The 144,179-nt window shown below is 49.2% G+C and overlaps 1 long non-coding RNA gene across 3 annotated transcripts; it reads left to right on the top strand.

The window, feature by feature from the left end:
- The first annotated feature begins 41,334 nt into the window (after window positions 1-41,334).
- LOC117888398 lies at window positions 41,335-92,783 on the top strand. 3 transcript variants are annotated; one of them, XR_004648326.1, is made up of 4 exons: window positions 41,338-41,543; window positions 48,400-48,453; window positions 78,008-78,216; window positions 92,483-92,783. It is a non-coding gene; the product is annotated as an uncharacterized LOC117888398 (long non-coding RNA). The 3 variants fall into 3 exon arrangements; XR_004648325.1 differs by lacking the exon at window positions 92,483-92,783 and adding an exon at window positions 79,261-79,384 and having other exon boundaries at window positions 41,339-41,543; XR_004648327.1 differs by lacking the exons at window positions 78,008-78,216; window positions 92,483-92,783 and adding an exon at window positions 69,248-69,526 and having other exon boundaries at window positions 41,335-41,543.
- Window positions 92,784-144,179: the final 51,396 nt, after the last annotated feature.

Below are 144,179 nucleotides of genomic sequence, written 5' to 3'. Positions count from 1 at the left end.
GCGGAGCCGGAGCACAGCTCCAAAGCCCTGGAATGGAATGGCTGACAGCTTCCTGCAATTACCAGAGCCACTGCTGGTAGAGGGGCCAGACACTGTCCTGGCTGGGATTCGATTAAACTGTTCATGGTACTTCTCTGGTCCATGTCACCATTAATGGACTTAGGCTCCTGTAACATTGAGACTGGCTGACACTCGTGTTACATCGGAGGTACAGAGAAACTAGGGTCCGCATCCCCCAAGGTATTTAGGCTCCTAACTTCCATTGATTTCTAACAGACTCGCCATGGGTCACACAGGGAGTTTGCGGCAGAGCTAGGAATCAAACCCACGTCTGCTGAGGTGCAGGCCCGTACTCACCTCTCTAGACTGAAGTGTGGGGGAGAGAGAAGGGTTGGACTGGGACTCAGGAGATCCAAGCTCAGTTTTTGCACTTGCCACAGACCCTTTGTGGGACCCTGAGCAAACGACTTCATCTCTTTGGGTCTCAGTTCCCCCATCTGTAAAATGGGGTTAATAACCCTTGCCCCAAAGCAGCTTCAATCTATGTAGATAAAACAAGAGCTGTCTCTCTCACTGTTCCGGTGCAGCACCCAACATAATGGGCTCCCATCTCACCTGGGGCCTGTCAGCGCTGCTGCAATTATAAATCCTACGTAGTAAGAACTTTAATAGCGAGAAGGCTGCACATGAGACCAAGCAGAGCAATCCACCCGCATTACAGAGAGAGAAAGCAGTGCTCCAAGCTTCAGTATCTCTAAGTTGGATTAATCCGCTTTCCTTCCTCACCAATGTTTTTTGCTTTGACCTGGCAAGATGTTATTCTTCTGTGGATTGTGCATAATGACTTACAAGACATGGCTGGAAAGCAATTTAGGGAGAAAAGCGTAATAATTGTCTATCTGATTTTTATCCAAGCTTTATGAGAGCAGATAACCTTGAATAAACAATGTACTCAATTACCTCTTGGTACATGCATGCTCAGAAATAAAGGAATTTGTCTGCTTCTAACGGACACGCCACGCACTAGACATTGGATTGTGCAGAAGTAAACAAGGCACTCAACTCGAAGCCCTCAGGAAAAGGGGAATCTTAGTGCGCTAAAGAAAAAAATATTTGCCATAAATAAAATAAATACAGCTTTAAAATCCACCAAGCTCTGAGCTACCACTGGGACCAAGAGGGTGAGCTGGCTGTGATTAGGAGTAATACATCTGATTTCAGAGAGGTGAGACTCAGGTGAAAGTAAAAATAATTTACTTGGGAGCATCACACTTTGTCTGTTGGCTTGCTAGGGATCAGCTGGCTGGGGGAATACGAGAGTCTCTGAGTGAAACTGCTCTGCTGGGAAAGATTGTGCCTCTACTTTGCCAGTAATAGATAATGAATTCCTTGTTCATCGTATTATTTATGTGGTAGCGCTGAGGGGGCCCGCTTGTGCCATCCCTGCCCTCAATAGCTTCCAGTTTGGGTTCAGTTCCTGTTAATCCCTCACCCCAAATTCAGACTGAGGGGTTAGTGGGTAGCAGAGGGAGGCATGGCCTCAAAGTTCGGCTTTCAGCAGGCCTGGTGTCAGTTCCCAGCTCTTCTATGCACAGCGTCCCTGTGTGATCACTTCCCCATCCCATTCCTCAGCCACCCCATCTGTGAAATGGGGACAAAAATCTGTGACATGGTGGCGGGCTACTGTAATGCAAAGTGGGATACAGGGGCGGCTCCAGGCACCAGAGCAGCAAGTGCATGCCTGGGGCGGCAAGCCGCGGAGGGCAGCCTGCCGGTTGTTGTGAGGGCGGCAGTCAGGCGGCCTGCGGGAGGTCTGCCGGTCCCGCGGTCTCGGCAGCAATTCGGCGGCGGATACGCCGAAGACGCGGGACTGGCGGACCGCCAGCAGGCACGCCGCCAAAGGCCGCCTGACTGCCGTGCTTGGGGCAGCAAAAAACATAGAACCGCCCCTGGTGGGATAGTGAGTGTATGGTGGATGGGAAGAGGTGACAGCTTGGAGAAGGAAGATTTGGAAGTCCACTATTCTGAGGCCAGGTCTATGCTCAAAGGTTAAGTCGAACCAGCTGCGTTGCTCGGTGTGTGTGTGTGAGAGAGAGAGAGAGAGAGAGAAATCCACCCCCTGAGTGATGTAGGTAAGCTGACCTAGCCCCTGGTGTAGACCGCGCTACTGCCTTTCAAGGAAGTGGCTTACCTACCCGACGGGGGAACCCCTCCTGTCACTGGCGAGTGTCTACTCTGAAGCTGTCGCTCTGGGGCTGTAGCATTTCAAGTGTAGACTAGCCCTAAGTCCCTCCTGGAGAAATCCAGTTTGGCTTGGAGCAGCTGCAGATGGGAGGTTGGACTAGTGTTGTACTAACCTCCAAACTGGACGGGGGGCTTTGTTTGCACCGGAAATGTCAGTGCTTATAGGAACCTTCTGGAGTCAGAAAGCCTGGGTGGGGAGCCTCCAGGGGAGGAAATTTCCAGGCAGGGCAGAGAGTGGAGATACCACAAAAACCATCCCGCTTCTTCACACCTGGGGAAAAAAACCTGTTGGCTTTTGGGTGAAAGTCCAGGTGGGATGTTTGCTCTCCCATGACTGCCTAGAGACACTGTGGGCCAGAATTTACTACAGGGCCAGGGGCCTGTGCACCCACAGATCCCACTGACTTCAGTGCGAACTGTGGTTGCCCAGAACCTTGGAAACCCAGACCGTGGATTTTCTCAGGGCCAGTGCAAGGAAGTTTCGCACCCTAGGCAAAACTTCCACCTTGCGCGCCCCCCCCCCCCAAGTCCTGTGGCAGCTCCCCACCCCAGCTCACCTCTGCTCCGCCTCCACCCTGAGCACACCGCCCCCGCTCTAATTCTCCTCCCCTCCCAGGCTTGTGGCGCCAAACAGCTGATTGGCGCTGCAAACCTGGGAGGCGGGAGAAGTGGAGTGGTGACCGCGTGCTCGGGGCGGGGGCGTAGGAACACTGTAAAAAAAAATTTGGGGCACCGCTTTTTGGCGCCCCCAAATCTTGGCACCCTAAGCAACCGCCTAGTTTGCCTTAATGGTAGCACCAGCCCTGTATTTTCCACCAACAATTTTTGCCTCCCTTTTTACACGTTCACATTTGCTGTTGCTGGCATGAATGGGCAGATGCTTGCTTTGCATTTCCACATTGCTCGTTGGTTATTGGATTTGCATGCACAAATAGCTGTTGGCCTGCACAGAGCGAGCAGATGCATGAGTGAAAATGAAGGCGTGTTGCAATGATAACAGTGTTATATTATTGTTGTTCTTTATCATCTCTGCAGTCTGATTTTTTTCCTGCTGACACGCCTTCCTTCAGAGCTCCCACACTCCCTGAAAAAAAGGAACATGGTGTTAATTTTGCATCATGCCCTGCTGGGTATTTTTAAAACTACATAAAACGTGGGTTTCTTTTCTGTATATCATTGGGCAACGTGATGTGTTACGAAGACCGCTTGGCCTCACGCAGTGACATACCTGGGATAAATTCCACTCCATGCCCTCTGCTGGCCAAGTTGTGAAATTCCTCAATTGGGAAACCGCAGAACTGAGCTGGGTTGGTTTTTTGTTCTTTATGGAAATTGGCCTTTTTAAAAAAACGTATCTTTTAATGTAAAAAACTGCCAACATTATCAAAATGTTTCGTTGGTCACAAAAATTCTATGAATTTTTGTTTTTAATAAAAAGTTATCAAAATTGTTCTTTTCCCCTAATCTGGGTTTTTACGAAACAAAACAATTAGATTAAAAGAATTCATTTAAAGCTCTGACATGGCGAATAACAGGTCTGTTTTTGTTGTGAAGACTTCAAAACAACCTCAACGTGCTGAAATTTTTAGCAAAACTCATTTTCCCACCAGCTCTCTGACAGACCAAATGGAAACCGAACGGAAACTGGTGGTGGTGGTGGAGAGTGAAGATGGGGCGTGACCATTCTAGGCCATCCCCTCCCTGGTGTCATGGTGGTGTTAGTTATGGTTCATGTCCCTGGTGTGTGCTCCCTGACGGCATCATGCTAGGAGACATGAGCGGGCAGCAGAGTAGGGATCTCCTGCGTCTTTGTGTTACAGGGCCAGTTACTATAACTGGGCAAGACTGCATATTTATGGTCCAGCGTAAGAGGCAGGTAGGAACTGCACAGCCCCTGGAGGAGGCATTCCCCATGAACCTCTCCCGTTATTTTATTATTATTATCGGTGTTATAGGTAGCCCTGAGAGGCCCTAGCCAAGATCAAGGTCCTCTAGGATCAGAGCCTCCTTGCAGACTCATTCTCCTCTCACTACCACCAGGCTAAATCAGGAGTGACATCATCCAAGCCCGTGGCCTGGGGGGGGAATGAGGGGAGATCCAGGCTAAGAGTGTGTTTGAATCACCTCAGCACAGTCTCTGCCTCTCATGTTGACAGGCAATTGGGAGGCTGAGCCAGGCCGCTTTGCCTTAGGCTTGTTATCCAGTGACAGCTTCTCAGCCTGGGGGCAAATATTGTCTGACAAAACACGGATGACACCCACGTTGCCATCTGGGAGGCAACAGGGAGGTTTCCTGTCAGGGCCGAGGATCCTGCCCTGCTGCGCCGTGGTGGCCCTTTTTGGAGGGAGCCCGGCCTGCGGGACAGGGAGCGTGCCCTGGCCCACGATATCCCAGCTGGAATATTGGGATAGTTTCGGCCAAGGAACCTAGCCCAATCCCACGCAGAGGCAGAGCGCGCGCCGCCAGGAGCCAGAGTCAGGTGGCAGGCAGAGGGACAGGGATGAAACACAAGGAGCAATTAGCCGAAACGGGCCTGCGAACGAGACTCGTGAGGGTGCGTCTGTCGCAGAAAGGATTATTACAGGCTGGATGTCTTCTGGCCAGGAGACAGCAGCTGAAATGCCTCGTACCGGGGGGAGCAGAAGCAGCAGAACTGGCTCACGCAGCGTCGCAGGCCGGTTATTGTTAATAATATGGCAGTGCTTCGAGATCTCAGCGGAGATTAGGGCTCCCGTTGGGCCGGGGGCTGCACGTGCCAATCCACAAGGCTGTCAGAAATACAGGATCTGCAGGGCTGCCTGTTGCAAGCTCTTGCTTCTCCGCGGCAGGCGCTGTCATGTAGCAGAGCATGACGTACCTGCCTCATCAAGCAGTTTAAGTTGCTGCTGTCGACTGCCTTGTTTGTCCCCATCAGGTCAGCGTGTTGGGGAGCAGTCGGGCTGGCTAATGCAATGCGATGGCCTCTCTTCTGGTGCAGCCCCTCTGCTCAGCATGGCTTTGTGGAATCGGGTTGAGAAGGACGCACACTGGTCCCACCGAGCCTTGCAGGCATATTAATAACGAGGAGTAGGGTGCAGTATCTTTGTTGTTACCTTGGCGTATTCCCCCCCCCTACTGAACCTGCAGTCCCCACATCACGCTCAGGAGTTGCTTCGGCTCTAGGCTGCTTTGCCCCCAGTTACAACACGCAGGACGTGGACACACAGCAGCCAGAAGTCCATGCATTCCCCAGCTCACAGAGGAACATATTCCAAGCCAAAATCACACCCCCTCTGAGACTCCAAGCCCCTTTGCAAGGTGGCTGCTCACCAGAAGCACAGAGCCTGGCCATTCTGGGCTGATTTTCAGAAGCGCTGAATACCTGCAGTTGGACTGAAAATACCGACCAGCTGCGGGATTCAGACCTTGGGGTGAAGCAGAAGGTAACATGGATGCTACTCTCAGGGCTGGTTGGCACATGGATTTTGTATAACTGGCAGAGGTGAGTGATTTTTTCAGCTTATTCCCCTTCCTGTACAGGAGTAGCGACACTGGTACAAAGCACCTTTTGCATTGGGATGACTGCGCCTTCGCTGACAGGGTTGTACGGCTTTAACTACACATGTGTGTTAAGCAGTCTGACTTCTGCAGGTAGACAAGCCTACAGATACTATAGGGAGCAACAGAGACATGTAAGGCCTTGTCTGTATTACTGACATTGTCAGTTCTCTGCGGAGTGATCATCTTCTTGTTTTGTGTTTGTACAGCACCTGGCACAATGGGGTCCTGGCCCTGGGCTAGGGTGGTGCTACCATAATACACCTAATAGCAATAGAAATGTACAGCACCTGGCACAGTGGGGTTCTGGCCCTGGGCTAGGGTTCCTAAGTGCTATGGTAACACAAATAATAAGTCACATCAGTTTAACTAATTCGATTTAAAATCAAATGAGTTAAACCGTGGTGCCAATCCCAGTTTAAACCGGTTTAACCCTTTTGTAAGTCAGTTTAGGTTGGACTGGTAATTATCAAATTAAGTGAAGCTGATGTAAGAGTTAAATCAGTTAATGGGTGTCTACGTTAGGGGTTTAACTAAATTAGTTTAGACCCAGTTTAGTTAAACTGACGCAACTTTTCTACTATAGGCCAGGCCCTTATAGACCCTACGTCACACAGGGAGGTGTCCTTTATAGACAGATGAAATGCAAATGAGCTGAGGTAGGCGATGAGTGTCTCGGATTCAGGCTAACGAAGGGCAGGAAAGGGTTAGTGCTTTCAGTTTCTTGACAAGTGAGTTCTTGGTCAGAACGTGCAGGCTGCCGCACCTTGTGGAATATGGGATCCCCAAACCTCTCGGAGCCTAGAAATACCCTGCGTCCTTTAAACCACATGTAACAGGACTGGGTCTGAGTTCAGAATTTGTCTGTTTTCCTGAGATAAGTTCTGATGACATGCTGGACAAGGCAATAGAAGAAGTACTGCGTATCTAATTAAGAATTTATATAGAAGTGTCTCTCTCTCCCCCCCCCCCCAATTTATGTCCTCGGGTCTCTATGATACCCATGATGAAGCAGCAAACTCTCTGGCCAAGATATTGTAAGACTGTCTGTGTAACACCTCTTTCTTCATGGCGCTTCTGCTCTCAGTAATGCTTCCCCACAAATAAGGACATGCGAAGTGGTGTCATGCGGAGGATTGCAAGACAATTATCCCTCGAAGAAGCAATCTCCAGTCTCTGTATAATTATCCTGTGCAGAGGACATATTTTTGTATATTTGTGTTATATGATGAAGCATCAACTAGGCTGGCTCCAGCTGTGCTTGCTAAATGGAGCAGATTCTTCCAGGTAAAATAATGCAGCTGCCGCACTCTGAATATGCCAAGTAATGTCCTAACAAGACAGTGAATTAAGATGAAGACAGCCTGGGCGGATGGCAGAGGGACTAGCAAGGAGGGGGTTAAACAGCCTTTTCCAAAGCATTGAATAATGTTTGGCTCTGAAATTAACTTGGACGAGGCAGAAGCCCGCCAGGAAAGAAAAACCTCCTGCTAAATGCTGGGGACTTTGCAACCACATCTCCTACAGCAGCCGCCCGCTCTTCATTAGCGTGCCTTTCTTGCTGGGTTTGGATCCGAACGCACCTTTCCCCAGACGCGTGAGACAATTTCATGCCCTCCTAATTGCCTGCCTGCCCATCCAAGAATCGAAACCACCCTTCAATTGTGTTGCTGTTTGTTTCAGCAGAGTTTGCCGTGGCTTTAAATAAGGATTCTCTCCGCACCCTATAATGGGATCAGGCAGTTTACATGCCGGGACTTGTATTTCCTGCACAAAGAGGGCTGGTGCACGGGTTGTGCCAGGTGGTGGGACGAGAGTTGAGTTTCTCTGGTGATTTCTATTCTGTTCTGTTCGGGCTCGTATCCCACCTTCATTACCCCATCTGAGCGCCCTGACAAGTACATGGCCTGTGTGGTTCATTCTCTCTCTCTTGTCCTCTCCCCAGGGGGAGAATGATGAGGACTGGAGCATTGTCTGGATTGCCTCGATGTCCGCGCGGCTCTGCGTTTATGTTGGAGAAGGAGGTAGGAGGAGTGGGCTGTGCACTTGGAACAGAAGGCAGCGAGGTTGGTGATGGTCCTGGGGGAGCTGGGATAGCTCCTGCAGGAGCTCATGCCACAGTCTTAGCCTGGCACCTGAGACAGCGCTGTCTGCTGCCCAGTTTTACCCTGATGGCAGGAAGTTCCCTTGTGAGAGACGAACAAAGCTTTCAGCCTCAGACCCTGTCCCAGAGCTCTGGGCTGGTTTAGGCATCCAGAGCCCAGGTCACTGAGTGCCTTGAAGATAAGGGCTGAGATCTTGACCTGCTACTCTGGGAAGCAAGCGATGAGAAAGGAGGATGGGATTGATGTGCAGCTAGGGAGAGGCTCTGCAGTGTTCTCTACTCGCTGGAGTTTCTGGTGCAGAAGGTTAAAGCTCCATTAAACCAAAGATCCTCTCCGAGGGTGAAATACGCCAGACGACACGTGCCTGACGATTGCAGGGGGCAGAGTGTGGGCAGCCGGCTTCAGCAGTGTTACTGAGCATGCTGAGTACAAGCCAAGCAGCAAATCGGAGGGCACATGGGACCCCGCGTGCCCCCCCCATGCCTCTAGCTGTGGCAGCTGGGGGTGGCAGGCAGCAGTACCCCCGGCAAGGGACATGTGCAAAGAGGCCTGTACTCTACGGGACTGAATTGAAACAAATCCTATTCCCTGCTTTGCACCTCCTCTGTCTGAAACCGGCAGCCCCCTGGGACGGGAGCAACTCCAACCCCACCTGGAGACCTCCAGCGGCAACAGGCGGTACCACACCCGGCAATACATTAGCCATATAGTCTAGTAGAGGATGTATATTGGTGGGGTTGCGCCGTTAGCTACTGATCACCTGCTGCTCCTTCATGCATGGTCTCTTCCATTTACACGTCACTTTAGCCCTCATTCAAGGTCCAGGTACTGTTTAAACTCCATTTCAGCCCTCCGCGTTTCCTCGATTCATAGACGTGCCCATTCGATCATCTAGTCTGAGCTCCTGCGTCCCACAGGCTCCGTTATTTCCTCCAGTTACTCCTGTACTGAGCCCAGGGACTTGTGTCTGGCTGTAGCGTCTCTTCCAGAAAGGCCTCTAGTCTTGGTGTGAAGACACCAAGCAATGGAGAACCACCTCTTCTCCTGGTAGTTTGTTCCAGTGGTTAATTACCCTCGCTACTGAAAATGCATGCCTTGTTTCTAACTTCTTATTCCCCCAAAACTCTTTTTAAAGCTAGAACCTTAAAGAAAGTGAAAGAAAATCTCTTCTTTCTTACGGTGCGACAGATTGGCCAAGATTCCCAGGTGACAGATAATTCATCCTTTTGCAAATTGTAACAGATCAGCTTAAACGGATGCAGAGATGATACAGATTTGCTGGTCAACAGGGAATATATTTTAATGGCATTTTCATTAGATCCATATATATAGACATCTCGGATCCTCCCCTTTCCTCTCTACTCAGTCATGGCAAGTGGGTTTGTTGTTTGGAAGGAAATATTCATTTGGCTTTGCACATATCACATTATACCTGCATTGAACATGCATCATGGTCCGTTAGCGTTGTTTTGCATCCTGTGCTCCATTAACTCTGCTTCGGAAAATGCAGGCTGTTTGAAGGGTGGAGCAGTGACACGTTTCTCTTAGAATCAGTTGGACAGCAAAGAAACGAATGCACATAGCACTGTCCTCGCATCTCCTCCTTGGGAGTCTCTGCTTTAGGACAAACGTCAGCATAGCTATGTGTAACTGGCCCCTGCTGGGATCATAAGCCAGGCTTCATCTCAGGACCTCCTGTGCTGAAAGTATGGGCCGCTATCACTTGAGTTAAGCTGTCTATCTTAGTTACTTATATGGTACCCACTACCGTAGGTGAGCACCTCACCATCTTTAGTACGTTTATCCTCACCGTGCAGTAGGGCAGTGCTCGGATCCCCATTTCACACATGGGGAACTGAGGCACAGGGACGCTAAGACTATGCTTACACTAACTGCAGCGGTAGCATCTTAGTGTAGACCTCTCTTACATCAACGGAAGGGTTTTTTCCATCACTGTAAGTAATCCCACCTCTCTGAGTGGTGTAGCTAGGTCAACAAGAGATTTCTTCTGTCAGCCTGGCTAGGGCTACCCCGGACGTTAGATCGGCTTCATTATGGTGCTCAGTGGTATGAATTTTTCAACCCGAGAGACGTAGCTATGTCAATCTAAATGTGTAGACCAGGCCTAAGTGACTGGCTCAAGGTCACTCAGAAAGTCTGCGTCAAAGGAGGAAATTGAATCCAAGGCTAATCCCCTAACTACTGAACCATCCTGTCTCTCCAAAGGACCTATCTGGGAGCTGTAGTAGGCTGTTATCCTTTTAGAGAGGGAAGCCTTTGCATAGGCATTAAACTTCTCCATACGTAAGTAAAACAAAATTGTATTCCTGACTGTAGCAGCTGGGTTTGTGTCTCTTTTCTGACTGTTAAAGCCAGCAGAACTTTAAAGAATGCCGTTCCCTGAAGTCCTGACGTCTCCTAAGGGGAGTCAGGGCTGGGGCCTCGGTTGGTATAAATCAGCGTTGCTGCAGCAATGTCAATAGAGCTCTGAATCTGGAGCAGGAGCCGGCAGAAGAACCAAAGCCGACGGCTTACCGACGATCAGAAAATGCTGCTGCAGCCCCCTGGAAACTGGTGCCCACGCAGCACAGCGCCCCTCACGTCCCCCAGACTCAGACCATACACAGCAGGGACTCGGGGCGCACGATGAGACCGGATGCCAGGATCCCGGCTAGCAGCTCCTTTTAGGAAAAAAACCTTAAGTTTGTAACTGTGCAGGATGGTGCCCCCACTTCTCAGCCACCTCATGCAGCTGCCAATTAACCAGAGACCGGAACAAGGGCCCCAGGCCTGTGGGGAGAGCAGGAGGCTAGAAACTATCCCAGCCCCATAGTGCTGACCACCTCGGGCCCATTCAGCTTCTGGTAGAAATCACAGCGGTGCAGGTGGCTTTGTGGAGGGGCTAGGTTGTGGCGCTCTCTGAGTGTCCTTTGGAAGTTAGCGCCATAAGTCATCTCCTGGCTAGAGCTGCCTGGCAGATTTTATAGGCTTTGTCCAGCAGACAGCCGTCCCGGCGCGTTTACTGTCAGGATCCCCTTATTCCAATTAAAAGACACAAGAGTGAGTGGCTCTGTGGTGCCCAGAGTGGTGGAACGGCAGCCTGCGGCTAGCAGAGAAGCTAGTGTCTGGCTGCTGCTCTCCCCACCAAGGACAGGGGCTGGGCACGTCTCCCCAGCACTCTTCAAAGGCTCTTTTCCTTTTCCAGGGTGAATTTAGTACTGGTGAAAGGCGACAGATCACCAGCCCTGGAGTCGGCGGGGCTGATTTTCCGGCCTCCTCTCGACACAGACCTTGACCTGGTTGCTTGCCCACACATGCATGCAGGGGTCTGTCGACACGACATGCAGCATCTGCAGACATACCCAAGCTATAGCCAAGCCAGCCTGGGTACCAATATCAGCAGCGTGGGCTGTTCGAACGTGTACCCTGGGTCCTGGGTGAGCACAGTTTGTCTGTGCAGCCGCCTCTGCGGCCGTGGTGCCCTTGCTATGGGTACCTGAGCTAACTCGATCAAAGCTACCTTGGGTACGTCTACACGAACTGCCAGCCCACATCCCTTGGCAGTGTAGATGCACTGTCCCCGCCCACAGGGCCACACCTGCCAGGCAGTGTGCCTCTCTAGCGCTTGTGGGGCAGCAGGAAAAATTATTCACCAGTTGCCGAAAAGGTGAGAGTGACTGGCCTGGTGAGGAGCATTGAGTGATGAGCAGCGCTGGGGGAATAGTGGGGAAGCAGATTTGCTAAAGCCTTATTTGACAGCTGGTGAGGACATTAGAACAGGCAAAGAGCGAGTCCGGACTCCTGGGTTCTCTTTCTGGGACTGAGTGGGGAGTAGGGTCTGAGGTTTAGAGCAAGGGACACAAGGAGACAGGACACCTGGGTTCTATTCCTGGCTCTAACTTTGACTAGTTACGAGGTCAGGCACCATGAGAGGGGCGCGTGTAGGCCTGAGAGAGTGAGTACCCGGGGGGAGGAGTTGTGTACACAAGGGGAAGGTTGTGTTGGTATCAAAGCCCACACACTAGCTGTATCTACAAAGATGTGCATAAATGAGGAATTAGAACCACTATACATTTTAACAAGACAAAACAAATCCTTAGTGTTAGTCAGTTTTATGAAAATATATGCCAGCTGAGAAAAGGAAAAAAGATACATCAGAGGCCAGGGTGTTCTCGGAGGGGAAGGAGAAAGAAATCATCGATGTGCCAGTGAAGTGAAGATGAAAAATATCTCGTGTGTGGTGATTTAACAGAATGGCTAATAAGGTGGGAATGTGCTGCATGGGGACCAGAAGATGAAGACAAGGCGTTCAGTGATGTTTGGAGGCAGAAACCTTGTGTGCACCTCTAGTGCTTTATAAATCAGAGACCTGGCTTCGCAGAATGAATTGAGCACCTCCGGTCTTCAGACGATAGTGCTGGCTTGGCCAGAGTCCTGCCCTCCCCAGTACATTACAGTCCTCTGCCAGAGCTGGGAACAGAGCCCAGGAGTCCAGGCACCATGCGCCCCTCCCCAGTCTAACCCCTCCCCTCTCCTCACTGGGAACAGAACCCAGGAGTCCAGACACCTTCCCCCCCCGCCCCTCCCCCGCCCACCGCCACTGCCCGGAGCTGGGAATAGAACCCGGGAGTCCTGGCTCCCAGCTCCCTGCTCTAACCACTAGACCCCACTCCCCTCACTGGAAATAGAACCCAGAAGTCCACCCAGACACCACGTCCCACCCAGTCTAACCCCCACTCCCCTCCCAGAGCTTAGAATAGAACCCAGGAATCCAGACCCTATGTGCCCCCCCCAGTCTAACCTTTAGGCACCACTTCCCTCCCCTCGCTGGGAACAGAGCCTAGGAGTCCTGGCTCCCAGCCCCCCTGCTGTAACCACTACCCCCCCGCTCGCTGGGAACAGAACCCAGGAGTCCTGGCTCTGAGGGAGGGTGTGTAGGGAGAGAGATGCCCCCTACGGCAGCAATCATTTCCAGTTCAGTGCACTTCAGTCAGTTCCTTTTGCTTCAGCTCAGCGCTCAGCTCGAGAAGCTCCAGGCACTGGAGGATGTGAGGCCGGGCATTCAGAGGCTGGCTCTCTTCTCTCTGGTTCCAGAGGGAAGATTAAGTGCAGGCCTTGTGATCATTGGCAATCTCAGGCCAGATTACACTTTGCCCTTCCTGGGTACTGCACTGCAGCTGGCAGTGAGCATCTCGGCCTGGATAGACAGACTGGTGCTAGCATGTTAATGGGCTCTCAAACCCACCCGACCCCAAGCACAACGTCCACACTGGTATTTTTAGCGCCCTACCCCAAGCCCTGCTAGCGTGAGTCTGTCGATCCTGGCTGGGACACCCGCTCCCAGCGGCAGGACAGACGGGGCCTTGTTCACAGGCAGTAAGTGGCACTTGTTTAATGTAAATCAGTTTGGAAACAGCGTTAGTTGAACCAGTGCACACCCCTGTGTGGACACTCTGATTTTGATTTACATTAAACCTGTCCCCCTGAAGTAAGTGATCCACGCAGCCCTTTGTTAGCAGTTTAACTTCTCACCTGTGAGCCTCTACAGACAATTTAATAGCATTTCACGCCCACCTTGTTCAGCAGACTCGCGTCCCAGGTGGCTTCCCTCCCCTGGCCCAGGTGAGAAGGGTCAGGCTCATGGAGCTGTGGTCCTCTATAAAGCAGCTCATGGGTGAGCAGAGAGCTGAGATCAGCAAGGAGCTGTCTGATTTCAGCATCCGAGGATGCGGAGCAGAGGTGTATGAACTAGGTGCTGTCTAGTCAGGGGACAGTGCATGGCTATGAAGCTAGGGTCGGACACAGGAGAACGGGGCACCCCTGAGGCGGGTGGGAAAGGATTGGTGGCCATCATCTACTGACCAATCAGTTGTGACTGGGGCCACGTCTGTCCGTACAGTGCTGCAGCTGTACCGACACAGCTGTGCCGCTGCAGCACGTCTGGTGAGGATGTTCTGTGCCGACGGGAGAGAGCTCCCCCGTCGGCATAAAAACCCACCTCCCTGAGCGGCAGAAGCTATGGGGAGAGCGTCTCCCGCCGACGTAGCGCTGTGTGCTCGAGCGCTTATGGCGGTGTAACTTCAGTCGCTCGGGGGGTGAATAGTCACCGCCCTGAGCGACGCAGGTTTTGCTGACGTTGGCTGTAGTGTAGACATAGCTGAGTTGGCAGACAGCGAGACAAGGCAACTTGTGGTCCTGACCTATATCTGACAGCATGGCAGCTGCCTTGCACTGGGATCTGAATGCAGAGCGTGTAAACGAGAAAACTCACCAGTCGCTTCTCCAGTGGAGACACAGCCTGCGTGTCTGTCAGCATGCAGAGCTGTGTTGTTTTAATGTCAAATGTGGTGTTACACAGCTGCTTAAGCAACACTGCCAACCGGCATGTTAAAAAATCATTGATTTTCAGGCTAGAAGGCACATAAGAACGGCCACACTGGGTCAGACCAACGGTCCATCCAGCCCAGTGTCCTGTCTGCTGATAGTGGCCAATGCCAGGTGCCCCAGAGGGAGTGAACAGAACAGGGGAATTATTGAGTGATCCATCCCCTGGCATCCAGCCCAGCTTACATTATAATTGTCCTTCTAGTCTCGCCTTCTGCCAAGCACAGGCCAGAGGACCTGTACTCATAATTCCGACATCAAGCCCATATCTTCTGTTGGAGCTAGAGCGTGTTCATTAGAAAAACATATAGTCTTGATTTAAGGACTTCGAGTGCTGGAGACTCTGATATGTCCCTAGGTCAGTTGTTCCAACAGCTAATTTTACACACGGTTTCAAAACGTGCACCTATTTCTAAATAAATAAATGTAACGTCAATGTTTTAAACAAAAGCCGAGAGAGAGGCTCAGGCGACAACGAGATTTCAGCAGCCAAAGCCTTTAGGAAAACTCCAGACAGCAGGAGACTTATGATAAGGGTGGGCAAAGCCATTTAGGCTAGAGCTTGGAGTCAGCATTGAAACACCTAACTCCTAAGCCCCGCTGTGGACCCAGCCCTTTGGGAACTTAGGCACCTACAGGATTAAGTGGAAGCTGAGGAGGGGTTTTGAGGACCTACGTTTTGGACGTAAGTACCTAAAATGGCAGTTAAGCACCTAAATTCCTTCCTGGATCCAGCCTTTACAGTCTGAGCTCTTTGGGGAAAAGACCATCTCTTTGTCCTGCATTGCTGGGTGCTCTGCAATGTACAGTAACAATAAGGCTGCCCTGACACGCCTAGTTCAGTTTAGCTTCAGGCAGTTAGGAGCAAGTTTAACTGACACTGAAATCAGTGTCCACAGGTGCAGATCTGTGTAGACAAAAGCTTGGGAACAAGCAGTTGCTGCACTAGATTTAGGGGCTGGGTTTTATTACAGGCTGAGCAGGGGGGTGGCATGTCTCTGCTTGGCTGAAAATCTGTTAAATTCACCCACTTGTCTACTTGGGCAAGGCTCCTGTGCTAGTCCGTGCTGGCCGCCTCTGCCAACTCTCGCTCTGGCATGGAGCAGTCAGCGGGAAGATAATGAGATCATAAAGCAGACTGACGTTGTCTCTCAGACGTGGGGGCATTCTAAACAGTTGTCTGTAGCGCCGGCCTGCCAGAAGATGAAATACATTTGAGTAAGAATTATGGTCACGTTTTCCTTTTTGGTGGAATCTGACTCTGCAGGGGAAGTGGAAGTTTGGTTGGTTTGTCTCTGGAAAGCTCTGTGATGTTTGCAGACTGCTTTGCTGTGTCACCCTGGCTGACAAGCACCCGCACAGGGATTTCTGAGAGCAAAGGGCCAGAAGTAGGAAGGTGAAACTGGAACAAGCAGCAAATATCTCCGTGAGCTGGAACTGTGTTCCCCAAAGGGTATGGTGGCTTCTCCATTGCCTGGAGTCTTTACATCAAGATTGGGGGTAAAATTATCCAAAGCACCACAGTGCCCAAGTCACTTTTGAAAACAGAGTCGCTAAGAGACTTTTGGAGCCAGTCTGAGGCTGTGAAATGAACTCTCTCAGGAACTAAGGACCATCACAAACCTCACCCCCTTCCACTCCCAGTGCAAGGCACAGTTCTTTGGCCTTGCCGTCTCTAACAGACATACATAGTGACAGGCGTATTTAACAAAACCCTACCAAAGCAAGACACCCGCTACGTGTGCTTCTCCCCCTGGGGAGAGGAGGAAAGCACAAACAGCACATGACGGATGTTAGTCACGATGGTTCATCCACTCTTAGAAGAGGTGCAGATGCTACAGGGAGCATCATGCAAGAACATCTACAGAATCGAAGGGAAAAATGTTACTCTGGGCGTCTTTCTAAAAGGCAGAATGACAGGTGGTTGGCTCAGTGCAGGTGCCCCGGGGGAGATTCTGGCCTGGGTTATGCAGGAGGTCAGACTAGGTGGTGATGGGCCCTTCTGGCTCGATGAATGGTAACTCTCACCCCCCATGTGTGTGTTCTGCACCACGCGTGCTGGTGGAGAGTTGAGGGTTTTATTGAAAAACAGGCAGACGCTGGTCTTTCTACTCACAGAAGTAAATCTGACGGCCATCCCTTGTTCTATTAAATATTAATGCCAAGGGAGATACAGCTTGATGGGTGACTCGGAGATTCACAGTCTTGGGCCTTCCTGCCCGGGCCTCCCATCTATCAGTGTGTAAACGGCCTGTCCTTGGGACATTCGCAAGAGACGCTTGCAGAGAGCACCGCGCCCCATCTGAAAACGCTTGCTGGTCACGCGTTGAGATTGATGCTGGAGCGACGTCTGGAAAGAATCTTTCTGAGCCCGATGGCTCGCTGGGAGGCTATGAGTTAATGCTAACGGCTGCACTGCACCACCCCATGATGCGGGGCCTGTTGACTCAAGGAGAGCACCAGCTGTGTCCATTTCTGCAATCTGGCTGTGCTGATTATTCTAAAGGAAACAGCCCTGCTGTCGCAGCAGCCCTGGTCTGCATGCATGACCGAGCTCCCGCTATTATCCCATCAGCCCGAGCATGCACGTCAGGTGAGACCGTCGCCGCTTTTGCAAGGCTCATACGGTGCCGAATGCACAGCTTGGAGCCGCAGCGCTGCCAGTTCACGTCCCACAATTAAAAGACGTGTAAAGAGCCACACAGCCTGTGGTGCTCTGACCTATGGGCACAGAAGGGCTCACAGCTCAGGTATGGACCAGTAGGGGCGCTGACCCTATGGTGCCGGCACGACATGAGAACCTGAATAGAGATCAGTGGGTCTCCTGCTTTTCCCCACCTCGCGATCCCGTCTTTCAGGAGGGAAAGACTCTGGACCCCAGGCTCTGGGAGCATTGGCAAGAGGCGCTTGTAGAGATTGCTGCCGGAGCGATGTGTGGAAAGAACCTTTCTGAGCCAGGTGGCTGATTGGGGGGTTTGCATTCACTAAAAGGCGTTAACTCCGTGCCATTTAAATGCCCCCATTTGGCTGGAGACAGAAGGGAGGTGCTGCCATTAGCAGAGGAACTGAAGTAGTACGCAACCAGAAACATACACACACACCTCCTACCTCGCCATCTACCTCCCCCTAGGGATGATGGGTAGGTGGCTAAATGAAAAGCGATTCCCTCTACCCCACTGCCTCTGAGGCTGCCCTACCCACTTCCACCAGGAATCACTCTGGGGAGTGGTGGTTAAGTTGCAGCCTGGGTTGTGAGTATTGAATAAAACCCGGCTGTTCTCCTGGCCTAGAAAACCTCATCACTACTTTTAAGAACTGCTGATGAAACCGCCCTGCCTCCCCAGAAGTCAGGGCTGTGTGCTCTCCCTGGTTACCGCTCATTGCAAGTCCAGCATCTCATAAAGCTTTGCTGGCATGGATTTGGAGGCAGGTGAATATCAATGTCTCAGCCCCTGCTCTAACCACTAGACCCAGCTGCCTGCCAGAGCTGGGACTGGAGCCCAGCAGTCCTGACTCCCAGCCCTGACCTACCAGTAAGGGTCTGTCTACAGTGCAATAAAACACCCAGCGGTAAATCAGCTGACCCAGGCTCGGCCTGCAGGACTATACAATTGAAGTGCAGGTGTTGAGGCTTCAGCCGGAGCCTGAGTTCCGGGACCCCGTGAAGATCCCAGAGCCCAGGCTCCAGCTAAAACCTGAACTTCTACATCACGATTTCATAGCCCTGCACCCCACGAGCCCTGGGCAGCTGGGCTGGGCCAGCTACGGGTGTTTTATTGCAGTGTAACCTAAGAAACACAAACGCTGCTGCACTTGGAACTATCTCAGCAACTGCCAGACTTCCACGCAGCACGTGACCGGAGGTAGAGCATGACCTTCCACTCCCTCACCCCCTCTCCTGGTTTAAAAGAGCCTGTAAGGAAAAATCATCAGCCCCTTTACAGGAGAGAGAGCTGTGCACGGTCCTTCTCTCTGTCTCTGGCGAGGCATCTCTGTGCAAAGCTCCTCTCACCCTGCCCAGTAAAGCCAGTCTCTAAAGACCTTGCACAGCTGATGTCAGGAACTAACATCTCCAGCCAAGTTCAGATCCCCTTTCCCTCACCAGGGCATGGGGAGCACGTTCTAATCACCCCTAACAGGGTTCAGGCTGGTTCTGGGGAAATGGTCTGTTTTCACAATAGAGACGTAGCTAGCGGGGTCCTCCACAGATCTCTGCTGGGAGTTGGGCTGCTCAAAATATTCATAAATGATCTGGATTGGTGGGCGAACAGCGAGATGAAAAAATTTGCAGGTGGTACTAAATTACTCAAGATAGTTAAGAAGGGATCTCACTAAACTGGGTGACCTGAAGAAGTGCTCTGTGCAAGCTCGAAAGTTTCTTTCGCCAACAGAAGTTGGTCCAGTAAGAGGTATTAGCTCACCCGCCTTGTCTCTCTTGGGTGACAAAATGGCAAATGAAATTCAGCAGTGATAAGTGCAGAGTAGTGCACATTGACAAAAATAATCCCAACTGTACATCCAAACGGATGGGGTCTAGATTAGCTGTTACCACTAAGAAAGATATTGGAGTCATCATGGATAGTTATCTGAAAATATTTGCTCAATATACAGCATCAGTCAAAAAAGCGAACAGACTGTTAGGAACCATTAGGAAAGGGATAGATAAAAAAGAGAAAAATATCATATTGCCTCTATATACATTCATGGTACGCCCACACCTTGAATACTGCCTGCAGTTCTGGTCACGTCCTCTCAAAAAAGATACATTAGAGTTGGAAAAGGTGCTAAGAAGGGCAGCAAAAACGATTAGGGGTTTGGAACAGCTTCCATACGAGGAGAGATTAAAAAGACTTGGACTGTTCAGCGTAGAAATGTGATGCCCAAGGAGCAATACGACAGAGGGCTATAAAATCATGGATGGTGCAGTGAAAGTGAATAGGGAAGTGTTATTTACCCCTTCATGTAACACAAGAACTAGCCGATAAAATGAATAGGCAGCGGGCTTAAAACCAATCATAAGGGGTGTCCCTAAACCTCTGAGTGCCAGAAGTTGGGACCAGATGACGGGACAGATGACTGAAAATGGCCCTGTTCCGTCGGCCATTTGCAGAGCCCGGACACAGGGCTAGCTGGCCCATTGGTCTCTCCCAGCATGGCCCTCCTTATGTTCTCTGGCAGAAAGCCCCGAGGAGGAGGCCCTGGGTCAGAAGGAGGTGGCTGCAGCAGTCTGGAGGGAGGGACGCGGGTTCTGAGCAGTGATATTTTCCCATCCTCCTTGGCAATGAAATGTCACTCATCCTCGCGCGCCATGAATTCCTAGTGCCTCTTCAGTCGGAGACGATCGCTGTGACAGTGGGAGATTTGTTAAGGAGGCAGCTCCCTGGGAACGTGACCGGCATGGCTTGACAGTGAGCAGGACGGGACCTGTGCAGTGGCCAGGACTCCCACTCCCACGCACAGGCTGAGAACTCAGCTGCTTCTCTCGGCTGGTCCCCCTGCCCCCATGTGTCAGACTGAGTGGGGATCTCGGGGAGGGGCAGAGAGACGGGATACACTGGGGTTGGTCAGACTGCGCTGGGCACCACGGGGAGGAGGTGGGATACGAATCAGGAGAAGGGAAGCAGAACCCAGAGATGGCCCCCCCGAGCTGCTGTCTCAGGGGCGGGGGATGCTCCAGCTGGCTACAGACCCCAGCTGCTTCCAGAGCGCAGGACATGACCTGGAAGCGCGGCTGGGTCAGGGGATGATCCCAGAGGCTGATGCTGCCCTGTGCAGCTCCACGGGGGAGACGCTGCCTCCTGGGAGGTGATGGGTCAGGGAACTGTGGCCGCAGCTGCTGCAGGAGCGAACTCTCCTGACAGCCTCACACCATCGGCTGGGGAGGTGCTGTTAACAAGTTTAATCTGATGCTGCGATGGGGCAGACACGGCGGGAGGGGGTGAAATGTCAGCAGGCCCTTGAGATGGGGAGCTGGGAGCTGTCCTGCTGACCCGTGGGACTGGTTCTCTGGACAGGCAGAGAGAACAGAGAGCAGGTTTCTCCCTGCAGCATAGGAATTACTGGACAAGTGCAGAGCTCCCATCTCCAGCAGGGGCCAGGACCAATAGCTCTGTAGAGGCAGGTGCACAAAACCCCGCAGGGTGGGATAGCCGCCCCCAGGGAGCATCCCTCCAGACCCTAGTCGGTCGATGGACACAGCAGGGTTCCTCCCAAACTTCACCCACTGGTTCCTGCCTCCAGCCCAGCCCTTCTGGAGGCCCCAGCGTGGCTCTTTTGGAAAGCTGCCAGGGCTGGATTTAAAGATTCCAGGTGATGGGGAATTCACCATGCCCCATTCCAATGGCTGATTCCTCTTGTTGTTAGTGTAAAACCTAGGGCCAGGTATTCAGACATTTCCAGGTAAAAACTGTCCTTAAAAACACCTTGTATGGAAAACATCCACCACTCCCGGGTTCTCACGTCTACCAGGAAAACCATCCCCTAGTGTTGGGTTTTAAGAGTTGCAAGATAGCAGAAGACAGCTCCAGAAAACTGTTCTTTCCAAAAGAGCAAAAGATTGCTCCAGGCTCGGAAAGGTTCTTGTAATTTATGCTGGTACAACCTGCCGCTGTAATGAGTTGTAATTGCACCATAAAGCGCTCGGAGTTGGAGCTGTAAATTAACTCGGTTTTCCTTGTTGTGTTGTGTGTCTCTGACATGCCACACGGGGCGAGCTCAGGTAGCCCAATCTTGTGCTCTGAGACTGGCAGCCAGACACGGGTGCCAGTTCTGTGCTGAACGCCGCTGCAGCTACTGGCACGGTGGAGCCTAGAGGCTCTTTCTGTCCACAGTCGCAGGTCGCAAAGTTTCACACCTTTCCCCCCATTCGCTGGGAGGGAGGGAGGCCGCTCCAGCCAATGAGCTGACCCAGAAGCAGGTACCGGCTAGAGGCTGGATCTCCGTGCTTGCTCCCTGCCACTTTCAACACAACGGGGGCTGCTGGCTCGCGGGTAGTACAGGAGGCAGCTCTGCAATTGCTCCAACTGGTCATTTCCAGCAGGGCCTGGAAGTCACAGGGTTTAAATGAGGCTGTGGCCCAGTCTCTGCCCAGAGGGGAAATTCACCCATTCGGAGCCCCCAGGGAAAAGTCTGGCTGCATCTGTGCCCACTGAGTGCTGACCGAAGAACCGGTTCCGTGGCAAATAAGGTGGAGCCCCCTGGCTGCCCCTACGCATAGCAGCTGGAGTGAGGACATGCCGCTGCTTCCGGGAGCCACGCGGAGCCAAGGCAGGCAGGAAGCCTGCCTTAGCCCCCTTGTGCCGCCGACTGGACTTTTAACGGCCAGGTCAGCGGTGCTGACCAGAGCCGCCAGGGTCCCTTTTCGACTAGGTGTTCTGGTCGAAAACCGGACACCTGGCAACCTTAACCGTGGGGTGATCCTGTCAGCCAGAGACAGGCCCAAAATCCGCCAGGGCCATGGCACAAAGCAGCTGCACTGAAGCCCAGGATCTGGTCGAGCGGTTCTGAAACGTGGGCTATCCTTGTGGAGTGGCAGGAAGGGCGTGGTGCAAAGCGGACGTAAAACGCCAGCAGGTGGGAATGGTGAGCGTCTTGCACCCACTGAGGACTGATTCCCAGGACAGCCATTCGTGCCGGTGCCAAGGGTGTGCCTGCCGCTGCGACAGCATTGTGCCAGTGGAGGTGTTGTCTGTGCTTTCTACGCAGAATTAAGGATGGGAGGAAATCCCACAAATGAAGCTGGGGTCCAAGTAAACGTGTTTACTAGCCATATGCAGTGCTGCTAGGTTCTGGTGGCTTCTGCAGTGGAAGACGGAGGCTTGGTGAAGGGCTCCTGGCCTGCTTCGCACGGGACTCAGTGAGGGCACACACTCACCCATCGCTGACGCCCTCTGCGAGTCTCCTGAGTAGATCCCTGCTCTACTTAGCACAGAGCTCAGCCAGGCAGCGTGACGAAAAGCAGAACCGCCCTTCGGGCAGTTGCTGATTCAGAGACACTAATGTGCAGTTAATTCCTCTGGACAGGACTGGGACAGATCTGAGCTGTTGCTCCAGCTGCAGCCTGCGTCCTCCCCAACCCCCCCGCCCCCAGTGTAGGAGCAGGTGCACTCCATGATGTGTCCAGTGGAGCAAACGCCTCTCTCTGGACACAGGTCTCTGGGTGTCCTGCAGCCTTGTGACTGACCCTAGCCGCTGACCTGATGAGAACATAATGGGATGGGCGCTGCAGCAGCGCCCAAGGCAGGGTGCGTGCGTGGGGATAAGGAACGGAGAATTTTTAAGGGAAATCTCTGGTGATTGGAGAGGTCGTGAGCCAACCCACATCTGAGAGGAATATTGCTTCTATTGCAAACATTAGAGCTGTGTGAATAATGGATCTTTGGTTCAGTGGCGGTTCTGAAAAATAAAATTAGTTTTGGGATGACCCAAAACAACATTTTTTCAAAAATCTCTTCAACTTGTTTCACTGAAAACTTCCTTTTGGGCCGAATGACCTAGTCCTTGTGCTAACCTGTCTGGTCTGGAGGGAATTTCATTCTTACACCAGTTTCACTCCGCTAGAACTCCCTTCCCTGACTGATTGACAGCAGTGTCACTACCCTAAGAACCCTTGAACCCTTTCCTGTGCCCTTGGCTGCTTTTCCAGGGGCTCAGGGAAACCTTGCCTGAGTGGGATTTCTTTCTTTTTCCTTCTTCCCAACATTTTGCAAGCGTGACTTCATCAGAAGCAGCTCCTCTCCATGGCTGTGTGTGACTCTAATTATCTGAGTTGTAGCCTGAGGGGGGAAAAAACCCACATCCACTTAAATTGCAGTGTGGCAGAAGGGAAGCAGAGAGGCCCGGGCGGGGGTGTGTAGATAGGGCAAGGCCAACGGGGAGGCCGTTGTATGTGTTAATGAGAGCGAGTCAGCCAAGGCATCCAGGAATAAATTAAAGCAGTGGGTTTTGTATGAATCATTGAGAAACACTGGAAATGTTTTCCTTCTAAACAGGAACTTCTGGGTAGTTGCAGGTGTGCACCTTGGGGCATCTCACCGTAGGATGCTCGCCTGCACTGGCTTTGCAGAAGATTCCTGACAGGGGTGTTAGACTTCTCAGGGGTACCCAGGGTTGGGAGGCACCTTGCTACCACCTGCCTTTAGCCTATGGAAGTCTAGTCTGAGCCTGCCAGAGGCCAGTTCCCTGACTGTCCCAGCCATGCCCTTCACTCTAGGCCTCGCTGTCTTTCTGCAGGTTAGTGAGAAGCGCAGTTCACTCCCCTAGTCCTCCAAGCGTCCCCCTGAGCCACTGGACATTCACAGAATTACTAGGCCCCCAAGGAACAGTGCTCCACAGTGGCTAGTTATACCTTAGACCCCACCCTGCTTACCACGCAGCACTTAGAGCTGTTTATAGAGAAAGCGAGGATAAGTTTATGTAGTACAGGACAGAGATTCAAATGACAGCAAGCAGAAATACCATCAACGAAGTGTTACATATAAAATCCAATCGTAACACGGATTCTAGAGCCCAAACTCTGCTAACAAGGTGTGTTCTTGTCTAACAAGGAGCCGCTCACCCCAGCGTTCTTCTCCCAGCGTTTTCCAATCAGAATGTCTGAGACCCTCAGCCCGCTGGTAGCTTGGATCCCTGGAGGAGGGATCGCAGGACGTCTCTCTGCACCCCTAGAGATATTAAACCAGTCCTTTGTTCTTAAGCTGTAAACAGGGCCTCCCTCCCCTCGCTGTTCACCTCTTCCCGTTAATTTCTTCTCTTGCTGTCTTGGAGATCTCTTCATTAGCATTTGACTCTGCAAATAGACTTCCATTGTAAGACACACCATGGTCAGCCAGGGAGATGCGTGTCTCCTATCTCCTGTGCGGTATGTCTTCAGGCATGTACTGCTGGGTGACCTGCCATTAACTTGAAAGTTTAAGAACATAATTTTGTGTGTGTGTGTATATCTGCTTACATATTATCCATACATATATTTCACAGCAATGATCAGTGTGACACAGGCTTTCAGCAGAGACATCACGTGACACTCTGGTGACCTAGGATGTAAATACCAGACCCAGGGGGTCCCTGTAGCCCGTAGGCACCCCTGTGCCGGTGAGCAGCAAGAGGCATTGGGTCTCAAGGGGGAGGTATTCCTCTGGGGCCCTGGACTGGGAACCAGGAGATCCCAGTCCTGTCCCTGATGTGCTGAGTGGCCTTGGGAAAGTCACTTCTCTCCTGTTTTCCCCTCCCCACCCCTTGTCTATTTAGATTGCAGGGGCAGGGAACGTCCCTCCCTGTCTGCAGCATCTGGCACAATGAGGCGTCTCTCTAGGGCCTACGGTGGTAATAGGAAAATATCCAAAGTGCAGTCGGGCTCATCACCCTAAATCTCCACTGGGGCATGATGGCACCTTGGGGTGGCTGCAGAGCTGATGCCACCAGCCAGAGGAAAGGGTGTCCTGGTGCTGAACAGACTGCGTTAGGTGTCAGGCGACCAGGCTTCAATTCCCGGCCCTGGGGCAGTCTCCCAGTGTGACCTCAGGCCAGTCCCTGTTTCCCATACGTAACATGGGGATAATCCGTCACTTTCCCCAGCCACGACTCACTGGACAGTCCTAGCTCAGTGCCCTGTTTGCTAGGCCGTGCACCGATCCTGCCATGCTGGGCTGATTTGGGGTGTTTGCAGCAAGACAGGGTCATAGCAGGGAGAGGGTTAGAGCCCTCCTAGCACCTGGGACATTCCTTGTGTGACCAGTTTGGAAACGAACGAGTTGCTGCAAACGTCAGCCGTTCAATGCGTTGCTGTTCTGCACCAAAGGCAGCCTGGTCTAGAAGGTGGGCGTTTGATAAGGAAAGGCTCTGCAACCGTGTCAGAAACAGCTCAAACTAAGCCTACAAATCTCCCAATGAAACGAAATGCAGCTAATTCTTCTTGAGAGACAGACCAGCTGCCCGGTTTCCCCTGCACCTTCTGCTATCACTGACACCAGCACAAAGTGGCTGTGAGACGCTGCCATTCTGACTTTGTGTTGTTTTGCACTGGCGTGACTGCACACCATGCGGGTCAGTGGAGAACCTGGCGGCCCAATCCTTCCCTCACAGAAACATTCCTTTTTCATAACTGCAGAACAGCCTTGGGCGCTGGCCTCAGTGACTGACCTGAAAGCCACTGGCAATATAGGGACATAAATACACCTCTACCCCAATATAACGCTGTCCTCGGGAGCCAAAAAATCTTACTGTGTTATAGGTGAAACCACGTTATATTGAACTTGCTTTGATCCGTCGGAGCGTGCAGCCCCACCCCGGAGCACTGCTTTACTGCGTTGTATCTGAATTTGTATTATATCAGGTCGCGCTATATCGGGTCAGAGGTGTAGTGTGGAATAGTACTGACCACACTGGTTCTTTTTAATGGCAAGGCTGGGAACTGCGTGTGAAAAATAACCAATGGGAGTCAGCCGCCTCTTGAAAACCTCCAGTGAAGGAGTTTCCACTACCTCCCTACCCAGTCTGTTCCACTGTCCTAATGTTCTCACAGTTAGGAAGTTTTTCCTGAGTTTTTATCTAAATCGGCTGTGCTGTTGTTTGAACCCAGGTCCCTTCTCCTGCCGTCCGTGACAAGAGAGAGAGAAACATTTCTCCATCTTTTTTGTGGCACCCTTTCAAGTATCTGAAGACCACTATCATGTCCATGCTTAATCTCCTCTTTTCCAAACTAAACATGCCCAGTTCCTTCAGCTTTTGCTCACGTGGCTTGTGTTCCATTCCTTTGATCATCTTTGTCGCTCGCCTCTGGATCCTTTCCAGTTTCTCTACATCCTTTCTACACACTGGTGACCACAATTGGATGCAGTCCTCCAGCTGAGGCCTACCCAGCACCAAGTGGAGCAGTACTAACACCTCCCGTGACTTGCGTGCTTTGCCTGTTAATGCAACCTGACATTGCATTAATAACTCTGCCAAGGTCACACCAGGACTCTGTGGCTGTGTCAAGAGTTGAAGTTGGATCCCATGAGTCCCTGTCCACTGCTGTAACCACTAGACCATTCTCCCTACTCCAGATTGACTGCCCAAATCCTCTACATGACTTTGCACCTCTCAGCTCAAAGACTCCATCAGCCAATGTTGACTGACCCTTCAGTCACATCCCCACCAGTCTCACTACCTACAGCAATGTTTGTACATAGTAGTTTAGTTTTTGTGAGGGTTTTATCCCAGGGGGAAAAAAATCTTTGAAAAGTCCCCTCTGCAAGTGTCTCAAATCAAAGACAAGTCCAGCAGATACAGCTGAATAATTAATGCAGAAAATGAATAACAAAGCAAGGCTAATGTTACATCCATTTTTTATGTTGCTCTTGTAGGAATGCACAGGTTGGGTTTAAATCACTCAGCAGGTTGGGTCATGGCCTGGAGCCAGTCATGAAAGAGGAAACTGCCACCCGGGGAGAAGGGGGGAAGCAGTGGGGCAGGGTGAGGGCTATGCATGCACACATTGTGGGGGAGAGGGAGCCCGAGTTCCCCACTGCCTTGTATGCTGTGCAGTCACAGCAGGGGAAAAGGGAGTGCAAATACAAAGCTCTGCAGAATGGTGGGGCATTGCCCTGGTGCAAGAGGCTGCATGAGGTGCAGACCACTGGGGAATTCAGCTCGTGCTCTCACGGGAGCAGGCAGCAGCAGACAGATACACAGGGAGGCTTCAGTGGGTGGGGAACGGACAGGGGATCATAAAAGCTGGTGTGAAGCTTCTATTGACTTCAGGGGGGGGTCAGGATTTCACTCGAGTTCTAATCCAGCTGTGATGTTGGGCAAGCCCTTCCCCATTCTGTGCTTCTCTTCTGCTCTCACCATCCCTGTCTTGTCTGTTTAAGTTGCAAACTCCTTGGAGCAGGGGTCCCTGAGTGTCTGTGCAGCCACCTGGGAACCCACTCTTGGTTTGAGTCAGTGAACATAACTGAGACTCAGCCACCTTTCTAATCTGTCATCTTTGCCTGCCCCCGAGAAGCAAATGCAACCAGCACCAGCTCTTCGTAGGCGATGGATAGCTTTCCATCTGCCACTCCTTCTTTTGTTATGGAGCTTTTCTCGACTGGGGACATTACCGGGCATGTTCCTCGTCTGGCATCCTCCGAAGCCAGTTTGCTTGAAGTCAGGCTGTGGGCACTAACTTGCTGCCGGCTCTGTATTTCTTTAGGTGATGAAGAGGCACCAAAGTGACACTTCAGCTGGCGGATGTGCTGGCTGGGATTAGTTGTTCGTTTCCCTTCCTCCCTATAATCCATCTGCTCGGGGCAAGGAGCCCCCTGGCTGCCTGACCTTTGCTTGAAGGGCTGTAATGAAGAGCTCCTCGGGCCGCCAGCCAGCAGGGAGCTGCGAGGACTGAGGAGTGATCCCAGAGCCAGAAGGTTAGAGGCTGTGCAATACTCCCATAGCAGCGGTGCCCGGCGGCCTTACCCTCGACCACGGCATTGAAACACGGCGAGAGGCATTCCCCGCTCTGGGGAGCTCACAATCCAAATGGACACGGTGGAAATGGAGGCACAGAGAAGGGAGGTGACCTTGACTGAGGTCACACAGCAGCTCAGGAGTAGAGCAGGCAACAGAGCCCAGGTCACCCATATCCCAGCCCCGTGCCCTGCCCATTGCATCTGCCTCGGCTCCTGAGAATCTGTCCTTCAAACTCCACACCAAGCACACGCATTTGGCTGCTGCTGTTTCGCCTTCATGTCAGTGCTATGCCCTGGGGTTCTATTTGTGCTTGTGTCATTGCGAATTGTTTATCTAATAAAAACCACTCCTTGCCAACAGCAAAGCCTTTTCCTTCCCCCCTCTTGAATGTTGTTGCGTGCATCCCATAATTGTCTGCACAGCTCCATCTTGATAAATTTATCAAAATAGGTTTGGGTGCTGGGATCCCCAAGGGACATGGTTGTAGCAACTGAGAGTTTGACAGGAAGCTGCATTTTTAGCTATTTCATGCCACGTCCTCCGGATGTGGCAGCATCGCTAGGTTCACACATTTGGAGAAGGCGTTAATAGCAGAAATTATTTTTCTGGTGATTTTCTTCCCTCCTCTTCCTTTCCCTCCTCCCCTCCCTCCCATAATAACATTTCACAAACAGCAGAAGGGAATTTTGTAGTCGGGTAAGTCGCAGAGCATTAAGTTGAAGCAAGAGCACTCTTGGGTGTGAAATGCGTTTCTAGAGATGCACAGACCCACCCGCCTCCGTAGTGTGTCACTATGCACATTCTTGACACTTTGCTGTTCACTTACTTCCCGTTCACGCCTCAGCTCCAATCTTCTAATGAGGTTTGGGTCAGACCTAGACCCCAGCCCACCCGCTGCCCCCCACTGGCCGGGTTCTCATACAGCCAGGGCTCTTTACATCACTCTGGCAATGCAAAGGTGCCTCACAGTGGCAGGAATGAAAATCTTGGCAGAGACAGAGAGTTGTGTATGTCTCCATTTCACACCAGGGGTGCGATTCCCCCTTGAGGACACACGGTCCTTCTGTCTCTCATTGAGCTAGTGCGCTGAAAAGGGGATGGAGCCGTGCCCGCGTGAGCGGCCAGCTGGCCAGTGTACGTACCTTGCGTATCCATTGGGCAGGTACTTGGGGCCGCTAACCCCTGCCACTGCTCCGTTCTTCGCACACTAGCTCGAGGAGAGTTAGCACTAGCCGATTTCCTCTGTTCTCTTCCTAGCCATTGACTTCCCTTCTCTGTGGCCTTCTGTCTAACAGCAGATTGCAACTAGAGGGCAAACATTCCTCTGACATAAGAACTGTCTGCATTAGATTGCAAGCACTGTGAGTGTAGCGATGGTCTTTCACTCTCCCCTGCTTGTATAGCACGATGGGGCCTTCATCTCTGTTGGGGTCTCTTAGGTGCTACTGGAATTAAATAATAATCAGGTGCCATTTAACTCCGGTCATCCATCCCCAAGCAAACTAGACGAGAGGGTCTCCTGGGGCCAGATCCTCAGCTGGTGTCATCACAGCTGTGCTGCTGACCCCTGGCATATTGTATTTGGAGCTGTAGAAGTACCTATGTGTGCAGCTAACTCACCCATGAGAACCAGCCTAAAAACCAAAGATGACTGCAGGGTTTTGGAAATTCAATGACATTTCACCTGCAAAATTATTGTCAAGCCCCGAAGGTTCTCTGATGGGTTTGCCTTGCTTTTCCTTGGAGCAGAGATGGGAGAGCTGCAGGGAGACTGGAGAGATTTACTGGACTTTCCTTAATTGCAAAAATTATCACCTCCCCGATTACGTAGAAAATCTCCTCCCCGCTAAGAGCTGGACCCCAGTGGCCTAGGAGGTGACTAGCGTCTGCTCGCTCCAGCTAGCGTGAAGTACATGCCATGTTCATTCACTTATTTGCTCCAGTGGTCTCAGTGCAAACATCTTCCCTAACATGTTCTGCTGCTGCCAGGAAATCCCATTTCTTTAAGCATGTTCAATACTGCTCCTTGTGCAAATAAACCAGAGGACTGACACTCCGAGGGCAGAGGTGGGGGAACAGACTGGAATCCAGACATTCTGATTCCATGTCTGACATTGACTCCATCGATGGCTGTGAGGCAATACGCTGCCCTTCCGTGCCTCAGTTTCCCCATTTGTAAATTGGGCCATGGAAGAAAAGAGTATCTGACTGTGTATGGTGGGGGGGATGATGTGAGAATTAATTAGTGTTTGCAAATAGTCTTGAGGCTGCAAATCATTGCTGTGGTGTGAGGCGGTATTACTTATCTGCACTATTTGTTGTATACAAAGTGTCTCTCCCGGCCTAGAAGTTATTTATTTTTTGTGTTACCGGAGCATTGGTCCTGGACCAGGACTCTCTCGTGCTAAGCACTGTAGACACACAGCACAAAAAGATGGGCTGTGTCCTCTTCCCGTCAGCTTTCTGTTGTGTGAGGGCAGGTTTGGGCTGACTGTTGGCTAGTGGGTAGTGCCTTGGCCTGGGATTGCAGTGACTTGGGTTATGCCCTGTCCTGCTGTGTGCACCTGATGAACCTTGTGCCTGTCTTGTCTATTTATACTGCAAGCTGTTGGGGGCTAGGACTGTTCGGACTCTGTATTCACAGTGCCCAGCACTGATCTCGGTGCTACTGCAATACAAGACACTTTTAAAAATGGGATTACGCTCGGTAATTGGACACAAAATTCAAGTGTGTCGGTTTTTTCATAGCTCCCGCTGTCTTTATTGTAAAGGAAAGTTTCCTCCCTCCAGGTGAAATTCAGCCTGGTGCCGAGGATGGCGTTCACCCACAGTCCGAGGGGATGGTCGTTAGGTTCAAGTGGGTGACTTGGAGCTGCTGCAGCCTTGGTCAAACATCGCTCTCTCCTCTGGGCCCCTGTTGGATTATGTAAGAGTGAACGCAGCCTGGTCAGTTTAATCAGACAAAACCCAAGGTAGGTTCGTTTTGGAGTTCAGCTGCGCCCAGCACATTTGGATGCAAACTCTCTGGCTTATATTCTCCCACTTCCAGTGTTGTAAAGTCTGACAGTGGCCCGGCATAATAATCACAATAGAAAAAAATGAGCGAGTCAGAGAGATCTCTGCGTCTGGGCTCAAAGTTGCCAAGAACAGACATACATTTTTCATCTCTTCAACATGCAAAATTAACTTTGCAAATCTGCAGAAACAAACCCCAGTGTCTCTGGGCTCTTAGTGGAGGGGATGAAACGTTACTGAGCTTGCATAACAGAAAACAAAGAATAAAAATATCCGAGGTTTGCAGCAATAGGGGTGTGTGGGTGTTTATGCCGGTGATTAGATTAATTATCTTTATGATCTTAACCGGTGGATAGATCTTAGTGGGGCATAAGTGGTATATAGGCCCTTGTTCAGGGGTGAATCTCACCTTGAAGGACAAATGTAACAGCTAACTAATTGCATTTGGTGCAGATGTCTTTTCTGAAGGGAGATTTCATAGTGCAGTTGTATACAAGATGAAGTTGCCCTCTACAAATGATCAAACAAGACAGTCGGGAGCTGGAAATTGAGCTGGGAGAGGATATAAATAACACGACAAAAAACAAGCAAAGCGAAAGTCGTTCCCGTCTTTATGCAGCGCTGGTAGGGACGGTTGTTGTTGCAATTGTGCTCAAGTCCTCGCATGGCTCTGGCCCCTTCCCCTGCATGCTGCACCACCTGTTCTGGAAATGATGCTGGCATCTTATCCCGACAGGGCTTCTCTCGTTACTCCTTTAACTTAAAATAAAAGAGTTGGCACCAAATAGAAGGTGAGAGAAGCTGCTGTCGAATCCCCATTCACGTGGCTCTGCAAGCATGCTCTGTGCTGGAGAGATAGGAGCAGCACTACTGCGGGACTGGCACCTGGAGCTTTCTTCTTATCCCCAGAACAGATATGAGAGAGGCTGTGCCACACCCTGTCCCTTACCAGGGGGTCTTTAGCCCGACCATGGAGTCCCATGCTCCTCTGATAGCTCAGAAACTCCACAGAATCCTAAACCATGCAATGGGGCCCCGATCCTGGTCAGGGTCTGGGCAGCGCCTGGCCCGACGGGGCCCCGATCCTGGTCGAGGTCTGGGCAGCGCCTGGCCCGACGGGGCCCCGATCCCGGCCGGGGTCTGGGCATCGCCCGGCCCGATGGGGCCCCGATCGCTTATAGTAACAAGGCCACAAGTAAGACCATCGTCCCACTGCACAGACCACTTACCCTCCCCCCCATCTGCACCCCATTACCCTCAGCACCCAATGAGCTGGTGAGCGTGTACAGTAAGAACAAGGAGCCCATTAGCAATGCCCTGCAAACGGTATGCTCCGTCGGCACTTACGCTGCTCCCCATTTAGCACTTAAAGCCTTCTGAAATTCATCCAATTTATGGGAGATGACCCAGGAAAACTAATATCCAGCCTCAGCATCTAACAGTTTGCATGACAGAGTCAAACTTCTTCCTGCTAAAGCAATGAGGCAAATACTGAGTGGCTGATTAAATCTCCCAGCCTTTTCCATTAAAGGCACAAGATTGAGTTCCCATAGTCTTTCTAAATCCTGCTTCCTGACAGCCACCCCTCCTGCCTGGATGCTAATGTGATGGGGATGGATATGAGGCAGCAATTTACTATCCGCCAAGATTAACGAGGGGGGGAGTGTTGGTTCTTGCATGTCTCGTGGATGACTTGGGGGCACGTTTTGAAAGGGGGGTGCCAGGATTTCGCCTTGCACTCTATAGGTAGCAGCACAGCCACAAGTCTCTGTGATGTTCTGGTATTTTACCTCCTAAATTCAAGTCGTCGTTGCACTGTTATTAATTTGCTTTATAGTGGCAACTGGAGGCCTCAGCTGAGATCAGGGCCTCATTGTGCTGGGTGTGGTGTGGACATGGCATAGGACAGACCTGCCCTAAAGTGCGAACAATTTAAATACACAAAGGATTATTAGCCCCATTTTCTGCTGGGGAGCCAAAGCCCAGTGAGCTGCAGTGACAGGTCAGGCAGGGAAATGTGCCAAGTCCCCTGTCCAAAGCATTAACCACATCCTCTGTCCTGAACATAAGGAAAGACTTGTAAGTAAAGCCAGAGCTCCCCCGGCCCCAAGCCTTCAAGAGCACGTCTACACAACCGCGAGCTGACTCCGGTTTGTGCTACCATGCAAAAACGAGCTGCGTAGATGTTGCAGCCTGGGTTGCGAAGCCCACCCCAGGCGCCGAGACTAGCGGCCACTCACTGTATAGACGTTCCCCAAAACTCCAAGGTCACTGCAAGCAAACCGGCTCCACCGCATTGCTGCTGCTGGCAGAGCTGCCTTGCAGCTTGTGAATTGCTTTGTTCAGTGGAAGGAGACAGGGCATCATTAACCACCTTCCCCATCACACAGCGTGAAAGAAGAAATATATGTCTTGACTTTGGCAGGCCGTAAGTTAGCAGCACAGGTCTGTGAAACGGAGACGTGATATACGGCGCCTCTGCCAAAGATCATCAGTTACCCTTACCCAATGCATTTCCCTTTGTTAGGTGACTGAACAAGCCAAGGCTGGGGGCTGATTCATGACCAGTTTACACTTAAAGAGAGGTGCGTTTGTCCTGCTCCAGCAATGGAGCTCTATCCGATTAGGGTTTTGAGATCTCTGCTGGCAAATCTGCAAACTCCGATTTACACCAGTTATGATTAAAATGTCCCCAGGCAAACAAAGAATGTCAGAAGTTTGGAAGGTCTATAAACCTTCCTGTTTCAAGGCATAAACCAGCCACTAACAGAGCAGGTAAGGGAGAAACTTCTCCTATAAGGCAGTGCCCAATTAGCCTCTGGATCCCACTGCCACAAGATATTGAAGCCAAATGTTTCGCAGTATTCAAAAACAACAACTGGCCATTCATTTGCGCAATAAGAATATCCAGAATGACAGTAGCTAGAGTTAGGAACAAAGGATTGGAAGGGGCCACCAGGGTCATCGAGACCCTGGTCTTGCAGGTCACCCCATGGTATAACTCTGTTCATAAATGTATCAGGCTCCATCTTAAAATGAGGTAGGTTGTTTGACCCCGTTGCTCCTAGTGCAAGGCTGATCCAGAACATTGCTCCTCTGTGGGTCAGAAACCTTCTAATTTCCAGTCTAGATTTGTTCCCGGCCAGTTGATCCCCATTTGTACTTGTGCTAGCATTGCCCTAGCTCTCCTTCCTCTCTGAGCGTACCCCCTGGGTGTATTTATAGAGCGTGATCAGACCCCCCTCTCAGCCTTCACTTTGCGAGGCTAACCAAGCCAAGCTCTTTGAGTCTCCTCACATAAAATAGCCTCTGCGTGCCCCTGGTCATCATAGCAGCCCTTCTCTGCACCTGTTCCAGTCTCAATTCATCTTTCCCGAACAGACAAACCCATGGTCTGGGATGGGATTGGGCCTCTCTGTGTCTTAATTCAAACCAACCTCCAACTGACAAGGGTTGGGAAGAAATTTCCACCATGGACAGATCAGCCCATAGCTGACCTTTGCAAGTTTCAGGCACATTCTTCTGATGCAGCTGGTGCTGGTCAGTGTTACAGACGGGATACTAGGCTAGATGGGCCCTTGGTCTGATCCAGTCTGGCAGTTCCTGTGATCCTACTCACCTAGGGTGACCAGATGAGGGGAAGAAAATATCGGGACACATTGGGGGGGGAGGGGGGATGCCCGCCGACAGAGCAAAAAAAAACAAACAAAAAGCCGAGTCCTGCCGGCTGTGCTAAAAAAGCACCACAGTGCTGCTGGCGGATATCAGGACGTCTGGTCACCCTACACTCACCACATTTTGAAAACAGAAACTGGCTTTCTTACATCTATATAGAGCTGGTTAAACTACTTTGACCTACATTTTTTTCATCAAAAATATTTTTTGTTTTAATTTCTAACTTATTGTGTTATTATGGTAAAACCACAGGTCAGCCAAGAACAGGGCCCCGTTGTACTAGGCAACGTTACCAATGTAGAATAAGGACTTGTCTGTATGGGGACACTCAGGAAAGTTAATCCAAATAACTAAAGGTGTGAATTTAAAGTTTAAACTAAACCAAATTAAGGCCACTTAATTCAGAATAAGAGTGATTACACACACAGATTTAATGCAGTTTAACTAGGTTTGGAAGGATTAAATTTTTATCGGTAAATGTCGATAAAAGTTGATTTCATCCACCATCTTGTCTTAAATCTAGGACTGTACAATTTATGAGACATTGACTTTCTTTTGTTATCTGTCTGTGCAGTGGACAGCACAACAGGGCCCCCATCTGCTTGTGGATTCTTGCTGTTACTGGAGAATAATAATGACAAAGTTCTTGCATCACAAATGTTCTTTTACTCTTTCATGCAAACGTCTCCTCTCACAGGGAAGGCTGGAGCATGGAAAGGTCAGAACTGGACCCATTACTCTAGATCACAAGTTTCTGCTTTCATGTGTGTGAAAGGGATATCTTTCCCTTCCCCACTGAGCTCCCTCAGGCACCCAAACATCTTAACCCAATTTCCACCACTGCTGCATGAAGATCTTCTGAATAATATTAACAACTTCCCTTCCCTCCAAGCCTGTTTACCATGAAGGAACTTGTCTTGCACTATCCAGATCTAAGTAACTTTTATTAAAATTCTGCCACATGCAAGATTTATTTAATCAAATGTTGGTTGGTTTTCAAAATTGAAACACTACCCACAGGGAAGAGAACTGCTCCAGATATTTTTATTTCTCTGCATATCTCAAAATATTGCGAACTATGGGAGTAGTATGCTTCCCTAGGACAACATCAAATACAGATATTTTAAGCAAACACATATGGTACTGAACCTCAGAATTACCTTATCATCTCTGACTCCTACAGGTCAGTCAAATGACTTTCCCATGAATGCTTCTATCCTCTCCTTAATTCTTATATCTCCGGCTGCCAGAACTTTGAATGAAATTCACCCTTGTACAAAGAGCCAGCCTAAAGCATCCCATTAAAACCCTGAAAAGAGGGTCTTTGCTCTGGGCTGAATTTCACCTGTGGGGAGCAATAATTTCAGCTGATAAAATGCTGTACTCACTCGCTGGCTGTGATTTCCTGAGTCCGTCCCTGCCCTCCTATCATCATCTTTTTATGCATTTAATGGTTCTTTTCTTTTTTAATTAAAGTTATTTAGCAATGCTATTTTCATCCTGCTTGATTGTGCTGAACCACAGTTGACAAACCACTTGGCATTTAATTTACGTAAGCCTTTGTCCGAATAATATGCTACACTTACCTAGCATCAGTCATGCCTAACGGCTCTCCAGGAATTGCCAGGGAGATGCAGCCTCCTCTGGGATAAAGCAGCTGTCTAAGAACCGGGCAGTAACACCGCCAACAGGTTAGGGCAGAAAGGGGGAAGTTTTTCAAGGCACTGAGTCAAGGGGAGTTGGGCCTCTTAACTGCACCTTAGAAAACCATGCCCCGAGTGTGGAGGATTCCTGCGAGGGAATGCACTGGCTCGGCTGGGATTTTGACGAGAAACACGGGGATCGTACTGCTGGGGTGGGGAAAATCCCGGTGATTTTTAATGACAAGAAGCAGCCAGAGCTCAACGCCCTGAGCAGTAATTACTGAACCTCCGAGCGGTTTCTCAACCAGTCACCAACCGAGACGACCCCTGCTCCGCTCGCATTGCCAGGTGGGGAACACGGCCCACGCCCCACTGCCAAGCACTGCCACGACAAAGCAGGGAGGCGGGTGTCGCCTCTGCAGCATGCGCCCGGCATTCTGAGGGTGGCTTATTTCACCCTCTTATTACTAATGAATGAGCTTGCCATGGCGCCACTTGTCCTGTTCTTTTATCGGGGGTGGGGGGGTTCCCCGTCTGCTACAGGCTGAACGCGGTTCTATAATTCAGGGCTGCCAGGGAACCTGAGAATGCAGCTCTCTGGTTGGCTTTCAAATGAAAAAATAAAACATCAAGTTTCATAATAGCTGTCGCACCTAGTGCTTGTTACCCCGTTTCCCATCACAGGCACCGAGCCTCACGGACTGGTTGGCTCTGCTTTAGGGGCGGGCGCCTGGGACGGGGTCCTGCAAGAGCCGAATCCGGCCAGGTGGGCCCCATCAGCCAGTTAGGCTGCAACCCGGAGATTTAGGCTGGAGGAAGCTAATGAGGGGGAAGTGCAGCTGTGAGGAACAGGCAGGGCTTCTCCACAGCAGAGAGGCTGCAGGGAAGTAGGCTGCAGCCCTCCCTGGGAGAAGGGACAAGTGTTTGGGGCTGTGGCTTCAGTTGCTCTCTGGGAGGAAGGAGCTGAGAGACTGACAAACCCGGAGCCAGAAGGTAAGGGAAGGACTCAGGGAAACGTAGTAGGGTTCAGGAGAGCTGGGACCCGGAGTGGAGAGCAGACTCAGGTTCCCTTGCCAGCTACCAGCCCCTGAGGGAGTTGCACCATAAGGCAGGCAAAGGGGATGCCGCTGGTGAGCAGGAACGTTGTTACACCCCCGTAAGGGGAACCCCCGTAGTGACTTGGCTGCAGGGTCGAGTCACAAGGCTGCAGTTCCTGGAATGAGAGAGAAAGTGACGGAGTGTGACCAGGGAAGGGTCATGGGCCAGGCAGAGTTAATCCCTGGAACTGCCCGGCGGCAGCGCCATCCAGCGATGAGTAGGGCACCCGTCTCATAAACAAATCCCATCGCTCCCTTCCTATTGTGCTTTAAAGAAGAGCCCCCAGCTGCATCAGTGTGCTCGCCTGCCTGCGCTTGTGATCTGAGCAGTCAGGATGGCCTAGCAGGGGACGGGAGGCTCAGTAGGGGGCGCTCTTCCCCCACAGTCCGTGCTGACCCCCGAAACCCCAGTGCAGCACTAGGGATTGGTGTGGTGCAGGGAGCAGGGCGGGTGGCTCAGTAGGGGGCGCTCTCCTGTTGTAGTCCGTGCTGACATCAGTGCTGACATCATTGCAGTCTGTGTTTATGTCAGACGGGCCTGTGGGCCTAAGAAATAATTAATGCAAATGGTGGTAATTAACATTCATAATGTGTGCCACCGTGTGACAAAGGGGCACTCTGTCAAGCCTACATGAAACAGCAATCCAGTGTGTGTGTGCGGTGGGTTACTAACAATTACAGCCTTCGAAGGGCTAAGGGGAGTTCGAAAAGCCCCAAATCCCAGACAGCGCTGGGCTGGGTTGGGCTGGGCTGGGGCTTCCAGCTGCTTAGACAGGACACTGAATCCACTTTCACTTTGGGCTGACCGAACAAGACGTCTAAACAGGCGGCCCTCTCTTTTTGTGTCTTCAATTTTAATGTCGCCAAATACCGCTGTGGAGGAATAACTCTGGAAATGACATGATTGTTAGTACTGGGCCTTGCATTGGTTTGTTATTTTTGTTTTTAACCTAATGCAATTTATTAACCATGCTGCGCTGTGTGTATCTTATTGCAGATGCAAGAGTTTTTGAGATGGTAGGAACAGTCTAGACCCCCTGTTCCCGTGAGAACAGCAAATTTTCTTCATTTCCCACCCAGAGCCTGTCCTGATGCAGCGCCTGGCACCGGGACTGTTTTGCCAAACGTTGTGGGTTCCCCATTCTGTGCCCCAGCCTCTTGCACCACTGCCCTCAGCTCAGCGATCTTGAGACACATGCCAACTCTTTCCATGACCCGGAAAAAGAAAAATCCAGACAAAAATGTTGGCTTGGACCTCCACTTGTTGCAAGGGTGTTGTGCCTTGCTGCAGGGGCTCTGAACTGTGTTGTGCCTTGCTGCCCTCCTGCCTGTGGTTTGTCTGCTGAGATTGCAAGCTCTTTGGGTCAGGGACTCGTTTTATCTGTCTGGAAAGGTCCGAGCACAACCCCTGCAGAAACCTGCGGGGGCTGAAATTCACGCCTTGAGTCCTGCTTCAGTCCATGGCCCGCAGCCCAGAGGAAAGGAAATGTTGTAATCTGCATTTTAATAGATGCGGCGCCACGGCCGGGAGCTTACGGCTGGGAGTGCAGCTCACCGAGTTCGCTTTGGGTGCTGCCCTCAGTTCTTACAGGGGCTGCTGAAAACCTGCCCTTACTCAGCTGGCTGCCCGGGAACAGACTCGCGAGGAAGCCTTGATAGACACAGTTGTTATTACTTATCTGTGTGTCTGCCGCTGTGCTAGCACAGAGGAAGGCAGAGACCCTGCTCCACATAGCTTAAAAACGCAGGCCCCCATTGTGGGCGCTGGGCCCTTGAAAACGTCAGCCCCAATGACTGACACTGACAGACCCAGGTACTGAGCCCACAGCTTGTGGCTTTCCAGCCAGTGACTTACCTGCTAGACAGTGGCCCCCAAACTGTGAGGCACACCCCCCTAGGGGGGCATTGCGGGGCCCAGGCCAGCCCCAATTGGGGCAGGGAGGGAGCGCCTCCCCAGCTGTGGCCCTGCCACCGGCCCTCGACTGCGGTCTGCCACAGTTCTGCTCCTGGCCCCGCCTTGGCCCCTGGGTCCCAGCCCCAACTGCGGCCCCGCTCCCAGCCAGGGTGGGGGTGGGGAGGTGCGAACAGTGGTAAGGGGGGCACAAAGTAAAATGTTTGGCGACCACTCTGAGCGGACACCTGGCCTGTGGAGACTATGCTGCCATGTAGCTAGGCAGAGGAGGGGTGGCATAGGCCCCCAGAGTAGCTGTGGCAGACGTGGGTGGAAGGGTTTTTTCTGTCGGTGTAGGAATACTCCCTCCCCCCAACCAACAAAGTTAGCGCGGTTGAGAGAAGCCCTGTTCTGCTAGCCTCGCCGTGCCTACACTGCGGGCAATGTCTGCACAGAGGCTGGCAGGGGCCATGATGCAGCTGTACCGCTGTAACTTTTCAGTGTAGACCAGGCCTGAGAGCTGACGTGTTTATAGTTAGTGTGCAAAAGGGACACCGACGTGAGGTAGTAAATAACTGGACGTGGCATGATGGTTTCAAAACCTCTCACTTGTGCTGAAATTAATACAGACTTTATTGCTGTCTTAAGGACAGGTCCTGTGACGTTGCACTCCATAATGTTTTATGGAAATATGCTTATAGTGTGAATATAATGTAACTGGAATATGCTTTATGCAAAAGGTCTCCTGTAAGGTGGTATTACAGAGCCTATAATCTACTGATGTGTTCATCCTATTTGTATGAATGCATATTCCTAGTTTCAGATACAAGAATGATAAATTTCAGAGTAGCAGCCGTGTTAGTCTGTATCCGCAAAAAGAACAGGAGTACTTGTGGCACCTTAGAGACTAACAAATTTATTAGAGCATAAGAAGTGGGCTGTAGTCCACGAAAGCTTATGCTCTAATAAATTTGTTAGTCTCTAAGGTGCCACAAGTACTCCTGTTCTTTTTAAGAATGATAAAGTTAACTCTGAGGTCCTATTGTAATTATGCAAAGTGTGGGCCATTAATGGTGGTTTGGAGGCTTGATGGCTCCCATTGACTAGGACAATTGGTTGTAAATGGTCTGTTTATTTGCACACCTTCCTGGGTGCCTGTGGGCCAGCCCTGGAAGAATGGAGGCTGGGGTCTCATAGGACATGTAACCATGTCACATGATACTGGAATCCATCTTAAACCTGGTACTTTTTCATTTAGAAGGCGGGGTGAGGACCCAGAGAGACAAAAGATTCCCCCCTTGTACCAAAGCTATAAAAGGGGGTGGAACAGAAGAAAGAGGACTTCCAGTCATGAGAAAACCCCTAGTTTCCACCTAAAATGTTTCCTGGAACTAACAAGGACTGTACCAGGGGAAAGGATTAGGCCCAGACTAGGAAGGAGTCTAGGCTGTGAAAGAAGCTTATTGGAACATCTCTGAGGGTGAGATTTACCCATATTCAGTTTCTTAATGTATTAGGCTTAGACTTGCGTGTTTTGTTTTATTTTGCTTGGTGACTTACTTTGCTCTGTCTGTTATTAGTGAAACCACTTAAATCGTACTTATTATTCTTAATAAAATCACTTTTGTTTATTATTGAACCCAGACTAAGTGACTAATACCTGGTGGAGCAAACAGCTGTGCATATCTCGCTATCAGTGTTAGAGAGGGCGAACAATTTATGAGTTTACCCTGTATAAGCTTTATACAGAGTAAAATGGATTTATTTGGGGTTTGGATCCCATTGGGAACTGGGTGTCTGGGTGCTGGAGATAGGTGACCTGCTGAGCAGTTTTTGGTTAAAGTCTGGAGCTTTGGGGGCATGGACCAGACCTGGGTCTGGGTTGCAGCAGGCTGGTGTGTCTGGCTCAACCAGGCATCCCAAGCTGGCAGGGAAAACAGGCTCAGAGGTAATTCCAGCACGTCAGGTGGTAGCCCTAAGGGGGGGGTCTCTGTGACCGAACTCACCACAGGTCCCTCCCCCCACCTGTCCAAATTCATAGCCACTGAACCTTTCTGTATGTCAGCAGCATGTACAATCAACCTGCAGTTACAGCTGTTTCTAATTAAAACAGGCTGCAGCGCCCCAGCTCCTGCATGGAGATGTCAGGAGAAAATTCACGCTCCCGGAAACGGACTCCGTCGCCTGACAACGCGGTCAAGGTTGCCCTTTCATACATAGAGGCTTTTTGTGCTTTCGACAATGTTTCCACCTCGGGAACAGCTGCCTATTTTCTAAACGCACGTAGGAGTCTCTCCTCCCCCCGTCCCCACCATTAATACCTTCTACACAAACCCCCAGTGACCTTTTCTCTGCCTCTAACAAGGAGTGAATGATCAATTCTACACAGAGGAAGAGTTGTGATCCCTCCGTGTCCTTGAGAGGATATTCTCCTTGCCAGGACGTGAATGCAGGAAGCTCTCTACACTCCCAACGAACCTTTTTAGCTCATCTGCATTAGGAGACTTCAGCATTTTAAGCCGAGAGGTACCATTTGCCAAGGGCTATGGGATTTGCTAGCTATTATTCCAAATACATTCAGTCGAAAGCGTGACTTCCTCAGCGGTGCAGGCACGGGGGAGGGTGCAGGGAAGTGTGTGATTGGGTAGGGCAGAGCAAAGGGGAGCAGCATGGGTAGTGTGCAAATAGACTTTGTTAGACACTACTCATCTACAGCCACAGCTGGTGCAAATCATGGTAGCGTTATTGTCAGCCCTGTTCCTACCAATTATGGTGCCCTATGCAGCCGAAGCACCTCCCCCGTGTGGAGGGTCTGGGCTGCACTCAAGGCCTGCGGGACTGCGGTGGCAGGAGCTGGGGGGCGGGGGGCGCTTTGGGGGGCCCCACAGGCCCAGAGCAGCCTAGGGGATAAGCAGGGGGCCTGGCGCCGGCAGCAGAAAGCAGAACAACCCGGCCCCAGCCTGCTCCGCTCCCTCCTGCCCCAGCTGTGTTGCTCATGGGACGGGGCTTGGGGAGAAGGGGTCCGCTCCCCCCACCCCGCACTCACCAGTGGCAGGAAGTGGAACAACCCGGCCCCAGCCTGCTCTGCTCCCCCCCACCCCAGCCGTCTTGCTTGGGGGAAGGAGCTTGGGGGGAAGAGTCCATCCCGCCCCCCGCTGCACTCACTGGCAGTGGGAAGTGGAGCGACACAGCTAGGAGCCAGTGAGCAGAGAAATCCCCATGGCATGATGAAAAGTGCTAGAATCACACTGGACTGCATCCTCCATCATTTACATGCCTGCAAAGTGCGAACAGATCTGATTGATAGTGTTTTGCACCACCTTGTGCTGGTGCAAATGACGGTGCAAGGAGCAGAAGAGGGAATCCAGCCCATTGGGTTTGATTACCGAAGTTTTGCTGGACGCTGCTTGAACACTTGATTTGAGAGGCGTGTTCCTGTCTTCAGCAATGAGGGGATCCTCTTACTGTTGGACTCCAGCAGGTGGTAGCGTATCAGCTCTGTGTGAATGACACCCTGACATTCAGGTTGTACATGCAGCCAATCAGACGCTCGCTGCTTTTAATACTGATGGATGGAGACAAGATGGCAGGAATTTATCCTGTTGCCTTGTCGTTTACCCTTGGAAGCACTGATGGTGGGGCCAGGCCAGGGGGCAGCTGGGCTGTAACTCACCAGCTCAGATAATGTTTTTGGGTTAAAACGGAACCAGTCTCACAGCTGTGCTGCAAGGAGCAGGGGAATGGGGAGAGCAGGTGGAGCGTGGCTGCTACGGACAATGGAACACGGGTCTGAGCAGCATCGTCCATAGGGTCTGAGTCTCATTTGCAGTGCTCTGGCCACGCCAAGGGACTCAGAATAAAAGAGAACCAGGCCCATGAACATTAAAGTCAGAAGGATCCATTGTGGTCAACCTGTCCGATCTCCTGCATAGCGCAGGCCAAAGGATTTCTCCCAGAGATTGCTGCATCCTGCCCAGTGACTTGGCAAAGAGATGCCCAACCTGGCTTTAACGACGCCAACGGATGGAAAATCCACTACCGGCCTCTGGAATCTGTTCCAATGGTTAATTCCCCCCATATGTACCTTGTTTCCAGTTTGAGCAATGCTGATTTCAGCTTCCAGCCATTAGATCTCATGCTCTTTTGTCTGCTCGTATAAAGAGCCCTTTGCTCACAGAGATCTTCTCCCCGGGCCAGTGTTTATAGACCGTGATCATGGCAACTCTTGAGCTACCTGACTAGCAATTAGGTGAAAAGGATTTAAAGAGAGAAACCCCTCGTGAGTGTAACCGAGAGCTCCAGTCTAAACATGGGTGGGCGGTTTCTCACCTCCCTTCGTTTCTGGTCCTACACAGAGAGTATTGTCTCCCCAGCTTCCCCAAAAGCAGAAGCCAAGAAAAATTGAGCTGCAGGGATTTTTAATCTAGTGTTACTAAAGCCACAGCTGGTTAAAGGCCGACCTGCCAGCGGGGACTGGTGTGCAGCCAGGGCATGTATGTCTTTGGGAGTGTGCACGTGTGTGTATATGCAGTCACCTTGGTAGGTTTGGCTGTGGAACGGGGGTGTGCACAGATTTCTCCCTGTACGTGTGTGCATGTACACATCGCTATGAGTTGTGTGTCGGCGGGAGGAGGGGGCGGTAGCCAGCAGACATACACCCCTCTTTAAAGTGACTTTTCCCCTCTATCTTCCTTACATAACCTGGTGACCAGCTAGCAGACCCTAGGCAGTACTGATTGTTTTCTTGCACAGCAGCTCTCAGCTGTTTGAAAGCACTGCATTCAGCTTGGAGCTGTGATTGCGTGGCAAGCACTGTCCCATTGCAGTAACCCTGCCGTATCTCAGTAATTATTTCTCCACCTGCTCCTATTCCTCTCCTACCTCTTACCATGAAGCCTTGGCCTGAACTGACGCCATCCCGAGCGTTTTTGTGGCAACCTGCTGTGTTTTTCATAAAGTGTAGGGTTATAAACCTTGCTGCAGTGTCCGGAGGAGCCGGATTAGGAGGTTTCCATCAGCCCCAAACTGCGAATATCTCCCCTGCTAGCCAGGGAAATGCAGGGCAGGGATTTCATGTTACGTTTTTCTCCATCTTGGTGAAAGTCTCTTTCCAAAGCAGGTTCTGTGAGGAAGTGAGACGCAGAGATGGAGACAGCGACAAAACTGACCTCAGAGCTCGTGACTAGAATGACTGAGTACCTTTACCGACTGGGAGAGGGGACAAGTTTCATCTTACAAATCTGTTCTTTTAATTGGCCCGTGTATAGCAGGACACTATTTTCCCTGCAGGTAGAGGCAGCCGTTCCCTCTTTTCATTTACCGGAAAACAAACCGTGCAGGCTTCATTAATTAGTCTTTAACCGATTTCTTGTATTTGAGCCCATTTAAGCTACAGTGGGGACATTGTTACATGCAAAGGGTGTGGGGAGGGGGAGCAAAAGTCTGCAAATGCCAGTCCTGGGCTAGAAAGTCCCTCATTAGATTTCTGCCTCCTCTTCCATGGCTGGAAACACAATTAGAAGCCCACTCAGTCTCTGGGACAGGCACTCTCCACCTGTTGTTTGTTTCAGTATGTGATCATTTGCTCGTGTTTTGCCAGGAAACTGACCATGGGCTGGATTGTTAATAGGCACGGGCGTCTGGGTGCAGTTACCGTCTCAGTTCTCGGTGGAGCAGTCCTTGACACCAGTGTAAAACGCTACTAAACCAGAGTGAGTTCCTGTTTTACCCTGTCCTGACAATGACTGCACTGTGACTTAAAGATCTCAATCTGTTTAGTTCATCAAAAAGAAGACTTGACGGTGGTGTGTAAGCAATTTCACAGGGAGAAAATCCCGGGTACTAAAGGGCCCTTTAAATCTAAGGGAGCAAGGCAGAACAAGAACCAGGCTCTGTACACACGGCTGCTTAGGTTGTATGAGTTGTGTCAGTCAGGGGTGTGAATACACAACCCCCGGGAGTGACATATGTTACAGCAACCTAAGTGCCGGTGTGGACAGCGCTATGTCGGTGGGAGATCTTCTCCGCCAGCACAGCTATCTCCACTCCCGGGGGCTGGAGTAGTTAAGTCAGTGGGAGAGCTCTCTCCTGCAGCTTAGAGCAGCTGCATGGGTGTATGTACATGTGTGCATACAGCAGCTGCATGTAGCCTCAGACAAATTCAAATGAGAAATAAGGCACAACTTTTTAACAGCGAGGATGATTAACCCCAGGAACAAACTACCAATGGGCAGTGGTGGATTCTCCATCTTTTGATGTCTTCAAATCAAGACCAGATGCCTTTCCCGAAGCTGCTTTAGTCAAACACAACTTAGTGGGCTCAGCACATGGGTAACTGGGTGAAATTCTATGGCCTGTCATACATGCGGTCAGACTATGTCATCTAATGGTCCCTTCTGCCTGTAAAATCTATGAATCTTTGGACAAGATGCAGGTCAACAGAGAATTGGGCCCCGTATGTGCGAAGAGAGATTCACGCTGCTTCGCCCTAGGGAGTTTCACAGGAGCTGCAGCAAAATTTTGTAGCTTCGTGGTTTAGATGAATCGTTCTGTGTTTGTTCTGAAAAATCTCAGTTGACGTTTTTGTGATTTTACAACTTCTTTGGTGGATTGCTCACAGCTCAGCAATCCTGGGACTGTTTTTAATTTGCCCTGATGCAATTTAACAATCTGGTGTCAGAAATCTTTGTTGCCTGTGTGCTGTGCAGAGAACAGGATCATTCCGGCCAATGAATCTCACTTGTGGGGAGGAAGATGTGAAACATGGGAAGAAAAAAAAATGGCAACTTCCAATCGTGGCTTGTGTTGCTTTTTTAAACGGCGCCATGATTGCCCATTCCAGGCTAAAGGGAAAAGTGCTTCAGCTGCTTGCAAAGGAAATGTGTTGGTGCATTGTTCGGTAAGCACCAATTCTAGGAGGGAGTAAAGTAGGAGCAATTCTTTTCCTAGCCTTTCAGAGAGGACCAAGCTTATCTGCAAAACAGTAAGACATCTCTACAGGCTATGGTTAAAAATTGTCAGTGTTTAGCAAACTGAACTAAAACACATTTAGACGATGAGCTTTTGGGAGTCTGTGCAGAACCCAGCACACCAGGGCCTCGATCGCGGCTGGGGTCTGGGCAATGCCTGGCACGCTGGGGCCGCAGTCTCGCTTGGAGAAAGGAATTGCTGGAAAGCTCCTGGCAGAGGCCATATGGGAAAGATCGAGACCAGATTGCACAGTCCAGAGTTCTTGGATAAATTTCAGAGCAGTTTCCAAAAGACCTGGGTTCCCATCTGACCTGAGCCTCTAACATCATTTGCCCCAGACAGGTATCAATATGAGTGAGCAATGTTAAACCTGCTGGCAGTGATAACACTACAGTAGCTCCTAGAGAACCTGACTGAGATTGGGGCCCCTCCTAGATCTGGGAATAGGACCCAGGAGTTCTAGTCCCTTGCATTAGAAGTAGGACTGTGGCCGTGGCAAGCTAGCAGTGCAGCACTGCAATGCCACTCCTGCTCAGCAGCTCACCTCCAAGGAGACTCTCCCCTGCCAGCAAAGACCCACCCTGAGGGCAGGTAACTTCTTTAGACAGGAGCTGTTGCAGGCAGAGTCGAGGGTCACGCAGCCCCGGTGTGGGCAGAGCATCTTTACAAGCCTGAGCCTCCTGCTCCGGGGCACAACAGGTGTTAGCAGATGCAGCTGGCTAGACCTGGGAGAAGGTGTGATCATGTGTCCAGGGGGAAGTAGGATGAAGGCAGTGCCTAATGAGTGGCGTAGCAGCCTGGGAGCCAGGACTCCTGGGTTCAATTCCCAGCTCTGGGAGAGGAGTGGGGTCTAGTGGTTAGAGTCGGAGAGGGGCTGAAAGCCAGCTCTTCCAGCAGACCTGAAGAATAGCTTTGTGTAAGCTCGAAAGCTTGTCTCTCTCACCAACAGAAACAACACAAGATAGTTCCCCACCCACCTTGTCTCTCTAATATCCTGGGACCAAGATGGCTACAACAACACGGCAAATAACTCCTTAAATATCAGCCAGGCGTCCATCTCACAGTGAATTATGGACTGTTGGTAGAGACCTCGCATGCCACCCTTTGTCACACTGTTACGTAGACACCAGACCCAGGGGAGCCCTATGAACTCCTATGTACCCCTTTGCCCTCTGCCAGTTGGCACCCCAAGTTCTCTGAGGCACAGCACACACTTTCCCAGCACATCTGGCTAATTAAACTCTTTTTGCAATGTTGGTTGTTTGGGGGAGAGGGATTCCTGATTGCTGTCAGGAGCCACAGAGTGGAGAGAGACAAACACCAAAGTGCCAAGGGGGTCTCGGAAGTTTTTTCTTAGCATCTGACACTGACTCCAAACCAAGGCTGCGTGAAAAACAGACATGTCTGCCTTTCTGTGCTGGGGAATTTCTCAACGTGACAAGGAAATTTGTAGGCAATCGAAGGCCATTAAGGAACAAGCTGACGTCAGGAAAACATTTTAATTCCCAAAAGCTGTTCCAAGCTGAGCCTTAGGGTTGCTTAGCGCCACCTGGCTCTTTGCAAGGGCCGATTCCTGTCTGAACAGGGAAGTGGCAGATTCCCATTTGAACACTCCTGAATTTGAATTGTGTAAAAAAACCAAGTGAAATTAGTTCATCCTGAATGAGGGTGTCTGCTATTTAGAGTGGAGTAGGGGGTCTGGGAGCCTGGACTCCTGGGTGCTAGTCATAACTTGGGGAGAGGAATGAGGTGCTGTGGTGGTAGCAGGGGGGCTGGGAGTCAGAATGCCTGGGTTCTAGGTATGGGAGGGGAATGGTGTCTCGTGGTTAGAGGCGGCGGAGTCTGGGAACCAGGACTCTTGGGTTTTATTCCAAGCCTGGAGCAGGGGCTAGTCATGAGTGTCAGGATGCTAGGAATAAGGACTCTGGGGTTCTGTTCTCTGCTCTGGAAGAGGAGTAAGGTTTATGGTTAGAGCAGGGGACCTTCAGATGAAAGTCACTTTGGAAGGGTAAAGTATTATCGGTTTGCCCTGGTATGAAAAGTGACACGGCTCAACACTTTTGATTCTGCTGCTATTTAGGGATGACCTCGTCCTGGCAAAGATGGTCCAAGAGCATCACTGATATTAAAAATAAAAGATTATCATAATGGCCAGTGTATCATGGCTCCTCCAAGATCATGGCTCCTTCAAGTCAGGCATTCCACCCACCTCCTTCTTTCTCCCTCCCCCGCCCTCCCCATTCATCCTGACATCAGTTCTCCTTTGCTTTCCCTGTCAATGCTCCACCATGATTTCTGGAATGACCATCCATCTCAAACAGAAGATGTTTAATAAAGAAAACAACTACAAAAAAGATATACAAACAGGCTTCCACACAACTTGAGTGCTAACTTTGTCTCTCTTGTTTGCCAGGGACTGCACTACCGGCTTGGAACTCCAGAGAGGACACAGAGACGGCTAGTGACGGTAAGTAAGTGTATCAATATACTGGTCCAGCTCCTGGTCATTAGAGGCTTTTTTCCCCCTCCACTTCCCCAATGACTCTTTAGTCTATTCTGTATAGGTTCTTACACCACATTCAGCACCATATTATTTATACCTCACCGACCTCCCCCACCTTTGCCTCTTGTCTCTGACTCACTCCCAGCTCTCATTTATTCTTTAATTACAAACAGTGCAATATTCACGTAATGAAAATGCCCAGCAAAGTCAATGGGCTGAAGCTACCATTAACGTGTGAAACAAATTCAATTCCCCTTTTCCCCTTTGGTAAGATGACAAACAAGATTTGATAAAGGCAACACACGCCCCCTTCGAAAGGGATAAACTCTGTGTGTGTGCGTGTGCATGCTCATAATGATTTAACGCAGCAGCAACTTCACAGACTAACATCTAACGCTTCCAGATTTAGCCATGTTCAAAGGCTTGCACAGATCTAACATTATACTCATCTGATCTCTGGAACCAATTTAGTTTCTGTGTGTGAAAGCCAGGTGATGTATGAAAGTGGAGCTGGGATAATCCACTTCCCTTTCTAAATAAATAACGGAGCCTGCGCATTGGTTGGTGCTTTGGAGGGGGAAAAACAAAGAAAATCACATCCCAGAAATGAAAACTAGATGCGACCGTCAGGGTGTGTTCAGAGCAGATTGGGTTTCATCAATATGGCCTAAGAGATTGTGAAAAATTTGATACAGGCCCTTTTGGATTAATTACCTACTAGCAGAGTCCTTGTTGTTCATGAGAATTTGTTCAGTTGTGAGTTTAAAATGCACAGGAGTGAAAGACGAATCCTTTCTGTCCTTGGTGCCCCTTTCAGATGAGAAGTGGAATGGATTACACAGGTCAGCGCAAAGCCTGAGCAGAGACAGGACTCGGGGCCAGAACTCGCATTGCAACTGAGCAAAGACCTTGCCCCAAACATTATTTTAAAAAACCCCAACGTGCGAATGTGTCAGAGCAGATGGGACTCTAAAGGAACGTGGACGAATTTACCTTCCCAGCCATGTCAAGCGTCATCAGGGACAGCCTCACACCATGGGTATGTCTACACAGCAAAAGTTGTGCACAGACTAGCCCGAATCCATTTAGTGCAGGTAACAGCCGGCAGCACAAGCCTGGCACAGACCCTGGGAATAGGTTTGCTAGCCCACGCGGAAGTGGCCCTTGCTGCTCTATCTTCACTGCCATTGGGACCCACGCTAGCTTGGGCCCAGCTTTTCCTATGTAGACATACCCTCGGTGTCTGCACTGCAGCCAGCACAACGGGGCCCTGAGCTTGGCTGAGTCAGGTGTATCGGAACACAATTACATCATCATGAAATAAACAGGATAGATTACAGTATCTTGCTCCGCTCTAGCCCCTTCCATCTAAGGGTCTCCAAGTGTATGGCAAGTACTAACCAAGCACTGTAACCCTTCTGGGAGCCAGGCCAGGGTGGTTGTTGTACACAGAGAGACAAAGATTTAAGCGACTTAACAGAGATAACACAGGCAGGCCCAAAGCTAGGACTTGAGACCAGAAGTGCCTGGCTCTCTCGGCCAGAGCTGAAAAGGAACCCAGGCGTTCTGAGTCCCCTGCCCCACAGCTCTGATCTGCCACATACTTTCTCCAGGAGCCAGGACTAAAGTGGTGCCTAGGTGGTGCTGGCCTCTCCTCCGGGGGGTGAATTTCACCCGATGAGATCTTCCCCGAGCTGCTGCTTTGGGATTTCAGAGACTTCCTTGTCATAGACATTGTCCCATGGTGGGCTGGCAGGGAGGGAAATGGGACAGCAGTGGGTAGCAGAAGCGAAGCCCTCGTGTGCCATCCCCCAGTGGCTTTCATCAGGGACTCAATTACCCCCCCCCACTCCCACATCCATTAGAGACTGAAGGATTGATATGGAAGGGAGCACTCCCCTTTGTGAAGAGCTCGGCACAGCAGGCAGTCTAAGCCTGTCCGTTTCAGTGCCCTGAAATGACACTGGCAGCTGCTGGAGTCCCTGTTGTCGTCGTCTTTGATCTGTGAGCATGAAAAGGAGGGAGTGGGGAGGATTGGCGGCACAGCTACAGAATTCTGTCATTTATTGGCCTTCACAGATTTATATATTTTTAAGGCCAGAAGGAACTGTTGTGAGCAGCTGGTCTGACCTTCTGCAGCATGCAGGCCAGAAAACGCCTCTCAGTAATTTCTGCAAATGGGGTGCAAATGCTGGCGTCCTGAACCGCTAGTGTTGTGCACTGGTATAAATAAGTGTTCCTGGTGCAGGGCAACAGAGAGCTGGACCTGGTGGTGTTACACTAACTGGCAGGACGTACACCATGTACTGGGCACACAGGTCAAGGGAGAGCCTTGGTCCCAGGGACTGGAGCTCCAGTGCTTTCTCATGAGACACTGGAGACAGCAAAGTGAAATACAAGTAACCAAAGAATTTCTCACGAGCAACTCTGTGTGCCTGATTCCCACTGCCCTCACACCTTGGGCAGTCATTTACACCTGTGCAAAAGACATAGACTTGCTGTCGATGGTGTTTGCACCCACTCTGTGGTGTGCATGAGTCCACATGGTGTGGGCTCGTGAGAACCTGCTGGTGAAATGCTTTGCAAAAACCACACTACACGTGCTCCAAGCAAACCCTTGGAGACAAAGGTCCAAACCCAGAATTCAGTCTTAGATTTCAGAGTTTAAGAGCAGCAGATGATCCAGGCTGAGCTCCAGTAGATCACAGGCCAGAGTATGTCACCCAGTTACTCCCGTATGAAGCCTAGTAACTAATGTTTCACTAAAAAATCTCCTCCAGAAAGGTGTCTGGTTTTCATTGAAGATGCCAAGTGATAGAAAATCCATCACTGTCTTTGCAAGTTTGTTCCAGGAGTTAATCACGCTCTTTGTTAAAAAATTGTGTACCTTATTTCTAATTTGAATTTGCCTGGCTTTAACTTCCAGCCAGTTGTTCTTGTTCTGCCTTTCTCTGCAAGACTAGAGAGACCTTTATCACCCGGGATAGCCACCACAGGGAACGTCAACACTGCCATCAGAGGTGTGCCTGCAGCATTGGAAATGTGTCTTTAAGGGCGACATGTTGGAGGAAGATGTAAGGAATAGGAAATATTGCTACACACAGCCCAACTTCTGCCCTGGTCCTCAGCAGTAGGGAGACAATGAGGGGAAGCAGGAAGTGAGCTTAACAAGAGCACAGAGATTGTTGTGGCCTCTCTGGCTCCCTGGGGTAGCCGTTCGAAGGGAGTCAGCAACCCCTAGGAAAATTACATATCAGGGAAATCTAAACCAATGAATCCAATTCCAGTGTGAGGGCTCCATTCACAACAGTAATAGGTTAGACAGCATGACAGAGAAAATGACAGCACTAGGGCATGGACACAGACTCTGCTCACACCAACAGTTCAATACGCCCAGCAGAGACAGCTACGTTTTAGACTAAAAACTACAACACAATTTTTTTCTCCCCGCGCCTGCCTTTGTGTCTGTAATGTGCAAGAATGTGTGTGTGAGTGAGAGAGAGAGAGAATGAGCGTGAACTGTGGCTGTGGTGTGATCACTCTGTGCATATGTCTAATGTGTATGTTTACATGTGGTATCCATGAGACATGTGATGTCTGTGTGAATGTGTGTAATGGTGCATGTATGTGTGGGTGCCAACAGGTGTATACATCCACATAGAGCTTGTGTGTGTGTATCACACCAACAGATCAAGGTTTCTTTCCATTGCAGTGGGAGGCAGCACAGGGGAACAGCTAGATAGTTCCTGGAACAGTAACTGCTCACTTAACGTTGTAGTTCTGTTCCTGAAAAATGCAACTTTAAGCGAAACAATGTTAAGCGAATCCAATTTCCCCATAAGAATTAATGTAAATGAGGGGGTTAGGTTCAAGGGAAATTTTTTTACACACACACACACGCTCTCTCTCAAGTTTTAAACAAACAATTTAATACTGGTACACAGTGATGATGATTGTGAAGCTTGGTTGAAGTGGAGGAGTCAGAGGGTGGGATCTTTCCCTTACTGCTAAATGATGAACTGGCACTTGGCTGAGCCCTCCAGGGTTAACGCTCTCACTCTGCAAGGCAGCAGGAATGGAGGGAGATATGTGCATTTCCCTTAAGTACACTGCCTTGTTAATTCGATCAGCTTGCCTCAGGCCTGAGCCCTGCTCTGTGGAAGATGGGGTAAGCGGGGTGCAGGAGCAGGGGGAAGGGCAACACCCTGACATTAGCTCCCCCCCCCCCTGGCACAGCAAGCAGGAGTCTGGAGGAGCAGCCCATGGCAGTGGGGGGTGGGAGGGACACAGCTGCACTGCAGGCAGCTGCTGCACAGGGAACTTAGGGGAGCGGGGAGCTGATAGGGGGCTGCCGGTCCACCCTGGCTCCAAGCCCCCACCAGCTAGCGGCAAGGGGCTTTCCTTAGCATGGCATTTTTCTAACCCATGCCAAAGAGCAAACTTCCGCCACTACCCGTCCCTTACAAACAAACTTCCCCTTTCGAACACTGCTTCAAAAATGTAATTAATCTGTCTCGTGCCTTGTAGCCCAATAATTCACCCAGTTAGCTTGTTTGTATCTTAAAGAAAATCATTCCTTTAACTACAGCTCATGCTTATTTGAAATATGACATTGTTATCTCCGCCACCGGGTAATTTATAGCCCCTTGTTCATGTCCTTCGCCGTTTAGCCAATCCTGTGCATTTCGTGTCTTCAGAAGATAAATTGGAAATCTGCTTGACATTAAATATCAATGGCCAACTGAACTTTCTTTTCATTGGAGCTGGGGGAGAGGCGAGAAGCCATTTGCCGATACCCTCCCCTAAGTGGCCCAAAGTTTGCTTTCTCTTGTAAAAAAAAAATAAAAACTAGCCGTTTTTTTGTGGACCAAGCCTTCTGGGCAACTTGGCACTGCCGCCGGAGGAAAGAGGGGGCAGCGTCTATTCTTGGGGCTTGAGCCAGAAGGCTCCTTGAGGTCAGTCTTGCAGTGCACCATCAGGGCTAGCTGGGATGGGAGCGGCTGGCATCCTGTGACTGAACTGCAGCAAGGGGCTGAGTCATTGTCCAGCTGGACAGCCCCGGTGCTGGTTTGTGCTGGGATAAAGGCTGCGGCATTGCATAGTTCAGGACGCTGCGCCACCACAATCAGGGATGAATGTCCCCCTCCCACCTGTATCATTACACAATAGAGTGTCCCAATTGGATGGTTCTTTGCAGTGTTTGGGGGATTTGCCTTCCTCCGAAGTAACAGCAACATCCTGAGACAAGGACCTAATGCACCACGGCTCTGGCCCGAGGATCTGTGACCCACTCCAGGAAGCTCACAACAGGAATCGGGGGGGGGGGGGGGTCACAAGCATTTTGCATTTCCCATGTTGCTACACAGGGAGTACGGCCCAGCTGCAAAAAGGCAAATGTTTGAGTCACTTTTTCCTCAGCGTATCAGAGGGGTAGCTGTGTTAGACTGAATCTGTAAAAAGCAACAGAGGGGCCTGGGGCACCTTTAAGACTAACAGAAGTATTGTAGCATAAGCTTTCGGGGGTGAATGCCCACTTCATCAGACACAAGTAATGGAAATTTCCAGAGGCAGGTATATATCAGTGTGGAGATAACGAGGTTAGTTCAATCAGGGAGGGTGAGGTGCTCTGCTAGCAGTTGAGGTGTGAACACCAAGGGAGGAGAAACTGCTTCTGTAGTAGGATAGCCATTCACAGTCTATGTTTAATCCTGATCTGATGGTGTCAAATTTGCAAGTGAACTGGAGCTCAGCAGTTGCTCTTTGGAATCTGGTCCTGAAGTTTTTTTTGTTGTAAGATAGCTACCTTAACATCTGCTATTGTGTGGCCAGGGAGGTTGAAGTGTTCTCCTACAGGTTTTTGTATATTGCCATTCCTGATATCTGACTTGTGTCCATTTATCCTTTTACGTAGTGACTGTCCAATTTGGCCAATGTACATAGCAGAGGGGCATTGCTGGCACATGATGGCATATATAACATTGGTGGACGTGCAGGTGAATGAGCCAGTGATGTTGTAGCTGATCTGGTTAGGTCCTGTGATGGTGTTACTGGTGTAGATGTGTGGGCAGAGTTGGCATCGAGGTTTGTTGCATGGGTTGGTTCCTGAGTTAGAGTTAGAGTTGTTATGGTGCGGTGCGTGGTTGCTGGTGAGAATATGCTTAAGGTTGGCAGGTTGTCTGTGGGCGAGGACTGGCCTGCCTCCCAAGGTCTGTGAAGGTGAGGGATCATTGTCCAGGAAGGGTTGTAGATCACTGATGATGCGTTGGAGAGGTTTAAGCTTAAACCTCTCCAACGCACCATAACAACTCTAACTCAGGAACCAACCCATGCAACAAACCTTGATGCCAACTCTGCCCACATATCTACACCAGTAACACCATCACAGAACCCAACCAGATCAGCTACATCATCACTGGCTCATTCACCTGCACATCCCCCAATGTTATATATGCCATCATGTGCCAGCAATGCCCCTCTGCTATGTACATTGGCCAAACTGGACAGTCACTATGCAAGAGGATAAATGGACACAAGTCAGATATCAGGAACAGCAGTATACAAAAACCTGTAGGAGAACACTTCAACCTCCCTGGTCACACAATAGCAGATGTTAAGGTAGCCATCTTACAGCAAAAAAACTTCAGGACCAGATTCCAAAGAGCAACTGCTGAGCTCCAGTTCACTTGCAAATTTGACACCATCAGATCAGGATTAAACATAGACTGTGAATGGCTATCCTACTACAGAAGCAGTTTCTCCTCCCTTGGTGTTCACACCTCAACTGCTAGCAGAGCACCTCACCCTCCCTGATTGAACTAACCTCGTTATCTCCATACTGATTTATACCTGCCTCTGGAAATTTCCATTACTTGTGTCTGATGAAGAGGGCATTCACCCCCGAAAGCTTATGCTACAATACTTCTGTTAGTCTTAAAGGTGCCACAGGACCCTCTGTTGCTTTTTCCTCAGACACGCTCCACGGAGACTGAGCCCTCATGTAGCATGGTGCTTGCTCCACACCCCCTGCCATGGCTGCAGGGGAATCTTTCCAGCTTAAAACCCAAACCCACCTGGGGATTTTTCTGAAAGTCTTCTACAGTATAAAGAGACAAGCCAGTTCACGTCAGGCTCAGCCACACTGAGTCTGGCTGCACTTATCTCTCTCCACAAAGCCATGTGAAAGACAGGACAAAAGGTCTTTGTTACTTGATGGTGCGGGAGCTGCTGCAAATGGATTCTGAGACTCTCCTGAATAACGCTCCAAGAGCAATAGACCCGGGAGCAGATTATCCACAGCACCAGAAAGGTCATCAAGTAGCCAGTGCGGGGCAGCAGGTTTAAAATGTGTCTGTTGTAGTGCCCCTCCGGTACTGGGGGCCAGAGAGCTGTGCTTCCCTGCCAGGCATGCGGGGCTAGAGAGGATGCTGCGTGGGGCTCTACCCAAGGGCTGCTCTAACTTGCACTCAAGCTTAAATGGCCTGTTTGGGGATCTGCAGAAGCATACAATCGGCACCGCACTGGTCCACCCCGTTATGCCCCCTGACTCCTCTGAGCCATGCCCCACCCCTCCTGGCACACTAGCCCCGCCCAGAGCTGTAGCAAATGGGGCTCAACTATGCACATCAGCAAGCAGACCCTCTGCCCCCTGCAGGCCTGTTCCATTTTATGCAGGGGGGGCTGCAGGGTTACCATGATTAGGGCTAGTAGTTTGGCTTGCGCAGACCGCTGCAGCCACAGGATTGCACCTCGCAAAAGATGGCAAATGCATCACTGCCAGCAGGAAATACTTGATTCACACATCTCGTTAGCCACTGGAACTCACAGCCATGGGGGGTTGTTGATACCCCGAACTTAGCACAACTCACTGTGATCAGCTGTTTATATGGACAACAAGACTATCCAGCCTCATACTAGTGAAAACTAACAAAAATCTTTTGGCAGGGAGCTAAACCTCCTGTATCAGGTTTTAAACTCATCAGCACCTAGTGGGCAGCAGGTTCAGGCTGGGACAGGTTATCCCACATCTTCCCCCTGTAGGGACTCCTGCCCCTTTCTCTAAAGCAGCTGGTGCTGGCCCGGTCAGTGATAGGGTCTAGGAGGAGGGTGATGGTGAGCCAGGCTGGTGGTACCTATCTTCCTAGCTTTGCAGGCAGAGGGGGGGCAAATAGAGTCCCACCCACCTTTTTCAAAATACTCCATAAGAGCTAGTCCTATACATTCTGTTGCCTGCACAGACTGGGGTGGTATTAGGGTCAAATTTGTGCACTAGTCGCATCCCACATGGTCCCATCTCTATGCTGTGATCCTGCCCCTCCCTGAGGCGACAGCGGGTTTCAGACTGAATATGAATGGGGCAGCTCACACCTTTTGGAGAGACCATTTCAGGCTCCATGCAGACTCAGGCAGCCATTAGTTACACCCAGTTCATGTTTTCAAGTTTTTTTTGCCACCCATGAGGGCTACAGAGATAAATGGAAAAAAACAGTAACTAGCCTCCTGTAACTACTGTTCTTCGAGATGTGTTGCTCATGTCCATTCCATGCTAGGTGTGCACACACCACATGCACTCTTGGCAGAGTTCTTCCCCCTGGTGGTATCCGTAGGGGCCGGACATAGTGCCCCCTGGGGTCCCACGCTTATATGCCGGTCTAAGGGATACCGCTGGCCCTGTGCTCTCTGACAGAGGGGTAGGAGGGCAAATCATGGAATGGACATGAGCAATACATCTCAAAGAACAACAGTTACGGAAGGTTAGTAACCCTTTTTTCTTCTTCGAGTGCTTGCTCACATCGATTCTATGGTAGGTGACTCACAGGCAGTGTCCCTGGTGGTGGGCTTGGAGTTCACAGATATGTCGACTGCAACACTGCTCTCCCAAAACTGGTGTTGTCACGGGCCCACCGGGTGATGGCGCAGTGGGACGCGAAAGTATGAATTGATGACCACAGGGCAGCCCTGCAGATGTCCTGGATTGGAATCTGCGCAAGGAACACTGCTGACGAAGCCTGGGCCGTTGTGGAGTGGGCTGTGAAAATGTCTGGAGGCAGAACTGTCACCTGTTCACAGCACATCCTGATGCAGGAAGTTATCCAGGCTGAGATCCTCTGGACGATATCGGCACACCCTTTGTCCTGTCCGCCACCTCTATAAAGAGCTGCATTGACTTGCAAAAACTGTTTAGTCCTTTTGATGTAGACGGCCAGGGTCCACCAAAGTCTAAATTATGTAGTTGACATTCCTCATCCGATCCATGAGACTTCAGAAAGAAAACAGGCAGAAAAATGTCCTGGTTGTTATGGAATTACACCAGCTTTGGTAAGGACGGGTGGGGGGTGCAGTCAGACCTTGTCCTCAAAGAGCACCATATAAGGGGCTTCTGAAGTGAGGGCTCTGATTTCGGAGACCCTTCTGGCTGACGCAATTGCCACCTTCCATGAGAGGAGCAGCAGTGAACAAGATGCCAACGGCTTGAAGGGAGGCCCTGTGAGCCTCGACAGCACCAGATTAAGTCCCATGGGAGAATCGGTCACGGACCTGAGGGTAGAGTCTTTCCAAAGCTTTAAGGAACCTGATTGTTATCTCACGTGAGCAGACTGATTTACCTTGGACTGGAGGGTGGAAAGCCGAGATGGCCACCAGGTGGACCTTGACCGCCGATAAGGCCAGACCCGGTGCTTCAGGTGGAATAAATAGTCCAAGATGGACTGCAAAGAGGCCTGAGATGGGGAAAGATCCCGATCAGAGGTCTAAAATGTGAAGCGCTTCCACTTGAACAAACAGGTCACCCTGTGGAGGGTTTTCTGCTCCCCTTAAGACTTGCTGGACCTGCTCTGAGCAGGCCTGCTCCACAGGGTTCAGCCATGCAGCAAGCAAGCCGTCAGAGGTAGGGATGCGAGATTTGAATGAAGCAACCAACCGTGGTTCTGCAAGAGCAAGTCCAGGTGTAGTGGGAGCTCTAATAGGGCTGCCTGAAAGGTCCAGAAGCATGCCGAACGAACGCTGGTTATCAAGATAACCCTCGCCTTGTCTCTCTTGATAGTTAAGAGGACCCTGTGGACCCAGGGTGTTAGTGGGGAAGTGTACAGCAGTCCCCGCCGCCCACAAGAGCAGGATGGCGTCGGATGGGGAGCCCTTGCCGAGCCAGACTTCTGGCATTTCCTGTTCTGTCTGGAGGCGAACTGGTCCAACCAGGGAGTCCCCTTGCAATCGCAAGAGACGTTCCACCAACCATCATGGGCCGTAAGAAGGAACTGAGAGGGCGTGGGGCCGGCGGGGCCTCTTATACTGGCACATAAGTGTTGGGCTCCAGGGGGCGCTAGGACCAGCCCCTACAGATACCTCTAGGGGAAATATCTCCGGCAAACAATGCATGTGGCACGTGCACACCTAACATTCAATCAACAGGAGCAAGCACTCAAAGAACTGAAATTCTGATCTCATGACATGCCTCCAGTCTGGGCGGCTACTGCCTTTAGGTTAATCTGCCACAAGGGTTTTATTGGCACTTGTTTGGGGTGTCCTACAGATGTCAGTCATAGCTTCACCATGCTGCAATGCAGCCATGGCAATTAAACCTTTTATACCACACCTTTTTGTATTCATGTGTACACAAAAGAGTGTGTGTGTGTGTGTGGGGGGAAATCAATAAACACGAGGCTTCTGTAGAGAATGCACTCCTTCCACAGCGTCCTTGTGTTCTCTCTGTGCCACATCTGACCCTCCTGCTGCTAGATTTAAAAAAAGCCCCACAGTGATTCAGGTTTCAGGGAGAATTTCTCAAGGTTTATTTTTCCTGTTTATTCTTTTCATGAATCTAAATATCCACAAAAGGTGCCCTGCATCTATTCAGCTTCATAGTCCCAGCCCAGGCGCTCTGTTTGCGCTAACACTGATGTTTTGCTCATCTCCAGGTTATGGTGGCATTTTTTCTTTTTATGAGAAAAAGAGAAAAGCAGTTGTGTGTGTGTGTGTGTGTGTTCCCTCCCTCCCTCGCCCTCTCCTTTGAAAACATGAAAAAAAAATCGACCAAAAGAAACAATTAAAAGAAAAAAAATCCGAAACACTCAACTGTAGGTGAAGCAAAGAATGAGAGATGCCTCGGATTGTCATGGAAACAAGAGTTTTTGCTGTACAAGGTTACAAAGGCTTTTGTTCGGCTTCTGTGTCATTTGAAATTTATATTTCTTGGTAAAGGCCAGATGCCAACATCTGATGCACACCTGGAAAGAAAATCCATCACTGTAAATGTAACACCCACCCACCCACCAGTGCCTTGTCAAGCTGCAGAATCCAGCCTTCTGAGCTAGTTTTAGAAAGGAAGCCTCGTCTTGTTAAAGGATTGGACTGGGAAGCTGGGTTCAATTCCTGCTCAGTCTGGAAAAGTCACCGACTCTCGCTGGGCCCTACTGCTCGCATCTGTAAAAGGAGGCGAATAAAATTAATCTTTCCTTTGTCTGTTTGGCCTCTGAGCTCTTTGAGGCAGCACCTCTCTCCCTCTCTATGAGGAGGGGCAGGGCAAAAAGATGAAAAATCAAAATTTTTCATGGCATGGAAATTTAAAAAAAAAAGTCAGTGCTGAAATGTGAAAATATTTTGTTTTATTTCAACATTAATCTGCTTCTCCCGAGATGCTGTAGTGCCTCATGGGACTTGTAGTCCGAGTATCTCGCACCTCCATTGTCCCACATGGATCATGATCCCCAGACAGACTGCATCTCCCATGATACACTATGGTCACGTGACCGCCTCTCCATGAGGTGCCATGTTAGTTCAACTGCAGTGCATCATGGGAGATGCAATTCAAACAGATGGGGGCATTAGGTACCTGAACTACAACTCACACAATGCATTGGGGTAGCTCAGGGAACACACATTAATGTTGGCCTGTCCCACCCTGAACTGAACTATGTTCATTTTCCTGATGAAAAAAAATCAAAACATTTCAGCAAAAATCTGTTTTTTCCCCATGGAGAATGCTGATTTTGCAGAAAGTGCATTTCCCATCAAAACCCCACCCCCATTTAGTTGGAAAATTCCCAAACTGCACTAGGGAGCAGTATTCAGCTGGGCCACCCATCTGATTGGCTGCTTATCCCTCATTGCCAACTTTATAATTAAACTTAATTGCAACACACGTTCTGGAGGCTGCAGGGCTTTTTGGGCTCTGTCATCTCTTCTGAGTTTAGCCACAGCAATTAGCCACTTTCTGCCAGGGAGAAAGCAATGAACTTCTGAACCGTAATTAGCATTTGTTCCCAGGGAGACAGATCACGTTCTGTCAAGTCTCTTTCCCAGGCTCTGCCACATGACAGCGAATGGGAGCTTTGCCCGTTTCCTTTGCAGCCTTTGCAAATCCCATCCATTTTACCAATGGTGCTGCCTGCAGACACCAGAGAGGTTTTTAGTCTTGGTTTTCCTTTGCCTGAAATCCATAAGTCAGATCTGCTCTGCTCAGCATTGCCCAGGGTCCCGTACAACCACAGGGAGCGCCTGGTGTTTCACGAAGGGCTTTTCAGCCGCTGGCCAGCTGAGCAGAGCACCGCGTAGCTAGAAACACTGCCATTTTTGGTTTTGCCTAAAGGCCAAGATCATCACTTGTTTGTGTGGGTGTATAAAAAGCAAGGCATCGAGAATGTTTTTTGTCAGAACTTTTTCCTTACGACTTTGGAGAGACACTGGGATGGGAAAAAAAATCTTCCGGGCCTGCTTTTGTTGTGAGTATTTTGGCCAATGCTTATAACTGTATCACAGATACAGCAAAAACAACAAGGAGTCTGGTGGCACCTTAAAGACTAAGGGATTTATTTGGGCATAAGCTTGCGTGGGTAAAACAACACTTCAAAACCACTTTTACCCACGCAAGCTTATGCCCAAATAAATCCCTTAGTCTTTAAGGTGCCACCGGACTCCGTCTGTATCCACAAAAACAACGAGAACACGGCTACCCCTCTGATACTTGACAGATAAAACAGAAATTTGTACATATGCCCGTATTGGTATTTTGGCAGCAATTAACATCAAGTGGTCTTTGGACGAGTAAAGGAATCCTCGTGTGGAAGCTGAGTCAGGGTAAATCGTAATAAACTTAAACAAGAAATTATTTCCAAGAGACAGGTGCCTCCCTCCACTTGGGAGTCAGCCATGAACTGTCTCCGGTCAGCCACTTAGCTAGGCCATGGCCTAGCATCCAAACTGCCCCCCAGACAATGTTCACTCTACATTTCCATGTGCTGTCCCTCTCCTGGCTGGTGGGCTGGCAGGTAACCAGTGTTAGGCATGCTCTGAGCCAGGATCACACCGGCATTTCCTGGCCTAGTTTGAGAATCCTGCTTCCGGACCTCCAGGGCTTCAGCTTGAGCTGCTTGTTAGTTGGGGGGGCGGGTCAGTGCTTGGGCAGCTTTACGAATGCCAACCCAAGGAAACGTAGGCACTTAGCGGGTGTAGGGGCCCATGGGGTTGGCTGGCAGCTGAATGGAGGTTTTGAAAATGTTAGTGGTGCCTAAATGGTGGATTGAGGTGCCTAAAGAGACAGGTAGGTGCCTAAATACATTTAAGGAGCTGGGCCTAAGTCATTTTTGAAAATGCGATTTAGGCTCCTAAGTCACTCTGGCACTTAACTTTTTTTTTTTTGCGCTGTAACATGCCAAAGGTCTCACACACAGTCTATGGCACAGCAAGGAACAGACCCCAGAACTCCTGGGGCCCAGTTCCGTCTCGCAACCACAATCACTTGAAAAGAACAGAGCTGGACTCTTACAAGAATTTCCAAGACCAAATTCTAGCTGCTAAGGGTGTAAATCAGGACAGACTTTGAGGATTTTGGCCTCTGGTTTTAGGCTCAAGCCAAAAAGGGGATCCTGTGAAATCAGCTCGGCACTGAAGGGCCCCTCACTTGTCCTGTGTCCTGAATGGCAAAAGAGTTTTGACTGCAGCCATGGGGCACACGGGCGCCATGAAAAGCACCAGGAGCTCCCAGCGACACGCTGAATGACGAGTTTGTGGGTGGCCAGCTCCATTGCTGGCTGCATGATAAGTTTGTGAACACTTCCAGCCTACTGATTCCTCCTTCACACAGCTGTCCTCCTTCCTCTGCTACGGCGTCCCCTTCACAGCTTGGAGCCACATTCGTGGCCCTGCCAGGAATTTATTCACCTTTGAAGGCAGTGACTCAGCGACTGGGAAAGTCTGGAATCCATTTATAGAGAGTGGGGCTCAGCCCTGTGACGCAAACCAGCTTGTGGGATTGTGTGTCTGTTCAAGAAAAGGAAGCTTGGTTGAGAAGTAGCTACCTCACTGTTTCACTTCATGCCAGGATGCTGAGATCTCTTGTTGTGGGTCTGGCAACAAAAGCCGTGCACCGGGCTGAGGGCGGCTAGAAGCAGAGGGTTATTGGGATCAAGAAACATTTCCAAAGCGTGAGATCCCTTAGCTTATGCAATAGGAAGTGCTGGAAGCCCCATCTCCTGAGACATTGCACACAAGACAGGTACAAAGTCCTGCTCAGTGGTATAGGGCCTGACCCAAAGGCCCTTGAAGTCCAGGAGTCTTTCCATCTATAGACCTCAAAACACTTCACGAAGGGATGATAGCAGCACTATCACCATTTTACAGCCGGGGAAAACTGGGGAACGGAGAAGGGAAGTGCCTTCGCCAGGGTCCAAGACAGAGGCTACACCAGAGCTGGGATCAGAACCCAGGAATCCTGACTTTCAGACCCCCTCTGCGGGACCATGATGTCATCAGAGACTAGACTGTAGCGAACAATCCTGCATGGGTGCTGGAGGGACATATGAGAAGGTGTTTGCCAGGTCTTCTCTGTCTTTATGCTGCCACGTACTGCTGCTTGCCTGCTGTCTACCAATACCATGCCAGTCGAGTCATAAAGTCATGGTGTTTCAGGCCAGAGGCCACCAGTTCCTGCATACCACAGCCCACCAACACCACTTAACAGCTGCACGTGCGACCAAAATTACACCCAAGTATTACAACCCTCAGGAGACTAGACAGTTCTGTGACTGGCAGAGAATAGGAGGGAACCAAGGTGCACCAGCGCTCAAGGCCCTGCAAAGACAGGAAAATTATTAAGGGCAATAGACCCATATAACCCTGGCAAGTGAGGAGGGAGAGAGTGTGTGTGTGTGTGTGTGCACGTGCACATGTATTATACCTCTCACCGTTGGGTGATTGCATGGCTGGCCCAGGAGCCATCATTACCTTTTGTGATGTTATTGTTTATCTGGTGTTTAACGCAGACTATAATAGAGGTTTTGAAATTAGAGAGTAAAAAGAAACCGATTCCCCGGGTCCTGCCAGATGAACGGCATTGTTCTCGACAGCTCAAGAGGCTGCTTAAGGGCCTTGGAAACTGTCACAAACCACCTGGGACTTATCAGCCCACGTTGTATGAAAAGCCTAGAAATTCTTTCCATAACAACAATCACCCTCTCCTCCATCAGTGGAACAATACAGTTAGACGCTGGGATTCTTGGGCCCTGGCCCTTCCCTATCTGTGCTAGGAGAACTTTGGGAAGAGGCATCAGGATCTTTCTGTACGTAAAAGTAAAGTTTAAAAGAGAAAATGGGAAGTTTTCTTTTAAGGCAAATTGCACCACTAAAGGCAATTCTTTTAGCCTTCCCTGTGTTCCTGCGCTGATTGCCGCTCCCTTAGGATCCTGTTTTGGAGCAGCGTGGGTGGAGGACTGGCATGTGCTCAGGCAGTGGGGAGCATTTTCAACTGTGTGTGTCTGCGTGCGTGTCTGTGTGCATGTGTGTCTGTGTACGCTGGGTGAGAACATAAGTTACGTCCTGCTCACGCTCTGACTATCCCAGGAACCCACAGGCGCACAGCATCACTCACTCTCACAGGTGGGCAGGAGGCGTGGGTATCACGTCAAACAACTCCTCTTCTCTTCCTGGCTCTGTCACCAGCCCAAAGCTAGGCTGAAATCCTGGCCCTACTGAACTCAACAGGAGTTTTATAATGGATATCAGCAGAGCCAGGGGTTCAGGCCTACTCTTGGCTTTTGCGCCCGAGCAGCTACGTCACCTGGAGCAAATTCCTAACGTGGGGGAAGCCTCCCTGCCCTTCAGCAATTCTCAACTGAGACGAACAGGAAGCCAACGATACAACAGCACTGCTTCGCCATGGCGTTGTTTCTCCTGGGATTCATTCGTAGCCAGAGCCTGAACCCATCGGTGGCAGTACATGCAGCTACACACCGCAGCCAAAGGCTCTGGCAGCAGGACATCAAGCTTGTAACGATAGCAGTGTGACTAGGGGAGGCAGGGCTTGGGCGCATACCGCACCGTGCAGGGTAGATACTCCAAGGCTCGGCTGTGTCTTTACTCTCCTGGCGTAAGCAGGGCCTCACATCTCCGCTGCTGTTTATACCCAGGCTGGGGGCTGCGCAGTGTGCGTATGCCACACACCGCTGTACGTGTAGAGCTAGCCGAAGGGGGTGACTGCCCTGCAATTGGAGGTGTGCTTGCAGCACACGTAGCCCTGCCCTAGCTAGCTGTAATCTAGTTACCACAAGTACCAACAGCAGCGATGCCGTGGCAGCATGGACATCCGCATGGGCTCGCTGCGCCTGGGGCAGATGTGTGCAGCCCACGCTGCCGCAGTGTCACTGATTGGCAGCGTGCTAGTGACTGCTGACTCAGATACGTCTACACGGGTTGCAACCATGGGGGAACCTTGTGTGAATCCCCCATGACAGAGCAGAGCTTCCTGCACTATGGCTGCACGTTAGTGGTAGCTATGGGGCAGTACCGGGAAGGATTTTATTTAGCTGGGCTGAGACTGCAACTGTGCAAACAGAAACCTTTAAATCACATCATCTTGGACACTTGGGTTTTTCAACAGGGAGCATTTAAAATGAATGCCTGGGGCTCGATTCTTCCATTTACACCATTGCAAAACCCTGCTACAGCGGAGCCAGGGTAGCATTTCCCACACCCACTGCACTAGGTAAGGGGCCTGGAGAATCAGCCCCCACCCCACCCCGGTTCTAATCCCCGCTTTCACAGCAGCGCCCAATGTGGACTTGGCTCAGCATTTTCAAACGTGTGCTACCTCGTGCAGATCAGCAGCAAACGCCCATTACACAGGAGGTTAGTATCCTTATCCCCATGTTACGCTGGGGACACTGACACACAGTGAGGAAAAGGGACTTGTGCAAGGTCATCCAGAGCTCAGAATAAAACCAACAGCTTCTGTGTCTCAAGCCAGTCCGCCAGGGGTGAAGTGCCTGACCAGAGACATCATGGGCCTGGTTTTTCATAAGTTGCCCACCTCCCACTGTCGTTTAAGTCAATAGAAGCAACGGGTGCTCAGTCCCTCTGAAAACCAGGCGTGTCTACCTGGGGACACCTCAAACTCAGTGCCCGCTCTGGGTGCTCTGCTCCCGCCCTACACACGGGGTGCTGTGAGTGCGTCATTCATGAATGGGTACCTTGAGGGACAGCTTGTCAGACGTGCTCCGCGCCCCTGTAGGTGCCTATACCAGTCAGGGTCAGCTCCAGGCACCAGCTTCTCAAGCAGGTGCTTGGGGCGGCCGCTCCGGAGACAGGTGGCACGTCCAGGTATTCGGCGGCAATTTGGCGAACGGTCCCTCACTCTGCCTGGGCTTTTTTGTTTGTTTGTTTGTTTGGGCTGCTTGGGGCAGCCAAAACCCTGGAGCCGGCCCTGATACCAGTGAGTCTCAACCAGACGTGCGGGGCCGTGAGCAGTCCACCATACCGGGCCAGCGTTAGAGTCGCCGGGGCCCAGGGCAGAAAGCTGAAGCCTCACCCCATGGGGCTGAAGCCCGGGGCCCTGAGCCCCGCCGCCCAGGGTTGAAGCCGAAGTTTACGCAACGTAGGTTTGAAGGGTCCCCAGGCAATTGCCCTGCTTGCTACCCCCTAATGCCGGTCCAGGCTTTTATACGCAAAGACCAGTTGTGGCACAGGTGGGCCGTGGAGTTCTTATAGCATGCTGGGGGGCCGGGGGCTCACCAAGAAAAAGGCTGAGAACCCCTGGTCCCTATGAAGTGAGGGAGCTGCTGGACGCTGAGCAGATAGAAGCATTCAGCCCTATCGAAGGCTACCTCCACTGGGAACCAAGAGACCTAGGTCTATTCCTGCCTCTGCCATGGACTCTGTGGGTTCGTAATTCAGTTCCCTGTCTGTAAAACGGAGCTAACCATTCCATTCTCAGACCCTTGGCTGGTTAGACTGGGAGCTGTGTGTGTCAGGGACCATGTCTGAGCAACACCTGGCTTAAAAGGGTCCTGAGCTCAGTTGGGACGTCTAAGTGGTTCTGTAATTAACAGTACTCTGTATTAGGGGCTCTCTGCTACCACTTTCTAGAATGTGCCTTTAAACTCCAGCTTCCCTTTGCACTAAACAGTCACTGATATATTTTAGCGTTCACTGCGATTTAATGTTGCTAGCCAGGTTAATGTGGTTACATTAGAATAGCAAATGTTGCATTGCTTATTGAAATAACCTTGGGCAATTGATGCATGAAACATTAATTGCCAGAAAAAAAACAACACGGCAGAAAAGACAAGTCGCATTTTAATACTGAAAAAAAAAATTGTCCCAAGTGTTTGCCAAAAGAGAGCCAGTGGGTGGGCGAATGGAAAAAGGTCTGGAGGTGATTGTTAAAAAGTCCCTAAACGTTAAAAAAAAAAAAATAATAATAATAATTCAAATTCCTTGCTGGGTGGCTAACAGGGCCCCTGGATATCTGAAAAAAGGGACACCCTAGTCCAAGAAATCTAATTTGTGTTTGCAGAAGTTTTCACCATGACTAAATCTCTTTTCTGGTCTTGCTTGAAGAGATGCTGCTGCCAGCTTCCTTGAAGCTCGTAGCACCACCGACTATAGGTGCTGACTCCGTGGGTGCTCCGGGGCTGGAGCGCACACAGGGAAAAATTGGTGGGTGCTCCGCACCCACTGGCAGCTCCCCGCCCCACCCCCCTACCCCAGCTCGCCTCCGCTCCCCCTCCCCTGAGCACGCCGCCGCATTCTGCTTCTCCCCCTCCCTCCCAGCTGTTCCGTGCGGGGGGGGAGAACGCAGGGCGCTTGGGCGGAGATTTGGGGAGAGGTCCAATAGGGACAGGGAGGGGCGGGGACTTTGGGGCAGGGGTGGAGTTGGGGCGGGGGGGAGGCGGGTGTGCAAGCACCCATCAGCGCAGAAAGAAGTTGGCGCCTGTGCCACTGTCCAGCACGAACCTGGCAGCAGCAACGCTGTGCAGCATTTCTGACGGGAGAACGCGGGAACGTCTAACATACAAATCATTATGGGCCAGGGTCTCCACTGCTCTTAGCACCAAAGAGGACCTAAAATGGCACATAAATCTTTGATGAACTTCTGCATTGGGTGGATTTATAACGGAGGCCTCAAATGAGATCAGACCCCTAGCTGTGCTGTGCACTTGAAAGACAGTTTCTGCCTCAAAGAGCTAACAGTTTGAGCAGCCAAAGGAAGGATTATTGGCTCCATTTTACAGATGAGGAACTGAGACACAGAGAAGGGACTAATGTGACCAAGAGGTCTGTGGCTCAGGCAAGAACTGAACCCAGAACCCTTGTCACATGTTCTAACCCAGGGGTCGACAACCTTTCAGAAGCGATGTGCCGAGTCTTCATTTATTCACTCTAATTTAAGGTTTCACGTGCGAGTCATACATTTTAACATTTTTTAGAAGGTCTCTTTCTATAAGTCTATAATGGATAACTAAACTATTGTTGTATGTAAAGTAAACAAGGTTTTAAAAAAGTTGAAGAAGCTTCATTTAACATTACATTAAAATGCAGATCTTATCAGTTTAGTGCAGTTGTTCTTAACCTGGGGTGCACGCACCCCCTGGGGTTGTGAGATGCCCCTTCTGGGGGTGCAAGACATGCGAGATTTTTTTTAGAAGCTGGGGGGGCAGCTGCAGAGTGCTGGGCCCAGGCCCTGGGCTGGCTGCCGGTACCCCAGGCTGGCAGCGGGCTGAGCAGGGCCAGATGCTCGGATTCCGGCTGGCAGGGGGATGAGCGGCTGGAACCCCAGACCAGCAGCGAGGTGAGTGGGGCCAGCAGCTGGTATCCCAGGCCGGCAGCAGGCTGAGCAGGGCCGATGGCTGGGGCTCCGGCTGGCAAGGGGCTGGCAGCCGGAACCCCAGACCGGCAGTGGCTCACCCCCTGCCAGTCTGGGGTTCTGCCAGCCGGGGTCCCAGCCCCCAGCCCCACTCAGCCCGCTGCCAGCCTAGGGTTCTGTTCACCCAGGCAGGCAGCAGGCTGAGTGGGGCTGGTGGCGGGAAGCCTGGCTGGCGGCGGGAAGCCTGGCTGGCAGCAGTGTGCCAGTAAAAATCGGCATGCGTGCCGCCAGTTGCCGACCCGTTCTAACTACAGGGCCAGCCCGGCTTCCTACTCAGCTGTCAATCCAGTCTTCCTTGAAAACGTAAACCTAAATGCCAAGCTGAAGGTTTGCAAACGAGAAACCTGCACATCAAGTGAAACACTTGGACAGAGAGAGCACTGAGTTGGCTGGCTGTAGAAAGCTCGCAGAGGTAAATTACTGGGTGATGAACTGCACAGCACTGAGCAGCAATCTCAAGCCACCAGGCACTCTGACTTAAATCAATGTTTATTTATATTCAGGTTAATATTTCTGTGCATGCTCCAGAATTGATGCACATATAAATAAACTACTGCACTCACTGCATTGCAGGACAAAGCAATCCGCCTCTTTTGTCTCTGACAGCTATACCTGTCTTTTCGTTCCTAGGAGATCCATACTCCATGGTCATCTAGTAATCCAGAGAGCTGTATGGGGCTAGAGCAGCACTGTCCACATCTATGATTTTGCCCTCCAGCTCTCTGAATTGAAGAGTTATTTTGGAGTCGTCAGTCCTACTGCAAGCAGTGATATTAGATTTTATATTGTGATGTCATGTTCTTGTCTCTTATCTATAAAGTTCAAAGCACCTTGCAGAATAAGCTCTAATATCATTGAGGTCAGAAGGTCTAGCAGTGTGTTAAACAAAAACCCCACTCCACCCTGCCAGTCACCATCTGTCTGTCATCTCCTTTGGTGCATCTCTGTGACCTCCACCACCTCCATATGTACCCCTCGATCCATCATCTCCATATATACCTCTTCATCCAGCCATCTTTATTCATCTCCCCACGTAGATCTGTCTGTCATCTACATACGTATCCCGCTCTCTGTGGAGTCAGCCCTATCTATTCCATCACGGTTCTGATGCTGGCACCCGTCCCCATGCTATCTGAGCCCCAGGAAATTATAAGTTGTGCCCTTTCCACACACACAGGTTTTAGGTAGCTGCAGCAACAAGTTCCTACTCTGTCTAAACCTGGGGCTGATTAATCTCTGACTAAATTAAAACCTAAAGACAAATGAATAATCAGCAGCCTGTTAATAAGCCTGTTGCCTTCTCACTAGAGACTTTGTTTCTAAAAGGAGGGAAGGGGAGGCACTAAAAACGTCCATGGCAGAGGCAGAAGTGTACTAGCATGGCCCACGTGGGAAGCTACCGGGTTGTTTCTCAGGGTAGTGAATGGACATCGGTTTTCATAGACCTCTTGCTAGTCTGGTCGAAGTGACCGGGGGTTAAGTGCAACCTGGGAACTTGCCATTGAAATGTTGGACTTAAACAAAGAAGTGGCCTCAGAATGGGTGACATCGCAAATGGGCCATCCCCAGGGTGAGCACATCCAGGAACCATGGCCCTGTGGCTAACTGGGCTTCCTGGGGCAGGGCATACATTGCTTTTACACACATTGCTCTAAGTAGGGAGCAGGCTGGGGCAGGCACAGCAGGGTATAAAACGCTCCCTAATCAAAAGGGTGGCATTTACACACACGTTGGCCCAGGGTAGGGGATATAGGTGGGGAGAATCAGCCCCCTGGTTTTCAATGCACAGAAAGTGAAATGCAAACCATGTGGCTCCTTTAACTACTGTGCTACATTTTCTTTTTGGGTGGGCACTTCCTTGTGTGAACAGGGGAGCGGGAAATGTCACTGAGCAGCCCGGGGTCAGCACTGACCCTTCACGAGCATGCTTTGCCTTGGAGACTTCTTGCCTGTTGCCACTTGCCCTTCGCATTGACCATGGAACGCAATCACGGCAGCTAAATGAGGTTCACAGAAGAGTAAATGTTAGGTGTTAAAGGTAACCACAAAAGCTTTGCGGCAGCACAAAAGGTGGCAACAGCCAAGGACTTTCAATCAGCTGCGAGTCATGAACCATATTTACGGCACACCAAGAGCAGCCAGGCGTAAAGGATTTATCCACATTACCCACCCAGCAACCTCCACGTCCCCGTACAAGCTGCCTAGCAGCTCCGGCTCCGAGATGGGGATGGAACGTTCTGCAACAATCACATGCACCAACAACACTGGGAATCATTTGAACGGGGCAGTGTTGAAGTAAACGTCTCCTTCAATCTGCAGGCACACTCTCCTGGAATAGCCATTCATGCCTAACACTAGGGGTTAGGGTCACCAAAGGACTCAGGCCCCGTAATGCTAGTGTAATCAATTGCTATTCATTTTATATGTGAGAGCTCCACTACTCTGGTGATAGGGAGCAGGAGAAAACCCGAAGACAGAGTGTTTAGAGCCAGGAGGGACTGTCTGACCTCCTAGATCACACAGGCCAGAGAATTTCACCCAGTTACCCCGCTATTGAGCTCAATAGCTTGTGTTTGGCTAGATCACCTCCCAGAAAGGCCTTCAGTCTCATTTCACCAAGAGATGGAGAATCTGCCACTTTTTTGGGGAGTTTCGTGCCAATGGTTCATCACTCTCATTTTTCAAAAACGGTCTTCGCTTTGAACGTGTCTGATTTCAGCTTCTCAACATTGGTTCTTGTTCTGCCTTTCCCCGCTAGGTTAAAAAGACCTTTAGTCCCTGGTATTTCCCCTCTCCATGAAGGTAGTTCTACCCCATCACCTCTTGACCTTTTTGATAAGCTAAATAGATTGAGCTTTCTGAGTTTCTCACTGAAAGGCATTTTCTTCAGCCCTCGAGTCAGTTTTGTGGCTCTTTTCTGTAGCCTCCCCAATTTTTCAATATCCTTTTTAAAATGTGGGCACCAGAACTGGACTCCAGTTGGTCTCACCAATGCCACCTACAGAGGTAAAATCACCCACCACTTTATATAGCCCAAGGTCGCATTAGTCCTTTGCCACTGCATCACACAGGGATAAAGCATTTCAAAGGCACAGAGGAGAGTGAGGTGAAAGTCACTCGGAATTGGGTGCTGAACTCCCATTTGTCCCTTTGAAAATCGCCCTAGATACAGTCAAAAGGGCTGGGACCCCACAAATCCCACTCGAGTCAGTGCCAGCACCTTAGAAAAAACACAGGCAGAAGGCAGGATTTTCAAAAGTGCCAAACTGTTAACATTTTCAAAAGCCCCTAAAAGCCTCTTGTCCAAAAGTGAATGAGACTTCGGGTTTGATTACTGAGCACGCATCACTCCTGTTGACTTTCACTGGAGTGGTGGCTGCTCATCACCTCTGAAAAAAATCAGAGCTTTCAGCTCCTTAAGTGGCTGATCACTTTTGAAAACGGGACGGAAGCGCTGAAGTCACTTGGCATATCTGAAAATGCTGCTCTTTGGCAGTAAATCCCCACCTTAGTGGTAGGCGGGTGACTGCTTGGTGAGGGCAAGACATTCATTATGAATGAAGTTCAGAAACAAACTTCTAATAAAAAGTCAGTAAAGAGAGAAACTATACAATTCCCTGCAGGAAACACTCGGTGACCTACAGCCTGCGAGCAGCACATAGTCCATTCTGGCCTGAACGTCTGCGCAGATAAAAGCGAATGGGCTTAGCTCTCCCCTGGCCTGCATTTCATGCAATCATTGACAGGAGTGCAAACCAGAATGGCACCATTCGGCACTCACTTTGCTCGGGTGTCAACAGAAGATCAGGCTCTGGGTTGGCGTATTTGTTGCATGTGTGAATGCACACTATGGGTGGGTGACATTTTATTTTTGTGCCAAGGGCAAGTCCAAGGACAAGGCACTCTTCCCAGGGATTAATCTCACTCTGTGCGCCATATGTTATGTACACTGCGTGATGAATCTTTGCTCCATTAATACAGCTAGATGCACTTTCTAACCTACAATTCTCTGCATTCAGTGAATACATTTGCACAGATATTCAGCGCCTGTTTTGTAAACTGCGTATCTATTAAGGAACAAGAAGATCTGTAGTCTTGGGAGCGAAGTAAGAGTCAATATTTCTTGGGCCCCCTAGAAACTTTTCTAAAAAAAAAAAAAAAAAAAAAAAAAAAAAAAGATTCTTATTTCTAAAGGTTATGAAAGGTCTGATTTGAAAGCCCAGCAGGAATTGTACAGAAATCTAAGTTCATTGCTACAGAATGGGATTCTGCACAATTGCTCCCCTAAACCGGCCCATGTAATTTTCAATATCATGGGCCACTCTTTCCTCTGTTTGACAGGTTCAAGGAGGAGACCTGCAGAGGTGATTCGGAGGCATTTACACAAACACTGTAGCAGCCTCTCACCCATGGCTGTCCTTGTGCGGCTGCCAGTGTCGAAGAATCCTGCACGGTGTGGTTTGCAATCTGTGCTCATGAGTACATGTGTACGGTTCCTGAGAATTGTAACTCAGATTTCTCTCCTCACAGCAAACAGAGAAGCTCCCAGTCGCATTTTCAGCCCTTCCTGATCTCTGTGGGTACAGCAACATTTTGAAGCCACATTTGTTACTAGGAGGAGCTTGGAAACAAATACTTGGAGTCAAATTTAGCCCTCGTGTAAAGACTGTGGGTGTAATTCCACTGATGGCCCCAGGTTCCACACCCTCAGCCCCTGTAAATCAGTCAAGCGCCACGAACGTTAATGGATTTAGGCAAATTTACAGCAGCTGAAGATTTGGACTACTGTCTGGGGAGTAAAACGTTCATTGCTGAACCTCAATACACATGAAACTTGCCTGTTTTCATGCTGTGTTACAAATTCCAAACTTAGACCAGAGTCTTTCACTGTTCCACCGAGGTTCAGCAGCTTTCCAAAAGCAAATGGGGGCCTTGCTCACTGATTTATGGTTTCAACATGAAATCAAATGAAACTTGGCGGTGGGTGCACATGCACTAGCCAGGCTCTCTACATATATGCCAGCCTCTGTGTGTATGAGTATGTGCATGCCAACCAATGTGTGCACACCTGTCCATGCTAGCAAATATGCTAGTGTGCAAATTGTGTGTGCACTAGTGCATGAATGTGTACATGCCAGCTTGTGTGCGCGCAAGCACATGTGCATCGGTACAAGTGCAGCAGGGTGCATGGGCACACCAGCCTCATTGTATGTGTATAGCCTTCACTTGAGCTACATGCAATGCTTTAGCATTGTGGGTCACAGCGTGGGGCTTCTCCCCTCACTGTCTCAGCCCTGACAGCACACGAGGCCCCTGCCTGGGTACCAGCCACACAGTAGGATGAGACGAGAGCCATGCATGTGACCATTGTTCTGGAACTCCCCTCCGCTTGTCTCCTTATCCCTGTCCGCTGCCTTTGTTCTGACTCGCCAGACGCAGTACGGGAGAGTTACATCTTGGCACGATCAACTGTGCTGAAGGAGTAATGAAGCCTGATCAGCTACTGAACGCAGAATCAGCTGCTCCAGCCCCCAGCTCCATCTTCTGTTAGCAGCTATGTAATTTGACAAAGATGCACTGGTTCTGGGGCACTGGAAGGTTCCTTAGCTCTGTGACTTCCATTAATCAGTGCCTCGTTAGGGGAGGTCGCCATAAGCCAGATGCATCTCGTGGAGGGGAAGAGATACTGGGAAACATTTTCAAGCGACACAGAAGAAATTTTTAGCCAAACTTTTTTTTGTGTGTGAGAAAAAAATTCAGGATTTGGTGGCACTGAAATGTTTTGCTAATTCATGCTGATCTCAGTGTCAGGAAAAAAAACATTCAGAAACAACTGGAAACGGTTTGTTTAAATGTTTTGGTTCAAAATGACTTTGTTTCAAAAGTTCCTTCAAGTGTATTTTTAAAAAATTCAAACACATTCCAGACGGTGGGTTTTGACTTTTCTAGTCAGTGAGAATTTTGGAAAAAATTAAATTTGCGGTTTAACCCAAAATTGTTTTTTGCCCAATTTTTAAGAACAGCCAGCCACCTGAACACTCCAGGATGAATTTGTTCTCCATATACATCACACACACACACACGCACGCACGCACGCACGCACACGGCCAGCTTTGCCATTGGTCGGCACCTTGTGTGGCCATTCACACCAGCATCAAGTGGGGGTACATTGTCACACTTCTGACTTACTAAGCTTTTACAGCCATTTTGCACTGGTGCAAATGTACCAGGTGCAGGGCATTGGAGCATTCAGCCCAAGAGCATGTGTGTGCATGAGCAAATGTGAGACATGCAGGTATTTCCCTGAGATGCTCTCACTACCAGCTGCAAGTAGGTTAAATATTACTAAAAAAAAAAAAAAAAGCTGTTCCGTTTGCTGCGGTTGGAGAAGAGTCAGAGAGCTGGCGTAGTCTCCTCCTCTTGTAAGGAACAATCTCATGGAACCCAGTGAGAAAGCTCCAGAGGGGAAAATTTATTTTTGCCAAGAGAAATAATGTACTGTATAAAGGGGCGAGAAATGGCAGCTGGGCTTTAAGGTGGAACTGCACACGTGCTGTTTCTCGGACAAGCAGAAAATCTTTGCATCTTGCAGACAACAACTTTTTCAGCGGCTGGAGGAGTTGATGCATGATGTGATTTGAGCGGTTGACACCAGATTCCAGCACTTGGGGAACTGTGGAGACTCCAACTCTCATCGCTCGATTCTTTCCTTTTACTGATCATATGAAAAAGATTTCCCCTCCCCCTTCCTCTTTTTTTAAAATTGTCTTTTAAACTCTTTATGACACATGTAATGGCCCATTTAGTTTATGCACAGTTGATAAGATATTTTGTCAGATGATAAAAGACTTTTCACTCTAGAGATCGAGGCCTTGAAATGTCATAAAATTTTCCTTCACTGCAGCCATTAATTGGATTTTTCATTTCAAAGCTATGGTAAATCAGATAACTTATAACTGTCCAGAGAAACATCCTTCTCGTGCTGCCCCGGTGCAGCCTGTGCCAATGACAGGCTGCAGCAGCCGTCTTGGTCTAAGGAAGGGAAGAGTCTCTCCCTGTCTAGCTTTGGAAATGGCTACAGGGAGTAACAGGGCGGGTACATTTATTATTTACTGAAAATCTTGCTAAATGGGACGTGCTCTGCTAGCTGTTTGAGGGCCAGCTGGGTTTTCATCCTAGTGTGAAGCTAGGCAGCCTGAGAATTCAACTCTTTTCTTTGCACAAACAAGCAGAGCGTTTCTGAGCAATGGTCACCAATGCAGAGCCTGGTGAAAGGACATGTTGGGCTTGATTCATCGTAGCGCTGGTTGGCAGATGGTGGAAACTGGCACAGCACCATTGACTTGGATGGAGGTGCCTCTCTGATACCAGACAAAGACCTAGCCTGTAGCAGCGCAAGAAATGAACATGACCTTAAATCTCCTGTGACGGGGCTCTGGTTGGGGTGTCACTACCAGCTCCGCCTATAATGTAAAACACACACCCACAAACACACACACCTACCCCCGTCTCTTATTCAGCACTTTCCATCCGTCCATCTCAAAGCACTTCACAAAGGTGGGTCAGTACCAAGGACATTCCAAGGTGGCAAACAGGAATAGATCTCAGGTCTCTGAGTCCCGACCCAATCTGCTAGCCAGGGGACTTCTCTGATGAAAAACATGCATTTAGTTTCCAGCGTGACCTTTTTCTAAATTCAGCAGATTTCCCTCAGTCGGGGGTGGGTGTGTGTGAAACCAGAACTAGCTGTAAATAAATCTGACTCTAATACTATTACGCCTTATCCCAGCACACATCTCAGGCAGAGATCTCACATCAACTTCTGAAACAGGAATTAATAAACCCTCTCAATAGCGGGGAGAAGGAAAATTTCCCCCAGCTTGCAAGTGATAATTACAGGGCTGGATTCTCAGATGGCGTAAATCGATGCCACTCCATTGAAGTCAGTTAGGCTAGGACAATTTACACCAATTCAAGAGTTGGCCCATGCATTACAGGTGATGGGACGACGAAGCTGCAGCAGCTGTATGCTGATCAGAGAGGAAATATTTTTCCTCACACTATCACAGGAGGTCGCTTGGAAGCGTAACCTAGAGACTCCTCACATTTGAGGCAATTAAAGACAAATCGTGCCTCTCGGGGAACGCAAGCCAATCACAGAAAGCCTTTGGCATAATAAAAAAAGATAAAAAGCTGCTACCAAAAGCTAAAACTCCTGCCCCTGTCATTTTATGTACAGATTATCCATATGCACCATGGAGGGGCTCACACCAAGGACACTTAGAGACTTCAGGATGATTGTTCATGGCACAGACGTGTTTTTAGCTAAACACTGGGGTTGCCGTGCTGGGAGATGGGCCTTCTCAGGACAGACAAGAGATGGGATATGGCACGGACGTTCTGTTAGACAAGGTTAGATTTGACAGCTGGTATCAGATACTCCCGGCTGGAGCATGTTAAGCATGTGGCAGCTAGGGCTTTCTGTACAGCCACACGGACCTTCATCTTGTTCTTATGACATGTTTGCTTCCCGTCTGCCATGAGTAACACCCAAAACAAAATGTCACAGAGTGCTGGCCAGACAGACATACTAAGAAGAATCAGTTTAGCAGCTTCCGCCATGAAGGAGCTGCATAGGGTCTGGAGCCAAAAGAAGGTGAAATTATATACAAAAGTACAGAACTATCTGTGTATTTCTGATCCCCTTCTATGGATCTGAAACATGGATGATGCTTAAACAAGACTTCAGAAGGCATTTCTGTTGCACTGGTAGCAGCAGGTGCTGGGCATACGATGGTTTGATTTTTATCAGTACTAGTGAGGTTACAACTGGCAAGTTGAGCTAAGAATCCATGTCCCCCTCTCACCTTCCCCCCGCCCCCCAATTCCTGCAGCATGTAATTACACTGGGCTGAATTTTCCATGGCCCCGCCATTTGTGGCATCGCTGACACAGGTGCAAATGCCGCCAATTCAGAATGGTAGTGTTTTGCACAAGTGCAAACAGCCGTGCGGGGTGCAGTGAAGAATCAGGCCTATCAGACATGGAATTACATAAAAAGATTCCCCACTCCAGCGTGCTTGGTGTTTTATAGAGGAATCTTTTTGTGCTTTATAGCTGAAATTGTTGTAAATTTTGTGCTTTATAGCTGAAATTGTTGTAAATTGTTGCTGTGAGGTAATGAAAGGGAGTAGGCATTCTACCAATATATTAAAACACTTTATTGATATAATAATGGCCCGGGCCATTCGGAGAATATAACTTTTGTACCCCGTCCCACTTTCACAGTTGCACAGAGTTTATCAACTCTCTTTCCCAAGGTCTGTAATGATAAATAATGCTCAGTGAAATTTTTATGACCTCCACTGTCCCGGTTTATGCTTTTCACAGAGCATGGTCATGCCTACTGCAGCCGCCGTGGCTCCAGAGGATTGAAACGTCTGATGAGCCTCACATGGAATCGCAACCAGAAGGACAGAGAGGTGGGAAGGAATCTGGGCTCTGTCTCACCACCTCTGGTGACAGGTCAGAAGGCCACTTCCAAGCTGACAAAACAACACACCTTGCACTTCACCAAATGCAGGCGAAGCGGCTCTCAGGTAAGTCTGTCCTGCAAACCGAGATGTAACTGCATCACGTGCGGACATATCCGAGCTAGCTTTGATTTAACCGTGGCCTCACGTGCAGCTGCCCAGACTATACAGCCCCCACCTGGTACATCTCGCACGGGTAGGCCATGCTGCTGCGGCTTCACTGTGATCACTGTTCAAGCTAGCTCAGGTCTGTCTAGAAGTGCTGCAGTCACCCCTCTGATTGCCGTGGAGATATTCCCCTAGTTACGGTCATAGCTTTTTAGTTATTTATTTTCCAATCAAGACATCTCTTATTAAAATCCTAGTGGATACAAGGCACTGTGGTTTTTAATCTCATAGAATATCAGGGTTTGAAGGGACCTCAGGAGGTATCTAGTCCAACCCCCTGCTCAAAGCAGGACCAATTCCCAACTAAACCATCCCAGCCAGGGCTTTGTCCATGGAGCTAGGCAAGGTAAACCCCCAGCTGGGGAACATAGGGTTGACCTCAACTAGCTACATCAAAATAAAAGCTGCCAGAGCCTTCATTCCACTAATTTACACCCCGTTAGCGGTCTCAGTGGAAAGACACCTAGTTTGTGTAGTGAAGACAAGCACAGGACAGGCTTCAACGCTACTAGCTTAACTCGCTTGCAAATACACACGCCTGGTCCACGTAAGTTTTAGAATGCGTTAGGAAGCACTGTCCAACACCACCTAGTCCAAAACCTAGTCTAGACAAAGGCAATGAAGTTAGAAGAATTACTACCTCACCAACCAGCTGGCAGAAGGTCCCCTGTCTGGCCGATTCCCATTTCATTCATTAAGGGTTTTGTCATTCCCTGGTTATTTGTATTGGATGGCTGTTTTGAAACCGGGGCAACATGAGACTGAGGAATGCCCATGAACTGTACAGGAGGAGGAGAATGTTCTTCTCATTCTAGGAACACAAAAGTGCCTGTGATTCTAGCAGTGATAACGTGCCTCTGTGGTGTAGGACATAATGACAATACGGTAAATGGTGGAGCGGCCTGCGAGGTTTTTTTTTTTTTGTTTTTTTTTTAAACAAAGAGGTTGCTGCGTCTAAATCTCCCTGGCTTCACTACTTAAGGAACAGAAACGAGAATGCGGAAGAGACTATTCTGAAGAACAGCTCTAATGAGCAGTGTTACAAGATGATAAAGGAAAAAACCCTCTCAAGGTGTGTATTTAGCCAAGAATTCATAAATTTTAATTATCCTAATTTGGCACCATAATCCATAATGGAAAAGCTTCTTTATGAAATATGGGCATATGGGGAGCGAAAAGGAAAAAAAACAAAAACAACCCAAGAGCAGTGATTGATGCTCCTTGTCTGCCTGTGAAAACCCAGTTGGATCAGTAACACGGTTTTGATTAACTTTTAAGGAACAGCGTTCCAATAAAATCACAGCAGTTTTACTTAGATATCAATCAGAACCTTTCACGGCAGGATTAGTACTGGGGAAAGGGAGACAGCCGGGTGCATTTGAAAAGGGCTGTGCTAAAGGGTAGTACAGTGGGGCGAGCACAGGCTAGAACTTGAAGTTGGAAGAACAGGGTTCCTGGCACCATCCCTGACCTGCCATGTGACACTTCCCAAACGCTTCCTCTCCCCTCCTTGGTCTTGTCTATTCAGGCTGCTCCCTCTTTAGGGTACAGAGTGAGTTTCTCAGGGTATGGCGACACCACAAACTAGGGTGTAACTGTAACACAAGTAATAACAGGAGTGATGATGTGGTGGCACAGACTTCAGCGCAGGGTAGCAACCCTGGTACATACCCAGGCTCTTGGTGGGTCTACACTGGGGAAGCTGGCCTGTTCTGAGGTCCATCCTGCCGTATCTTCACTCCTGTTGTCGCCTACCTGTGCTACCATTATACCTTGATTTTTGGGGTAGATCTATCCTCACTCTGTGCGGTGCAGTGCCCGCCCCACGAGGCCCTACTCTCGTTTGCACCCTCCAGTAATGAGCAACTAAATATACAGCATCACACATGGTATGAAATAGTTTCTCCAAAATTTCAAGTAGGAGAAAAACAGCCCACTCCTTCCAGCTCGGGCTAATGCTTCAACCATTAGCCAAGCTAAGGAGAAAACTACAGATGTAGTGACCCTCCTTTAGAGACAATCCATCCAGTACCAGTGCTAGCCCATTGGGGGCCCCCAAGCAGGAATATTTTGGGGGTGGTTCCCACACACAACACATACTAATAATTAATAGGGGGGACCCTTGAGCTGCTCAGGGCCCTAAGCAATTGCTTAGTCTGCTTATGCCTAGTGCCAACTCTGACTCCATCTAGGTCATTCCCCTTCCATAACCTCTGTTGTCCTTACGCTGTGAGCTGCTCGGGGCAAGGACTTGCCCCTTTCGCACGGCTGCCCAGCACCCTGCAGGTCATGGCCTTTATCATAAACAGACAGCAAATTAACATGCAAAACACTGTTGCCGTGGAGTTCTGGTTGCCATGGCTCCGCACTGCCCTGTGATCTCCCCGTGCCCACCAAGAACCAGAGAAAGAGAGATTCCCCACACCCAAAGGTGGCAAAACCAGTTACTGTGATGTTCAGGCCGAACAGGATGAGTCACCTTAACTGTGACCCCCATTTGTTCCTGCCCTGAGGAGTCCCTCAGGGAAACAACAGCACCTTCCCCCTCCCTCAGTCTCTGCCAGCCAGCTGCAAGCTGCCAGGGTGATGCCCAGAGGAGCAGGGGGACTGTCTGCATGGGAGCCCCGATTTGGAGCTGTGATGGGCACCGGGAAAATGGCAGGAGGCTGGCAGGTTCTACTCAGGATGGGGAAGGTGCCGTGACATCCCCTGTGCCTCAAAGACACTTGGCAGGAGCTTCCTTGAGAGCCTGTGGGGACAGCAGTCTTTGGGGATAAAGCAAGGACAGCCCCAGCCTGCCATTCTGTTAGCTGCATCCCAAACTTCCCCCTTTCTGCCCAAACCCAGGGGCATTGAGGGACTATTGGGATGTCCACACTGCAAGTGAGGGTGTGATGGTAGCAGAGGCAGGCCTACCTGTGCTAGCTGTTCTCTCTGCTACCTAGATTTCAATAGCCCCCCCCATCAACTCTCACTTGCAGCGCCGACATACCCTCACAGCAGGACGGTCCCCTGCCCTTCGGCCCATCGCCCCAGCATGGCCACTCTGCTGCTGAAACTGGTCAGGAGCCCTGTCTCATGAACACCGATGGGGATTGTCCATGGACCGATCCCGCAAAGACTCTTCCCTCCCCGCCCCCGGTGGCACGGCAGCCTCCTCCCCAGCAGTATCTTCAAGAGCTTCCTGCCGAACGGGCTTCCTGCTCCGTGCAGCCTTCAGAACTATGTTTAGCTGCAGCGACAAGGCGGGCTTCGGGGTGGGGGGTGGGGGGCGAACATCTCCCAGACCCCTCACAGAGTTATTTTCTGGTACGATGGCAATAATAAAGCGCCTCTCCACTTCCACGCATGAAAGGCAGCTGCAAGAACGGAGTCACGCACACAGCAAAAGGTCTGGTGCTCTGACATGGTATCCAGGGGCCCATGGACACTGCTCCAATGCTTCTGTGAAGTAACGAGTAATTGCTCGTTATTCTGGAATTGTCTTAGCAACCACAGTGCCGGGATTTCGCACAGCTACAAACAGGGCCTGGATTCCAAGTTAACTCCAAGAAGCTTGCACAGGGGATAGTAAAGGGCTTGTCTACACGACTGCTTAAGTCGACATAACTTATGTTGCTCAAGGGTGTGAAAAAGCCACGCAAGTACATTGACCTAAGCACTGTCCTCACCAGCGCTAAGTCTGTGGGAGACGCTCTCCCGCCGGCTTCCGTCTCTCGCTGTGGTGGAGTAAATATGCAGAGGGGAAAGTGCTCTCCCATTGGCACAGAGCGGGGTGGCCGAACCACGGCTCGCGAGCTGCATGCAGCTCTTTTGCAGTTTACCTGCGGCTCATGGACCCTCCCATGCCCCCCCTCCATTCTCTGGCTACCAAACTGGGGCGGGGGGAAGCTTGGGGGTTCTGCCCTGAGGTGTGGTAGTGGGGGAAGGGACTTCTGCCCAGGGGGAGGGGAATCTCAAGGCTTTAGCAGGAGTGGGGCTGAAGCCCCGAGCCCCGGCAGGTACCTCCCATGGGGCTGAAGCCCCAAGCCCCCCACCCCATAGGGCACAAGCCCTGAGCCCCAGCAGGCATGCCTGGCTCTTGAACTTCTGAAGATTATCCCCTGTGGCTCGGCAGGTCAGTAAGTTTGGCTATGCACATATATCACATATATTGTGTGGGAGAGAGAGAACCTTGTTCACCTTTTAACTCCTGGGCTTAGAGCATCTTCACCAGATGCCCCACAGCGGTACAACTGCACCGATGTAGCGCTGTAGTGTAGACTAGCCCTGAGTACCACAAACGGCCAGCTTTGAGGGCACATCCTCCAAGCACCTTTACTCTAACTCAGTGGTTCCCAAACTGGGGTTCGTGAACCCCTGGGGGTTCGCGAAATATTACAGGGGTTTCTCGGGAAAAAATTCCCTAATGGCGGACAGAGCTGTCCCTAGGGACCCCGAGCAGCACGGGGTCAGCAGCCCGGAGCCCCTGGACTTCCAGGAGCCAAGCAGATCAAAGCAAGCACATCTATCACACTGAGGAGATTTAAACTTCGACTCCTTATAAGAAATGGAAAGGGAGGTGGATATTTTTTGCTGTTTTTAAAATTAAATAGGCAGCTAGTATTATTTTTAAAATTATTATGATGAACAAGTTTAAGCTTTATTGTAACATGCGTTGTTTGCCTGGACTGCTCAAGACCTGAATGCTTGTGTAGGAGGAACTCTTTGAGTTGGCTTCTTAAATACCTTCCTGCTGTTTCACATCTGATACTCCTTGATGAAACATAGGAGCCTTGTCTTATAACAGGTTTATTCAAAGTGATACACGCTATGAAAGTGAGATCTCAAAAGAGTGTTGCCACTTTCATAATGTAATAAAAATACTGTAATGATAAATATGAACATAAGAGTGGCCCTACTGGGTCAGACCAAGGGTCCATCTAGCCCAGGGTCCTGTCTCCCGACAGTGGCCAGTGCCAGGTGCCCCAGAGGGAATGAACAGAACAGGGAATCATCAAGTGTCCATCCCCTGTCGCCCATTCCCAGCTTCTGGCAAACAGAGGCCAGGGACACTTAATAATAAATAGTGTGTAATAAGCATGTCATAAAAACAAATTTTATATTTCCAAGATCACTGCTTTTATAATTTATACTCAGGTAAAGGAGAAAATCCCTTGAAATATTCAGTTTTAGGAGGGGGTTCGCCAGACCTGACATTTTAGTGAAAGGGGTTCACAGGTTGTTAAAGTTTGGGAACCACTGCTCTAGCTCTTCCTGGGCTATGCTGGGTTGCTAGCCCAAAGGGGACTCAGAAGGAGGCTGTTTAGCGTATCAGAAAGAAGAGCGGGAACTGACTTGATTATGGTGCATAAATTCCCACCGGGGAGAAAAACCCCAGGCACGAAAGGGGTCTGTAATCTAGTGGCGAAAGGCAGGACAAGAACTAGTGGCTGGAAGTTAAAGGCAGACAAATTCCAATTAGAAATAAGGCACCGTGGTGGTTCTTTTAAACAGCAAGGGTGATTAACCACTGGAACAAAAACTACTACGGGAAGGGATGTGTTCACCACCTCCGAAATCTTCAGGTCAAGACTGAATGCCTTTGGGGAGGTCATGCTTTAGCCACACACATGCACTGGGAATAGGTGAAATTCTCTGGCCTATTATTCACAAGAGGTTAAACTAGAAGGCCTTTGTAAACGGCTCTGGCAGTATAAAGGGAGCTTGAGGAAGACATACATTTGTACCTCCTTCACCTGTACACTGTCAGCGGGCTACACAGGATCCTTGGTGTACATCAGAATCAGGCCTGAAAATACCACTGAGGCGTTCAGCACTCTCCAAAGTTTCAGAAGCCCAGGAGTTAAAAGGTAAAGAAGATTCTCTCTCTCTCTCTCTCTCTCTCTCTCTCTCTCTCTCTCTCTCTCACACACACACACACACACACACACAGTAATATATATGCATAGCTCAGTTGTCAGGTGGAAAACTCATTATATTCGGCTTTATTATCAGATCTATTCATACCATGAGGCCTGACTGACTGCGGTGTTTGCTAGTCATAAAACGGCAGGTCACCACCGCGTAGATACGGGGTTTCCGTTATTCATCACCAGCCACAAGTGCTGCAATTTTACCTTCCCCGTGCAGTTTAAGACGGTTACAGTACCCGCTGCACAGATGGCTGAGAATTTGTCAGAACACTTTGCACTCACTCATCCGAGGAGTTCAAAATCAGGTTGCAACACCACATCACATGTTTACATACAACTCCAGAGATGCACCAATGCGCACAAAGACAATGGGCTTTTGTTTATTGTAACACTTTTCCCGCTGTGGTTACTACACATAGTGCCAAGCTAAGAGATTGCTGTATATAAACCCCTGGCATGACCCCCTGGCTGCGGGGATGCCACTGGCAAACCCCCCTTTCTGGACAGGATTTCTCCCCAGGCTAGACAGCTGGGGATCAGATTTTTCAGAAGAGCTCAGCTCCTAACATGCACCCATAGTGCTGAGCTCTGATGAGAATCTGGCCACAGATCACTACCAGGAAAGAGAATCCTATAAGCCAGTAATCTGTTTGAAGGATATGTGTTGGCTCCAATGGAAGTTGTGGGTTTGATATAGAAATCACTAGGTGCAATTCTCTGTCCTGGGTTATGCAGGAGGTCAGAGCAGATGATCATAATTGTCCCTTCTGGCCTTCAAGTCTATGACTCATGAGTGAGCTAGGCATTTAAGAGCCTAAATACCATTTTCAAGAGTGACTTTAGGCCCTTAAGAACTAGAGTTTCATTGGACATCACTAGGACTTGGGTTCTTACACCATGTCAGCACTTTTGAAAACTTCACCCTGAGGGACAGATTTTCAAGAGTGCGCTGGTCTCCTGAAAACCAGGAGGCTCTTTAGAAAAATTGACTCTTAAGTATCTGACCGATACAGGGCATGTGTCTTAGAAAGATCTACTGCTTAAGCCAGGAGGAAGGTTGCTTTTGTCTGGGTAGCACAGCTTCTCACGTTGTGCCAATTGCAAACTGGCCAAGCTCGCCATGACTGAAACTCACCACTCTGTCCGCACAAGGACTAGACACTACTTAAGCTCCACTGAAGACCTACAGGGGACACAAGCGATGCTTACGGCTTGTGCTGGCCCCTGCTCGCCTGATTTCTGAGGCGTCCTTCCATTGGGAGCTGGACAACGCCCTCTGGATAGCATCTCTGAGCAACTTGCAGGGCACTGTCATTGACACCAAGGTTTATATCCATTCTGATCCAGCTAGGGTGACCAGATGTCCTGTTTTTAAAGGGACAGTGCCATTTTGGGGGACTTTTTCTTATATAGGCGCCTATTATCCCTAACCCATTGTCCCATTTTTTCCACAGTTGCTATCTGGTCACCCTAGATCTGGCAGTGTTTTCAAACCCACTTTATGATGGCGTACATGACTGCATGAGGTGTGGGGCAACAGAGAATCATGTTTAAAGGCAACCTGATGTCACAATAAAAATATAAAGTTTAATGAAAATGACTGACTGAGTGCTTTTCCCAACAGGGAGCATGAGCGCATGAAATATTCAACAACAAAAAGCAAACACTGCATAATAGACTCTCGGGGATGCAGACATATCCCCTGACTAAATCTACTGACTTCAACCTGGCTGGGCCGTACCTTCCCCAGGTTTCCCTTTGCTAAATTAATAGGATGCACCTTCGCCTGGTTTCATGGAGCCACCTGGCCTTCTTCACTTTTGTATTGCAAGCACATTTATAACAGAGATGATCAGACCAAAATTCCTGCACACCTACAGGGCAGCAAAATTTTGGATTGAGGTTAATTCATTTAGCAATTTTAAGGCTTCTCGCTAAACCCTCTTTACGCTGTGTAATCTCCTTCTCATACATACACACTCCGCCCCCCCGACAGATAGCTTTCTATGCAGTCCCCCATAACATGGTCTGCAAGTGCCTTTCCCACCAGGAGATCGGCCTATCCCAGACCAGGTGTCAGGGTGAGCTGGCCCTTTAAGAAGGCGGGATCTCAGTCTCACCTGTTCCAGGTGCAGCCCGCCTCCCCAGCTGAACAGAAAGCATGCAGGGGCCATGTGATGGGCGCATGCGATTCAAAACCAGGCCCACTGGGAGTCTAAGTGCACTGGGGGAAGAGAACCAAAGACCCCAGGGATAGGGGTGATAGGTTTGATTTATGCTGGGTGGTTTTTAACTGGAGAAATAAAACTCACCCCTGAAGAGAAGGGACAGAAATCCTGTGCTGCTGGCAGTGTTACTCAGTGCACTGGCTAGTGTGTGAGGCCAGTGGCTTAGAGCAAGCGATTATTATTTGAAAGCGGAAGGATACATGGTGCTTGGCAATTGTATTGAAGACAAAAGGGCCCAGACTTTTCCACACTGACTCAAGATTTCGGGTGCCCAGCCTGTGATAACTGAAGGAGACCCAAGTTTCAGCCCTTTCTGAAAATCACCCGAGGAGGCTCAAGTTGTGGGGCCTAAACATTTAGGCACCAAAATCATTAGTGCCTTCTGAAATCTTTCCCAAGTTCCCTGACCCACAGCGCTCATCTACTATAGACAGAGGAGATCAACCCTATGGAGCAGGGGACATGGTTGCTAGCGGTTCTGGAGGGGCTTGTCAAAAGGACTGTTTTAGAGACAGGAGGAATAGGAGGTGGATTCACTAGTTGGAAATATTGGACCCAGTTCTGCACTAAGTCACACCCATTTGATGCGGCTGTATCTCTACTGACAAATTAGCATAGCAGAGAGGAGAATAGGGCCCTGAAAATGTGCCTGCGGAACGTCTGCAAATTCTTGGCAAGACAAGGGGGAAGTGGGGGGAAATGCATCCTGGAATGTTATTCGCCTCCCGCCCTGAAGCACTCAATGCTCCATCCAGATACTGCACTGGCAGACAAGGGCCTGCTCCTTCCGGACAGGAGACTCTCTCAAGAACAATGCACACGCCCAATAAATGCAATATATTTTCATAGCCTCACTGCAGAGGCACAGTCTGAAGAGACAGAAGGGATGAGTAATCTGATAGCAGGCTGGGAAGAGCTCCCAGAAAGTCAGGAAAGAGACAACGTGAACCAGCCACAAAATTAATCTACAAGTGCAGTGCAGTGTTCAATAGCGACAGAGAAAATGCTGGAGACATTAATAGGAGGAGGGAGTCAATCTTACAGGGCCTTTCATCTGCCAGGCTCATGACGTGCATCCTTTACTCACTGGCACATTCACCTGGCTTCCCAAACTTTGCCAGGCGGCCCTGATGTTTCTGAGGTGCTGAGCACCTCCAACTTCAGCACCTCTGGAAAAATCAGATCCAAATGTGTCAATGCTGAGCAATTACAATGCGAGGTACCTGTGACACACTCTCTGGCTGTCCAGGCCTGTGAGCCACCTTGCTCCCCTCCTGCCAGAGGAAGATTTGCTAGTGCTTACCTGGGCCCAGCTCCCGACACTCCCAGTCTGTTAGCTCCCCCCCCAGTCAATGCCAGCCCTCAGTATGCTTTGCAGGTTAATAGTAGGGCAGCCCAGTCCCCGAACCCTTGTGACATGGAGCCCTGGCACTGCCTGCTCTCAGCCACACCTCACTTGCGCTCTCTCAGGGGAGAGTGTACACACTAGCGTGTTTGATTCAATGGAGGGTATCGCAGCGTTGCCAACTCTCATGATTTTGTCATGAGTCTTGTGATCATTATTGTTTTCCTTAAAGCCCCAGCTCCTGGAGTCAAGCGGAGATGTGATGATTTCAACCTTCATTCTTAAAGAAAAAGTAAGTTTCCAGCCCTCGTGGCTGTGGAGAAAGCTTCAAAATGTGACCTTAGTCCATCCTAAAGGCTCAAAAAGCAGAAGGCAAATAAAATCTATTATTTGTACGTAATCTCATGATTTTTGGTGAGCCTAACTCGTGATTTTTGAGCATCTGGGGTTGGCAATACGGGGTATGTCCACACAGCAAAAAGAGACCCGGGACAGCAAATCAGAGCCCTCATCACCTGACTTGGGCTGGCAGGATGTAGATGTTTGGGTTCGGGCTACAGCCAAGGCTCTGAAACCCGGGGTGTGGGAGGCAGCGGCTCGGAACCCAGGCTCCAGCCTGGGCCCGAACATCAACACTGCTATTTTTAGCCCTCCAGCAGGAGCCCCACATCAAACACACTGCCACGAAGTTTGTTTTTTGCTGTATAGACATACCCTTAAGATCAGTTCCTAGCGAATATCACAGCACTGAGTTATATTTGTAGCTAATACAATAATGTTTATTATCAAAGGCTAAGATTTCAGAGATAGTAAGGAAGGATAATAATGAAAACAGAAAGGTTAAATATAAAACAAAATCATAAACATGCTGTCTAGAGATTACATTTAATTTAAAAGGCTAAAGTCCTGTCTAAAGCAGTCTCATCTCACCCAAAGACTTCTTGCAATGTGTCCAATCCAGGCTGGTTAGAATCCCATTTTCATGACTGTAATCGCACTGCTGGATTACTTCCTCAGGTGCAGGATAAAGATATGTCCTTTTGCTTTCTTCTTATTACTCCCAAAACTCATGATCCCCAGAGTCAGGATGCCCCCTCCCCCCCAGTGTTTATTCCCTGATGTGCGGACTTCATGTTGAAGTCACAGCCTCTTGCTGATTTTGTATGCAAATACGGCTTCCATTGTGTTGGCTTACAATACTTATTTTACATGTGACCTGAGTCAGACAGGTGAATATATATCCTGTGTCTGGCAGAAACTTGTTTGCCAACCCTGGCGTGATTCAGATTTTAGGAATATATTCTATATAAACAAACATTTTACATATTATCTGTACGTACCTTTCACACCTATATTAACGATCACTGCAAACCTCGCTTTCATTTAAGATCTTATATTATAGAGGGTGCTTTGTCAGGCCTGTTAGGAGATACTGTTCTAGAACGGTCATGGTGGATAACCAGCTGAACATGAGCCCCCAGTGCGGTGCTGTGGCTAAAAGAGCTAATGCAGTCCTGGGATACATAAACAGGGGGACCTTGAGCAGGGGTAGAAAAGTTATATTACCTCTATGTTTGACACTGGTGCGACCGGTGCTGGAATACTATGTCCAGTTCCAGTGCCCACAGTTCAGGAAGGATGTTGATAAACTGGAGAGAGTTCAGAGAAGAGCCTGAGAATGATTAGAAAACATCTGTATAGTGATAGACTTAAGTAGCTCAATCTATTTAGCATAACAAAGAGAAGGTTAAGGGAGGAGTTGATTATAATCTATCAGAATCCACGGGCTCAGCCGTCTCAGAGAGAGGTCTAACGCGATCCAATGGCTGGAAGTTGAAGCTGGATAAATTCAGCCTGTAAATTTTTAATGGTGAGGGTAATTAACCATTAGAACAAGTTACCAAGATTTGTGATGGATTCTCCATTGCTGACCATTTTTAAATCAAGACTGGATGTTTTCCTAGAAGATCTGCTCTAGGAATTATTTTGGGACATTTCTATGGCCTGAATTATCCAGGAGGTCAGACTAGATGATCACAATGGTCCCGTCTGGCCTCAGAAGCTATGAATCTCACCTCTCTCTCACACACTTTATTTTAATTACATAATCCCCTTTTTATCATGCTCCTTGTCCTTGAATTTTCAGTTTGTACCATTCCCTTCTTCTTGCCTTGGCCTCCTCTCATGGCTGCTTCACACAACAGTTTTAATGGCAGTGGGAAAAGTTCTCTCTTCTCTTCAAACACTCCTCTTCTTGCCTGCACAGCCACGCTATTTATTGTAATTATTGGCCTGGTGCAGTTCACCAGAAGCTAAAGCCACACAAATTCAGACTAGAAATAGGAGGCAAGTTTTTAACATGGAGGGTAATGAAGCACTGGAACATCTTACCTAGGGACATGGTAGATTTTCTGTCACTTGGAGTCTTTAAATCAAGATTGGGTACATCTAAATGATACATGCTAGCTCAACCACAAGCTATGGGCTGGATGCAGGAATTACTGAGCAAAGTTCTCTGGCCTGGGTTACCCAGGTCAGATTTGATGATCATAATGGTCACCTTCTGGCCTTGGAAATCAATAAATCTATGAAATGGAGCATACACATTGCTCATGGGGTTATAGAATATAGACACCCAGCAACTGCCCTCCCCTAAGCACCTTAGTATCTAAAAGCACAGAAGAGTGAGAGGCATATAGCTGAGCATGGTCGTGGCTTTGCAGGACAGGTGGGTTTTTGCAGTAGGGATTTGACAGACAGTCTAGCAATCTGCAGCACGGAATGAACCAGAACCTTTATGCACCAAAGTAAGAGTCTTCTACTACTTGAGTAACGAGAAACTCTATTAGCTGGCAGCAGAAGTAAGCGCTTATCTTCTAGATGCACCATCCACCGGGTATCTATTACAAGCTCATCCCTGCATTATATGAGTGCTGGCCCTTTAAGATTCAGCTCTCTACCCTGAAAGATAATTGGATTCAAGCATCATAGTAATCCGTGTTGTTGGAGTCCTATTGGTCGCCATGCACTCCATTCCCCAGGGGAAGGAGCCCAGGGCAAGGGTCACCTGCAATGCATTTTCTAGTCCTCTCGTAGGGACAGGGTTTCCATTTGCACAGGCATATTTCCCATTCCAATGGCAAGGAGTGCAGCAGCTGTAGAAAACAGCCTCTGACTTTTTATGGCCACATCAGGAACACAGACTCAGATGTTACACGGAGATGCTGACTTTCCCTTTAAATATTTTTGTTGCACCAGTGCCTGGCTGCAACTCTCTACCTTTTACTGATTGCATCCTCTGGGGTCGGAGAGGTTATTTGGCTTTTGTGTGCTAAGAATTTCCCGACACTGATAGTTTTCACCTTCCCTTCTGTCTGAAGCACCCAGGGCAATTTATACCACTTTGCTTTTTGCTTCAAAAGCCCTGAACTTTTTTTTACTGGTGTCAGTTTTAAACTGCAAAATGTTCCAAGTCATGTGACCCTGCCAAGTCCCTAGCTTGTTACAGACAGGTCAAAGCTTTGCATTGTCAAGCCAAAGCGCCTGAACGACCTATAGCCGACAAGAACAGGGAACAGGTAGTCAAACCAAATGGAAACAACAATCCATGAGCAAGGCTGACCTGGAGCCATAGCACCAGGCTCTGAAAATAGAGGAAAACATCCCAAAGGAAATCACAAATCTCTCTCAGTAAGGGGTTCCAGATGCCAATTATTAAGTGGACTCTAAGCGTATGTCTACACTGCAATTGGAAGTGTGATTGCAGCTTGGGCAGGCACGTCCAACTACCTTTAATCTAGCAGTGATACAGACCCCAACGCAGCCTAGGGAGACAAGGAGGTACCCAGGGTTTCAGGTGGGCTTGTACAGCGCAGACTGTGGGCCGTCACTGCTACTTTAGTTGTGCTAGCTAGATTAAAGCTAGCATAGGTCTGCCTGCCAGTAATCATACCTCTGACCACAGTGTGGAGATGCCCATAACCTGAGTCTCTAGTCTGTTTCTGTATTCACCTGCTGTCTCTTGGCTTATGCTTGGACTCAGCTATTCAAGGCAGGAACAATCTGTTATATGTGCGTGTACCGTGCCCACCACAAGGTAGGCATGATCGCCATTACTGATAAATAAAACAACACTACATAAAACTAAACAGTACATTGTAATAACGAAACATACACAGTAATAGATTAACAAGTGTTAAGGTCAGAAGGGACCATTACAATCAACTAGTCTGACCCCCCGAATCACACGGGTGAGAGAATTTAACCCAGTAATTCCTGCAACAAGCCCATAACTTCTGTTCGAGTTAGGGCGGCTCTTCTGGAAAGAGACGTCCCATCGTGGCTGAAAGACTTCGGCGAAGGACACTCCTCTGCATCCCTAGATAAGCTGCTCCAGTGCTTACATACCTTCACGGTTACAAAGCTGTGCATTGGGCTGGTCCACAGTTACAACGCTGCGGCTGTGCCGCCGCAACGCTTAGAGAACACGCTACCTCCGCCGACGGGGAGGGGTCGCTATGTGCACGGGAGAACCTGTTACGCCTTTTCTGCTTGTTTAAAAAGCTCGCTGCGATGAGAAATCTCTTCACCATGCACGTTCTCATAGACCATGATCCAGTCACCACTTAGCATTCTCTTAGTTTAAAACTCATTGTTCTACCTTTGTATTTCTACAGGGGCCCTTCTTGTCCTATCTGAGCACTTCACACTCTTTGAGGCATTTGTCCTCGCAAGACCCCAGTGAAGTAGGGAGGTGCTATTACCACGGGGAACTGAGGCATGGAGAAGGGAAGCGACTTGCGCAAGGTCATGCAGGAAGTCTGTGGCAGAATCAGGACTTGAACCCAAGTCTTCCAATGCCTAGGCTGATGGCTTAACCCTGGGCCATCCTTCCTCTCCAGCCTGATAAAGCTGTATGTATTGTTCAATAAACAATAAGACTCATTCGCTGAAGGAATAAAAGTGCACAAAGAAAGCAAGAGGGAAAAGGAGTTCTCCTTGTTCTCACAAGAAACAGCAAATGTGTTTCTATTCTTGAACATGGAGCCTGTTGCTCTGCTGTGGAATTTCTCCTTTCAATATAAGAGATACTGAACTAATCTAAACAAGGGACTCAAGATATACAATCGCCGAGCCGTGCCCTCCCCACAGCATGCAATGCGCTTGTTTCACTTTTTTCACCCTGAGAAATACAAGTTGCACAATTTCCAGGTTATCTCCACTGATGTATTTTGATAAATACGACTCCATTTCCCGACAGGAAAGCAATTCTGCTATCGGCTACTGCATCACGTTTATTACTGAAAGCGCCTTCTGAGCACACAGCTCTAGTCAGAAAGTTCAGATAGTAAAGAGACATCTTAGCATGAGCTGGCCAAATCCTTGAGTTTTTCCCATCAGCAAGAGCTTAGCCGTCATCCCAGCAATGGACAGCTCAGGAAGATAGAGAGCTCCCACTATTAAGGAAAATCAGGTGGCAGAAGATCAACTTTGAGGAGCCTGCCCCGAGCTATAGCTAGAAAGCATCATGTGTGCCCAGGAAAGATTGAAGGCCTGGTGCTGTCTTACTTTCATTGCTTTAAGCCCATGCAACTGCATTGACTGGAGTGGCGTCGCTCCTGACTCAGGGCAGGTCTACACTACAAACCTGCATCGTGCAGCTGTGCCGCTGTAGCGCTTCTGGTGAAGATGCTAGTCTAAGCTGACCAGAGAGAGCTCTCCCGTTGGCTTAACTCCATCGTCACAAGGATGTGGAAGAAGCTCTCAGCTGACATAACTCCCAGTGTAGACAGCGCTAAGGTCGGTATAACTGCCTCACGCAGGTGTGTATATTTTTCACACCCCCGAGCGATGCAGTTATACCGAAGGAAGTGTGTGTAGTGTCGACCTGGCCTCAAGGCTGATTTAAACCAGTGCAGCTTAAATCCATTTAGTTTAACTGAAACGTGTGTGTGCGCGCATGCTCTTATATCAGTTTAAAACTGGTTATATAGGTTTAGTTTGCACACACCCGGTTTTTATACTGGTTTAATTATTTTGATTATATAGTGGTGAGATTTTTCTATGAAAGTAGTAAAAACCAGTAAAACTCCTAGTGTAGATGTAATTATATCGGTATAAAGGTGCCTTTAGACCTTAGGCTCTGTCTGCACGAGCGAGCTTACAGCAGCACAGCTGTACCAATGCACGATCTCTTGTGTAGCTGCTCTATGCCGACGGGAGAGAGCTCTCCCACCGACATAGCACTGTGCACATTACCGCGTATGCCGGGGAAACTTGTCACTCCGGGGGGCGGAATATTCACATCCCTGAGCGACACGTTTTGCCGACATACGTGGTAGTGTAGACATGGCCTTATTCCCCTCCCTACAGGATATATGGCCTTGTCTACACACCAAAGCTGTTCCACTTTAAACTACACCAGTGTAGTTCTACCAGTATAGCTATTCCTATACAGGATGGGGAATAAGTTATATTAGTATAAAGCTTCATACTGGGATAACTGCATCCACACTAATAGTTGTATCAGTAGAACTAGTTCAGCAAAAATAAAATAAACCCACAGCCCAATATAATGAAAATAGTTATATTGTTATAGAAACGATGTGTAGAGCAGGCATACAGCACCTTTACATTGATAGAACTGTGTCCACACTAGGGCGTTTGCTAAGCACTGCAAATTCTGTGCCTCAATAAGGCCTAAATTTACAATAAGCACAGGCGTAAAATGATCTAAGAGTGTCCACATACAAAGCTGCACTGATTTAATGCAACACAGCTAGTTATATCAGTGTGACTCTGTGTGTGGCCCAGGCCTTGGAACTGATTTAAGCTAAACTGAAATAAGGAGTGTCCACACAAGGGGTTTGCACCTGTTTAATTACATTGGTTTGGTGCAATTAAACTGGTGCAAATTTGCTTGTAGAGAAGGCCTTAAATTAGCATAACTCAAATCTCCATAAAGGGCTTATCTACACTTGAAAGTGAATTCTGATTAAGTTAGGATGTGAATTTAAAGTGCAATCACTATTCCTGAATAACTCCATATGTGGTTACTTTTATTCCAGTTTGGAACCCAGCACAATTTACTCCAGAATCAGTGTGTCCACACATGGAGTTATGTGCAGACAAGCCCTCAGGATGGTTTTATGCTTCTGATGCATCCCTCCCATGCCCCCAACCTGCAATGCAGGGTGTGGAGTGGGCCAGGCTGGGGCCCCTCTATTTAATAAGAAGCAGACTACCAATGCCCAGGACAACATGCTGGGAAGATTTTCAAATCGTCTGGAATCAAAGGATATTGCAGTTGTCCCCTAGCCCACGTCCTCTGCTGTCACTGGGGATTTTCATCTCCAGACATGGCCCCAGGAAAGCAAATTCCTTCAAAATGCCCTTATAGTCCAGTCCCAGTTTCCCCTTGGGATAGTTTTGACCTTTGTTTTACTGGTGCAATCCTAGCAGATGCCTCTCTGCTTTTCTCGTTGGGGAATCTATTTATAAATCAACCCATATGGACATAAAGACTAATGAGCGTTCGCCTAGCTTCTCTTCCTTCACACTTAGAAGGCCAAGGTACTGGCCTAATGCTTATCGTCATTACAGTCGTAGATAGAGAGCTCAGCTGAGACCTGGGTGCAAAGAGACAAGACACAGTCCAAGCAGACACAGGGAATGGTGTTCTCTCTGTGGCACAGATCAGGAACTGAGGTGGGCTCTTCTAAAGCACTCAGCATTGGTCTAACTTAAATCCCCAATGTCTCGACCAGTAGCAGAGCTAGAATGATGCCGAGTGCTTCTGAAAACCTCGTTCTAAGAAGCTCACCCAGGTCCTACAGGTGAGTTTAAATAGACATTGCCCAAAGAGAAAAGTTATGCCACTTACTTCTACCCATCTCAGAGCTGTACACCCCTTGAAGTGAGGATGCATTTACACTGGTTTTTAGCAGTACAGCTGTTTCTATACAGGAAGAGAAATGTGGCCCCTATATACCAATATTACTGTGTTCCCCACTAGGAGCTGTACTGGTCTAGCTGTATCTGCAAGAAATCACACCCCTAATTGACATAGTTGCACTGAAGCAAAAACTGTGCATAGACCAAGGTTTACAGTAATAAGTTAAAAGCAACAGAGGGTCCTGTGGCACCTTTGAGACTAACAGAAGTATTGGGAGCATAAGCTTTCGTGGGTAAGAACCTCACTTCTTCACTTGCATCTGAAGAAGTGAGGTTCTTACCCACGAAAGCTTATGCTCCCAATACTTCTGTTAGTCTCAAAGGTGCCACAGGACCCTCTGTTGCTTTTAACTTATTACTGTAAACCTTGGTCTATGCACAGTTTTTGCTTCAGTGCAACTATGTCAATTAGGGGTGTGATTTCTTGCAGATACAGCTAGACCAGTACAGCTCCTAGTGGGGAACACAGTAATATTGGTATATAGGGGCCACATTTCTCTTCCTGTATAGAAACAGCTGTACTGCTAAAAACCAGTGTAAATGCATCCTCACTTCAAGGGGTGTANGTCTGAATCTGTAAAAAGCAACAGAGGGTCCTGTGGCACCTTTGAGACTAACAGAAGTATTGGGAGCATAAGCTTTCGTGGGTAAGAAGCTCACTTCTTCAGATGCAAGTGAAGAAGTGAGGTTCTTACCCACGAAAGCTTATGCTCCCAATACTTCTGTTAGTCTCAAAGGTGCCACAGGACCCTCTGTTGCTTTTTACAGATTCAGACTAACACGGCTACCCCTCTGAGTAATAAGTTATAGCACTGTTTGAAATCCACCTGTGCTGCCGTTAATTCTTGGCTGCCTTCCTCACTCTGCTACTTTCCCCAGTGGTTGACTTCAAACTTTGTCTTAATCTTTGCCTTTGCTAAGGTTATGCTAATAAATTGGCCTCTCCTAGATGAGGTGGATCCAGTTCATTAAACTGCATGTTAATCTCCCTCGTTCCCCCAATGAGACACACCATATTTTAGTTATAACGACAGGGTTCTGAACTACCCAATTATTAAAGTCCCACAATCCCAGCCTTGTCATCTCTACAAAACACCCATATACGCAGGATTTAACAAAACTGCTACAAGAGCAGGATGAAGGAGCCAGCACATTGTATTCTGATTCTGTACAATTCATAATTCCAATTCCCCTCCCCACCCCTATGTGGGGCAATGTAAATGTGAAAATACGAAAATTCTCTCTCTGCAGCCTGGGCTGTGAGCGGAGTCTCACTGAAAGTACAAAACCTGGTGTCAACCTGTGTTTTTTAAGCCATGTATCTCTGAGAGCCCTGCTGGTCCCAAATTTGAGATGTGGAGACCCTGGATCAGTCAAGCAAAGACGGAGCTTGCCTCTCTCTAATGTTTAATAAATCCATGACAGGGGCATGGTCTAGTGATTAGACACAGATGTACCATGAGAACTCAGATTATATTCCCAGTTCTAAGAGGCGAGTGTGTTTTAGTGGTTAGAGCAGAGACTGGGAGCCAGGATTCCTGGTTTCTGTCCCCAGCGATTGGAGCAAGCTGGCTGAGAGTCAGCACTCCAAAGAGAAAGCCAAGAGCAGATGCAAGTCAGACGACCCAAGCAGGCCTGCTGGGAAACTCGCATTCTAGACAGGATACTGTGCAGACTGGAAAAACTCTAGCCATGAGAGAGAGTCACGTGGGTCTCCACCCCAGAGAGATGATGCTGAGGAACCAGGAACCTACGGTGGGTGCCGTTCCTGGATCACAGAAGGGAAATACAGATGCAGTTGCCCCGAGCTGTGACAGAGGTGATACATCCCTACCTCATAAGGGTGTTGTGAGGAAATACATTAAAGACTGAAGTACTGTGATAACTGGGGGCTTTTGTCTGAGTACCTGAAATAGATGTAGATCAGTGGGAGTTGTGTCTCTCTAGCCATTCATAGAATATCAGGGTTGGAAGAGCCCTCAGGAGGTCATCTAGTCCAACCCCCTGCTCAAAGCAGGACCAACACCAACTAAATCATCCCAGCCAGGGCTTTGTCGAGCCAGGCCCTAAAAACCTCTAAGGGTGGATTTCATTTCACTTTGACAAATCCTCAGCTTTAATATTAGCAGCGCAGGTGGTTCTTGCCTTCACGACAGAGAAACTCAGACATCGAGCTAATTTCCAGGAACAAACAGGGAGGCCACCGGTGACAATAAACTGCTGAGGCTGAGGATTAATGCCATGTAAACAACACAGATAAGAACAAGAACCATGTTACCCAGTCCCTAGCCTTGACCACAAATTACTGTAGAGGCTGGCAACCTCTGATTTGATCAGCTGAGCAAGCAAAGATACACTCTCCTATTAGTGGAATCTAATAAACAGAGAAAACTCCCCTGCTCCAAGGTACCCCATTAACTATTTTGTTCTGTACTACACGTTTATTCACAGAAACTGCATCCCGAGAGCTTCTGGGGACAGACTAACACAGCCCCAAAGAGGGTGAGTTGAAGGTGAGAATCCATTTGGCTTTCAGTGGAGGAAAGATGGACTCTAAGCTGTGCTTTGGAGAGGAGGCCACCCCGGTGGAGCGAAGTGGGGGAGGGGGTGGAGAGGAGTTGGCTTCCAGAGGTAAAACTCTTCTGCCATCCCAGCTGAGCGATCCAGCCTCTCAACACGTGCTGTGAGGTGGGCTGAAAGCAAGTCCTTGGGGAGATTTTAAAGGGCTCTGCACCTGCTCTGCTCCCAGTGCAGGGGGCAGATCAGGGGCATGGCTGGAGAGCTCTGCACTGTGGCTACTCACTGTTCCATGAGCCACAGGGAGCTCTGACAGACACTGGGGGCCACACGGGGCCCAGAATCAGGCTAGTTTCCAAGGGGGCCTGAGCATCGCCTCTTCCCAGCCAGGTTTGGAGCCACAGAGAATCAGGCCCTTGGAGGGCAAGAATCCAGCTTGATTCAAATAACTGGCTCTGTAATAATTCACTCTCCCAATCTTGGCCCAACCGGTGAGCTGTATCAAGGGGCAGCTCCCCCCAGTCCTGATCCTAGACCACATTAAGCAGGACTCTCCTCCACTTCTTGGAAAGAATGACAGGCTGAATCACACCTGTCACATTGCCCCTCCAGCTCCCCTAGAAGCAAAAGGGGTCAGTGCAACATCCTCCCAGCCCTAGCCAGCTGGTGCCCGCAACACAGACTTGCTTTCATATCAGCAGAGCAACATCTGCTGTATCTTGGATGACAGCATTGCTCAGTTGCATCAAAGTGGGGCCATGCATTTAAACTCTCAAGTGGGTATCATGGCCGAGTCTCTGCCGCACGAGAAATTTGGCGTGGTGTTTGAGAGTGGGACCAGAGGCATTTTCACACTAGCGCCTGGCAAGGAGGTGTGTGGAAGGAATGAGCTAAGGCCAGAGGTGTTTATTATAGGAGCATGGTGAAGCCCCCCTTGTGCTGTGTATTGCACATACAAATAGTGAGAGAATCTGTGCTCCAAAGAGCTCACAATCTGCATAAACCAAGTTTGAAGGGAAACTGAGGCATGGAGAGGGGACGGGACAGGACATGCCCAAGCTCATACAGCAGGTCACAGCCAGAAAGGATTCAGGTCTCCCAGCTCAGTGCCTCAACCACTCCATTACGCTGCCTTTAGTTTTTCTGCACACTTAGCTGCCAGAATCCCCTGGGGGAAGAAACTCATTCTACCAAGTTTCAACCTTAGAGGAGACTTAATTTTTAAATTAAAACAACTTTAATTTAAAAAATAATAAAATAAAATAAAATCCCATGCAGTAACTCAGCCATAGTACGATATAATTGCTACTGTTATCTTGGCCATTATTAATGGGCATTTTCCTGCTCCCCCCAGAATCCACTTTAGGAGGAGGGGGGGATGCATGACGTTCAAGTCTGTAGCAGATGCAATAAAATTAAACCCAGAGTATGGGAAGGTGAGAAGAGAAGACTCTGAAATAAGATTACACAGATAATTCTGTTAAAATTGTCCCTCTCATATCCAGACGGGGCTTGATGGGCAGCTTGAAGAATGACTTAATTAGGATTTTAAACCTGTGCAGAATCAGACACTCACTGTGCGGCTCCACTTATTAATGCTGGTAACAGAGAAGAAAGGGACAAAGGTTCTATAGAGTTTCTATTGCATTTCAGGGGAGGCAAGGGCTTTGGAATGAATATTATATATATATATATATATATATATATACACACACACACACACACACACGGGAAATTTCTGATAGCAGATGGCTCTTTAAATCTAGTAGACAAAGGCAGAATGAAGTCCAATGGCTGGAAACTGAAGCTAGATAAATTTAGTGTTTGTGTACATAGGGAAGTTAATACAGATTACGGTATGCTATGAATTTCAAGTGGAATAGCGATTCCTGGTTAACACCATGTGGAGGGATGCTCTTATTCCGGAATAAGAGTGTTTTACTCTGAATTAGTTTAAGGCCTAATCTACACTAAAAAAAAAGTTAAGCGACGTAGCTGGGTCGACCAAGGGGTGTGAAAAATCCACACCCCTGAGCAACGTAGTTAAGACAGCCTAAGCCCCAGTGTAGACATCACTAGGTTAACAAAAGAACTTTTCCATCGACCTAGCTACTGCCTCTCAGGGAGGAGGATTACGTACGCTGATGGGAGAAGCCCTCCCGCTGGTGTAGGTAGCATCTACAGTGCTGTAGCTGCAGCTGTGCCACTGAAACTTTTCAAGTGTGGACAAGTGCTAAGGCACTTTTATTCTGGAATGAGTGTCCACATAGGGAGCCAATCAGGAATAGCTATTCCAGAATAACTCTCCTTAGGCTAGAAGTCAGGAGCAAGATTTTGACAGTGAGGTGACTAACCCTTGGAACAGATTACCTAGGATGTGGTAGTTTCTCCATCATGTGGAGAGTGAAAATCAAGACTGGATATCAGCTTCTAAAAAAATATGTTCTAGCTCAATACCAAGATATGGGCTTGATGCAGGAAAAGACAGTTACCTTTTCCGTAACTGGTGTTCTTCGAGATGTGTTGCTCATGTCCATTCCATATTAGGTGCGTGCACTCACCATGTGCACCGGTGCTGGAAGTTTGTCCCTCAGCAGTATCCGTAGGGGTCCGGCTCTGGCAGCCCCTAGAGTGGCACCCACATGGCACGGTATAAGGGGCGCTGCCAGCTTCCCCCCACCCTCGGTTCCTTCTTGCTGGAAACTCTGACAGTGGGGAAGGAGGGCAGGCCAGTGCTCAAACCCTAACATTGGCCTGCTAAACCCAGGGTTGTGAGTTCAATCCTTGCAGGGGCCACCTAGGGATCTGGGGCAAAATCAGTACTTGTCCTGCTAGTGAAGGCAGGGGGCTGGACTCAATGACCTTCCAAGGTCCCTTCCAGTTCTAGGAGATAAATAAATACATTAATGGAGATATCCTATTTATTTAAGTAAGGGGCTAGACTTCGGGTTGTGGTTGGCCCCTGCGGCGGGTGCAAGCCAAAGGGCTGCTGTGACCCCCGGAAGGGGGGTGAGAAAAGTCGTGGGCACTGCTGGAGGACACTGCCGAGCGGGGGAGCAATACGGGTCCGAAACAGCGGAGTAGGGCAGACAACAGGCAAGACACCACCCGCAGAGGGCGCTCCAGACCTGGACTGAGCTAATTCCCCGAGCAACCAGCGGGAGGAGCCGCGGTGGTTAAACATCTGCGTGCCATTACAGAGTCACTTCCCCTCTCTGGATGTATTTCCCCTCCCACCATTTATCTTGTGTCTGTTTCAGCTGTAAGCTCTTTGCAGTGGTGAGGGGCTGGCTCTTGCGCTCTGTTTGTATATTGCATTAGTCCACTGGGGCCCAGACCTAGCCCTGCCACCACTGGAGCCAATGGAAATTTTGCTGCTGCGAATCCAGTCTATGCTCTGAGAAAACCCTTTAAGACAGAAAACTCTGCTAAGAAAGAGCGAATCCTCAGTGCCGTGCAAGAAACCCAAAAAGAGGCCGATCACGGAATATCGCACGCCTATGGGAAACACAGAAAGGAAGAATGGTCCAGTGGGTAGGGCACTGAACCGGGATGAGGGAAATGGGGGTTCAACGCTTAGTTCTGCCAGTGCCCTTGGGCAAGTCCCTTCCCCTGCCTGTGCCCATGTCCCCTTCCACCCTGTTCGACTCAATAAAACTGGAAGCTCTGTGGGTCACTCGGTCTCTGCAGCACCCTGCACAATTAGGTCCTCTCCCTCCCCCAATCAGGGCCTGTGCAGCCCCCGGCCCAATTCCCCCCGCATCTCAGTCAGGGCCTCTATGTGCTACTGCAACACACACAAGAATAATTAGTTTCTTCCTTCTCCTCCATCAATTAGAGACCAGCTCAAGCCCTGAATCATCAAGATTCAGAGCCGTGGACTCTGGGGGCTCTCACCCACTGGACACAGACGCTAAGCACCATTTCTTTACAGATGGCTTTTCTAGAATAACGTACTAATGCATCTTTGCAGGGTGGAAGGTGGTGTATGTTTATAGCAATATCCTCATTGATTTTCCCCAGAGAGGGGGCTGACAGGCGGCACTCCCATGATGGATCTGCCCACTTCAGCGGAATCGCCATCACCAGACTTATTATCACTCTTTCTGCTCTTTGTTATTCCACAGTTTGAATGATTTGACCAGTTCACCCGGGAAGGAAACGAATAGCAAAGACTGAGGTTTCAATTTCACCTCCAGGAGGGCTGGCAGGCTGTCACTGCCCTGGAGAGAGAATGGGGTTCCCTCGCCACAAATGCTGCCCATTTGTATGTATAATAGGGAGGGACAAAGATCACTTCAGAGGCAGTCAGGAGAGGTAATTGGATAAACTCCTCCAGTGGGGGCGAGGCAGACAGAGGACAAGAACTGCCAGGAAGCAGCAGACACATGATTGTTCTAAATGGCAGGCGGGAAAGGGAAAAGGGAGTCAAAGTGATCCAAGAGAGACATTGGAGGGAATTCAGGACTTGGTGCTGGAGCAGTTCCTAGGTCTTTTGCCGGCCCCCTGCCCAGGGAGGAATTTGACACTGTGGCACCTGGCTGCATTTTGCACAGCTTCCAAATGGGGCCATTTAAAATGCCAAATTCCCACTGAAGACCTGGGAGCTTCAGAGGCAGGGAGAAGAGGGAGCCAGAACCGGCCACCCAAGCACGCAGGCTGGCACAGCTCACATTCAGCTGAAGGCGTTAATAGCCAGAGACAGCTCAAAAGCCTCTCTTACAATGGCCAGGTTCACTCTGCGCTCAACTCGCCCTGCCCCTCGGATGGTTCTTTACACCGGTGCCGAATCCGAAGGGCAGCATTGTGCGCTGGTGACGATGACTGCACGAGGTGCAGGGCACTGGAGAATAAGGCCTATCGCTCCTAAATGACTGTTTAGGAGGAGCTGAGGCACCATGTGAAATATTTAGCTCCTGCAACTGGAGCAGGAAAATGACCCTATGGCCTTATTTCCCTCCTACTGCTGGAACAGGGCACCAAGTAGAAAGGGCTGTGTCCAATTTCCCCACCCAGGAACCTACCTCAAGTGAATTAGAGACAGCCAGGTATTAGCGTCTCACCCATTTATACTTATACAAGCCCGGTAGGATTTTACATGTTAGGAGCATTAGCCTTGATCTACGATTGCTTCCCACGACTCCTGTGTCTTTGAAGGGACTCCAGGGGCTCCCGCAATGTCTTTAATGAGCCCATTTTGCTGGCTGACTAGAAGGAAGGTTCAGAGTCCAGAGCCCTGTAATTACATGAAAGCCAAACTGGTCCCATCTGTCCTGCAGCCTCCCAGGTCTCTGGATTTTAGATTTCTTTAGTTAAAAGAGAGAGATTTAAGATAAAATGATTCTTTTGTGCTTCCTGAGCTCTCTCCGCACAATGAAGAGTCCCCATTGTGCTGTCTTGGGCTGAAGGCTGCATGGTCTTCGATTGCTTTCAAACAATGGCTAGGAGGAAAAATATATTTTTCTCCCTCGGTTCCCTTTCTCTTGAGCTGTCTTCAGCTCCCTCATCACCCCTTTTTATATCACCCGGGAAGAGCAGAGGTCACTCAATTAATCCAGGCTTCTGCCGCCAACAGAATGTACCTGGTATTTATTGACCATTCTTAGTCATTTTTGCAAAGAAAACTATGAAATGCGGTGACTGTAGGATTATTTTGTAAAGGTTGTGACAGTACAAGAGAGTTCTGTATGGATTGGCTGTGTAGCCCCATATGGTTCCATAGGGTTACAGCATATCCTGAAGACAAATGCATCTCCCTTAACACAGTGGTTCTCAACCAGGGATATGCGTACCCCGGGGAGGGGGGGTACACAGAAGTCTTCCGGGGGTACATAAACTCATCTACATATTTGCCTAGTTTTACAACAGGCTACATAAAAAACCCTAGCAAAGTCAGTACAAACTAAAATTTCATACAAACTATGACCTGTTTATACTGCTCTATATACTATCAACTGTAATATTTATATTCCAATTGATTTATTTTATAATCATATGGTAACAATGAGAAAGTCAGCAATTTTTCAGTAAGTGTGCAGTGATACTTGTATTTTTAGGTCTGATTTTGTAAGCAAGGTGAAACTTGGGGATGTGCAAGACAAATCAGACTCCTGAAAGGGGCACAATAGTCTGGAAAGGTTGAGAACCACTGCCTTAACATTTGCACAGAGCCTCTGTGCAACTCTCCTCATTTTACTCCTTTTCATTATGGGACCTATACTCCGAGCTTCTGGGATTTTTGACCTCTCTCTTTGCCCCCTGGGACTAGATCTCCCCACCCCATTTACTCAAATATGCCTAACAACCACCACCACCAACAGTAGTAATAACATCACTGCCTGAAGCTGCATCCGAAAACAGGGCCCTATTGCGCTAAGCCGTGGGCAAATATAGGGACCCAGTCGCTGCCTCTGAGAGCTGGCAGTCTAAACAGACAAGGGGTGGATAGGGAAGACAGAGGCACAGAGAAGGGAAATGACTGCCAAAAGTCATGCAGCAGGGAACAGAACCCAGGTGTCCTGACTCACTACCCCAATCTCTCCCCTGGACCACCGCCCAAGATCACATAGTTAGAATAGAATCCAGGCTGGCCAGCTCCCAGCTCCTAAAGGCCAGACCACACTCTCCTGCCTGCTGCTAGCTCCCTGGGGAAAGTGAGTCTTTAGGCCCCCAACCTGACCCATCCAAACTGCATCACCTCCTCATAGGAGGCTCTGGCATATTCAAAAGCAGGCCAGAGTGTCTTTTCAGCTGTGGGACGGATACGTTTCCTCTTTCATACTGACAAACATGGCAGGTCAGTTTCAAATAGGGCTGTCGATTAATCACAGTTAATTCATACGATTAACTCAAAAAAATTAATAGTGATTAAAACTGCAATAAATCACACTTAATTTTTTTAATCGCAGTGCTAAACAATAGAATACCAGTTGAAATTTATTAAATACTTTTGATGTTTTTCTATATTTTCAAATATATTGATTTCAATTACAACACAGGATACAAAGTGTACAGTGCTCACTTTATGTTATTTTTATTACAAATATTTGCACTGTAAAAGTGATAAAATAAAAAGTATTTTTCAATTCACCTCATATAAGTACTGTAGTACCCCTTCATGCTTTGACCACCATTCCAGAGGACATGCTTCCACACTGATGACGCTCGTTAAAAAAATAACGCATTAATGAAATCTCTGAATGAACTCCCTGGGAGAGAGTTGTATGTCTTTTGCTCTGTGTTACCCACATTCAGCCATATATTTCATGTTATAGCAGTCTCAGATGACAACGCAGCACATGTTCGTATCAAGAACACTTTCACTGCAGATTTGACAACATGCAAAGAAGGTACCAGTGTGAGATTTCTAAAGATAGCTACAGCACTCGACCCAAGGCTTAAGAATCTGAAGTGCCTTCCAAAATCTGAGAGGGACGAGGTGTGGAGCATGCTTTCAGAAGTCTTAGAAGTGCAACACTCCAATGTGGAAACTACGAATCCAAACCACAAAGGAAAAGTCAACCTTCTGGTGGTGGCATCCGACTCGTATGACAAAAATGAACATGCACTGGTCTGCACTGCTTTGGATCCTTGTCGAGCAGAACCAAGCATCAGCATGGACGCACGTCCTCTGGAATGGTGGTTGAAGCATGAAGGGACACATGAATATTTAGCGCATCTGGCATGTAAATATTTTGTGACACCAGCTACAACAATGCCATGTGAACGCCTATTCTCACTTTCAGGTGACAATGTAAGCAAGAAGTGGGTAGCATTATCCTGTGTAAATATGAACAAACTCGTTTGTCTGAGCAATTGGCTGAACAAGAAGTAGGACTGAGTAGACTTGTAGGCTCTGGAGTTTTACATTGTTTTGTTTTGGAATGCAGTTATTTTTGTACATAATTCTACATTTGTAAGTTCAACCTTCATGACAAAGACTGCACTACACTACTTGTATTAGGTGAATTGAAAAATACAATTTATTTTGTTTTTTTCAGCACAAATATTTGTAATAAAAATAAATACAAAGTGAGCACTGTACACTTTGTATTGTGTTGTAATTGAAATATATATATTGAAAATGTAGAAAACATCCAAAATATTTAAATAAATAGTATTCTTTTTTTTAAATCGTGCGATTGAATGCGATTAATTTTTTTAAAATCGCTTGACAGCCCTAGTTTCAAGTCAAAAAAACCATCAGAAACTTGGGCCTGGCTGGGTCTCCATTGCCCTGCCCCCAGTGCAGCTCTCTGCACCTGTGAAAAGCAGGCTGCTACTCTTAGTTTGCATGCCTGCTTTGCACAGGTGAAAATGACTGCAAATTACAAGGTACAGGGCAAGGAAGGTGCTGGCCCGCTGACTCCAAGACCCCTTTTATCTCTGGCATATGTTTCCAGCTGACACCCACAGACTAACCAGTAGAGGGCAGCGTCTACCTGAACTTGCACCGGACAGTCCTACTGTATATGCACATTAAGCATGTGCCAATTCCCTTTAAAAAAAAAAAAACCCTGAAAACCAGATTTTTAAGGAAAGGCAGATATTGTTTGGGCAAGGGGAGAAAATTGTGCATTGCAAACATTGTAAGGGAAAGTCACAAGGTCTGTAGCACAACAGTGTGGCCACTTAAACAGCTGCAACAGCTCTGCACACAAGAGGCAATTCCACCTCCCCCACCCCGATCAACCTGTAATTAATCATCACATTGAGTCTCACCTGTTGGGAAATTCATTGCTAGTCCACATCCTTATATACAGTTCCCATCCAGAATCATTCGTTGTCTCAGCCACTCACTGGGTGAAGCGTTCCAGCTACCATAGCCATTTCCTCTGCCGAGAGTAACTGCGTGTGTCCTGATTTGCATCATGCTATATTCATTTCCCTCTTGTGCCTCTAGGACACGAGGCTGTTAATTTTTCTAGCAAGAACCAGCCTACATACAAGTACAGAGTTACACAAACAACAGTCAGGAGAACATAGAAACAAGCGATTTATTGTCATTTGAATTAGGGCAGCACCAGTGTAGATTGGGGCCCTGTTATGCCAGACGCTGCATGGACCCAGAATGAGACAGTCCCTGCCGCAAAGAGCTCCCAGGACAGACAAAGGAAGTGTTACCATCCCCGTTTCGGGGACATTAGCTCACCGAGCCTGGCCTCCCGTATAATCCACACAGGTCACAATAAATGACCCAGAGAGCTGAAGTGACTTGTCCAAGGTCACACAGGGAGTCTGGGGAAGAGCTGGGTATTGAACCCACATCTCCTGAGGTCTTTGTTCAAATACTTGCGCTGCAGGGACCTTTCCCTGGTGTAACAGAAAGTCCAGTGTCCGTACATCTGGTCAGCGGCCCTAGCTCTTGGCCCCATGATTCTTGTAATGAGCAGCACCTCCCAGGGCTTCTACCTAGAGGTCCAGTCCCTCCCCTTGTGTCTGGGTCTATCACAGGAGCTTGCTTCAATCCTGTGTCTTCCAAGTATCTTCCTCCCAACCTGGACTTTCTCCTCTCCCTGCAGGAACCTTCCTGTTCCCCACAGGTTACCTACTACCAGGAGTTCTTCTCTCTCTTCCTGCAGCCCCTTAAACTTCAGTCTGAAACCCGCTCAGGCTTTACCATCACTTCCTCATGGGCTTCCTCCAGGCTCAGGACAACCAGCCTCCATCCCCAGGCTTCACCACCCCTGGCTCTGGCGCAAGACCTCCCAGGCTGCACCCTGTCTTTACCCCCAGAGAGAAAACGCCCAGCTACCTCTCACATGGGTCTCCTCCTCCCTGGCTTTCCCCCCCCCCCCCCCCGCCCCCCCCCTTCTTCCCCCCCGGGAAAAAACCCCCCGCCCCCCCCCAGGGGGGCCCCCCCCCCCCCGGCCCCCCCCCCCCCCCCCCAACAGCTCAGTACTCCTGCCTTTCTGAAGGCCCAGCACCTGCCCGGCTGGGTTTGATCCCCAGTTATGCCTAGTGCCCCTCCATGTATCACCCAATGGCCTAACTGGGTGGAGGCTCCTGTTAACCCACGGTTAACCATCCCAGTCAGCAAGTTCACAAACCATATTGGTAAACAGGGGGCTGATCCGGGGCAAAGGGACCCCGCTATGGAAGATGTGAACCTCTGCTGTGGGGAACTGGCCCTGAATTCAGCAAAATGCCGGTGGCTAGATCCCCAGCTGGTGTAGGGATTTGTGCCAGATTATACCCACTTGAGGCTCTGGCCCCACCAATACTGGGAATGCACTGAGCACAGTATCCACAAGTGGTCAGAGCCCCTGCTAGGCTGGGGTGATGCAAACAACGGAGTCTAGTCAAACCAGAAATGGACACGTCAAAGAAATGAGCCTGTCCCCTTCTCTCTCTCCCCTTCCATCAGCAGCAACTAGTTACCCTGAGCCCAGGCTGAGTAAATATGCCCCTCGGTAAAATCTACAGAAGACAAAGCTTTGTCTGACCATTGTCTGCAGTGTTTAGATCTCATTACCCATCATCTGAGATCCTAAGCATCTAACTCATTTTCCTTTAATTCCCAGATTTGTAAGAGCCATCTGCATCCAGCAGATTATTTTTCATTATGCATCATTAGTTCCGGTATTTACAGAAGAGGCAAAATGACAATGAGGATCATTGCTTAAAAAACATCCAAATCTTTTACAGGGGGAGAATGCGCGGTTTGCTCCAGGGATATTGCAATAATTGAAATGTGACAGGTCTGGAAACAGGAATTAAACTGTGCATGGAGAGAGTACACAGGAATCGCCAAACGGGATCAACTCATCTAGCCCACACTCCTTTCTCCAGCAAGGCTCGCAGCCAGTGGAAGAACCCTTACATGGGGCAGCCGTAGGATAAAGCTTTTACCCAGTTCCCATTAGCGAGTAGTTGCCAGGTGTAGCAAAAACAAAAACAAAAAAACTCCATCTCTCCTTTATTCAGTATAGCGCCAAGAGGTTGGCTGAGACCGTGCTAGGCACTGCTCCTACCTGTAGCCAGAGATAGTTCTTGCCCCTCGGACCATACTGACAAAGGACACATCATTACATCTCCGCTCCATGTTACAGATGGGAAACTGAAGCACAGGTAGATCACATGACTTGCCCAAGGTCGCACACTGAGGAGCCGGGGATTTACATAAGAATGGCCCTACTGGGTCAGACCAAAGGTCCATCTAGCTCAGTATCCGGTCTTCCAACAGTGGCCAGTGCCAGGTGCGCCAGAGAGAATGAACAGAACAGGGAATCATCAAGTGATCCATCCCCTGTCGCTCATTCCCAGCTTCTGGCAAACAGAGGCTAGGGACACCATCCCTGCCCAACCTGGCTAATAGCCATTGATGGACCTATCCTCCATGAATTTTCTAATTCATTTTTTAACTCTGTTATGGTCTTGGCCTTCACAACATCCTCTGGCAAGGAGTTCCACAGGTTGACTCTGGATTGTGTGAAGAAATACTTCCTTTTATTTCTTTTAAACCTGCTGCCTATTAATTTCATTTGGTGACCCCTAGTTCTTGTGTTATGAGAAGTAGTAAACAACACTTCTTGATCTACTTTCTCTACACCATATAGACCTCAATCATATCTCCCCTTAGCCATCTCTTTTCTAAGCTGAAGAGTCCCAGTCTTATTAATCTTTCCTCATATGGAAGCCATTCTATGCCCTTAATTTTTGTTGCCCTTTTCTGAACCTTTTCCAATTCCAATATATCTTTTTTGAGATGGGGTGATCACATCTGCACACAGTATTCAAGATGTGGGCTGGATTTAACCCAGATCTCCTGAGTTCCATGCAATTCTTTAAACGCACCATCATCCTTGTCTTCCTCTGTGGTACCTGCCACCTGGACCCATCTCCTTTGGCAGTGACCTATGCAAAATTCTTAAACTCCCTCAGGGCTTGTCTACATGGAGACCTGCACTGGTTTAACTAAAGGGGAGAATTTAAACCAAATGAGTTCATCTGGTGCAAATCTCCATGTGGACACTGATTTCGGTTCTGGCTTAGTTTAATAATAAACAAAACAGCATCTAGCTTTTATACAGCACTTTTCACCAGTAGATATTGAAGCATTTTACAAAGGTGGTAAGAATGATTATCCCCATTTTACAGTTTGTGCCTCAGTTTCCCTGAGTGGGGAAGTGACTTCCTCAAGGACACCCAGCAGGCTAATGGCTGAGCAGGGAATAGAAGTCAGGTCTCCTGAATCCCAACCCAGTGCTCTATATCCATTGAACAGTACCTCCCAAGTTAATTAGGAACAGGTTGAAGCTAAACCAAAATAAGTCATCCTTAACTCATACCCCCAGCCTTCCTAGGGGAGGGTCTCCGGCTGGTGTTACACAGAAGGTCAGATTGCTTCCTTCAGGCCTGAAAATTAATGGAAACTGATGTAGACGTGTCCAGATGAGCATCTGCACTAGCTTAACTGTGCAAGTGTACATGTGTAGACACAGCCTTGGAGTCCAGCCTCTCCTCTGCACCTGGAGGTGCTAAAAGAAGGGTCTATTCCTACCAGTGCCGCCAGAGCGTTCTGGTCAGCGCCTGGCAATCGCGCCCCAGGAAAGGGCGAGAATTGCGGCGCTCCATGCTGCAGGTGAAGCAGTTTCTGCTGGGAAGGGGCTGGGAACACAGGTATGAGTGAAACGTCTCTTAGAAATTTCCAACCACCCCCCACCGACGAGCTGCTTCCACGTATGCTGTAAACTGGCCTCTGCCCAGCTCCGCTCATTAAGCAACAGCTACCACTACCATAAATCAAGGGGCTGGCAGCTTGTTTAATGCAGGACCTGGGCTGCGCTTCGAGGGCATGTTCCCCGAATAGCGTCAGTTTCCAAAGTACAGTGCCGGCTGCTTGCTGAGATTCCGTGTCACGGGGAGGTGCCGAGTCTAGGCCTTACAAGACACCCACGGGAGCTTTCTATGCAAATGTCAAAGCAAAACTCCACTCAAACCCTCCGGACATCGCACAGCTACAAGCCACAAACTGGCCTCCTGGTTTATGAAAAAGTCCAATGGCTGGGTTCTCCCACTGGCCTGCACCTCCTATAGTCATCTGCCCTAGTGCAAAATGCTGCTCTTCGGACCCAGGAGCACGCTGCACCGGTGCCCTTCTCCTGAGGCAAGTGACAAGCATGAAGCAATGGTGAAGCAGACCCGCGGTGCCTGCATGTGTGGGTGAGATGATGGTGTAGGCAGGCAGGCAGGCAGGCAGGCGGAACCAGGGAACGAGTGGCCTATAAAGAAGGGATGCCCTGTAGCACAGAGGGGAGGACACATGACACTAATGGAGAGGCCAAGAAATTTGGTTCCTTACTGGGGGCATGACATTTCCCACTCCATGTCCTGAGAGAATGGATCACGAGCACATCCTCTCACCTGCCATTGCACTGGGAGCTTTCAGGTAGGGGGATACAAGAAGGAAGCATGGGCATGTGGCTAAAGACCTGGGCTTGGGACTCAGATGCTTAGCTCCACTCCCTGCCCTGCCACAGCTACATGGCATGAAAGGGCAAGTGACATAGGCCAGTGGTTCTCAGCCAGGGGTCTGGGGCCCATTCGGGGGGCCACAAGCAGTTTCGGGGGGGCATTAGACTTGCTGGGGTCCAGGGCAGAAAGCCGAAGCCCCACTGCCTGGGCCTGAAGCCGAAGCCTGAGCAACTTAGCTTCACAGGGTCGCCTGTAGCGTGGGGCCCTGGGAAATTGCACTGCTTGCTACCCCTTAACTTTGGCCCTGGCTTTGATATTCAGAAACACAGTTGTTGTGGCACAGATGGGCCGTGGAATTTTTATAGCATGTTGGGGGGGAGGGGGAGAGGGAGACGCTCAGAGAAAAAAAAGAAGGTTGAGAACTCCTGACATAGGCCACGATTGTCCAAAGTGACTAATGCAGGGGTTCTCAAATTGGAGGTCAGGACCCCTCAGGGAGTCGTGAGGTTATTACATGGGGGGGTCGAGAGCTGTCAGCCTCCACCCCAAGCCCCGCTTTGCCTCCAGCATTTATAATGGTGTTAAATATATAAAAAAGTGTTTTTAATTTATAAGTGGGGTCACACTCAGAGTCTTGCTATGTGAAAGGGGTCACCAGGACAAAAGTTTGAGAACCACTGGACTAATAGTTTTGGGTGCCCAACATGAGACACCGTACAGGGGGTCTGATTTTCAGAGGGCAGGTGCAGAGTCCTAGAAGATGCTTCACGCTGGGTTCCCGAAACCATGTTGCTGGATGATCCTGTCCTTAGTCTCTGAGCCTCTGTTTCCAGTCTGTACAATGGGGTTAGCTACACTTCCTTTGTCTGCCTTGTCGATTCAGACTGCAAGCTTTTGCGGGGGGCAAGGGGCTGCTGTAGTACAAATACAAAATAATCATTTGATGCAACACCCCAAAGTTTCTGGGGTCACTTGGGAGGGATTTGTAGGTGTTGTTTAATGCCAGATAAACAGCTGCGTTCCACCTTCAATGTTCAACACTTGCTGAGAAAGCACACACAACATAAGCCGTTGAAGTGGCGAGATTTTCCACACACACTCTTAGCATCTTGCACAGCCTCTCCTACCCAGCGCACATCAGCACACCCATCTCTTGGGGGAGAGGCAAGGCACTCTTTACAGACAGGCAGCCCTGCGTTCTCTCAGGGCACAGGCAAGCTCTTTGGATGTGCTGATGTATTTGTTTCCAAAAGGTTGCAAGGAATCAAGGATGACTCAAAAGCACCTGGAGCACTGCTGACCTTTGGCATTTTCTGCTTGGTCAGCGTTCTCTACCTCCCCCGCCCCAAGAGGCTCCCAGGCTCAGCACGCCCCATTCAGACAAGAAAAGATGAAACACCAGAGTCGGTGTCTTAACGGCTTCTGGTAACGATACAGTGCCAGAGCGCAGGCAGATAAATTTATCAGTGTGGGTCAGCAGGAGCTACCTTCAATTCCTCTCCATTATGAATAAGCCCAACAAGCGAACCAGGGCCAAACAGAAAGCGGGAGCATTTCATATTTAATTAAAAATACAATTCACTGGGTAAATAGCAACAGAGCAGGAGGGGGAGCAAATGGTACTGGGGGGAACCATGCAGCAGAACATACCTGCCTCTCTTCTGCCAGCGAAATATGGCTTGCAATGTCGAGTACACGGGCAGAGCGAATGGATCTAATAGTTCCACGTCTCTTGTTGGCAGATGTAGATGAAGCTTAACGCCCACTTGGGGACCCTTAAATCTACGTCAGCAAACGGCACCTGGTACTTCCCGCGCTAGCGAGACACCGAGGCCATGGGCGGCAGCACAGATCTGGAGCTAGCATCACCTCAGGGCATTCTGCCATCGGATTGCAAGGATGGGATTCCACACGCAGCAGCCAGCGCCAGGCCTCGGCCCCCCTGCACACGGGCCAGCGCAATGGTGAAATGGGACCAGCAACAACTCACCAGAGCAGTGATTACGTCTGGTCTGAGCGGACCCGGGGTAGGTATTTGTCACTCCATCTAAGGACCGCACGTATCCTCACAACACCCCTGGGAGGTTATCCATACTTTGCAGATAGGGAAAGGCCCAGAGCCTTACATGTATTTAAGCACTTAACTCCCATGGACTTCTTAAATCTGGGCCCAAATCTTAGGGATCTGGACCCATGTGCCTTGTTCAAATCACGCAGGAAGTCTGTGGCCGAGCAGGGACTTGTGCTCAGGTCACTGCATGCGAGAACGGAAGGGGTAGGTGAAGCTAACAGAAGGATTTGTAGGACGGGAAGTCCAGACCTTCCTGGGCCAGGAGAACAGGAAATGTGACCCTCCCAGGTGATGGTGGAGGAGCAAACCACTTCCATGGGCCTCAGAGTACACACAGACGACACTCGCGATGGCTTCACTGGGTATTTCCAATATACGTTTTTGTGGAGCCAGCAGAATCCCATTTAAATCACCCTCCCCACTCAACCCCAACACAGCAGCGTTGTTAAAAAAATCCAGCTCAGGGCAGCGCTGTGCAGTCGGAGTCAATGCAACAGCCCAAGCCACAGGCGGTCGGGGCTCAGTCATTCCTGGCAGTTTTTGATTTTAACGACACACAGCATCTATCAGAGCGGAGCGTGAAGTGCCTCCAAGCACACCACAGAGCAAGAGGGGAGATCCATTCCAAAGGGGCCTGCATGCCTCCAGCCCTATGTCCAATCCCAGGAGCAGGGAATCCACATTAGCAAGCAGCAGACAGTCCCTCCTGCATTAGCGCTAGAGAGAGACGCACCAGAACAAATCAAGGGCACATCTGGGGCTGCTCCGTTTCTGCAGCCAGCAGGGCAACTGGAGAGCCAGCCTTGGGGAGCATGTGCATTTCAGTGCTACCAAACCAGAGTGGCATTCATCCCCGTGCACAGGGGCCAGCATGAGGCCGAGGCCCTGCTGCAGTGCTCATAGCAGCCCTTGTGGGAGCAGTGCAGGGACAGTGCCTAGTGCAGGGATAAGCTTTACTGATGGGGCTCAGCTGCTCCTCAAAGGCAGCTCGAGCTCTCAGGACCCAGCTCTCAGCATCCTCCCCCCCCCCCCATTCAAACCACACTTCCACACAAAAACATTAGTTTGCAGACAGATCAGAGCAGCATAGTGCGGTGCAGAGGGGGAAGCGGAAGATGAAGGGAATGCAATTCCAGACAATGGGAAGGAAAAAATAACCCGAGGAACTGGTCCCAGCCCCCCGTGGGCAGCATAACGCTGAACGTTGCTGTTACATGTGTCGGGCGGGATGCTGATTTACAGCAGCTGAGGATCTAGCCCATTGCACAAGGTCTCAAGGCAGCACCTTGGGCCTGCCGCATTCTGGAGCCCCTTCCCAGCTGGGCAAGAGGTTTGCAAATGGCAAATATAAACGAAATAGAAAACAAGGCGAGCTCACGTGTGATGTAATACGGTGTGACTGCATTCCTAAGAGCGCAGCTGTACCCCGTTAGCCCAGGCGTGAATTCAGCTGCACACAGCAATCAGTGACCGAGCAGAGACCAGGCCAATCCCTGCCTCTTGCCAAGAGATGGACCCTGTGCAGATCTGTGCGTGTGTTTGTGTGCGTGTGGCGGCAGGGAGGGGGTCTTATTAAATGGTCTCACCCATACTTATGCCAGACTCTTGCCCTAGCCTGGGCCTGAATGCAAAGACACACACAATCCCTCTCTGGCCAGCAGAGCCAGGAGGCCTTGAATCTGGCTGCCAGCTCTTCCTGCACCGCTGGGTGCAGCCGATACAGGCATTTCTCTCTGTCCCTTTAACAGCAACGAATGTTTATTCCTTCCCAGAAAATCACTCGCAAAACCGATAGGAATCAGATGCTGGGATGGGACGTAAAAGGTCAGACAATATTATAAAGGGATAAAAAACCTGCCTGGGTGGAAAGATTGACTCTGGCTTTTACTGTGGTTTTGGTTCCTCCCCCAAGAACATCCCCGCCCCTATTGCTTTGCAACTCCCGCTGGTTCTGCCTGTAAAGTACAGCTCCCATCCTTTGCAATGACCACGCTACCAGCATGTCTCACTCACTGCCTTCGCATTGGACGTGGCAATTCACCAAGTGCAAAGAAATGGTTACGATGACCATCTGTGAGTAATCCTGAGACCACGCTGAACTTCTGCAAACACGTCTCTGACCGTAACCTTGGCCTGCCCCCCACCCCATCTGTCTGCTTAGTCCCCCATGGGGTATTGTCAGAATTACAGACAGTTCTCTAGGGCAAGGGTAACAATGCCTAGAACAATGGAGCCTTATTCTTGAGCCAGGTGCTACCGCAATTATTATGGTAATTGCAGGACCAGATGGGAGCCCCCACTCACAGACCAGGGCATCACGGCACTACGTGCTGGACACCCACATGCCCCCAAAAGTTTACAGACTAAGGGTTTGTCTACACATGAAATTACTCTGGAATAAAGGTAGGATGTGTGAATTTAAAGTGAATTAGCTATTCACGAGGATACTCTTATTCCAAAATAAAAGTGCCTTACTCTGAATTAGCTTAATCCACTTCCGAAGAGGATTAAGATAAATTTGGACGAAGGCATTCTGATTCTGGAATAAGAGCACCCACACATGGAGTTACTCAGGAGTAGCTATTCCAGGATAGCCCCCCATGTAGACAAGCCCTCAATGCCAGCCAGCAGCAGCAAGGCCATTGCCAACAGGGAAAGATCTGGAGCCCTGCCCCCACCACAGTGATTTAAACCTGGCTTGGGTGGTCAGCTATCAGGGAGAAAAGGGGTCTTCAGTCTCTATGGCAGGGGAAGGTGGCTGCCTCAGAAACATTAACCACACTTGCCGTCCCAAAAGCGAGATTGAACAATTCATTTCTCGCAGGTCACTGAAGAGCTCTCACAGAGCAGCGACTTCTGGCCATCACTGACTTGCCCTGTGTGAAGCCACTCCAGCATCAAAAGGCTCCATAGCCCACTGCTAATCCCCTGAGTCGTTCAAATGAAACATGTCTGCCAATGCCATACAAGCCCTGTTTGTTAGTCTGTGGCAAAGCATCCTGTAGGTTAACAAAGAGCGGTGGATGGAGCTGCGGCTAACAAAGAATGATAAAGTTATTACTTGCATGTACCCTTGTGAAAGGAACACAAATAGAGCCGAAGCAACAGCTCACTCAGGGAATGGAGAATTCACAGGGCAAGGCTTCCATTTAAGTTTTCAATTTAGAGTTTAATTCCCTCCACACATACAGGAGCAGCAAATAATTGGCAGCAGTGGGGAATTTGCTTACAGCAACAAACTGCAGTGTGATTTTCCTTTAAATATCTTATTAAAAGGGATGATAGAAAAAGCGTCTGAGTCAATCTCAAGCCTGCCTGCACTCGGCCCCTTTCACATATTCAGTGGGGAATGAAGTTCTGTGAGAAAGTGGGTAATTCTTTGCTCCTGCAGTTAGATTACTTACACACACGGCTTGATTCTCCACATGACTCATCGTTTTACACTAGTGCAAAATCAACAAAGAGTCTGGTAAGCTCATGCCCAAATAAATCTGTTAGTCTTTAAGGTGTCACCAGACTCCTTGTTGATTTTGTAGATACAGACTAACACTGCTACCCCCTGATACTTGACATAGTGCAAAATGAGTGTCAATGCTACCAGTTATGATTTGGTAGCATTTACTGCCTCTTTGCAGAGATGTATGTGATGATGCAAGGAGCAGAGCAATGCAGAATTAGGTCTATGCAATAATTTGGCTCAAAAACGCCTCTCTTCAGAGGTTTTGGCTTTATTGCTACCACTAAGGGTGTCTACGCTGCAATTGGAGGAGTGCAGCTCACGTAGGCTTTAATCTAGCTGGCATGGCTAAAAATAGCAGCACAGACAGTGCGTTGGCCTGTACAATCCCAGTGAGGATCATGAATACCTACTCATGAGGCTAACCTGCACTGTGGTCTGTGCTGCCGTGTTTTCACTGTTACTTTTAATGCACTAGCTAGATTGAAATTAGGGCAGGTATGCCTACCTGAGCTGCAATGACACCTCCAACGGCAGTGCAGACATCCCCTAGGAATCATCTCACAGCAGCCACGGCTGTCTGCTCCAAATGCAGAGTGAGCGTCTCGCTCCAGGAGAAGAGGCAGAAATGTATTATTGAGAATTCTCTCTGATACGTTTAATTTTGTGAGCAGACTGCAGAACTCTTAGATTTATCCATAATTAGCGGTAATGACTTGTGAGTTCCTTCAAAGGAATAGTTTCTGGTTAACAGCTCAGTCAGATGGCGAACATCCCAGTTTGTAACTTTTTTTTTTAAACTCACTCAAGGATCAGAAACAACTCACCTGACTGGTGGAGGGATCGCCCACAAACTTGTTTGCTTTCTGTGTCTATCTTAATCTCCCGTATCTGGGCCTCTCATGCTCCTTGAAAATTATCAGTCCATTAAGAAACGGTCCATAACTGAATGGCATTATTGACTGACTGAATGGTTTCATTGATTTGCAGAGGGCCTGTCACTATCGCGTGAAAGCAGAGGCTGCTTAAACAAATACTGTCTGCTTCTGAACTCCCCACGACACGTGGCTACACGACAGGTCCTGGAACAGTAGGCCATTCCCGCAGCGAGCCTACACTGCGCTCATTCGGGGCTTGTCACAGCACAGGCGGAGCTAGAACTAGGGGCTGGTGGAAATATGCAAAACCCAATTCCCAGGGCTCTTCATGCCTCATGTTTCCTTCTGGTGCTTCCCCCACCCACCATGTCCCAGATACTCTCGGAGTTAAAGCCTTGCGCCTCCCTCATTTCTGGCAGCCAGCGGAAGGCCTTCTGCTGTCAAGTCAGAGCCAGCTCCATGCGGCTGCCTGTTCCGTGCTGGCTTGTTTATCCTTGCTTGTCTTCCCAGTTCCTGCCTGCCAGAGATTCTTCCATGTTAATGGCCTTTTCCTTATACACTCCTGCCTGCAGCCAGGGGAAGCCATCTCATCTCTGGTTATCTGTAGGACAATAGCCGTAAGAGGCCCCAATCACGTTCCAGGCCCCCTTGACTGGGGTGCTGCATGGAGACATAAAACCCAGTAACAGACAGTCCCTGCCACAATGTGCTCACAGGCTAAATAGACAAGACAGAAAGAAAGAGAGGCACTGGGAGGGAAGTCACCCAAGCAGGTTAGGGATAGAGCCAGGCCCAGAACCCAGCTGTCCTGACACACTATCCTGATGGATCACACTGCTATGCCTCTTCCAATACTTCACCCTTCCTGAGGTAGGGAGGCTGGGCCGTGGGCCAAGTACCAGGACAGGAACACAAATTCCCAGTCTAGATTTCTGAGCCTCAGTTCCCCAGTAGAATGGCCTGGGCGTAGGTGGCCTGGCCAGGAGCATCTGCCGGGTGCAGGCTGATGGCGGGAATCGAACGCATTACCAAGGTAAAGGCAGAGTCAGGAGAAAGATGGGGGGGGGGGGGGGGCGGGAGAAGAGCAGGTCTGTAGCAACAACAAACAGGAGTCTGTGCTGTTGTTCACTGGCTCCCTGGACCCATTTCCTGTAGGTGTGGACCAATCCCGAGGCCACAGGACTCTGTTACTGTGGCCCCGCTGGGTACTTCCTGCGTTGCCTGACCCTCCAGTAGTTGTCAGGTGCTACTTGGCCCGCCAGTGGCAAAGTGGAGTGTCGGTCACTCTGGGTCCAGCAATGTTGTGTTCTAGGCCTGCGGATCCTTGCACCCATCTGTAGACAAGCATAATAATCTTGTCTATTTAGACTGCAAGCCCTTTGGGGCAGGGAACGTGTCTCTGTGCCTGTCCAGCGCTTGGCACAATGGAGCCCTGATCTCAGCTGGGGCCTGGAGCAGCTACTATAAAATAATTAACAATCCCTTTAACAATTGGGGACCATGAGGCAGAGGGGCTGAAGCTTTGCTTTCCAGAGATGCTGAGGACCCACAACCTCAGCTGAAGCCAATGGGATCCGCAGATCTCAGTAGTTCGGATGCATCAAGACCCCTCGGTGGATTTTCCTAATGCCAGAGAGAAACTGGGTCAGAAATCAGGAACTCCTGACTCCCAGTCCTATATGCAGACCCCTATGCAAGATCTCCGGATTGTTCGGTTTAAAAATAATCTGGTTTATTCTGAATCTGTCTGTTTAAAACTTCCATTTTGATAACCAGTGGTGCTGACCCTTGCAATCAGCCTACGGCAGGAGGAGTTCAGGCCGATTCACAGCTATAGCAGGCACCAGGCAGCACCTTGTACTGTCCAAGCAGCAAAGGAGGAGCGCTGCACAGAACGCTGCAGGCTGCTGCCTCATCCCTCCATTCCGAGCGAGGAGAGGCGGAGAAACATTTATCACAGTAGCGCCTACATTTGCTAGCAGTAAGCACCCTGCATGCAGGAAAGCAAACTCTGCATGTTTCTCACTCCGCACTGGGCTGAGGGAGCTGTCCAGCATGATAAGCAGCTCAAGGGCTGAGAAGGGAACTCAATACAGATGCCAAGTGAATGCCGCAGGGAGTGGAACAAACTTTTTTGCCACCTGATTTTTTTCCCTGCCTGCCAAAGTTTCCCATGAAGATCTCTTTAATTGGCTCCTCACACACAGGCAACAGTCAGGAAGACCTGCCCTGGTTACTGCTCTGCTCCCCTCAGGTGTGACACACCCAGCTCCCCAGCCCTTTTAAAAATCACTTGCACTACCAGGAGTGCCAGCTGGGCTGTCAGCCTGCAGGCAGAGTGTCTTGGCTTTGGGAGGCTGCCAAGAGACCTCACCCAATTTGGCTGAGATTTTCAGAAATGATTAGTGATCTTGAGTGCTCAACTTCAGCCCCCTCGGCGGACGGGGGGGCTGATTTTCAGAAGAGTAGTGCTCAGCCTTGCCGGCAAACCAGGCTCTTTTCAAGGTGTCTCAACTTGGGCCTTCAAGAACTGATTCACCCCCAAATCACTTGTTGCCTTTGAAAGTCCTGACAAACATATATTAATAAATAATAATACTATCCCACCACCACCACAAGCGCAGGAATACAGCGCTGGATGTTCTGCACAGAGCACAAAGATGGAGTTCGCATTCTACGTACAGAACAGGAGACCCCAGATGGAGACAGACGGGAGAGTATAAAAGAGAACAAGGAGACCACGCTGCTACGTTGACAGGCTGTGGGCTCAGCCCACCAGCAGCCTAACCGTGCTCACGTTCACTAAAGAACGTGGATAGACGGACCCTTTCCGGATGGAGCTACACCCACCCAAACACAGCCCAGGAGAGAATGTGTGGAAGCCCCAGCTCCCGCACTGGAAACTTCTGCCAAATGCTGTGCGGTGCTAAATGAGTAGCCAGCAGTTGTGTCCCCTCGTGGCCAAAGGTGGATTCTCTTCCGTGGGTGCTGTCAGTGCCGAATCAGGCTCTTCAGTTGCAAAAGGAGATTCGTTGAAACCAAGTAACTACCCTCTACCAACTCCCGGATAAGATCACAGACCTTTGTGCTCTCTAGATTTTTCTGGCCCAGCATTGAGCCTCTGACCCATGAAATGGTTACAGTCCCCAAGAAAAAGGGAAAGACCCCGTAGGGAGCTATTTCAGTGATGCTCACAGACAGAGGCCAACATCACTGCTCCAGCTAGGAGCCAAGACAAGCCAGTTTGCCCTTCTGCCCAAAGAAGTGAGTCCACACGTGTGCACGCACACACACACACACACACACACACCTGCCTGTCATCATGTCACTCCACTGCCTCAATGAGGAGCTACAGCCCAGTTTTGCCAGCTGTACTGAATTGCATCTGTCAGGGCTACAGCTGAATGGTGTCGTACAAGATTGCGTGCTCCAGGAAGAAAATTCACCCCAGTGCAGAGAGCTGCCTTACAGAAGTCCCCAAAGGCATCACTTAAGCTGAAGCACATGCCCGGGCCTTGTGCTCAGCCTCTGAATAGGGGTGAATTCACCACAAAGGCCATGCTGGGTTGTTGGGTTTTTTTATTTCCATTAGATGTCATAGGAACTCTTCTAAATAGCCTCCCTTTCTCTGCTCTCCTGCTACCCCCTAGCTGTCATTCCCAACCCATGCCAACTGCATAGGTACGTCACTGTGAAATCCTGCGAGCTACTGGCTGGAGCTTCTACCTTGCAGCTGAGGCTTCCATTGGGTTTTGCTGGCTAAAAGTCCGCTGGCTACGTCTAATTTAAAGTAAAGTTCCCCGCCCCCCCCACCATTCCTTCTCTTCATCTTCAGAAGCAGCCAGGACTGGTGATTTCTCAGCTGCCAGCTCCGTTAGGACAGGAGTACCTCAGACTGCTGTATTCCTAAACACTTCTCGCAGTGTAATTATAGCCTATGCATTTCCCTGCCCTCTATGAGTTCCTTCCGATTTACCAGCTTCTAACGGCAGATCTGTCTCTGGAGCCTCCTCAATACTACTAACATTTATTTATTTAGCTGACATTTATTCCAGTCCCCTTTCATCACCCTTCAGGGACATCACAGCTCTTGGCCAAACAGACAGACATGTCATTATAAACATAGGGTCCATATTTGAGCTATGCTGTGCATAACTTAAAGAATGTATGGGTATATATACATACACACACAGTTCTGCCAGCTGTACTGAAGTGTGTGTGTGTGTGTGTGTGTGTGTGTATACACACACACACACAGAGCTATGCAGGAGAGTACATTGCAGCCCTGCTCTAGGGCACAGTATTACACCTACATTACAACCGATAACCCTATTTTTCAGTCTGCGCATCTCTGGCTAGACTGCAGCAGCCACCTCTCCAGTGGAATGATAATGCAGAGAGGGAGAATGCAATGAGTAGAGTTCAAATCTGGCCAGGGGGCCAGGACTAAGTCTGGTTCCCAAGAAAAACCTGCAGGGGGATATTTAGAATCCACAAGTTTTCAGGACCTTGGTTTTACATTTCATCCGACGGAGGGCGTCTTCAGCAGGCGAAAGGATGGTCCAGTGACTGGGGTGCCTGCCTGTGCCTTGGAAAACCCAAGTTTAATTGCCTGCTCTGCCATAGATTTCCTCTGTCATCTTAGACAAGTCATTCAGCCTCAGTGTTGTGTACGTACAATGGGGAATAACAGCCCTGCTCTGGCTCCGAGGGGGGTTGCGAGAATAAATACCTTCAAAACTGCGAGGTGCTCCGATGCTACCGTGACAGGGGCCAGAGAAGCTCCTGAGATGGACAGACAGTCCCGTGGCAGGGCAGTAATGATACAAGCCCTGGAAGAGTGCCACCTTCTGAATCACTAATCACACTTGGTACAAGCTCTCAGTTCCTGACTTCTGAATGCTGAGCCTGCTTAACGAGGAGCAGAGCTGAGAATGCTCGCTCGAGGGACTATGCGATAAAAGCAATGCAGAGATACAAGTAGTTCTCAGCAGCTTTCAGGATTGTTAAGGCCCCGTCTCCCTAATGGAAGCCCCATTACGCAGGGCACAGCACATGCACACCGCCTGCCCCAAAGAGCTGACAATCTAAGCAGACAGAGTGGGAACCGAGGCACAGAGAGGGGAAGGGACCTGCACAAGGTCACAGCAGAGCCAGGAACAGACCCTCAGGTCCCCTGAGCCCCTACCCACTAGACCATGCTGTCCTGGCCTTTCAAGAGCTCAAGAAGAGACGAAACCTCTTCACAGGCTCAGCTATTTTAAAATGGTAACAAAAGTTTGTGCCGTTGGATCCCCGTCACCTCCATGGGCAGCAGGAGGTGGTCTCCGAAAACTCCCCACGCTGGTGTCAGCGCTCTTGGGAATTCAAGGGAACACAAATAATATTTTTCTTGACTCCGAGAAAGCTTTTGCTCAGATTCATCCCTCCGAGCCCCAGATTCTTCGCCAATCCTGGAAACCACTCTGAGCATTGGCTGTTGATGCCCGCTCCTTAGGAATACGGACAAGGGGAGGGGGAAATGTAATTTGGTGTTCAGATGCCACTTTAAATGTAGATGAAACTGCAATTATGATTCACGCTTCTCTTTCAAACTGGCCTTTGAATCTGTAATAACCTGCCAGCTTTCAAAATGAAATCCTGGAATCTTTTTTGATACAGAGTAACATTTCATTATTTTACTAAAGGGGTTTTAATTTCTTATAATAATTGCTACACCAAATCAGCCAAGATTTTTTTTTGGGTAACCTGAGTCAATGGAAAATTGCTTTCATCTAATTTAATTACAGCTGCAGAATAATGCATTAAAGATGTACTCCCTTTGTGTTTACTTTTACATTCAAGGGCTGGAATTAATTAGTTCTTAACTTTGAAAAATATCTGCAGCTTGCCTGTAAACAACACAAACACTTCAGCAATCGCCTGGTAGGGACTTGACCAACTCCAGTTTTTTTCCCCACCTTTGTTGCAAGGAAGCAAGATAAAATCTTCAAATTATTCTGCCTCAAAAGTAGTTAATAAACATGGGTATTTCATTAGCACAGAATGGTAGAGATTCCTCTCTCTAGTCCACTGAGCAACGGACAAAGCGCTGTCTGTGGAGCAGAAGGGATGCCGGATAATCTGTGGATTCTGGGAGACGCCTGTAATTGCAGGCATACTCTCTCTCTCTGAGAATAATCATGATATTAAAAAAATAAAATTAAAAATCCTCCAAACCCGCCAGCACAACAACAAAAACAGATTTGGAAGTTCCCAGGGAAAGTTAAGGATGATGCTCTACGCAGTGTCCTCAGATAACTTTAGGAACTGAAAGGAACGGTGGACTCCATTCCTGCACTCAGGAGGTCACCTAGGGCCCCCCCACACACACACACTGAGGCAAGACCAAGTACCATGCCCAACTGGCATTTTCCTAACCTGCTCTTAAAAACTTCCCGATACGCACAGCGCCTAGCACAGTGGGGCCTCTAGCAATAAAGGGAACTTGCTCTCTGGCTCATTATGGCCTACTGCATTCAGGAAGAATTAAAATGTCTGACACCTGGGTTGCTGATGAAAACAAATCCAGAGATTTATAGATTCTGAGGCCTTAAGGGATCGTTGTGGTCATCTCCTAGTCTGACCTGCTTAACATCACAGGCCAGAGAGCTGCCCCAAACAATTTCTAGAGCAGGTCTCAGAAAAACATCCCATCTGGATTTAAAAATGGTCACTGATGGAAAATCCACCCCGACCCTGGGTAAGTTGTTCCAGTGGTTGATGCATCGACTGCGACACATAGTAAACAAACAAACCAACCCCTTGAGAAATGTTTGCTGTTAAATAAGTTACTATGCAAAACGCCATTGACAAAATTCTCTCTTCAGAACTATTCCCTGGCCATTAACCCAGGCGCTGGACTGACAGCCTGCAAATTCTCAGGGTGATAAAAACAAAGCCAGTTCCAAACTAGGAGGGGTCGGGGGGGGGGGGGGGGGGGGAAGAGCAGCACGTGAAACATTCTAGCCAATAGACAGCCAGGCCAGCCAAAGCAAATATTTTTAGGTTTTAGCCTGCAGCGAGGTTTTACAGCCAACTGACAGAGATCCAAGATGGGGTTCTCTCCGCATTTCCAGGATAGACTAAGTAGTAGTTGTTAACAGGACGGAGGGAGCAGCTATGCTAGGAAGAGCCAGTGAGGAGTCACCTTGGAGCACGGTGCCTGACCTTCTGCACGAGCCGTGTGAGAAGCTTTCCCTGGCACATTCGTGAAATGCAGAGGCAGTGGGGGAGTTAGAAAGCGTGCAAGCAAGACTCCTTCGCAGTATCTCTGAGCTGATGAGGATCTCTCACTCAAACGATCCAGACACTCTTACCAGTGTCAGCTCCATGCTGGCACAAGGGGCCATTCTCACCCGCTGCTGTCAATGTGGCCTGTAGAGGCCTCATTGGCACTGGCAATGAGGCCCAGAGATTGAGCTCTGGTGGCTGCAGGAGGCGGTGAAACTTGAACCGGGGTCACTGCCTCGGCCAAGTCAGCACTGGCGCGAGTATCTTACTGCGTCTGGTATCAGAGAGCGGGACAAAGAGGTAACAAGCCAGTAGCCAGAAAAGGTATTGGCTAAAATAGACATTGATTGTCTTAACCATCGCCCAGGGAAATGGAAACAAACACAGACAGGCTCTCGCTGCCCAGGGGACGCTGCTCATCAGCTGGCTGGGCCTGAGACAACTGCAGGACACATGAAAAGTGCAGCTCTCTGGCTCCCACAGACTCCCTCGTTCCCTGGAGGCCCTGCTATCACTACCTTGGCACCTACATGCAGGAAGGCAGACAGACCCGAGAACCACCTCTCCTTCCTCCAGCATCTGTTGGCTGCTCACTGGGGAGGAACCAGTTTTCTGGGACGTCATCGCCTGGCACCGTATCAGGCAACGGGGACCAGCTGGCTGACTTCATGCTGCCAGGGACCACCACCTGCCATGAGCCTGGAAACACGCCTGGGAAAATGCCTATGGAGGAGGAGGAGCGGCTCTGGCTTGTGGGGAGGGAGGCCTGGCCATTATAGACTGAGCCAGGTTCCCCATTGGCCTGCTCCTGGTGCTCTCAGTGACAGCAGTGCAGAGTGCAAACACTGTCCCATCGGAACGGAAGCATTTCACAGCCACCTTGCACTGGCACGTGGCCTGGGGCAGCGTAGTCACAGGGCCCTTGGTATCCCCGGCTCTCCCTGGACAAAATAGGGATGTTTGGGTGTCCAAACTGAAACACCTTTATAGGGCCCAGGAACAGGGCCTTGCCTCATCCACCATTGGACCTGTGCTGTTCAGTGATAGCTTAAGCAGCAGCACCGAAGGTCCTTCCAAGAGCTCGGCTTTCTTTCGTGTCTGGCTCCCGCTGGCTGTGAACAATCTGAGTTCCACAACACCTCACCCAGACTCTGTCTGGGAACCTCAATATTTAAAGGCACAGTCCACAATGCTACAGGACCCTGCTGCTGCCTCGGTTTCCCCCTCTCTGGTCCTCATCAATTTAGACCATCACCACCCCACACAGCCAGTCCAAAGCAAAGAATAAAGAGCTTGCTACAGCTGTTGCCTACAGCAGTGATTCTCAACCAAGGGTACACGTACCCCTGGGGGTAAGCAGAGGTCTTCCAGGCGGTACATCAACTCATCTAGATATTTTCCTAGTTTTACAACAGGCTACATAAAAAGCCCTAGCAAAGTCAGTACACACGAAAATTTCATACAATGACTGGTTTATACTGCTCTATATACTATCCACTGAAAAGTAAGTGCAATATTTATATTCCAGTTGATTTACTGTATAATTATATGGTAAAAAGGAGGAAGTATTTGTATTTTTAGGTCTGATTTTGTAAGCAGGTAGTTTTTAAGTGAGGTGAAATTTGGGGTATGCAAGGCAAATCAGACTCCTGAAAGGGGTACAGTAGTCTGGAAAGGTTCAGAGCAGTACTTCCTCAGGTCAATTGCTAGAGGCTTGGTGTTTTTTTTAGCATTGCAGGTCCTGGGTTCAAATTCCAACAATAACCCCAAAAGGGGACCATTGTATCTACAGTCCATAGATCACCCACTGCACTGCTATTAAAACAAATGTGACACCCCATCAGATTCCGTATTACCAGGTGAAAACCAAATGGACAGATCCTTCTGGCAGACTGGCATTTGCCCCCTCCCCCAGCAGTCTGGATGCCAAAAAAAGAAATAAATCAATAACAATGCCTCATTGATCCCGCCAGATGGCCAGTCTGCAACCATTTATCATGGAGCAATAAGGGCCCTAAACGGGTACATTAGCCAGGAAAACTGTTTTGTGCTTTTGTTCAGATTTTAAAGCAACCTTTCACAATTCATCCTTCCAGCAGGCAGAAACCGACTACATGAGCCAGAGAAGGTTTTGCTGCCCTGTGCGATCTGAGACACTCTTCCGCTGGCTGGAAACTGTGCAGTCTCCATCTGTGAGCTGAACCCCAGAGAACAACACTGGTAACCAATAGACTTAATGGAACCATCTCCATCCACAGCTAAATTCTGCATGGGGTTTTTCCTCCCCGACTCCAACCAGAAAGTTAACAAGGTCGGCTGACATGAGCGACGGTGATAATGAAACACGGGCGGGCTTAGGAAAGCGGCCCATGCAAAAACCTGTGGTTCCTTTTCTGAGCTGTCTGCTGAAAACCCACGCTTTTTAAAACAAGGTTGTGTTCCCAGGGCCTGATTACCTCTTGTGACACCACACTCCTGGGAGGTCAGCAGCAGCTACAAGGACCGAATGTGGGCATTCTGGATTTGAAGCCTAGGCTAGTGTCCCCAGCTCCGTTAGCCACGGCCAGAGCAGCTCCCCCTCTGCTGTCTGTGGCCCAGACACAGGTAGGTAGGACGGAGTGCCACACACAGGGGACACGTAAGGCAGCAGCAATGGAGGGTAACTAGACATCAGCATGGAACTCCTGTCCCACACATGTGGCGACTGTGAAAGTGGAGATCGTTCTTGTTACCAAAAGCAGCTTGGAGACGTTCTGTTGGAGAAGGACTGATCTGGGTGCTCTGCAGCTCGTGCTTTCCAACGTCCGCGCTGGCTAACTGGTCAGGCAATGAAGCTGTTCAGATCCACACACATCACAGCTCTTCTACAGCAGGCAGCCCTGGCTTTCCCTGTGCTTGCTTAGCTTGCACGCAGCTTTGCTTCGAAGCAACTTCTGACCGAGCATCCCCTCCCCTCCCCGCATGGGGAAAACTTTGCTTTTGGAAATCAGAACAATGAAAATCGTTTCATAATAATGTGTATTACAGTAACATCTACAGGCTCCAACCCAGATCAGGACTCAGCTGTGAAATTAATAGGCAGCAAGTTTAACAAGCAAGGGGGGGGAGGAGAGAAAGGAGAGCGCACCATCAATTTGTGGAACTCATCACCATGGGGATGTCGTGAAGGCCACAAGTATAACTGGGTTCAGAACAGAATTGGATAAGTTCATGGAGGACAGATCCATCAATGGCTATTAACCAACATGGTCAGGGACACAACCCAATGCTCTGGATGGTCCCAAACATCTGACTGCTAGAATGCATCACTCAATTGCCCTGCTCTGTTCATTCCCTCGAGCATCTGGCACCGGACCCTGTCAGAAGACTAGATACTGGGCTAGATGTTTTGACTGAGAACGGTCGTTCTTACGTTATGGACTGCACGAACACATAGCTAGAGACAGGTCCTGCCCCAAAGAGCTTTCAGTCTCAGTAGGCAAAGGGTAGAAGAAAAAAAAAAAACCAAAAAGCATCTCCAGAGAGACTAAAGGCCCGATTCTCCATCACCCTCTCATTTACACTAATGGAAAGGCAGCATTGCCACTTGACACAGGTTTTATTGAGACTGTGATATTTGGTGGGTTTTTCAGAAAGCTCCAGCTCCTGGAGTCATGTTATTCTCAGCTTTCATTCAAAAAAGAAAAGTAAGTTTCTCAAATGGTTTGCAGAGGAGATGCTTGAAAATGTGTCCCCTAATGGCTCAAAACACAAGGTAGCAAGCAGAGACCCAATATTTGTTTTGAATCTCTTGATTTTTCAAGCCAAACTTACAATTTTTGGGCTAGGGCTGGCACTCCGTTTTTGAACACTAAGGGTTGCCAGCAGAGCTGCTAAACAAGAACACCAGCTTCCACACACAATTTGCACTGGTGTGAGTGACTGCGTATGGCGTAGGGCAGTGGAGAATCAGAGCCCAATTCTCAGCTACGTTATTGTCCATTTACACCATGGATATATCAGCTGACTGGGACTCAGAAACCTAGGCTCTATTCCCAGCTCTGCTGCTGGCTTGCTGGGTGGCTTTGGTCAGGTTACTTCACCGCCCCGTGCCTCAGTTTCTCCAGCTCTAAATTGGGGGCAATGATGCAGCCCCTTCTTTGTAAAGCACTTTGAGATCTGGTAGCGTTCCAAGCACATTTGGCATCAGCGTAACACTGCATGAGATGCAGCACAATGGAGAATATGGTCCTCTGTGTCGGAACCTTTCTAAGCCTCCTGAAATGCAGAGCTACAGGAGGAGGTTTTGCTTTGCAGAAGAACATTTTCCCTGTAGCACGTTCTGTATGAATTACATGGGAGAGCTGCCTGCTGAACTAAAGCCTTGGTGATGGGCTGTTTCCTTAAATTGCCCGTCTGTCTGAACTTTTAAATGCGTTGTGGCGAGAGGGTTCTCCACAGGAACTTCACGACCGTTAGCTGTGCTGGGCTTGGAAGTTCTGCTGCTCCTGTGATTCACAGAGCTCACAAGCAGGGAAGGGTGGGAAATGGTTTTTCCATCCCAGGAGAATTTTGAAGATGTGAAACAAAAAACAAAACAAAAAAAAATCCTGTCCCAAATCAGGATGAAATTAGAAATCTTAAACATTTTCACAAACAGAAAAAACCTGAAACTTCTTGGTAATTTCAGAACATTTCATTTCAATTTTGACATTTTTTATTTATACTTAAAGTTTAAAGTCAAATTTCAAAAGGAAACAGTTGTTTAAACCTGAAAAACAAACTTTGTTTCGAAAACATCGACACAGCAGGGTTTGACAATTGAGACTTTCCCCTCCCAACATTTTCTCAAATTGGAAAATGTATCAAAACCAACCATTGCCCACAAAGAGTTTTCTTGCAACAAATCAAAATTTTTCATCAAAAAATGCTCTCTCAAAAAATTTCCACTCATCTCTACTCAGAAGGAGTGGCTCTCTTTCCCAACGGCGCACTCGATACGCTTCCTATGAAAACTAAATAAGGATAAGAAAGATTTCCTGTGTCACCTCCCTACTTCCCTTCAGATTCTGCCATTCCCAAAGCTTTGGATGTGTCCATTAACTGTGCTGGGTAATGAAAGGAGCTCAGATAAATTGGTTTATATCACAGGAAGGGCCATGGAGATGAATTATTAGAGCTGGGGGAAAGCCCTGTGATGAAAGAAGAACTGAATCAAACCTCCACTTCAAGCTTTCAGTGAACTTTTTTAGGGGGAGTTGTGAAAAAGTTTGGTGTTTGTTAATTTTTGCCATATATCTATCTATCTCCAGGTGCCTCTATATTGGAGAAGGTGGAAGTGCTCCAGCTTGGGACAGTTAGAACAGAGCTGGACTGAGAACATTCACTTACACAGCAGGGAAGAATAATCCCCATCCAGTGCTGGGTGAGGGTCTCTGGCAGGTGTCTGTGGTCAGACTCAAGGATTATAATGGTCCCTTCTGGCCTTACGATTCTATGGGCAACAACTTTAAAAGTGACACCATATTTTGAGATGATTTTCAGAGGGCGGGTGCTCAGGGTGCACTCCACAAAAATCACTCATCGTTTTTAAAAGCCGGATAGACGGAAAGGACCAATCCCGCATTGGCTCCACCCAATGTGTTCACAAGCCTGTGTGCACTTCCAACCAACACCTGTAATTGAACCGTGACCTCCAGAATGAAAAGCATGAGTCACCCCAGAGTGAGCTAAAGACGCATCTCATTCATGGATTGGGCACAGAGCAGCACACACACAGACTAGTGGGTTCGTGTCTATTAAGGACAGATGGGACCTTAGATCATCTAATGTGACTTCTTGTCTCTCATGGGCCAGAGAGTTTCACCCACTGAGCCCAATAATTTGTGCTTGGCTAACATCTCTCTTCCAGAAAGGCATCCAGGCTGGATCTGAAGACTTCAGGAGATGAAGCATCCACCACTTCCCTTGGGAGTTTGTTCCAATGCTTAACCACCCTCGCTGTTAAGCATTTATGCCTTCTTTCTCATTGGAATTTGCCTAGGTTTAGCTTCCTGCCATTGTTCCTTCTTGTGCTTTTCCCTGCTAGAGTAAGGAGTCCTTTAGGACCGTGTATTTGCTCCCCATGAAAGTCCTTATACGCCATAATCAAGTCACCTCTCCATCTTCCTTTCTGATAAGATACATAGTCGGACGTCTTTCTGACTCTCAGTGTAAGGTGTTTTTCTAGCCCTTGACTCATTTTTGTGGCTCTTTTCTGCGTCATCTCACATTTTTCAGCATCCTTTAAAAACCATGGACAACAGAACCGTATGCCATATTCTAGAACTAGTCTCACCAATGTTATCCACAGAGGTCAAAACCATCACCTCCCTACTCCTGTTCACTACTCCCCTGCACTATGGCTTTTGGGTTATTACCCTTTTATGATTTCTAGCTGCAACACTGCGGGGTCTAAAAGTGAATGGTGCATTGCATGTAATTGGCGGGTGGGGGGGAAGACAAGCCAACCCCTGAAAGCTGATTTCAGTTGACAATTAGTGCCTAACAGCTTTTAATATCGTCTCCCTCACCTTAGCACACACCAGGAACATGAAACACAGTCGTACATTATTGCTTAATTACTTGGAAATGTCTATAGACACTTTCTATTAACTCGCTCTGTGTGATTTACCCAAAGGCAATGGGGTTTGAGAGGAAGACAAGACGCTTTCTTTTTCCAATTAAATCCATCTTTTATTCCCCATTGCAAATCCTGGAGAACTCTGTAATTAGAATCCTGCTGCCATGTGGCCAGATCCTACCTCTGGTAACCTATCAGAAGGGGAAAGGCAGGGTCTGTTCTGTGCATCCATTTTACGCTCCATCATAAGGGGGCTGCTAGACCCTGCTTTTCTCTTTGCCAACAATCTGCAGATAAAACAGCAGCAAAGCAGGGGGCTTATTGCAATGGAGCCATGCACTCAGCATCTCATTCATCTAATCAAAAGAGAAAACAAACACAGCAAATGACATGTCTTTTTTGTTATTGCTTAAATAGCACTTCGCAAACTAAAATATTCCAACAAATTAACAGTCCCAAAGGCTAAATTCCCAGAAACAGCTCAGCCATACCAAAGGTACCCATTGGGTTCATTGTTTTAAACAAATTGGGAGGTAACCTCTCTTCTCCCTACCAATAGGATATTATTGCGGATGCCTGTAATTGTTGCATTAGAAACATGGCTGATTCAGCTCAGTTTCATATTCTATAGCCAAACCAAACAGTCTGAATTGTGAAATTATCTCTAAGCTACAATTTCCCCCTTGTCAGTCCCTTGTGACAGTCTGAGGTACCAAAAAAAAAACACAAAAACCCTCAAAGCTGATTAGTGTTTGCAAAAGAATATTTCACCCAGGAAAAAGGAATCTAGAAACGATTAGCACTAATCACCCACAGCAGCTAAAAGAGGGATGACAATGTAGCCATTTAGAACAGGAATTTTCATAATAGAGGTGTCATGTGGATCTAAAATAATTCAGCAGAACTGGCCAGGGGTTTCTGTCAGCCCGTGATTAATATGCATATGGCTCTGAATTGCACCACACTTGATCAAATGAAAACGGAGCCAGAGGGCTCAATTCACCACTAACCCTGCAACATGTGAGCTTGTTTACACTAGTGCAAAAAGAGTGTAAAACACGGACATTATGGTCTGGTGGGTTTTTTGGGAGGAAGGGGGGGGGGGTGTTGTGCTAGCAGCTCAGAGCTCCAGTCATGGGCCAGGGGCTTGTTGTTCTAGGCGCTGCACAAACAAGTTTGGTAGCTTCTTACGGCCCACTTTGTTCTAGTGCAAATGACTGAACAAGGGGCAGGGCAAAGGAGAATCAGGACTTGCCTGTCTAATGTCCTACAGGAGCACATACAGCGAAAAAGAGGGGTGTCCTGCCCACTTTTAAGTAGAGTTGGGCAGTATTTTTCAACCAAAACTTTTCTCTCCCCTGGAAAACAAGCCAGATCCTGTGACACCGAAACATTGCACAATACTGTACAGCGATCTCTGGGATCCCCATCCAGCTCCCTCTGACTCCCCGCCCCCTTGATGGGAGGGTAGCTGCCCTCTTTGCACTTGATAGAGGGTTTGTTCCAGAGACAGGCGACTGCAGTTGCTCCCCCATCTGACAAATTAAGCTACCCCACAGCCTGGTGTCACTACTGCTCTGCTGGCCTCCCAGCTGGGCAGCTATTTGCATCATTGTCACTTTGATAGTGAAACCCACCTCCAGGAATATCGTATTACTACAGCCACGTTCTCTGCTCTGTGGTGGGTTATGCTATTGGCCATCCAGCTAGTCTGTGTGTCCCTGAAGGACTGACAGACAGATCAGAAACTCTGGGCCAAATTCCCCGCTGCAGTCACTTGTATCTGTGCACAGTGGGTGTGAAACGCTACCAAGACAAAATGGCTGCATTTTATAGCCATTTTTAATTGGTGTGGGACCCGGACTCAGACAAGGACTCAAGTGCGTGCTTAAGCACATGCTTAAAGTTAAGCCCCATTTACTTCAGTAGGACTTAAGCATGCGCTTAAGTACCTTCTTGAATATGGATGCCGCCCAGAAGCAGGGACAACATTTGTACAGAATGTGCAGGGCAACACACACCTACATAAGGAGGATGGTAGATGAACTCGTACAGAACAGAATCAGGTGCTCTACCAAGGTTGGATTTTATGCCCTGGGAGCTAGATTCAGCCTTCACAGCAGGAGGGGCCAGCAAAGTGTGTGTGATGGATGAATTAATTCACTGTGATCAATGGCTGTGTGTTCGGCAGGCTGGGATGCTGGTCACTAATGATTGATCTGTGCATGTGGCTGGGGTGGGAGAAGCATTTTGTACAGCATCTCAGAACCGAGATACACAAAAAACAATAATTGTAAGACGTGCCACGAATAAAAGAATAAACCCAAAGCACTTCTTCTGGGGGACAGAGGTGGGATGAGGGGGTGGGGAATAGAAAGGAAACCTCAGAATGTGACCCTAGGCCCAGTCAGAGCAAAACGTGGGGCTGTTTGTAATGGGAGAAAAATAGTAAGAACCTTCACACAATCCCCTTCCTTCATTATTAGATCTCAAGCCTAAACGTTCTGAATGTCTGCACAGGTTTGTTCTCACCCACTTCTTCATAATGCCATTGTGCTCTGGCCAGGACTAGAAGCACCCAGAAGTTTCATGGAGGGTGGAAGGGAGTTTTTGCAGCATTTCCATCTGGGACCTGTGAGAGGAGCTGGCCAAAGTCTCCCATAAGGACTTGTTCTCACCAAATTTCCAGCTCAGTTTTGTAGACTTGGGAGGTCAGACAGTGCAGAACGAGAAACAAGAGTTCAGAATCGTCTCAAGCTCGCTAATCACTGATTAGCGGGTTCAGCAGGTAACTGAGCACATGCTTAAGTTTAGGCACAACTGGTCTCACTGATTCAAAGAGAACTACTCATGAGCTTAATGTGAACCACATGCTTAAGTACATGGCTTGCGACATGTCCTAAGTAGAGCCAATTTGACATAATTTGTAGGCTTCCGAGTGGTGCTGGCAGCTGGGAAGGGGTGGAGGGATTAGGGTTAAAGTGACGTGTTAGGATTCGTGAGACCTGGGTTCAAGTTCTAGCAGTCCAGACTTGACACTTGGGCAAGTGCTATGGCCCTGATCCTGCGGCGTGTGATTTCCAGGTGATTTCAGCCATTATTCAGGTGCATTAATCTCTCAGCGGTTCTGTTCTTCCATCTGTGAAGTGAGGAAAATAAACCGCCCCTACCCCACCTCCTGAACAGACTGTACTCAAGGCTCAGATCCTATGCTGACTGGGAGCACAGAAGTAGACGGGCTCCTTCCAGCTAGCACAGATGTGCATCTGGACAGAAGGCTGGTCATAAAGCAGCCAGGGCTTCTTGTTAGGATGTGCAATAGGAGGAGGAACACACCAGTTTGTGAATTCATACTGGACGACACACACTGCCGCTCAGAGCCCTGATCCCTGGATGTGAAGGCATGGCTGTCGCAGAATCTATTTCCCCTGGCCCCGATCGATATGTATCGGTAGCTTGCCTTGTTATTTCCCAATTCCTGCCCTGCCGAGCAGAGTTGCATTAAGAAAGGAATTTATCTCTGCCAGGCTCTCCGTGGGGCCCCCTTTTTCTTACAGTTTAATTTGAGTCTGTTCCTCCAATAAGGCATGGTGTCAGGCAAGGCCGGCTCATCCAACTTCCATTCCAGCTGCTACCGCTCAATATCTACTTATCTGAATAATCCCGGCCAAGCAGCGGCAGCCTGGTAGGAAGCATCCGGCTAACAATGCTTCAAGCGTGCCGAGCGAGAATCGTTGAGAGAGACAGAAGTGTGGCTAATGGGCATTGACGCAAGGGGAAGAGATGACCTCGTGGCTGGATCGGGAAGAGCTTGTTGCCCCTGGAGAAGGAAAGTCTGCAAAAGGAAGAACCCCACTCCTCATTCCAATTATGTGTTGTGGTAGGGCCTGACACCGCACTGCATCAAGTACTATACAGCCTCACTGACAGAGGACACCTCACATTCCAAACAAACAAAGCGTGGCAGAAAGGAAGGATTATTACCCTGTGTTATAGTGAAATAGAGCACTCCATTTGGCAAGCCAGCCCTAGCCGCCCACGCCTACGTTGGAGTCAGCGGGGCCACAGAGTTTAAGGGATGTGATTCCCAGCTCTCACGGCGCTCGCACATGTATAAATAGCAGCGTAGCGCAGCTCACCTGGGCCAGGTACGCACCCACAGGGTTCAGGTGGGTTTGCTCTCGGCCCAGCTAAGCTGTGCCACGGCCCATGCTGCACTGCTATTTGCAGCACTCTCAGCGTGCGTGAGCGCACGCAGGCAAGCTGGGAATCACCTCTCTAGCTTGGAGTGTAGATGGAGCCTAAGTGACTTGGCCAGGGCAGCTTTAGACGTTTGGGGCAGAGATAGAGCAATGTTTGGTCCCTGTCAAGTCCCAAGCCAGCATCTTAACCACAAGGTCATCCTAGCCTTATGTTTGCTGTGGGGTGAGAATGTCCAGTTACAGATGGTGCCCCCGCCCCCATGTTAACTCTCTCGGCCTGCATTTTAGCAGGAAGACGCCCGCAGAATTACTGCTTTGGAGGCAATATTAGACACCGCTCCTGCAGCCATTGCTTAGCCATTGGGGGTGGGAGCAGGTCTCTAGTTTAGCAGGCTGGTGTTGGTGAAGGACTCGGTGGTAGCTGGAGATGGAGGCAGATGCTCTCTGAGACACTGCCAGGACTAATGAGAGGGCATGTAATTAGTCCACTCGCTAGAAGGTGGGTTAAGAGGAAGAGAGCTGGTGAAGGACAAAACTAATTGCTCGGAGATCAAGCAGAAAGGAGCTAGGATGGGAACATGTTAAATGCACTCGAGATGAAGGTGAGTGGAGCGTGCCCTCAAGAGCCCAGAAGCCGAGGGTTCGATGAGAGAACCTCAGATAAGACACTGAACATGCCCCGGGGGAAAGAGCTCCAAGCGGAGGAGACTAATTGCTTGACGGGAGCAGGGGAGCCAGGACACTCTTTACTGGGGTCAATGAACATGAAATCACTCATGAGTGGAAGGCAGCAGAGCCCACCCTAGGAGCCACAGCCCAGGAAAGTCTGGAACATGACTTGCACCCCCTTCAGCGGCAGCCTTGTAGTCCCCGCCCTCCCCCCACCATCCACACCTCCAAGGAGCCAGGCCCTGCAGTGCCCTGACTGGAGCTGGTCTGAAATTCCCCACTCGACATGTATCAGAAAAGGCTCATTCGTCAAACCCAAACGTTATTTGCAGAAACGAACTGTTTCAATGACACTCAGGAGGTTTCTCAGGACCAGGTGGAATTTACGACCAAAGCAGGTGAGCCCAGCCCAGAACAGCCAATAGCCTGGTAGCGAGGGCGCTCACGTGGCGCATGGGCACCAAGGGTTAAGTCTAGCCTTTGAATGAGGCAGAGAGGGGACTTGAACGGAAGTCTCCTATATCCCTCACCATTAGGTTATTTGTTATTTTGGGCTGTCGTGTCCTGTGTGCTCCTCCTCCCTCCGCCCCCTAACAAAAGCAGCCTTGATTTTGTTTATCGCCCTAGAAATAAATGTAGAAGCCTTGGTTGCACAAAGCAGAATTCGTATTTGCATCCAGCCCTAGCCCTCACTTGTGGCGCCTAGTGCCCCAGGGAGCTGAATCCCATGGTGCCGTCACACTGGCATAGAAACCAGGGGCAAAACATCCCAAGGCACCGAGGTTCTGACTGTTTGAGAGAAGTAATTAGGCACCAAAGGGATCTTTGATTCCATGCCGAGGGGCAGTTCTCACCCAAAGAACCTGCACAAGGAAGGATTCACGTTAACGCTATGCCTATGAGATACCTTTGCAGGAAGACAGGTCAACCTCAGGATGTTACTCAAGATGGGGCTGAGGGCTGGGGAAAGAGTCAGCAGCTTTGAGACATTTCAAAAGCAAACCATCCTCGTTCTGCTCACACGGTCACTGAGCCACAGACTTTGCTGCCTGAAGACAGCGTTGAGAAGGCGGAGATAAAGCAGACGTTGGAGCAAGTACTGTCTCAAGCTGGGGAGGGGATCTAGGAGCCGTGCACACGGGAGACCACGTTGGGTAAAATGTTGATTTGTGTCAGACAAGAGAGAGTTGGAAACACTCCGGTAACTTCACAGCAGCCAACTCCAGAGGCTTGGGGATTTTCTGCCTTTTGGGAGTGAGTCTCAGGTAGATGACAGATTAACAATGCTAAAAGAGAGCAGAGATTTCAGGGTAAATTCAAAAGGAAGACAGTGAGTGGGTTTCTGAGGAATATTAAGGATCTGGTTCTCCATTACCCTGCACCATGTGCAATCCTTTACATCAGTGCAAAACACTTCCAGACAGAATGGAAACATACTGCACCAACTTTCCTCTGACATCAGGGCGAACTGGCTTAGTGTCACTGAAGTCAGGAGAGCGGATTTACACCAGCTGAGAGCAGAACAGTGGCAATATTTGTACAGATAGAATTGTTGTGTTGTTTCACAAAACGAATTCCATTTGGGCAGGGGGGGAATTAATAAACCCCCCAATGCTGTTGATTTCTAATAAATCAATCTCTCCCTCTTCCTTCCATTCCCAAAGCTGCCAGAGCCCTTTCTCCACCCACGTACAAAGATTGCCACTGCTCTGCTTTCAGCTGGCGTAAATCAAGTTGAAAGCGTGAAGTGGCTAGAACTTACACGTCCAGATAAAATGTGTCATTCCCACGTCACACTTTCAGAAACAAAGTGTGGCTGGCTCATTACGACTGGTCACGTGGTAACTTATTCTAGTTCAGAAAAGCCCCCCCAGTCCCCAGTGCTGCAAGCTACTGTCTGGGTGCATCCTGTGTCTACATGGAGCCTATTCATTTTGCCATGGCTCCGTGGGGGTGCATGGATCTGCTCAGCCCTGCCTTGCAACAAAAGTTACTGGTGGTTGGCAAACATAGGCAGGGTGTGTGGGAGAGTCTGAAATCCCATTGAAATAAGCAATAATTGTTAGCAAAGAGCTAACTCCCAAGAGTTGGGGAGTGTGTGTGTAGACCAGGCCGCAGTTATTGCCAACAAAGTCACACCAGTTTAAGGAAAGGTGCAATTTTAATCTAAATTTATTTAAACTGGTACAAAGCCTCAGTAAAAACCTGTCTTAGAGCAGTTTCACTTATGGGTAAATGTACACGTGCAAGCTAAATGGACAGAGAATTTTGAACCAACTTAAGTATGTACATGCAGGAATTTGTACTTGTTTGCACTGGTTTTAAACCAGATTTAGTTAAATTCTTTATTTAGACAAGCCCTGGATTGGGCGGAGCTGTGCATTTGAAACTAGACGCAGGCCCCTGACTCTCCCAAGTACTGTATTGTTTCCAAAAGTGGCATTTTATATCATGACCCCCAGGGGTCGTTTCTGTACTAGGAGGTGGGGGTTTAGGGTTTTATTCTGCAGCCATTTCCTACACATCACATAAGTGGAGGAATATAGGTGCTGGAACGAGGGGTGCTGTCGCACCCCCTGGCTTGAAGTGGTTTCCATCACATACAGTGTTTACAGTTTGATTCAATGGCTCTCAGCACTCTCACTGTACATATTGTTCCAGCCCCTTTGCAGGAGAAGATCCCATTTCTAGCCGCACAGGCTCTTTAGCCACTCCTGCCTGATCTCCCAAGATGAATGGGTATCGTTGCTGTGAGCAATCAATGAAGGTGCAGAAGAAGAGATTGAGGCAGGTACAGTAGGAGGTCTGCAGCTTCAATCAAAGCAAATTAAGTGAGAATGGATCTTTTCATTACCTGATTGACACACAGAGTGGCGCAGCGCTCTGGCGAATTGATTTTGTTTCAGTGGAAGGAGCAGTAGGTGAAGTGGCAGAAGGGGCCCATCCATCCAGATAAAGATTGAACACCGTGGGCAGCTTTTTTTCCATTCTGATTACAGGCTGCCCTCAGAGCCTGGCACCCGGAATGGAATGGTCGGACGTGAAATTCACACTACAGATTGCTGTAATTTTATAATCACATTTCTGTCTGTTCTAGGCCCAGGGGCTGCATCCTGCAGACAGCCATACCCAGCGTGCAAGTGTGCACGGTGCACCACCACTCCAGCGTTGATGAGGGGGCACACCGCACTCCCACAGAACCTCCCTCCTTGGAGCTTGTGAGTGTGCAAACAGGGATAATTGGATGATTGCCATAAGCCTATAAATATCCGGCAAAGCGGCAAGTAAAGAAGCAATTGAGAAATTATTTATTGCTGGGGGTCACATCTAGAAGCTATTTCTTTCAATGACAGTGATTTACTTTCTTGTTAGAACCTTCCGAAAGGATCCCAAGGCATTTAGCAAACTTCTGCTGAATGTATTAGATGGCCTCCCAAAAAAAAACAAACAAACAAAAAAACCCCACACACCAGAACACAAAGCCCTACTTGACTGCAACATTGCATGTACCTTGGTCCCTACATGGCCCTCACAACTGACCAAGCATCTCTTGCTCATCTGGGTTCTGATTTCAGCTCAGCCACTGGTCTGCTGGGTGACTTTGGGCCTTTCTTGCTCTGTGCCTCGGTTTCCCCATCTGTAAAATGGGGATAAAGACGCTGCCCTCTTTTGTAAAGCACTGAGCTCTACTGATGAAAAGCACTACACAAGAGCCAGGCGAGGCTCATTAATATAAAAGAATCGATCTTCACAGCACCCTTGTGAGGTTTGTGAGCATCACAATTCCCATTTTACAGCTGGCAAACCGAAGTCCATTGTGGTAGGTGCCGTACAAACAGAACAAGACGACTGAACTCCTGGTGGCAGAGACCATCCAGCCTTTTTGCTGGCAGAGGCCATGGACTGAAGCAGCAAATGGAACTAACTTCTCCCCGCTTCCTAGATAGGGTCCTGCCAGCACAAGCTGGACACGCATTTACAGAGGTGGCGGCATGGGTGTGTTTACGGAGAAGGACTGAATTTGGTCTACCAAACACTGAATCGGTCTTATGGAGTTCAGACTGGGTGGAAACCATACACACACACACACACACACACACACTTTCTAATGGACTAAAAACAGGTGGTCTACCAAAACTGCAGTTTATAGAGGCAAGTTTTGCATTTCTCTGCTGGGAGCAGAAAACATGGCTCATCAAGGTGAAATGCTGTAGAGGGTTTCATGATCACACATGAGCAGTTTGGACAATCAGCTAGAAAATTAAACAATTAAAAGTTGACCAAGTACCAGGTTTGGATTAAATTGCATGCCGTAATTTTCAAGGTAGCCCCAAGGGAATTAGAGGGACCTGGCAGAGAGAGTTTGACATTGCATTAAGTCCAGAGAAGTTTAAAGGCACCTAAGGCAGCTCCCACAAATAAGACAGAAACCAAGGACCAGGCAATGGCCTGCTAGAGTCACCAAGGCCTAACCTTTCAGCTCCCTCATGCAGGGCCAGATTTTGCAAGTGAGCAAAGCTCCCATCATGGGATCCCGCAGCTCCCATTGTGACACCCATGGTAAGATTTTTCACAAGAGTTCAGCTTCTGAAAACCATTCCCATATTTTTGGATTCCCCTCCCCTGGGGATGCAATGCCTTTCTGAACATTCTGTCCCTCATGTGTAAACTCCTCCAGCCATCCCCAGACAGGCTCCCAGAGTCCACGCCCACCCCCGGACATGTCTCCACTCCAAGACACGTGCGTTTTTACCTTGAGGTTCAGTGTAAAATCCCGGTGGAGACAAGTCCGAGGCAGTCTTTACAATCACAGTAAGGAGCGGAGCTGAGCCCCAGGTGGGGGTACAATTGTTGGCCACGACTAACTACACAGAGGTAAAAACTACTTGTGCCTCCTCTCCACTAGGATGTTACTGTGTTGGCTTTCACGTGCAGCGAAGACAAGGCTGCAGCGTGACTGGTATGGGAAGGAAGGGATAGAAAACAGGGGAGCTAGTCTAGGTACCTATATGAATTCCGCTACAGTAGTGCCCTCACTATCCGTATTTATCCTCACACATGCGCTGTGATGAAGTCCAGTGCCATCAGCCCTTTTTACAGAACATAAGAACGGCCATACTGGGTCGGACCAAAGGTCCATCTAGCCCAGTGTCCTGTCTTCCGCCAGTGTCCCCAGAGAGAATGAACAGAACCAGTAATCATCAAGTGATCCATTCCCGGTTGCCCGATCCCAGATGGAAAACTGAGGCAGAAAAAGACAAAGGACACGTGCACAGCATCCCACAGTTCGGATTACAGGGCTCCGAACAGCAGCACACACCAAAGTGCTGCACTGTCACACCCCGACGTGGACATGAACTTAAGAGTCCCCAGTTCACACGAATAGAGCCCTATTTGAAGAGGACTATATTAGGATGACATTTAAGCTTGTGCCCACAGCATCCATATGGGGGAGTCAGTGACACCACTTCGGTGTGTGCTGCTCCTCACACCGCCAGAGTCCAAACTGGGAGGCCGTGCAGACATGCCCCCAGTCATGCAGGAATTCTGTGGCTGAGCTGGGAATTGGACAGTTCTAGGCTACACCCGGCCAGCCGCCCACAGCACGTTTGGCCTTTCCTTAGAGAGGACGCCCCACATACCAGCTAAGAGAGGACTTGAGGCACACGTGCACACCCCCTCTCCGCCACAGGGAGATGTCAGCTCTGCCAAGATTTCAGGGTGCTGAAAGGGCCTTAGTTGGAGAACGGTCAAGCAGATCCCTGGACAAAGACACCGGCAGCACAGTGTTTTTGATGGGCCCTTCATAAACAGGCTTTGTTGCATAGTTCCCCAGCACAGAGAGATCACGACCCTAACAGACATGTCTGGACAAAGCCAGCACAGGCACCGTCATTACACAAGATAATAAAGCAAGCAGCAGACCCGCCTGCTCCTTTTAATCAGGCTTATTGTCGCTACAAAGGGGAAAAGCCCTGAGCCCTCAACTTCCCTCCAGTGCGAAGTGTGCATCCCTTTAGCTCCAGTTTCATCTGGATGATTCGCAGCCGTGTCTGTGCCAACAAGCTGCTCCAGGGAACAAGGAAGCCACATTAAATTAAAGTGATGTGGAGGGAGGAAACTTAACTTCCAAAAGAGCATCTCCTTCAAGGGTGACATTGAAACCATTCACAGCCCACGAGGGACAGCCCTGGGTTGTGGCCTCTATGGATTTTCCATGCCTGCTGCTGGCATTATAGGCCTGGCCGCACCAGCAGAGCACAATACGCCCAAGGACCTAGGAGGATGAGTTTAAAGAGCCAGGGTCCTTGAATTGCCAACGCTGACAGGTTGCCTGACATATGGTGTTTTCAGGCTGATGGCTGAGTGTCCACGTAGATGAAGGCTGAAGTCACCCAACTGAATTAAGAGCCTTTGTGGCCATTTGCAGGATTCTGCCATAGCTGAAGGATTTTGTTTGTTGTTAAATAGCATTAACTGTGTAAAACCTCTTCTAAACTCTTGTGCACTCCTGACTTTCCCAGCATGTTCCTGATCGGTCTCATTGAGAGCTCAAGAAAACCAGGCTCCTTAAAGTTACCCCAAGTCAGGAACTCAGGACTGCTGGCTGCTCTTCAAAATCATGGCCTGTGTATCACACTCTGAGCATCATTCGCTTCCCTGGTTGGGAGAAAGTCTGATTGTCAACGGACCGTGCCAAGGCTGCTGCATGACGGGGGCCACTTCTGGTTCACCTGTTCCTCTCTTTCAGCTGCTGCCTCCACATCTCTGTCTCTCTTACTGCTGCTGCCTTCACGGCTGCAGCCAGTCTTGTTTTTTTGTTTGTTTGTTTTGTTTTGTTTTAAAATGCAATGACACGGGGGAGTCAAAGGCACTCCTTGGAGACTAGCCCACTCTCAGTTGCCCTGTACCTTGTGCATAAATTTACCCCAGTGCTGAGTGGGTGTAAGATGCTGCTAAGTCAGAACGGATGCATTTCACACCCATTTTGCACTGGTGCCAATGACTGCACAAGGTGCAAGGCCCGGGGAGAATCTACTTCATGGTCTATAGACTTTGAATATTGGTGGCAGAGAGAGGACTAATGCTGTCTCCCTGAACTAAAGCAGTTCCCCACAAGCCCCACCTCCCCGGCAACCTGCATGTAGGTTGCAAATGCTTTCTCTTCAGAGAGCGAGCACGAGAGCAAGTCAAGACGGACTGGCTGAGCCTCGTTTTCATTTGCCTGTTCCCAGGAGTCTCTCTGCAAGACGGGGGGAGCAAAAGCAGAATGACTTTCATTTAAGAGTAGCATAAAAGGAGAGTTCTTTGTTCACAGCAAAGCAACCACTTCGTTT

Source organism: Trachemys scripta, chromosome 16 (assembly GCF_013100865.1).
Source record: "Trachemys scripta elegans isolate TJP31775 chromosome 16, CAS_Tse_1.0, whole genome shotgun sequence".
NCBI lineage: Eukaryota > Metazoa > Chordata > Testudines > Emydidae > Trachemys > Trachemys scripta.
This window is presented reverse-complemented; position numbering and strand designations above follow the sequence as displayed.